The sequence below is a fragment of the Diplotaxodon limnothrissa genome, linkage group LG6 (assembly GCF_057381915.1).
Source record: "Diplotaxodon limnothrissa isolate DT_005_m linkage group LG6, D_limnothrissa_male_GT1.1, whole genome shotgun sequence".
Classification (NCBI taxonomy): domain Eukaryota; kingdom Metazoa; phylum Chordata; class Actinopteri; order Cichliformes; family Cichlidae; genus Diplotaxodon; species Diplotaxodon limnothrissa.
Genome location: NC_140601.1, coordinates 6141757 through 6262576, shown reverse-complemented (window position 1 = coordinate 6262576; position 120820 = coordinate 6141757). Strand labels below are relative to the sequence as shown.

General features: G+C 40.8%; 6 protein-coding genes across 11 annotated transcripts in view; 3 read left to right on the top strand and 3 right to left on the bottom strand.

The window, feature by feature from the left end:
• Positions 1 to 12145: 12145 nt before the first annotated feature.
• Positions 12146 to 14385, top strand: LOC146630018 (homeobox protein Nkx-2.3-like). Its single transcript, XM_085355541.1, has 2 exons — positions 12146 to 12575; positions 13739 to 14385. The coding sequence occupies exons 1-2, from the start codon at positions 12146 to 12148 to the stop codon at positions 14383 to 14385; spliced, it is 1077 nt and encodes a 358-aa protein (XP_085211667.1).
• An 8371-nt stretch (positions 14386 to 22756) lies between these two features.
• On the bottom strand, positions 22757 to 44362 carry LOC146630017 (mitoferrin-2-like). 2 transcript variants are annotated; one of them, XM_085356747.1, is made up of 5 exons: positions 43981 to 44362; positions 38147 to 38375; positions 37757 to 37813; positions 36738 to 37338; positions 22757 to 22775 (listed from the first exon to the last, which is right to left on the bottom strand). In XM_085356747.1, the coding sequence occupies exons 1-4, from the start codon at positions 44236 to 44238 to the stop codon at positions 36758 to 36760; spliced, it is 1125 nt and encodes a 374-aa protein (XP_085212873.1). In that variant the 5' UTR covers positions 44239 to 44362; the 3' UTR covers positions 22757 to 22775; positions 36738 to 36757. The 2 variants fall into 2 exon arrangements, with proteins under 2 accessions (XP_085212873.1, XP_085212872.1); XM_085356746.1 differs by lacking the exon at positions 22757 to 22775 and having other exon boundaries at positions 34046 to 37338.
• A 703-nt stretch (positions 44363 to 45065) lies between these two features.
• Positions 45066 to 57632, top strand: LOC146630016 (ectonucleoside triphosphate diphosphohydrolase 7-like). Of its 2 annotated transcripts, XM_085355539.1 has the most exons (14): positions 45066 to 45214; positions 45846 to 45947; positions 46198 to 46383; positions 47136 to 47341; positions 49828 to 49978; positions 50230 to 50333; positions 50457 to 50516; positions 50646 to 50794; positions 50891 to 51057; positions 52482 to 52683; positions 52800 to 52919; positions 53034 to 53119; positions 54278 to 54439; positions 55154 to 57632. In XM_085355539.1, exons 2-14 carry the CDS (start codon positions 45940 to 45942, stop codon positions 55368 to 55370), a joined length of 1818 nt encoding a protein of 605 aa, XP_085211665.1. In that variant the 5' UTR covers positions 45066 to 45214; positions 45846 to 45939; the 3' UTR covers positions 55371 to 57632. The 2 variants fall into 2 exon arrangements, with proteins under 2 accessions (XP_085211665.1, XP_085211666.1); XM_085355540.1 differs by lacking the exon at positions 45066 to 45214 and having other exon boundaries at positions 45785 to 45947.
• Positions 57633 to 61727: 4095 nt separating this feature from the next.
• LOC146630015 (uncharacterized) lies at positions 61728 to 63862 on the top strand. Its single transcript, XM_085355538.1, has 5 exons — positions 61728 to 61788; positions 62604 to 62750; positions 63152 to 63326; positions 63471 to 63636; positions 63789 to 63862. Exons 2-4 carry the CDS (start codon positions 62696 to 62698, stop codon positions 63634 to 63636), a joined length of 396 nt encoding a protein of 131 aa, XP_085211664.1. The 5' UTR covers positions 61728 to 61788; positions 62604 to 62695; the 3' UTR covers positions 63789 to 63862.
• A 2239-nt stretch (positions 63863 to 66101) lies between these two features.
• On the bottom strand, positions 66102 to 102012 carry LOC146630014 (uncharacterized). Of its 4 annotated transcripts, XM_085356743.1 has the most exons (11): positions 101916 to 102012; positions 101200 to 101417; positions 92761 to 92838; positions 92556 to 92647; positions 92331 to 92447; positions 90018 to 90801; positions 81918 to 82091; positions 80692 to 80881; positions 76569 to 76642; positions 73289 to 73417; positions 66102 to 73151 (listed from the first exon to the last, which is right to left on the bottom strand). In XM_085356743.1, exons 4-11 carry the CDS (start codon positions 92562 to 92564, stop codon positions 73036 to 73038), a joined length of 1593 nt encoding a protein of 530 aa, XP_085212869.1. In that variant the 5' UTR covers positions 92565 to 92647; positions 92761 to 92838; positions 101200 to 101417; positions 101916 to 102012; the 3' UTR covers positions 66102 to 73035. The 4 variants fall into 4 exon arrangements, with proteins under 4 accessions (XP_085212869.1, XP_085212871.1, XP_085212868.1 ...); XM_085356745.1 differs by lacking the exon at positions 101200 to 101417; XM_085356742.1 differs by lacking the exon at positions 101916 to 102012 and having other exon boundaries at positions 101200 to 101442.
• Positions 102013 to 113490: 11478 nt separating this feature from the next.
• atp6v0e2 (ATPase H+ transporting V0 subunit e2) overlaps positions 113491 to 120820 on the bottom strand; it is a 7707-nt gene continuing 377 nt past the window's right edge. Inside the window, exons 2-3 of the mRNA XM_085355537.1 lie at positions 120493 to 120540; positions 113491 to 113584 (exon numbers count right to left, since the gene is read on the bottom strand). Coding sequence (XP_085211663.1) covers positions 113491 to 113584; positions 120493 to 120540 — 142 coding nt within the window. The remainder of the gene's footprint in view (positions 113585 to 120492; positions 120541 to 120820) is intronic.

Genomic DNA, 120820 nt, shown 5'->3' with positions numbered 1-120820 from the left:
ATTGGAAAATGGGTTCTTGTATTTCACACATTGTGCGATGTAGGTGTTCACACAGTGACATTATGGGGACCGCCTTCCTTTTGGGCGGCAAAAAGCAGGTTTTCCTCATGTAGATCACTCAGTACAGATATATGACAAAGACCTGACTTGAGGTTATCTCAAGGTCTCACAGTAGAAGCTAATTTCAGGAAATTAATGTAAATCAGTGTGATAACCTCAGAAGTGATAAAAACACAACTTCAACACAACACAACCTGAAGGGCCTCACAAAGGCAGAAACACGGGAAGTGTGTGTACAGTAGCAGACACTTTATCTCTGCTATGATTAGACCTGCACAATCATTCCACAGATATATTAGCCGCTTAATCCAGCGCAGGTCAACGAGGTCAGACACAACCCGGTGCTAGATGAAGGCGTGTGCACACATATACAACACAGTGTGTAAATACTTGCACACACGAAGCACAGCATAGAGATGTGAGACGAAGTAAAAAACATGATGAGGTGTTGTATTAAGATGCTGGGGAAGCCATGTGCAACCAGGATGCTCCAGTGCTCCTTGGCAAAAACTCTCTGAGCACTAACACAGGATTGAACACCACTTTTTCCTCATTTGGTGGTCTGATCGTGGTGATGGAGGACTGCTGTTGGGCTAAAATCACCTGTAAGAGCTCAACTTGGTTCAGATCTGGTGGCTGTGAATGTAAATAAACATGAAATACATTTGAGTTGTTTGTAGCATAACTGGAATTCATGTGGGTAGATCAGATATTATAGTTATATTTGAACAGCTAAACATCACTATTTGAAATTTTATTTAATAAAATTATCTCTAAATCTATATGCAAACTGTACTTTCAGGTGTAATATAATCACTTAACAATAACAGTCAATAAATATGCAAATTTAAACTTGATCTATGTTGTGCTAAGTGTTATTATATTAAAAATAATACCACTATCAGTACCATGCTACGAATCAGTGTGTAACGAAGCTTCTATATTACATACTGAACCAATGTTCAAAATATTTATTACGGCTCTTTATGTGCACAGAATGTCATGCGTGCCAATTTGGTGATCTGTATGTGTGTATTTGTATGCAGTGCAATGGAGTCCTCTGTCTTTAACACATAAATAAAAGAAGATATGTGAGTAACCCTTTATAATAATTAATATTAATAAACTGTAAATTCATAGTTATCTTATCATTAACAAGCAATTCCATAATAGGTCAAGATGTCATTGTTATTAATGTTATAATTTATTACTTTATTCTGACTTCCTTTGTAAATGATTGACTATGTGGACAATTACACTTTTTTGCCATTTTAAATTTGTACACCAACACTGGATTTTAAATGTGATCATGGTGTGACTGAAGTTTTCAGCTTTGATTCAGGGGGTTTAACAAGTATTACAATAAGCATTTAGGAATTACAGTCATTTGTATCCTCAGTATCTCATTTTCAGAGGCTCAAAAGTGGAATATTATCATAATTTTAATTCTAATGATTGTATGTGGAGTTAATGCTATTCCATTATCTTATATTATGTTATTGTTAAGAGTTATTGCATGAATGAGCTACATGGAAAGTCTTTAAGTGGAGGCTGACCTGTAACCTTTAACTCGCTTAAGAATACTTAGGTGACACGTAACCGATAATTGGACCCAGTTGTTTAAAAGAAACTATAGTGTTAATCGCTCACAGTCAACCTGAAACACACACACACACACACACACACACACACACACACACACACACACACACACACACACACTGATGAAGTGTCACATGAATGACATCATTACACATCTATACAGCTAATGACATGTCCAGCAAACTCATTAGCTGATTCACTGGACTGGGTTACAGCATCAAGTTCACTTCAGGCGAAACACAAACCCACAACATCTGATACACACACAAGTGACACACATGCAGTTTGAATGCAGATATAATACACACACACACACACATACACGCACACGCATAACTTTCATCGTGAGAGATGCAGGAAAGATGCAGAGTGAAGAGTTCTGGCTGAACCTGTTCATTCACTTCCTATCACCATGGTTACAGGTGTTTTAAGGGGAAAAGAGCTCATTTTCGTTCTTGTTTGATTATTTAGACATGTTCGGATATTTTCCAAAGGTTCTGACATGCACTCATAATCTCAGTATAACTGCGCTGAACGACAGCTGTTTCTGTTTTAGACAATATGGGAAAATTTGCAGCGGCAAACCTGAGGATGAAGGAAGCCACAGATCAAAAAACAAAAACGGAAGTGAAACTGGGAAAATTGACCACAGCAGAGAAACCCAATGAGAATATCGGGATCAAATATTGCACTCCTTCAAAATATTAACTCACTTTCTGGTGAATTATTTTTTAATAATTCTTTGTTCTTAATTCATTGTTTAGTAAGGTTAAACAAGTATCCTTAAACCTTGCGCTGAGCTTAATCAGCAGCACATTTTCAAATATATTTTAAAAATTCAGCTTTATATATGAAACATCACTCTTGATCAATCAATTCCTTTTTAAGACGGTATGTTTCATCATTTTTAGCGGGCCTTTATTTTCTATTTTTTGTGACTTACAGGAGTTTTGTTTGCTAGAAGAGTTGCTGTATATGTGTGTAGATGAATGTAAATAAAGACCCTGCTGATGTTTCTGCAGTCCTGTGGAAGTGAAAGTGAAAGTCAGGCAGGAAGCTTCGCTGGGAAACAGTGGTAAACATCCTCCTCCCCTCCACCCTGCTGTCATGCTGGGGGAGTAAGGATGACAAACTTCCTAGCAGTAGCGGTACAGGAGGCCCTTGACCCCCCCTATTTGGTTCGGACCCTTCCCAGCTGTTCGCCTGGCCCCGGAGCCCACGGTGATCGAAGTGATCTATTGCCGGTGTCCGTCCGGCCAGAAGCGGGTAGTCCTGTCGGAGTGCAACGCTCCGGAGGCCCGTGTTTAGCCTGGTCCAGGAAACAGGCCCTTCCTCCGCCTAAACAGGGAGGGACGCTTGGGGACCATCAACGGGACGCTGTGGGGAACGAGGCTCCCCGTCTTCCAGCGGAGGTGGGGTAACTGGCAGGTCAACGAGGACGCGCGAGACATGCGCACGCTCTGCTCTGCCCTGAGCGTGCGTAATCCAAACCCGTGCGTAAAAACGAAATAATTTTTTTAAATCAGACTCATGACAGATGTTATTTGTATTCTAGATATTTAACAAAAAGGGTCAAAGAACAATGATTTTTTTTAACACTTTTACTTTAGACTTCATGTCACAAAGACAACATTTGAGAACCGGGTCTCGTGTTTATCTTAAATGTACAAATCAAACGTCCTCCACAGACGCTTCACTTCAGCCTAGTTGAGAAGTTGCAGGGAATCTTTCTGTCTTCGTTCAGAGTTAATTCATCAGGGATGACAGAGGTCGTGTGAGTGGGAACTTTCTCTGCGTGGTCGGAAGAAGTGAGTCCCTGCAGGGCAGCCGAGCAGTTTTGGAGGGGCCCTGAAACCGGTGCAGGCCCCCTCTCAATACCACAGAAAACACTCCTTCTACTTCTTTTGGATGGCAAATCGTCGGCATAATATTAAAAGCTTGAGCAGGGAGAAGACTCCTGTCCATGTCTTTGAAGCTGGAAAAGGGGAAAGCAGAACAGCTGATGCCACTTTGATAAGTTTAAAGGGTTTCGTTCCAGTGCGTCACAGTTAAGCTTCAGCAGCACGTGTTTAGATTTTTTTTTTACAGGAGAAACAAAGAAAGAACCCTTTAGTGTCTAACATCCCCGTTGGACTTTTAAAAACAAAATCTCTTCTCTTGAGACGAGCTCATGTTTCATAAAAATGCTCCCAGATAAAATTATGCTGATTCAAACATTTTCAGAAAACATAGTAAGTCTCGGTCAAAACAAGAAAAAAAATCATGTTTCAAAGGAGCTTCAATTCACTGAATGCGGCCAATTTGGTGAATCGGGAAATACTTGAAACACTTAATTTGTTTGTGCTTAAAAAGTGACATTTTAAAAGTATCCTTTGCCTCCTTCTTTATGTTTTGCCTATTTGAAATTTACTTCTGTTTTATTTCGCTAAAAAGAATGCAAATACCGATTTTTACATCCAGAAAAAAGCCACATAAGTCTCAATGTTTCGGTTTCTGGTGTCCATAGAAGCATCACTCTGACACTTGGATACAGGGGCTCGGATCGGCCTGACAGAGCTCAGCCGGGCGGTGATTGATGGCCGAGACCCTCGGCAGGTTGTAAAGCAGCCAGGTTGGATGCTGTTTAGGAGATAGAGAGCAGATAAAGAAGACGCTCAGCGAGAGAAAAAGGGTGAAGGGCTCTAATGGGGGAATCCGGACTGTCTGCGCCGTGATGGAGTGGTCTGTCTCTCTCCTGGAGGCACTAATGCCCTCCAGTTTATACACAGACACACAGACTTCTCACGGGAGACGGGAAGACTCATCACATTGCCCGCGTTTATCTGGACAAATTATTCATCATAAAAATGCTTCTCTCCTCGAAAGCTCAGACAAAATGAATCCCCGCTGTGTGATAACACTAAAGAGGCTCTAAACGCTCGTTCGTTCTTCGGCAGGCGTACCTCTGCGTGGTTTTCTCATTAAATTAGACCAACAAGCCCCGCTGGAAATTTCTACTTAAGCAACGAAACAACACGGCAATAAATCAGAGCACCGTGGCTGTAACGACTTGTTTCCTCTGCAGTAATAACAATGGAAGTGGAGGCTTAGGAGTCGATATACTGGGCGGCGGGTCTCCCTCCCTGCATCCAGCTCAAGTTTATTCCTCCTCCATCGCGCCACAATATGAGAAACAAAATAACAAAACATACATCTATCACTATGGAAGACATCGCCTCCTCTCTGCTGTCGCGTTTATATACAAATCCCCCGCTATTAATGTTTGCAGGGTGGAGATAATTTACTTTATTTGCATGGTTAAAGACGAGAGAAAAAACGCTTCGCTGTTGTTTCATTTCCCACATAAATCAGGAATTCCTCTGCCGGTAAAAGTCGGTCGTTTGTCAGCCGGGTCTGGCGTGCTGGGTGACAGAAAACGAGAAACAGAAGTCCCATTAGGTAAACCATTCAACGCCGCAATTTATACAGCAGGCCGGGCGGGTTCATAAACACAGCCGTTGCGTCATGCTGCGTGTTTGCGGTTGTGTATGAGAGATATAGAGGTCTGTCCCGCACTTTTAACGACTCCGAATCAGGGCCAAACACATCAGCAGAGAGGAGGCCTGACATCTGAAGATACAATCATGTGAGGAAAAAAGTGTGCGCTTTTCTTTATCATTACTTCTGTTTATTATTATTATTTGTTTTTGTTTTATGGGTTACCCGCAAACGTCGGACAGCCCTCAGGAGAAAAAGTCCTGAAAAGCCCGAACTTTTAAGCCGCCATGTTTCTACGTCTTTCTGCTAAATCCCGGCGTTGTTTTGGAAATCAAATTGTGTGTGTGTGTGTGTGTGTGTGTGTGTGTGTGTGTGTGTGTGTGTGTGTGTGTGTGTGTGTGTGTGTGTGTGTGTGTGTGTGTGGCCGCTGGTCCTGTCCTGAAGGGCGGAGGTAGACGTTACGGATCACTGAGATAGCGTCTTCCAACTCTGCCTAATGGAGCTATTACTGGCTGCAGGCCTCTGTTATCTAAACACACGCACGCACACGCGAGCACGCGCATGCACTCTCAGCTTTTAAGCTACAGGCTCCAAGACGCGCGAACTTTTACGCACGACGTCCAGTCTGCAAAGATTTACACTTGTTTCTGTCTGTTTACTTTTGATTACTTTTGTACGAGCTTATAACAAAATGAAGATCCTGTTCCTGTTGTTTTAGCCCCTAATCGAGCTGTCTGGATAGGACATCCCCAAAAGTTTAATGACGTTTACAGAGTGATCTTATAATGTAAGAAACAATGTAAAGGTGACATTTTAACAGGTGAGGACAATCGAGATTTATTAAGATCTAATATTCAAATTTCTGTAAGACCATAAAGCATTAAAAAGTATCACAATTATGATTTTTCTGTTTTTACACATATTTCATTAAGTTTCGTCATTTTCGCTGATTTTGTTGATCCACCCAAATAAAGGACGACTTTTCTTCACGCTGCCAAACTGAACAAAACATGTGATGCGGACGAGAAATGCATTTTTTTAGCTGAATGTATTCTTACTGCGTCATTTCACGAAAAGAAAGAAAACAAAGAAAAAACGGTTTTAAACCAAGACCCATTTCCGAAACTGGAAACGAATAAAACACAGCAAAGCCAAAAGATTCGCTGGTAAATATCTTGTAAACAAAAAAATAACAATAAAATTTTTAAGAACATGTTTATTATTACTCGGTTCGTTTGTCAAGTTATTATTTATTTGAACTGATTGTGCAATTGTGATTTTCGGTTTAAATCTTTTTGCACTTGAAAACTGTAGAAATTTGTACTCTGTTCTATTCAGTTCTATTTCATCTCTGTAAATTTCTACGCACTCTCAGTCTGAGGCGCACGTTACCTCCAAAACAAAGGTAACGAGGCTGCCATATCGCGCCATCGGCCCCTCTGGCCAACACCAGTAGGCGGCAGGTGAAGTGTCTTTCCCAAGGACTCAACGACCGAGACTGTCCGAACCGGCAACCTTCCGGTTACAAGACGAGCTGCCAACTCTTTGAGTCACGATCTAGTCCGCATAACACTGAATCGAAGAAATGATACGACTTCAGAGTCGTGTTTATAGTATACAGCTGTCCGTGTGTGTGTGTGTGTGTGTGTGTGTGTGTGTGTGTGTGTGTGTGTGTGTGTGTGTGTGTGTGTGTGTGTGTGTGTGTGTGTGTGTGTGTGTGTGTGTCAGTTATTGCCCTTTAACTGCCTAATAAAGTTTGTTTCTGGAGCTGACTGACCCTCCTTCATCATCACATTTAACCTTCTGACAACTATCTGAGCTGTCCTTTACATCCAAACACACACATTGCACGCACACACGCGCTCGCTCTCTATCACGCACATACACACAGCACACAAATGCATGGCTCTGAAGCGGTGATTATCTCCCTCACTTCTCTCTCTCTCCATCCAACCATCCAGAGCCGCCTGGCGCCTCTGCAGGGCCGCAAACAGACAGAAGACAAGAGGTGTAGCATTTCCTATTGTTACATTCATAATACAAAGGGGTGGGGGGGGGGGGGGGGGGAAGAAATTTCACTAAATTCACTAACGTCCCAGTTGTAAAGTTATGGCTTCAAACAAAAAAGGAAAGAAAAAAAAACAAACAAACCCAAATTCCCTGAAGTGACTATGAGTTCTGTAACAATATTAAATAAAATAGGCTTATGACTGAAAAATATAAGTTAAACTTTGACCTTGGTGCTAGAATGATAAAAACAATTAAAAAAAATCATGATCATCATCAGATTTTGTGGATATTCTGCTGTTTGTTTTCCAAAATGTCACCCTGAAAATGTTCAAATTTAAGTATTTAGTTTCTAGTATCTAATCATACTTAGAACATAATTGCAGGAGAACAGGGACGTAACAAGTTACAATTTTCAAGGAAACACAAAGCAAAATATGTTGTTAGTAGCTTTGTAAGTGGTGATAGCTGACAGGGTATTTTAAAAGAAAGGAGACACAAATTGCCTTATAAGTATAATTTGTACAAGTAGCGTAAAAGACTGTGACCAAGTGCATGAGCTCTTGGAGCAGAGATCGAGAAGGATCTAGTAACAAAATGACCAAGTAGTCCATCATCTTCAAAGAAAACATGATTTTGTTTTTTTCAGTAAACGGAGGCAAAGTGATACATTCGAGTAATTTAACCCATCAAACTTCTGATAAGCTTCACTCACCCACATTCTAACTGACTTATCTCTGTTTGTGTGAAAGATAAAAGTCCAATCAGAAGCTCCCGGAAAGGTCACAGTCTCCCTTCCACGTCTGTCAGCACCACAAACACAACAGCCTCCTCCCTCCAGATGGACATGATACAGTAAAATGAGTTGCTGCTGTTTGTAGAGCTGAACTCGCGGCGTTCCTCCAGCTTTACTGCAAAATCTCAGAGGACATGTAGGATCCCTAAAATTCACACACACCCACACGCACAGTGAAGAATTCCCAACACTTTTGCACAGCTTCTGACAAGAACGTTTAACGTGTTTAAGTGGGCAGATGGTGTGCAGCAGCTAGTATCCTAAAAACAGCTACTTGGCAAAACAACAAGCTCAAAGAGTCGAAAAAGCTCATGCCTCTCTGTGATCTCCACGGTGCAGATGTAGATTCATTTGAATAAGAGCAACATTTCAATCAGACTGTTTTTATGCTCAGGGGCATGAAATTGTTTTTAAAAAGTAAAGGATATTCATTTTATGTTGGGTGGGAACTGGTAACAGCCATGAAACTGTGGCACTATACACTGAATGTGATGGATATTTGGATTATGAGCGATTGAATATGTAGCCTGTTTGCTTCATTAGATTCTTCTTTCTTTAGTGTGGTTCCACAGAGTCAGCTTCAAGTTTTAAATCTAAAATGAGATCATGCATAGTTCACGGTTAAAGAATTCCTCACTCTGAAGACCCTTTGAGAACACCAAGAGCACCACATTCTCAAAATGCTTGCCCTCCCAACCAAAACCAAATGTCCCGAGTCGCTTAACTTGAACAAGTTTTATTTTCTTTCCAATAGCTACTTTAGAGCTCTGGCTACACTGAAACCGAGTGCTCAGCCTGGCGTCTTTGGATTTAATGCTTATTTAAAGTAAATGGAGGCAGCCGCGTGCCAGTCTAAACACCATCCTGCTTTGTTTGGCCCTTTTTTATGAGGACGCGCTCGATGATGACATAGAGTGAAATAGAGAAAGTTGCCGATGTGTCTACACGGACATTCACACATACATCTGTCTGTTTCTAGCTCCATAGATAGAGCTGCACCGCAGGATATTTACTATCTGCTGGGTTACACACAGGCAGCACAGGTCTGTGTGTGGCCATAAACAAGATCATTGTTAGTTTAGTTTAGTTTGGTGTTACATTTACCTTATTCACCTTATGAAATTATGACAATGTGCACAGCAGCAGGTATATTTCACATAATAAAATAAACTGCAATACAGCAACGTTTTTCTTTTTTTTACATCTCAGACAAATTTGCAAATTTTGATCCTAATACTTAAATAAATAAATACTTACATTGCTGTAAGAGAGAAATAGTGAAAACATATGTTTGGGGCCCCCGCGGGGACCATAAGGCTCATCGATGGAGTCCTCTCAGATCTTGATTGTGCAGTTTTTGATATGTTACACTTTGTTCTGTAAAGACTCATAGAAAGCTTAATAAAAGTCTACAAATGCATTCTGAATTGTTGTAAAGTACATATGAAAAACAGGATTGTGTTATTCAGTGTCTTTGCAGAAGGAAGACAACAGAAACTGAAGGGAAACTTTGCTCCTGGGACATTTGTTTATGTCCCTTTCTCTCAGTGTGTTTTGCCCACACGGGATAATAAAAAACTGAGAGATAAATGTTAGAGTTTAGAAAAAAGCTTTTCTAATAAATTTGCTCTTGATTGCAACACTTATCGGAAATATTGGAGTGGTTGTGTTGGCATGTGCAACTTCTTTTCATATAGTTTACCAAATTTAAATCCCATTTCACATATAAAGCAAGTTAATACATAGACAAAAATTACTGTATGTCTACAGGAGTGAACCATTCATTTTCCCCAAGAGGGCCACACTAGAGGTAAGGTCAAAAATAAAAGTGAGTTCAACCCTCTGCAGCAGTCCCAGTCACTCATGTGGCCCTTTGGGAAAATTAATTGCCCACTTTTTGTGTACATGGATGATCAGAAGTGTCCACACAACACAAACACACAGACATGTGAGCCCGAAATTATTTTTTTTATTTTTTTTATTTTTGTGTTTAGTCATCAATTTGTGATGTCTGAGTTTAGACTTTGTCCTTATGATGTATCGTAATAGTCCAGTAAAAGGACATATATTATTGTCTTCACCAAATTAATTTTATTTCCCAGACTGTAAGAACCAACAGTGAAAGCTCCACTTCACCAGGACACAGTGTTCAACTGTGTGATTACATTTTGGACCGACAGATTGTCCCAGGCGTACTCCAAACTTCCACGTTACTGATTCCAAAGAAGAATAAGCTTTCCCATTAGAATGAACTACAAACAACCTTTTTCTGTGGTATTCACTGTGAATACCACAGTGAATACCACTGTGTGTGTGCATGAAACAACACATGCAGCTGAAAACTGTCTTAAAAAGTTACTTGAATAAAATGAGTCACGTAGATATTTTGAATCCTTTGAAACTATAATTTTTGATGCTGCACGTTGGCAGGTTCAATAAAGAAGCATTGCCACTGATTTAGTAATTCTAATATCGCAGCTGTTTGTGAAGAGTCCAGCTACCAGGCGCCGTCCACCTGCCATGTGTCCAGAGAGGAAAAACTCGCAGGAGGACCAGAGGGAGAGGGGTGAATGAGGCGAGGGGTCCCACTGCAAAACGGAAAGGGGAGCTGATAGGAGCAGATTAGGCCGGGCTAAAAACGTCAGTCAGTTTTCTTGGAGGAATTTTAATTGCCCCGGGGAGGCTGCTTATCGGCCCAGAGCGGTTATTAATACAACAGCAGCGATAAAGAGGACAGAGGGACACCGAGCAGAGCTGCTGGAAGACGAGGCTGCAGAGGCGCAGAGAGACCGGGCATCACAACAGTCTGCTGAGAGTTCTGAGAGTGAACAGAAATTATAGCAGCTCCGTGTTGTGCAGTAAACAGCGGGGATCTGCGCCTCAGTGGAGCTGCAGTGAGTGGCAGGTTTAAAGCGCCATCAGACACTTTTATTGCTCTGCTGTTACATGAAACGGGGAAGTTTTCTGGAGTATTTTACGCACGTCCCTGATGTGCAGTCCAGCTTCTCTAAAAAAAACAGAGTAAAGGTTTGAAAATCTGGAGCTTTGTGAGACGGAAGCGAGCGGCCTTTACTGAACGCAGTCAATGTCTCAAAGAATAAAAACAGTACACGTTTGTAAATATTGACCATTATGTGTTCCATCATATATATATTTTATTTCTGGCTGCTGTTTTTGACCACTTTTAAGCCAAAAAAAAAAAGCCAATTTTAAAGCCACCTTTGTTCCACATTTTGGCTGTGAAAATGTCTCCTGGCGCTAAAAATTGTCGTTTATTATTTTGGGTAATGATTTTCAGAGAAACTTCTACTATTAGTCAACTCAGTTACACTTCATCTACAAGGCAGGAACTCTTAACCTGACCTTGACGTATCACCGCCGACACGAACTGTTAGCCTCTGAAAAGAGCACACGGATTGGCACAAAAACCAAGGGCCACACAAAACTACAAGGACCCCGGGGGTATAACCAGTGTAAAATAACAATAATAATTTAAAAATAACTCTGTACATTAGATTCAAATATAATAATAAACGTATAGGGCCAGCTATTTGCAGGGCTGTTTCTGTGCTTCTTGGAGCTAAATGAGTGCGTAAAAAGTGGGGAAACTAATTTAAGTACAATCTAAGGAGCTTGGAAAAACAAAGCGTCTGGACTTCTTTAAGTTTCTTGACTACGTTTCATCTCTCATCCGAGAAGCCTCTTCAGCTCTATAGAGCAATTGGTGGAAAGTACCAGATTTTAAGTCCTGTTGGGACTGTCCCCAAGATGTACAGAAACATGAAGGAACCGGGCAGTGGACGAGTATTGTCAGTACAATTCTTAGTTCACCGCGTTCAAAATACATAACCAGTCCGTGCAAACGCGTCACCTATGCCCCTCCCTCCTCTCTCTCTAATTCCCAAACGTTTCTCTTCCAGCCTTCACGGACTTTCCATTTCACACACACCCCTCCCCCTGATACCAGAAGAGGCAGAGGTGCTCCTTCCCCTCCCCGGTCCAAACTTCACTCACAAAGCCCGATATTATATCTGTCAGGCAAGACATTTGCATGGACAAACCCCGGACTAATACCCGTGTTTTCGTGCGATTTATGGCGATGAGGGATTTCAGAGGCTTAACGCACCTCCGATTGCCAAACAAGGGGCTTTTACGCTCAATTATTTGCTAGAGAAAAAAGTGGGAAAAGGCGAAGGGGAGTGCATGTTACTCGGAGGGCTTCATTTCCTCGATGCTGCAGAGCAGGAGCTGGATGACATGATGCTGCAGAGCCCGCTCACCTCCACGCCGTTTTCTGTCAAGGATATCCTGAAGCTGGAGCAGCAGCAACAACAACAGCAACAGCAGCAGTCCGGAACCCTGGAGCTCACGCACCGAATCCATACCCAGCAGCACTTGTCCCGCTCTCCTCCCCAGCAGCAGCAGCATTTCCAAACCGCGCCGTCCTGCATGCTCGCCGGAGCCCGGGACAGCCCTTCCTTCTCGGACGGAGAAGACAACCTGGCTTACCTCAGCGCGCTTGCAGTGCGGGAGGAAGAACGGGGGGACACCAGCCTATCTCCGGACATGTACGTGCATCCCGGCTTGCAGGGAGCCAAGTTGGAGGCCGCCGAGCTGGAGGAGCAGGAAAGCAGTGAGTACAAACTCGAGCTGCTGTTGTAAAAACTGCACGAAAAGGCAAAAGACGCGCGTAAAAGTATTTTAAAAAATTTCAACAGGCCTTTTAAAAAAAAAAGAAATATTCACAGTATAAAGGACGAAAGAGCAAAGCGGATTAAACCTTTAATATGTCAAATTTTCAGTGCCCGCAGAATGCTTTACATGTTTACCACAAACTCAGTGACCTGTAACCCAACCAAACAGCAAATAGTAAAAATGCCTCTAATGTTAACATCAACTTTCACACAGCACTTTCTTTGTAACTGATCTGGTCACAGTTGTATGGCTCACTATCAAATTTAATACCAAGAGACTTTAAATTTAATGTGAGCCACGTGAGAAAACATAACATAGTTTGTGAAATGTTCTAAATAATATACGCGTGACCTTAAAGATGACACCCGGCGGAAAAATCAAAAGATAATACGTGCAAAAAATACTTAATAAAATACGTGGAACATAATTTGGGTTACGCGGCTTTCTGGGGCCTCTTGTCTCTGCCCGGCTCTTCCGTCTGCACACACGCCGGGCATTATTCCAATAAAGAGCTTCCAAATGGTGGAAGTCAGAAGCCCTGAGACGAATCCAGTAAAGTCTGGAGATGTCAAACACTTTCTAGTGGTTCAGTCGCTTGCCTGTTATTTGGAGTCTGTTATGCTGTCTGGACCATAAACCGACAATTAGTTTAAAGAGGCTTGTAAAAGAAGTGACACCGACAAGTAGCGCTAATAAACACAGGCGGACACGGCGACTTCGGCTCCTCTCTACAGAGTTCACACAATTATTCATCAGACATAAACTGTTGACAGAATTAGCAGGTAGGTGACTTGCATCCTTCTAAGTTCAGAAGTGTTAAAAATAAATGAATAAATAAACCAACTATAATTAGTCCATTCCGGCGTTGCGTGTTTTATCTTTGAATTGTGCGCCCTGGCTAAAAGCTTGAGCTGCAGTGGAGTGTTGTCTCTGCGGTGACAGGTTCTCGTGAAGCTGACAGGTACTGACGGGCCTGTGGCTTCAGTTCAATACTTTATTGAGTGAGGATTAAAACAAATGCCACAATTGGGAGACATGATTACCGTGTTTTCTTAAAGAGATATTAACTTCATACTTCTGTGAATTTCCCAACCTGCCCAGAAAACTGCGGGCTGGTGTCCCGGGAGGAAGCAGCCGAGGGCGGGCAGGGCGACACGGAGAGGCCGGTGCAGAAGCAGAGGAGCCGGCGGAGACCCAGAGTGCTTTTCTCCCAGGCGCAGGTCTTCGAGCTGGAGAGGCGCTTCAAGCAGCAGCGCTACCTGTCCGCCCCGGAGCGAGAGCACCTGGCGACCACCCTCAAACTCACTTCTAACCAGGTGAAGATCTGGTTTCAGAACCGCCGCTACAAGTGCAAACGGCAGCGGCAAGACAAGTCTCTGGAAGCGACGGGGCAGCATCATCCTCCGCCGCCGAGGCGCGTGGCCGTGCCGGTGCTGGTTCGGGATGGGAAGCCATGTCTGGGAGGAGCGCAGAGCTATGCCGCCGCGGCTACTGCTCCGTACGGATCCAATCCGTACGGCTATAACGGATACCCGGCCTACACGTACAACAGCCCGGCGTATAACACCAACTACAGCTGCACCTACACCAGTATCCCCGCCCTTCCTCCCTCCGGCACCCCCAACGCCTTCATGAACATGAACTTGGGAAACGTGAGCGGCCTCGGCAGCTCCCCACAGGCTCAAACACACCAAGGGACAGCGGTCACATCTTGTCAGGGCTCGCTGCAGGGGATCAGGGCCTGGTAGCCTCACCATAACAGAACCAGTATCTTTTTTTAAAACTGAGTTTTTCAACCCACATTCTTTCCTTTAGAAGTGTGTATTAACCTGGTCAAAATACAGCCAGAATACAGTATTGCTTATAACGGATGCGCGTTTGGATTCACTTTTCCGGATATTTGGAGAATTATAGAGAAAATTAGTTTCCGTAATTTGCTGGTTGTCGAATTTCTGAACAGAACTGGCTTGGGTGAATTTTTTTCTGTGGTCCAATATTTGTTGGTGCTCTAGTTCGGCACTGAAGCACAGAGGGGAAGTTACGCACAAGTTTGCGCATTTCTCCTTAATTGAACTGAAAAAGACTGTTTTTTAACGATTGTTTTTGTCGTTTATATTTTTAGGTTATGGAGAGACTGAACTGCTTTAAAATGTTTTTTTTGTTCAACAGAGAATTGTTTTAGTCTATTTCACATCTATACAAATAAACCCAAGAGATTAAAGAAAGTGCGTTTTGATTCTGTATCCGCACAGAAGCATAATAATCTTATTGTATGTGCTAAATTTGAGAAAGAACGATTATTATAATACCAAAATACATCACAGAGAAGAAAATGAAATCCTATCTTCCCCTAAATTTGCAAAGAAATATTGTTGATTGTATATATTTGCCTCCATACGGTGTAACAGTGAATCAGATGGTGAATATTAGTGAATCTGATTCGTGGTGGCAGATTTTGCTCATAAACACAGGTCCTGGTAGAAGCTAGGACACAGGAACTCTTTGTCCCGGTGCAAGGCGACGTGAAAGGAGGAAGTTATTCTCCATTTGAGGTCCTTAAAAGGACGCGATTAAGCACCTAAAATACCCGAAGAGCGAGCTGCAGCCGGGCTAGGGAGCGAGAATAATGGCTCTTATTGGATTGTCGGACAAAAGGTGTGTGGTAGGCAGAGCTTGGCACTCAGCAAAGACAAAAGCGCACAGGGGCCGTGAGATTGACGTCCTAATATTCCCATTTGAGCGACAGGCAGCGGGTTATTCTGCGCGGAGAAGGGGACATGGAGGAAAAATGTGGTCACTTTTGTTCCCCTTCAGGAGGCTTTTTTTGTTCGCGGAGAAAGGCTCTCCGAGATCCCCAGCCGTGAGGCTTCGGGGGCAGCCGGGCTCGAGGTGATGGCAGCGGGGAGGCGTTTGTGTGAAAGAAGAGGGTATTATTGCTACAAGTTTCACCATTTATCCCGAGGAGGAAAATGGACTGGAGAATTTTAAGGGGGTGAGCCCGGTGAGGCTGCAGTGCAGCCTATTATTTCAGTATGAGGGTGTTATTTCAGCTCATTCTCACAGGTAACAGTCCAAACTCAGAAAGAAAAATCTTCTGAATACATATATTTATGGATCTATTAACACAAGTAATTATACAATATCACAGAAAGAAATCACATTCAATAGATTTCAGAAGACCTTTGCGCATTAGTGAAAGAAAAGTTGACACATGGATATTTTAATATTTTTCGCGCAGGCCAAGGATCCAAGGTTCTTATTTCGAAGGGTACAAAATCAGAATATTTCCCTGGAATGGTCCGTTGTTGATTCAACTATGAAATAAAGCTACAAAAGTATTTTTTATTTTATTTTATTGTTTTATTGTTTTATTTTCGATTGGTCAGAGTTTAGTCCAGTGTCAAAAAAGGTTACTGACTTAAAATGAATGGACAGCAGTTTGGGAATATTTTCCAACCCAAATTTCTCATATTTGATAATCAGTTGTTTCTTCCTACGTAGTAAATGTAAAAATTCTAAAACACAATACAAATAAAGCGGAAAATACTCAAATAGCGAAGATGCCCCCTAAGATTCCGAAAAGTTTTGTAGATTCATTTCAGTTCACCAATTTCTGATATTTTATAAGAACAACTATAAGCTGATATTCAGAGGTGTACCAAAATAACAACATTGACAGTTTGGCTGGTTGGTGATTTGGTGAGAAGAATTCCTTTTCGCTGGCTCTTAATCGAGCGTTACGCACAAGTGAGGACCAAAAACAGGCACTGGGCATAATTTGAGGACCAAGCTCGTCTCAAACCTGTGTTTTGTCGTTTATGGGACGAAAAATCTGTCCAGCTATTTGCTAAAATAATTCTTAAGAAGATAAATTATGAGGGAAGTTATGAGAAAATTAGGGAGGGAAAGCATCAATTGCTGTTTTTCCCCTGCGAGTAATTGTTCCTCCGGCCTGAGAACAATTGTTTCCCAAACCCATTCTTGTGTAATTACACCCACACACTCGTGTCCTAATGGGAGACCGTAGCCAACATTGAGAGCAAACACCGGGAGCTACGTTTACTAGAGCGTCTCACACCGAAACCTCACTTGTGCGTTACTGTGTGAAATAATAATAATAATAATAATAATGAATTGGATTTATATAGCGCTTTTCAAGGCACCCAAAGCGCTTTACAATACCACTATTCATTCACTCTCACATTCATACACTGGTGGAGGCAGCTACAGTTGTAGCCACAGCTGCCCTGGGGCACGGGTTCAGTGAGTCAGTAATATCTAAATTTCGAAATAAGTTGAGCGTACTTTATGTCCGCGCGCGCACACACACACACACACACACACACACACACACACACACACACACACACACACACACACACACACACACACACACACACACACACACTGCGTCACTGAATTTAATTAAAATCTGTATAACTGTCCTAAAGTAACTGCTGCGTTAATAAGAACAGACACAGCCAATATCAGTATAATTATCGTTGTTGGTGATCGGTGCGTCTCTCACGCTTCTTCCCTGCTAGACTGTCCGGCTTTGTGCTCAGATTGAGATCTGTCCGTCTAAGCTGTTAACCAGCCCATCTCCTGTTTGGGACAAAACAACATTAGAGGCCACCAGAGCGGCCTTAATGCCTTCTCCCGTACTAATGGGGATTAATTGAGAGGTAAACACAGAAAGCTGATAAGCTCTGCGCCCTGAAGTGCTGCCGGCCCGCAGGACAGAGACTGATGGAGGCAAATAAAAGGGAGACAGAGAGGCGTCTAGCAGGTAAACACAACTATCTGCAAGGTCACGAGGAAGTGAATAAACAACAACAACAACAACAGTAATAATAATAATAATAATAATAATAATAATAATAATAATAATAACTTGGGGAAAAACACAACAGAATAAATAAGAGCACTCAAATGATAAAAATCTTAAAAACATTCATTTATTCAGCTTTAACTATTAATAGAATAAAATAAAACGAAAACATTTCCGTTATTTGTCTATTATAGAAATATTTTTATATGAAAATAGAAAGTAGTATGTCTGGTAGTACAACTGGTTAACTAAGGTTATTTCATACTACTGCGTTAACTAAGTGTTCCAGGTCTTACCCTGGGCCTGACAAACCAATGCGCATTCTGGTTTCTCACTTAAGAGTCGATCTAATGTTACAAACTACAAAATCAAATTTTAAGACTCGATGTTTTTATTATTGAAAGTATTGGTACCGAAACGGTTTGTTTTATTCTTGTTGTTTTGGTTCCACTTCAGCAGAATTTAATTGAACACAGTTATGTATCTGCCAATAGCAGCTATTTGTCACATTTTTTCAGTAAAGCGCTACGCTTTCAATAATGACTTAGACATATCCGTGTCTACATATCTGTAGACATATTTGTAATTGCTAAATAAAAAAAACAAAAAACAAATCTGGCTACATAGTGCCCATTAAATATTGGCGCCTTACCTCAAATTAATATAGTAATATTACGGTAAAAAATACATAAATAAAACCTTTCTGTAACATAAACTAACATAAAACTTCCACATTAATTTTTTTCTTTAGAAAAGTTTTGGCTGTATTACAAATTTAAAAAATATATAAAAGTATAAAAGTAATAGTTTTAGCATCGTTATTACACACAGTGTTGGATTACTAATTAACTTTAGGAGCTGTGTTGTTGTAGCTAAGCTGAACTGCTGTACACTGCTGGACAGTTTAATGTATAAAAATATAAAATGCTTTACATAATAAAAATATGGTTTATAAAATTGTAATCTCCCAGATAAAAAACTACTTATCACTAAAACATTTTAGTGGCTTGTAAATTTAATCAAATTTTACCGCTAATAATGATAATACGCTGCAGTATCCAGGAGCTATTTTTAGCTGTACCAATGTGAACCGATTTTTTCAGCTTCTAATGCATCAGTGGTGGTAACTGACAGTAAAATGAGCCATTTCAACACACACACACACACACACACACACACACACACACACACACACACACACACACACACACACACACACACACACACACTTGTGTCACAGTTTTTTTTTTAATTTGGCCCATATATTTGCTTACTGATTTGTTTACAGCACACAGTTAGCTGCAGCTGCTCTGACTCTGGCTGAGCAAACACACCAGTCATCAGTGTGTTTGCAACACACCCTGCATGTGTTAATATGTTTGATTTTTCAACTCTGATTTGTAGAGTCTCTCTGAGTTATTTTTTTTCTGCCAAGGTCTGAGTTTGGAGAACTTTCAAACCTAAATAACAACGATACGTCTGCATGACTTGATTTAATGCTTTAATCTAACCTCTCACAGCAGTTACAATAAGGTATAATTGGTTTTACAGCTCTACTAAGGACACTGGCCAAACACGAACTGAAGATTAAACATCTTTTGCGTGCCCTAAAGATATACTCAGACATGCTGACACTCTGTGGGAGTAAATCCACACTCGAGACAGTGGTGAATCATTACCAACAACTTTATGAGTATCAACATTTGGAATCTGCACTCTGAAGAGAAACAAGTCTGCTTCATCATGAACAAAAGGGTTTTTAAAGTATCACTAGAACCTCAAGAAAACTATACCTTCATTTGTCCTCTTTGTTTTGTTGTCTTTTACTGAGTTCTAGAAAAGCAGCTCAAATATGAGGCATTTATTTCACCTGTCCCTTTACTTCATATCTCTCCATCCTGTGGGCATGCAGTGCATCGCAGGAGTGTGCAAAGTGATGTTTGTGTCACATTAACAGGGTTTTGCACTACAAGTAAGCTGACAGTGTGACACAAAGCTGCGGCTTCCTCTAAAGCTGCTCATTTTATACAAGTTTCAGATTTTGGGAGCTGGTCTTAAACGTGTCTAAGCTAGTCTCTGTGGGAATAAAACAAAACATGAGTTCATCTGTCACGCTGATATAAAGAAATCTATGAAAGAGCATGGGATAATTAGAGCCCCCACCCCCAACATTTTTATAACCCCAGTAGATAAACTGCTGTGCAGTAGATGTAGATGTGCCCTATTGTGGAAATGCTTTCACCCTTTTGTTTAATTGCTGTATAAAGTTTAGAGAGAGAGAGAAGGAGAAATTTATGCTCTCCCTTCTAGAAAAAATACATGTTGCTAAAGGCGACACACAATATATGAAAACATTTTCTATGAGATCATTCATGGCTGTGCCATTATCAGTTTGGGGAGTACTTCTTGGCGTGCTCTCTGTTTCTGTCACAACACCCACATGTTGTTGTAGAGGCTGCTGTCCATGCTGGGCTGCTGCTTCCACTCATACAGCTCTTACTATTGGTCATCAAAGAGCAACACTCCTCCCATTAGCAGACCGCTCAGGCTGCAGCGCCGAGCACTGACAGGCCCAGACAGGCCACATGAACATTTAAGCTTATAGGTCTACTCAGGTACTCAGGAGTGCAGCTATAAGCTCGCTGTGTACAGTAATATTATTACAGTTACTGTGCCTGCTACTCCTACTACAGTGTAGTAGTGATGCAGTGAATAAAATTACCACTGCTGCTATTGCTGCATTGTCGCTACTGCTCAAGCTTGTATAACAGCTGCCCCAGGGTCCTGGGGCAAAGATGAGCCCCCCCCCCCGATTTCTCTGGCTCTCTCAAATAATGACTCAGACTTTGTGTCTGCAACAGTAGAAGTGACTCAAGCACCCATCCTTCATTAAGGGATCTCTGCCCAAATTGAGTCTTGTGTTACAAAGCAGGATTGACTGGGGTGGGGGGGGGGGGCGTAAACCTCAAAGTTTATCAGAAAATCAGATTTCATGAGTCAGGAAATTTATCACAGCTGTATGCATTTTTTTAAACACAGAGCCTACAGAGGAAAAATGACTCACTTGCATTTGAAACTATTCTTTCATATTCCAGTTGATGGCTTTATTATTCAAATCTGAGACGTATGGGTTAGAGAGTTGTGTCAGTCTTGTCTAGAACAGATTACACGATGCGCTAAGTTAGTTTAAAGGTAAAGGTAAGGTAAATGAAGTTTAAATAAACTTTATTTTGTTCAAATTGCCCATGTTTACACATCAAAATGGTGCAAAAGAGATGCACAAGTTGTCAGCTTTCCTGAGTGCAGGGGTGCCGAATTCATTTTCCAAAGGGTCACACTGAGAAATAAGAATCATATCAAATGGTTTACTGACATGTTTTCATTTAGTCAAAATTGGATGTTTCATATAGTTTGATCCACATGACGCCTTCTACCAGTCATTTAGCTTTTATAGTATTCAGTAAAATCACATATTTTTATTATAGTTCTATGAGTAGACTTACCTGCAGCTACAGGGAGGGTGTGATACACAGTGATGTCTAAGCAAAGTCGCAATTTTGTTCTTGCTCATATTTCTACAAGTCTTACAGATCCAGAAATGTAATGATAGGTTTACTCCGATATTTGGAAATAACAACTTTCTTCCTGGTAGGGCGGATGCAGGTTTTAAATTTTGGTTCGATCAAGGTATAAGAAAAGTGTCTGATATATTTAGGAATAATACTCTTATGTCTTTCGAACAACTTAGAAGTACTTTTTCTATTCCTGTCAAACATTTTTTTTAATTTCTTCAATTAAGAAATTTTATCTTAACCACACAAGGTAACAGCTTAGAAATCCCCACCTACTCCTCTCTAGAGAACACAGTTATAAAGCATCTAAATGGGAGAGGCCAAGCTTCTGCATTGAACAAATTATTTATGGAAAATTCCAAAGAATCAACACAGTCTATTTTAGAGGCTTGGAGGAATGATTTGCAAATGAACATATCTGATGATGAGTGGTATAAATCATGCTCCTTGGCCCAGAGTCAGACAATTAATGTGCTACTTCAATATAAATGGTTAACAAGACAACATATTACTCCGTCAAAAATGCATCATTTTAACTCAAACATCCCAGACACCTGTATTAAGTGTGGAGTGGACAGGGGCACTTTATTTCACTGTATATGGGAGTGTCCACATGTGAAAATCTTTTGGGAAAAGGTAATAAATCTGTTGAGTCAAATCATTGGTGATGTGATTCCACTTCATCCTAAAATATGTATTTTAAATATATACCCGAATAATTTTGTACCTGCTGCAAACAATAGAGCTCTGTTAACGATTGGACTTTTGGAAGCCAAGCGCTGTATTGCTATGTGTTGGAAAAATCAAAAAATATGTGGATTATCTCAATGGCTTAATGGACTGACATCTATACTATCTATGGAGAAAATAACTTATACATTAAGGAATAAACTGGACAAGTTTTGGGCGCTATGGTCTAAATACTACAACTTTCTGGAGAGCTGCAACGTATACACTGTGGACTTAACAGCCTGAAACTCTAACTTGATTTGTATATCTGTCCTTCCCTTTTGTTATGGTTTGCTTTGTTTTTGTTTCTATTATTATGTTGTTTCTGTTGTTGTTGTGGTTTTGTTTGTATTTATTTATTTTATTTTACTTTTACTTTATTATTTTTCATTTATTATTTTATTTATTTAATTTTAATATATATATATATATATATATATATATATATATATATTTTTTTTTTTTTTTTTTTTTTTTTTTTTTTTTTGCTCACGGTGCACCGTGTAAAACCGGTTAAAACCAATAAATAAATGTTTAAAAAAAAAAGAAGAAATGCAATGAGCTTAATGACCTCTGATTGTGTAGTTTACTTGTACAAAATTGGAACAAAAAAATTCAGCCAGTACATCATCCATTTCTTAAGTAGGTTTCTGTAGATGGTCACATTTAATGTGTGAAATCCTTTAAAATTTAAATGGAAAATCATTTTTTAAAAGCACAATGTAAGTTGTTGTTTTTTTTAACAGATCTTTTTAATGAATTTACTTTTTAATGTGCAGCATCTTCAAATGAGTGCATATTACTTTCAGATGAGTTTATTTTTTGTGAGAATCATGGCGTTACTTTCAGTGAGAGCATGAAAATACTTGCTCACTAATAAGAATATAATGACATATCACAACACGCTGACAGCCCAGAAACATCCTTCTCATTCCTGTTGTAGTGGTTCCTTCACCTGTGGACTCTTCATGGTGCAGATGTAAAGTTGCAGTACGTCAGCGGCTAGCTGTAGAAGAAGAGCAAATATAAACATAATTTTCTTCTTTATTTCCCTTTTTGTTGGTGAGATCTTTTCAAATGCACAGCTTCTTTACAATTTGTCACTAAATGGGTCAGTTAGCTGTAACGCCAAGTCTATCATGTTTTTTGATGCTTGACTTTTGAGATCTCTATTTCAAAAAGGCTGTAGCAAAAATGACACCAATTAAAACTCATATATGCAAATTGATTAAATTTTTTAAAGAAAATCTCCAGTTTGAAAAAAAATTGCATTTTTGGCAATTATTTCATGGTTCGGGGTTAATGTGCAATTGTTCTATAAATAAAAAGGTAAATAAAATAAAAACATTAATGTGCCACATAGATGTATGAATGAAGACAGAAAAAGGAGGACAGGAGAAGATGATGAGTAATTATTTTAAAGTTAAGGACGGCTTAGCAAGTGGCATTTTAAATCCTACTGTCATATAAATCATTTTAAAGTTTTTAAATCTTTTTTTTACCTATACATGACGTGTTCCTGAACAATGTTTTTGTAAAATATCCTGCAAAAAAAAAAGTAAAACCCAAAAACATATTCTTATTCAAACTTTGCTTGTAAAGTCAGTCTGTTGCTCAGTCAGTCTGTTGGCCTCATCTCTGTAGTCCGACTCAAGGGGGGATGAGTCGGACTACAGAGATGAGGTCAACAGACTGACTGAGTGGTGTTCAGTTAACAACCTCCAACTGAACACCACGAAAACTAAAGAACTTATCTTGGACTTCAGGAAGGGCAGAGCAGACACGGCCCCACTTTACATTCACGGGAGCTGTGTGGAGAGGGTACACTCCATGAGGTTTCTGGGCGTGCAGATCTCTGATGACCTCTCCTGGACTGCAAATACCACGGTGGTGGTTAAAAAGGCCCAGCAGCGTCTCCACTTTCTGAGAGTGCTCAGGAGGAACAACCTGGAGGAGAGGCTGCTGGTGACATTTTACAGAGCCACCATAGAGAGCATCCTAACGTACGGCATAACAACATGGTATGCAGGGTGCTCAGCTGCAGACAGGAAAGTACTGCAGAGGGTCATCAACACAGCCCAGAAGATCACTGGCTGCTCTCTGCCCAGCCTGGAGGTCACTGCAAACTCTCGGTACCTCAGCAGAGCTGGCAATATCATCAAGGACCACTCTCACCCCAGCAACCAACTGTTTGAACTATTACCGTCAGGCCGATGGTACGGTCACATAAAACCAGGACAAACAGATTCAGGGATAGCTTCTTTCCCAGAGCTATCACCGTAGTAAATAAGCACAAAAACAATTGAACCTATTCCATACCGTCACTGTCATTATATTATGCTTCTATTCATACTGTCATTATATTAATGCTGCTATCCTGTATATATTGTACATAATATTGTTTGAGTACTTACAATTGTTTTTTTGTACTTTTTATATTTTACATTTATATTTATTATTGAAACTTGCACCAAGGGAGTGGCACTCCAATTTCGTTGTACTCTGTACAATGACAATAAAGGCTATTCTATTCTATTCTATTCTATTCTATTCTATTCTATTCTAAATAGATGATATCAATTTCCATTTAAGATGATGACACTCATTAGATTCACTCAGTATTTTACTTTTTTATACTTTATACTTTGCTTTATACTGTCAAGAAGTTGCAGCAAGTGAAACATCGGCTCATATTTTGTTTAATTCAGTTGGCTCAACCAACAAAGAGCTGTTAATATTGCAGTACCAGGACAGGTCAGCTGATCACAATCTTACAAATCAAATTATTATGTGACTTATTTCTAAATAATTCTTTTGCTACACCCATTTTACACCAGTCCAGTCCTCTGCCATGAAAGTGGCTACTCATAAAAAATAAACTTGCATCTGAAGTAGTTGCTTGTCTCTCTTGCATTCAGTCATTTTCTCAAACCTGTACCTGTCTATGACTTATCTTTACTGATGTGTGGATTAAAGTCTGCTAGCCTGTTTAATCTGTCTCTGTGCTGACGACAGGCAGTCCAAAACTTAATTAAATCATAAAGTTCATGAAGTTGGATTGATTGTCTATAGACCTCCAAGACAGGATTCTATCAAGGCACAGATCCGGGGAAGGGTATAGAACAATTTCACTGAAAGTCCCAACGAGCAAAGTGGGATCCATCCAGGCCAGACAGAAGCCACTCCTCAGTAAAAGGCAAATTACATCCTGCATATAATTTCCAAAAGGCATCTGAAGGATTATGAAAAAAAATTCTCTGGTCTGATGAAATAAAGATTGAACTCTTTTGCCTGAATGCCAAGCACCATGTTTGGAGGAAAACCACTGCTTATCAACTGGCCAATACCATCCCTACAGTGAAGCATGGTGGTGGCAGCATCATGCTGTGGGAATGTTTTTCAGCAGCAGGAACTGGGAAACCACTAAGGGCTCGGGTAAAGAGGACTGGACAGACATCCTCAGTGATAACTTGCCCCAGAGTGCCAGGCCCAGCCAGAACCCAGACTTGAAGCTGATTGAATATCTCTGGAGGCATGTGAAAATACTCCTCATCCAATCTGAGGGAGCCTGAGAGGTTCTGCAAAGAGGAATGAGAGAATCTGCCCAAAAATAGGTCTTCAAAGGAGCTTCAACAAAGTACAAGCAAAGGATGTGAAAACCTACATGAGATATTTTTGTTTTTTATTTTTAATAAATTTACAAGAAATTCCAGCAAATGTTTTTCCCTTTGTCATTATGGAATACTCTGTGTAGCCCTTTGAGGTGAAAAATGAATTGAATCCATTTCAGCATAAGCGTGTATCATGACAAAATGGAACCAGTGAAGCACTGTGAATACAGCCTGATTCTGACACGTTACACTGAAGTCTAATCATAAGACTGCAGATAATTTATTGTTTGATGGAAGAGTTGTGAGGTAAGTAGCATCCATCCAGGGTCGCAGGAGACTGAAACCTGTCTCAGCACCTACCTCCTGGAATTTTGCCAATCCGTCGCACAAGGAAAGTCCTGGTTTTGCAGGATAACTTTCCTGGTTCAAGTTTTGGCTCTGCTTTTTTTGGCTCATATTTTTTGGCACTACGGCTGCATCACTGGATTGGCTCTATTAAAGCTCAGAGGGCTGCACTTTTTCACACTAGGCTGTGACATTTCACAGCAAAATTAGTTCATGTTAGTGTGATGAAAATGATCAGTTCACTCGTAGGGGTGAAGTAATTCTGCACTAATCTTTCATGTCAAGTTCAAATTGGGCAAACTTAAACACATGAATTTAAACTGTAGAACAACAGTAAGTTATCTTGACAGCACTGACCTATGAGGTAAAGCTGGAGAGTTCAGAATGGGGAAAGAGGTTATTAGCTTTTTTGCAGTATTTACTTTTATTTTCTATATGTGAAAAACAGTTTACAGAAAGCGCTGAGACAGAAGTCCCGTACAAAAGATAACAATCTACAAGAGCTTTTTCCATTTTGGAGTTCTTTTTCATTAAAGGTCCACACTGTAGGGCTAAAGTTAACCAACGTTCAAGAGAAAAACAAGCAAGAAAAAAATTACATAGATTACATAGAGAATGTACTGAAAACGTATGATGTTGCAGCAAAACTATGCTTTTATTAAAACAACTGCTGAATAGCACAAGAGACTCCTGTGTGCTCATCTTGCAGCCTGTGGGAGTTCATCTTTAAAATGAGCTATCCACCAATTGAATAGATGACACCTACAAGCTCTAGTGAATAAGTGCTCTTGGGAGACTGCACAGTGTCTTCTCAGTCTGTCAGTTCATGTAATGCTTACTGACGTCAGTGTAATAGATTTTGCAATGTGGATGTTTGCAAATGTCTTTTTAACTGGTTTCCCGTGTCCTGGGGTGGGAGACGGGATGAAGGCCAGCCAAGAGAACGGCTTTGGCTCGTCCATCAGCCCGAGATATCTAAATATTTATGCTGTGATCCACATTTATCCATTCACTGGTGCAGCTTTCTGGGTCTAAAACGTTATGTTTCTGGGAAGATACACGAGTATACGGTGTTTATCCAATGCAACCCACTGAGATTTATCCTAAACTGTCAGGGTTTACAATAACACACATAAATTGTGGTGTGTGTGTGTGTGTGTGTGTGTGTGTGTGTGTGTGTGTGTGTGTGTGTGTGTGTGTGTGTGTGTGTGTGTGTGTGTGTGTCACTAAAAATCATTAGAATCATTAATTCCAGTTCTGCACCAGCTGGGAAAATCAGGACAGGAAAAGAGAATGAAGTAATACGTCAACATCAGCTGATGTCCAGGTGTTGCTGATAAAACTCAACCTGATGTCTTTAAAAATTTTAATTACAAGTACATGATGATGCTTAAATGCTGCACAGTAGTTTACCTTTGTACAAAGTGCGTGCAAAATCAAAAAAGATAAGCCAGTGGGGAGATTAAGTGTTAAAATTAAGTAATCCCAGTCAAGGCACTTTTAACATACAAAACCTTTCAGCATGCTGTTGGTTTTTGGTTGTTTTGTGTGTTTGTTTGTTTTTTAATAATTTGAATTTAAATGCAGGTTTAAAGTCTTGGCAAATAAATGCATTCTTTGCACTTACATTTTTTTGCGCTACCTCCTGAGTTACAGCCACTCTGCATAATTGCATTTTCAACCTAAAATCCCAGTGGGAATAATTACAATGAGCCTACATCATCACACTGTTCAATGATGACAGGTGCCATTCTCATCATGGTTAAGCCATCAAAATCTGCAGATCTCATACTAAGCGGGTCTCTTACGTTGTCCCTCCACCTCTTGCTGCTCCATGGAAGGAGACACGGTGCAGGTTCACACAGCTGAAGTGTGTTTTATTAAAAAGAAAAGGAAAATCAAATCCAGTCCTTGATTGGTAAATCAAGAGGTAGAGCAATAAGCTGAGGGTGCTATTACAGCTGGTCAGAGGAGAAAAAAAAAGCCTCAGCTGTTAAAACTAAACAAAACTGTCATGTTCATGTTTGCAAAACGTAAAAATATTATTTCAATTTACTTAAAAGATTTCTGTTTTCATTTGAATCTACACTGTAAACACCAAAGGCTTCTGAACATCTGTTGTTTGTGTTGAATCCGTTTAGTTTTATTATGTCTGGGAAGCTGCAGTTACTTTGTTCATTCATATTGTTTATACTGGTAAACTATAGTCTACCAGTCTTACACTCCTCATCGCTGTAATTTCTATCATCATCACTGAGGTTGTAATATTTGCTGCTGAGATCCACACAAAACAGTACATAAAAGAAGTAAAGAAAGAAAGAAATGGAGAAGGTATTTTATCGCATACACACAGGTCACACTTCAGGGTTTCTTTAAAGCTGTGAAAAATCATTCAGTTTGGCTTGACTTTCATTTTGCTTGACGACAGGTTGACAACACAACATGCAATCATAATTGTAAGTCTGGAACACACAGCATAATTGTATTAACGAGCCACTTCATTAAGTACACCTGTTCAACTGCACGTTAATGCAAATGTCAGTAACGTGCGCTAATCCAATGCGGATATGGTCATGCGGATATGGTCAAGACACCCTGCTGACATTCCAGTGTTGAGTCAACAGGACGGCAACAGTAACTCAAATAACAGCTTGTTGCAACCAAGCTATGCAGAAGAGCATCTTTGAATGCACAACACATCCAGCCTTAAAGCAGCAGAAGACCACACTCTGCATATGCCATACCTGTCAGCCAACAGCAGGAAACTGAACCTACAGTTCACACAGGTTTACTAAAACTGGACAGCAGAATATTGGCCTGGTCTGATGAGCCTCAATTTCTGCTGCGACAGTCATATGGCATAATTAACATGAAAGCATTGATCCATTCTGGATCCAGCAGTTCAGGCTGGTGTGGGTAATGTAATGATGTGGGGTTTTATTTTTGCACACTTTCAGCCAATTGAGCATTGTTTAAACACAACAGCCTACCTAAGTATAGATCAAGTCGCCCCTATCTGGTGTGTACCCATCTTCTGATGGCTGCTTCCAGCAGGATAATGCACCATTATCTCAAACTGGTTCATTGAACGCAACAATGAGTTCACTGTACTCATAAGGCCTCCACAGTCACCAGATCTCAATCATGGATGTGCAACTAATAAATCTGCACCAAAATTCCTGACGAGTGTTTCCGAAGCTTTGTTGAATCTGTGCCACAAAGTATCAAGTTGTGAAACCAAAAAGGAGGTCCAACTCAGTGCTAGCAAGGTGTACCTAATAAAGTGGTTGGCGATTGGATTGTGTGTTTTCTTGAACTAACAGAAGTCATGCAAACACACAACCCAGACTGTGAAATCAATCTTGTATAACAGATCTTCTTTGTTTTAATATTTGCGTGTAGCATGATCCAGGCAGGAGGGGGAAGTTGCAATAATGATGAAAAAGAAGTGGGCACTTATACAGCGCTTTCTCCAAATCTGTGTTACAAAGTGCTTCACAGGAACAGCACTATATTAGAAACCAAGGCTAATGAGAAAGAAAAGAAAAAAAATGTTCACTTATCTTTTAAAAATGGACCAAATATGCTAAATTGCCAGTTTTCAGAGTGGATGTTGCATATGAAGGCAAACATATCTGTGAACTTATATTTATCATCCTCAGTGGGTTTTAGGGAGTGTTCTTCTGCACACTTCCAGGTGTAAAACAGGTGCAGAGCAGCCCCCACACTGCCAAAAGAATTATGATTAATACTGTTTATATCAATTGCTACAGTTGTGTGAAGTGTGCCATTGTCTCTGTTTGTATGACCTGCAGGCGGAGCGTCACCGATGGAGAGATTAGAAGCTCATCCCACATTTACACATCACTGTCACATCGTTTATCAAGCGAGAGAAAGAGTGTGTTGTTAGACCAAATCTCTCCTCCGTCTGTCCTTTTTCACCCAAATACACTCACACATGGGTGACTGGTTGAGGGATTTGCAGAATGTGAGCTGGGTTTAAGCCACCTCGTTTGTCTTTTCATCTACGCACACGCCTGATGTTGACCTTGGCTCTGACCAGACCTGCTGCCGTGTGCCCGGAGTGACCTCACTTGCCAAGACCTTCCTGTCCAACTTAACAGATCCCCTTACATCTCACGGCAATGATGCCGAAAAAGAACAATGGAGGGAGAAAAGGGATGGTAGGGGGTAAAGCGAGATGAGAGACATGAAGAGACAACATTTTAGCTTGTAGGCCACAGGGAATGACAACAAACATGGGGGCTGGAGTGAAACGGGATCTGCGCAGGGAAGGTGGAGGAGCTGCTTTCTGTCAGTCAGCTTAATCTGGACCACCTCCTGCAGTAAAAAGGTTCATTACTCAAAGTGAAGAGGACGTCCTATGTGTGTTTCATGTATTCCAGAATGATGATTTATGCCATTTCTTTGTTGGCCCTTCATTATTTCTTATTAACAAAATTTCCTGCAAGCCAAAGATCATGAAGATGGTTTCAGAATGTTCATTTTACTTATTTTTAAGCATTCACAACAAACATTAGCAGAAAACAGGTAAATAAAAGATGCAGACCACATTTTCCATCGATTTTGTTCTAATTTATGTGCACAATAACAAATTAAGTTGGGGGTTTTTCTGTTTTATTGCAAATGTACATCCAGCATACTAACAATATATTGCCACACCTCCTTTGTAGAAGTTGTGCTATAGAAATGATGAGTTGAGATGAGAAACCCTTTATGTATCCCTTATTTGCTCAACGTGAAGTTTTGTTTTCATGAATCACTTCCACTATCATGCTACTCCCCACACTCCCCTCTCCCAAACATCACTTAGTGTAGTTTAATATCCAGATTCTCACAGCTCTGATATCTCTCACAATCCCATTTCAAATGATGTTCAGTCAAATAAAAGTGATTCTGAAAACATCAAATGTTCTCTCACTCTTACTTAAACATTTTTAATCTTATAATTGAGAAGCTAACAGGTCCAAATTAGCATCCAGACTCCTACCATAGAGCCATCTGATGGAAAACGTGAACAGCCCAGTTGGACACACAGACCTCTGTGCTCCAAAATATGTAGATTCTGTTCAGATTTAATGATACAATTACAGATGAGCAATGTCATGTGACCTAATGAACCCATCTTAACAACTTCATATAAATGGTAAATGGCCTGTATTTGTATAGCGCTTTACTAGTCCCTAAGGACCCCAAAGCGCTTTACACATTCAGTCATCCACCCATTCACACACACATTCACACACATATTCACACACACATTCACACACTGGTGATGGCAAGCTACATATAGTAGTTTGTTACGTAAGGTTTCATTTTCCATGGGCTGAAGGACTGCTGGCTTCTCTGCTTAAACTCCTGCCCCCATGCCCTGAACCCAGATAAACCACACTAAACAAATGGACGGATGAATGGATGGATGATGTTCCCACAATCTGTTCCACTATTGCATTACTTCTCAAACTTGGAACATGTTTTTTTTTCATTCACCAAACCTCTCCAGTGGTTTAGCGTCATACAAATATTTTTTTTTATCTTTTTAAAACTTTGAATGGGTAATCCATGCTTTTATGCTTTTATTACATCCCAGCTGGACTATTGCAACTCCTTATATGTTGGAGTTAACCAGACCTGCCTTGCAAGACTGCAGTTGGTCGAAAATGCTGCAGCTTCTGAAAAGATGTGAACATATTTCCCCCATGCTTGCCCGTCTTCACTGGCTCCCTGTTCACTTCAAAATTGATTTAAAAAGGTTATTGTTGACTTACAAAGCCCTGAATGGACAGGCTCCTGGGTATTTAGCCTTATGCGCCCTCTAGATCCCTTAGATCAAATTATCTTTTGCTTTTAGCCATACCAAGGTCGAGGCTGGTTCACAGAGGCAATCGAGCGTTTGGGGTCGTAGTGCCTAAACTGTGGGATAATCTACCCTCACATCAGACAGGCTCCTACTGTCAATCTTTTTAAATCTTATCTTAAAACACCTTTTTTTTCTCACTGGCTTTTAATACAGTAGGAGAGTTATTTGGTATTTGATGTTTGTTACTAATATTATAAGTTACTTTACTAGTTATTTTGTATTTTTGTACAGCAATTTGGGCAACTTTGCTGTTATAATTAAATGTGTTATATAAATAAATAATAAATAATAAATGATAACTTTGATTTCAAAGAGGCTGGGACACTGTTAAAAGCATATAGTGCAGTGATTTGACAGACATTTAAATCCTGTGTATAACTAAAAATAGCACAGAGACAACAGATCATATGATAAACACAGAGGAGACCATTGCTTTGAAAGTGCTGTGTCTTCCTTGATGCTATCAGTTGATCAAAAACACGGAGATTCTTTTATCAGTTCGCAGGTCTTTACTACAGAGCCACACTGTTGGATTATGTGCAGAATGCATTTGCCGTTATTTTCCTGTAATAAACAAGAGCTTCTGTGGTGAAGATGTCCTCTGGCTGCCAGCTTGTGTATTTGAGGTGATGACACCATCACACATTACCTATGCCATGCTTATTAACCCACAACTCAAAACAACTTTTACATTTTAAGCTTGTATGTTCAAGAATTCCCACAAATAACATTTCTGTTAAACCAGTCCAAATATGTGCACCTCGTGCCTCCATCTATAAAACACCTAAGCAGCTGAAATGCAAGATTTACTTTCCATGGATTTCGCTTAGCTTTGTGTCCTGATGTCAAGCCAGATGGTCCCACTTCTCTTTAACCCATGGAGACTTGACAATGAAGATTTCCAGAAGAAAAATGAATAAGAATTCTGATTTTGATTTGTGAGACCACAGAAAAGATTTCCACTTTACCACAGTCCATCATAGACGGGCTCTGACGAGCCAAAGCAGCCTCTGGATCTTGTCCATATATGGTTTTTCTTCACATGGTTGCAGGGCCTTAACTTGGCGCACCAAAATGTCAAGCAGCTAAAAATCCTGCATCGAGCAAGACTTGGAAAACAGTTTGCTTTTGAATCTCCAGCTTTTTCTCAAAGAACTCAGAAACCAGCCAAATGAATTTCACATTGTAAAGCACATTTCAGGGAGTTTTGTGGTTTTTGTTTTTCCGTATTATCAACATGAATGTTTTTACACTGTAAGCAAAAGGAGAGAAAAAAAAACATACCTCATGTTATAATACAGACTTATGATTACTGAGAGAGATAACAGTGTGCGGAGGTGGAAGAGCCAGTAGGATCACACCTCGAATTACTGAACTTCTGGTACCATTCCCTCGTGAGCATGAGTTGAACAGTATTGTACTGCAGAAAGTAGTGTGTTGCTACAAAACTGGTGAGAAAAAGGCAATTAACAATGGAAGAGAGACAGACCATCACAACACTTAAAAATAGGTGGTAGGTGTTTCCTACAGAGAAATAAGTCTGTTTCCTTTACCATCAAAAGACTCTCAGAAACTGGGCAAACTGACAGGAAGAGGTCTGGCAGGCACAAACCACTATCAAGCACAGCTTAATAGTGGTCGTAGTAAACAAGTCTGTTTCAGCTGTGAAGAGAAGACTTCGAGCTGCATGTTTGGCAGCAAGAAAGCCATTGCTAAGATGTCAGAATAAGACAAAGAGGCTTGCCTGGGCCATGAAACACCGACACTGGACTACTGAAGACTAGAAAAAGGTCATATGGACTGATGAATGTGTGTTGAGTAGGCGAAAGAATGGTTCCACAGTGGGTGGCATCAACTGTCAACCATGGAGGAGGAAGTGTGATGGTCTGTGGCTGTTTTGCTGGATCCAGGGTTGGTGACTTGTACAGAGTTAGAGGGCCCCCTGAACCAAAACAGCTACCAGAGCATTCTGCAGCACCATGGTATACCCTCTAGTATGTGCCACAGTCCTCATACCTAAACCCCATCGAGCTAGTTTAGGATTAACTGGACAAAAGAGTGAAAGCAAAGCAACCTACAGGTGCCGCATGCTTATGGGAACTTCTGCAACAGATATGGGAAGAACTTTATGAACATTTCATTTCTATTGTCGAAAGAATGCCACGGGTGTGTTCAGCCGTTATATTTGCCAAAGGTGGCTACTTTGATGAGTCAAAGGTTTAGAATACATCTTGGTCTAAGAAATTGATTCCATCATTTCTTTTCAACTGCAATTGCTTATTTGTGCAATGAGACATTAAACTGTATAATTTTCAATAGAAAAACTGGAAAAATTGGGGTGTTATAAAAGTTTGGACCAGTAGAGAGTGTGTGCGCGTGTATCAGTCAATACCAAAAGAGGGTATCTCTATCGATGAATAGTCTCCAGACTGTGCACATACTGAAGCGGAGTGTCGATGTTGTAATGTGAGGGTGAGGAAAAATAAGACCAGCAGACACATTGATAGCCTCAGCGCTTGGCGAGCCAGCACCAAGAGAAGTCCCTGCTTCTGCGAGGAGCTGCCTTAGCGAGTTTATTTACAAGTCACAAAATACAGGCGACTCTTTCAAAGTGCGCACAAGCGTTCCACATTAGTGTTGCTATTTGACAAACCATCAGTTCATCCCCTCTACTGCTCAGTCTTTGGTTTCCCAACTTTGAAACGTGAGGATCAGTCCCACAATCACACTCAAAATACTCTTTACCTATTTATTTTGTTCCACAGATACATAAGGTGTCGCTGCTCTTAAAATAATACAGTTTGGGTTTTCCCCTATCATCCAGGTGAGGATTTTGTGCACTACAAAAACTTGCATTTTTACAGCACAGTTGACAAAACTCACAGTTCAAATTTATATCATTCAGCATAGAAGTCAGCCTCATATTTGGAGCTTTAACAATCTATTTATGCATGTTAGTAAAAAAATTTTTTTTAGATTTATGGCTTCAAAAACATTAAATCTATATCTGTTATACAGTGATCTCTGTAGTAGTTGTGCGTGGCTGTATAGCGGCTAACTGTAGGCGTGTATTTAAATAGTTGCCTCGGTTTCTCTTTATTTTCCAAAGTTGCTTTTCTGCACTAAATATGACAACAACTTTTAAGTTTTTCAAGTGCTGGAAAAACAGAAGAAAAATAAATCATGACTGCAGTGATATAAAAACTGTTACCTTATTTGTACAGCTTCTACTAAAGATATGGTTTTCCGCACATCCACGTGTGATAATGAGGGCAAAAAAAGGTTTAAAAATCCAGAAGCCCGGTCTCATGGCTGCAACAGAAAAAGCACTTTTCTAGAGCAAAGACATGAAGTGACACGATGACCCTGGCAAAGGAAATAAAAAGTCCAATAAATTCATACTTTTTTCCTCCTCAAACTGTTTTTCCAATTAAAGGACAACAGCTGTGCTAAGATCAAATAAACTCAGTCACAACTGACCTCCAAAACAATGTAGTTTACACGCGCGCACACACACGTTCCACTCAAGCGCTAAATCTTCGATCCAAACCCAATTCTGTTTTCCAAAACAGAAACAACAATCTGTGTGTCACACACGTGACAGAGAGGGTTAGGTAAAATAAAGGTGATCCCACACTAAAGTCACTTATTTTGAGCCAAGCATTACTGTACATTTGACAGTACTGATTCAGTAACCCAACACTGTGCAAAAAGAGGACATCACAACATTGCACAACACTTCCTTCAAAGGAACTCTGTGGACATGAACCAGAACAAAGTTTTGATCCGGAGGAATCAAATGTCTGCATCTGATGAAGAGGCGGCCTGACCTGGCCTCAAAACACTGCTCTGCCGGATGTCCCTCAAAGTTATTCAAGGCTGTGAGCTACGAAGCTCAAGTTCTTGTTTTAAAAGTTTCATCTAATCTCCAATTGTCCTCAAGTTTTTAGGATGGCAATTAAACACTGCACCCCCCTGTGGTCAGAGGGTGCAATGGCAGTAACGCTTTTAACCATCCCCCCCCAACATGTGCAGTCAGGAGATGTGTCTTAACTAAGCCACAGTGCAGCTCTTAAGTAACTTAACCTGCTGAGATTTAAGGCCATTCTAGCATCTTCCCATCAGTGTGGGACTTTTTACCCTTTCTGGGGTATTTATAAAATGTTACAATCAAAACCAAGTTCATTAGGAGTATAAACACCCTCAAACTAAAGCTCAAAGCCATCACTTCAACCTGAGTCTTTTTTTTCCCCCAAACATACATAAGAGTCAGGGGGGTTGGGGGGTCCTTAACGGGTGGGACCAATCCAGACTTAACTTCAGTGTGTTAGCAGTGCTTCCCACACACTGATGGTGACTCGTTCAAGGGTTTATTTATTCATTTATTCTCTGGTCATTTGAGAGAACAGCACCTTAGCCAATTTACCAGTGGTCCCTCTCACTTATTTAGAAAGTTGATTTTCTGATAACTATGCCATTGTGCTGGTTATCAATATCATTAAGCTACTTCTTAAAGGATGAACACAAATTTACAGTTTCTGGAGTTTTGCAGCTGTCGGCTCCAGAGACCCATCGGGATTGAGGCGGAGTCTCATTGGCGATGCAGCTGATTGCACCAAAGTTTATGGTGTCATGAGTTAGTGGGCAAAAAAATATCTGTAGAGGTGTTAATAATTTGTTAAACAAAGGGTACATGGAACTCTCTAGCAGTAGACGCTCTCTGCCACAACTAGAAACAACATCTGTGGGAAACACTGCTCAGCCACAACAAATGATTTCCTTTCTGGATGCCCATGTTGAGAGTTTGTTGGGTCAAACACTAATAAAAGTAAAAAAAACAACAACAAAAAAAAACTCAAAGAAAATTGGAACCAGAACCTGTTATTTCAGGGCAATCTTCTTGCAGATGGACATCTGCCAACCCTCTATAATGAGAGGCTACTTTTGTTGGTTGTAAATGTAGTCACCCGCTTTGAATTAGAACAGATATCATAATTGATATCAGTAAACAAGATGATAACTGACTTTCTGCTCAAAGAATCAGAAAGAATTTTTTAACCTTCAGATGTTCAGAAATCACCACCCATAACAGTGATTGCTACGGTGCAAAAAACCTCTGAAATGCTAATACCCAGTCGTGTTTCCAGGCGTTTATTTGTCTCCATCCCGATCTCCATGCAACCTTCTCTCATGCTGCCGTTTAGTGAGGATGTATTTGAAGAACTCGTAGACAGACCAGCTGATGGCAGTAGAGGGCATCTGGTAGATGACCCGGGCTTGGACGCCTTTAAAAAAGGCTGGAAAGCCTCCCATCCTGTACACCGTCCGAAAAGCCTCGCCCAGGCCAGAGATTTGGTGGCTGCCAGAGGCCGACGCAACCGCTCCAGCTCCCGTCGCTGCCTCTGCCTGGATCACGTGAATGGCCCGAGTCTCCTGCGTGTTGAGAAGGGTCTTGCAGACATCGAGGGGGGTAGTGGCAGCAGCAGCCAGGGCTCCAGCAAGAGCACCGGAAACAACGTGGGAGGAAGGGTTGTACTGTCTGTGGGGGTTGAGAAGCTCCTGCAGGTACTCATAGGTCATGAAGTGGAGCACCTGGAAGGGCACGTTCATCGTGAGCTGGGTGGTGTAGCTGCGGTAGAAAGCAGCTGGGCCCTCGTGTCTCAGCAGAGAACTCACACAGTCCACCACGCCACGATAAGGTGAGTTAAACATCTGCATTCGCTGCTTCACAACTAAAAGAAAAAGACAGGACACAGCTTCCTCAATCACATTCAATAACACCTGATCAAGCACGTGTTTTCTATGATCTAATGACCATTTCTTATCAATCCCTCCAATCATATTCACACAGAATTAATTGTTCACACAGAACAAAATGTTAGCCTTCTCAAGTAAACGCATAACTCCGTGTGACTGTCATCATCAGACTGGTCTGTTGTAAAAAGCTCTTTTATTGTCTGCAGCTTGAGCCTGTAGCTCCACCAAGTGTCCTAATCACAGAAACACCACGTGGTCTATAATGACCTGAAGTAGGCGGAGGTTCTTTAAGTAGGTCAACACCAAGTCTTTACTGTGCAGAATACATCACATGTGACTGCGTGCACATCAGCTGAGCTGACATAAGCAAAGAGATGGAGGAGGAGAGTTTACCTTCAGCTGGGTTCATGGTGGCATCGTGCAGCACTGTGGCCATGCAGCCCGCCACTCCTGCACAACAGACAAAAAAAAAAAGTTTTAACCACAAGATGTCACTGACTCTCCAAATATTTTGAACACATTACAAGGAGTGTGTTAAAAACGTTAGCATAACTGGCTCTAGTTTAATTTAAAAAAAATTAATTTAATCAATCAAACAATCAAACTGACAATAATAAACAGTCACAGAGTCAAGTGTAACTTCCTTCTACCAAATTCTACTGAATTCATTTCCTGTTTCTTTATTCTTCTGTTCTTTAAAATAAAGAAAGAAAAAAGAAAACACAATCAAACTTCTGCACCATTGATTATAAGTCAAAATTTGCTGACTGGGAAACATCTTACCATTGGCAAAGTGGCTGTTGGTGCCAGGATGTATAGCGTCACTGAGCGAGAACTTTATCTTCTCATAGCACGCGAAGTAGAGAGCATGGGCAGGCCCCGCCCCCACTGCCAGTACATTCACGCCTCTGATCGGCCTCCACACGCCCTCAGTCTGTACAATCTGCCGCAGGGCATCCATCACGTTCCTGTAGCGTGCGCCCGGCTCTGGGTACAAGCTCTGCATGCGAGTCTAAGGTAATGGGGAGGAAAAAAAATTTGAAAAGAATAAATAAATAAATAATGTTGCAATCTGTATCCCACCTTTTAACGTTCTGGGTGGGAATAATAAGTATTTTTAAAATAAATACAAACTTTTATTTAAGCCCACTCAATTTTATAAACACTTGGAATTGGATATTGTGATATTTCTTGTTCAAAGTTAACAGGCGTACTTTTGCATTCTTGCAGAAAAGATGCAGAAGAACAAAGAGAACAAACAACAAACAAGGAAAAAAATAAAAATGGAGGAAGTGTTACAGGGCCCCTTTCTGTCAGCATAACCATTATAAACACTTATCCCTCTGTCAGGGAAACCTGAACAGCTAACAGGACATTTGGCGCAGTAGGCAAGCACTCATGTAAATGATAAATTTTAGGTTCGTCTATTCTGTTTGTGGTTCTTACTATGTTGGGTATTTGATGCTGCAGTTCCTGATGCAACACAAAGTTACTTTAATCTTTAGAAGAGGCTCTTGCGTTTTGAAAACTGCAGCTTTTTAAAATGACGACAGTATAGGAAGCCTGTCATAAACAACAAAACCCACAACTCCTAATATAGTAAAGGATTGAGACAAATGATGTTGGATGACAAAGATGGCGCGGTTTCACTTCTGTGTCCAAATATCATGCAGTATGTGTCATTTTAACAGCCTTTTCACTGGAAATCATCCAATGTTTATGGAAGTACATATCACTGTAGAAAATGTAACTAGATCTGAGTTCAATCAGTGTTTTTGCCCATGAATGAGTACTACTGTTCACTGGTGGACAATAAATGAATCTGACCACCTAAGTAACAGACAGGGATGTGCGTGACAAGTCGACCAATCATCGCTATTGTCACTAGTCAGCATCACATATACTAGTTGTTTTTACTTCACACCCAATGCTGGTAAATAGTTGTGTAATAGTTGTGTCCTACTGTTATGCAGCCATCTGCCACCAGAGGGAGTGTTGTTGTTGAGAAACACTATAAATCCCTCAATCTCGGCCTGATCTTTTGTTAATGCTATCATTGAAAGTTTAATTAAAAGGCGAAAGAATAAGACTGTGGATATGTGCTTTCGCTGTAAGGCGAACTAGGCTTTCTCTTAGCGATAGTGTGAGGAGTTCAGTCATTTGGGAGGGGCTCAGAGTGCAGCCGCTGCACTGCCACACCAAAAGGAGGCAACTGAGGTGGGGTAAGGTGTTCCGACTGGGCCTTTCTTACTGGGACTAGGCCCCAGGGTAGACCTGAGACTTGCTGCCCATGCCTAGTAACAGATTGCCAAAGCAATGAGCAATATTTTCAGCCCCCTAACATGTCACAATCCTAAGTTTTTCCAGCTGCTTTACAGAAGAGCAGAGAGCACATCTTCCTCTTGGCAAAATGTTCACATGGACATTCCCGGTTTGTGCTTCTGGGAAACGATAACGCACACAGAATGTGCTCATCCATCCACAATGTGAGCGGTGCATTCAAGACTGTTGTAGAACGTCCACGTCCTCAGCACTGAGCAGCAAACAACAGCAGCAGCTGGTAGTGAAAAAAATGACAACAGTTCACCGGTTTATGTATTCAGCCTTACTTCACTGTATACCACTAACTCACTAGTGTCATATTTGCCCTGCAAAAGAGCAAATGCCACCTCTGCTATCAAAGCAATCATCTCTGACGGCCTGATGTAGCAACCTGGCAGCTGTTGCTAGGTTGCTACATTACCCTAAAAAACATTAAAATCTACCAACTAGATAGACAGGGTAGCTTTGTGCAAACAGTCAAAGGGCAAGGTCAATTGTAGATACTGAAGAAACTACAGCAGTGCTTCCTTTTAAAGTCTGATTAAATGGATCAGAGGTTTGTAACATTTTGCAACATATTTCACCATTTTTTCAAAAGGTTTTTTTAATGGTTCACCCAGGAAAAAGTCTGCATTTGTTTTTTCCCTAGCTTAAAATAGACGTTTATGTATGAAAAAGCTCAAACTATGTGTTGATTGAGTAAATAAAACTCGCTTACAAAAAAAAAGAAAAAAAGAATTCCTGATATTATTTTGGTGAAAGAAACTTCTTTCACCAAAACAGATTAGTAAGATAATGCTTTCTGCCTGCCTTCAAGCAATGAAGAAACAGACACTGAATTTAGTGAGAAGAATAGACTGAAGCATAACGATCAGTACTACATAAAGATGCTGGCCAGCTACGTATGATGGCAGCAGGAAACAGGTTGTGAAAAAACAAACCTTAGCAGTAAAAGGAAGTTGTCTTTAAAAGTTTACTGTAAAGAAAATCCAAAGTTCCTTCAGACAAAAGATATTCAACCACAAAGTTTTGTAATCCACTTCCTTCTACTTCAGCTTTGTTGCTGGAAGAGCGACACAGTCTTGAGACACATAAGGCCAGGAAAGGCTTACGAAATTCTCAACTTAAAGTCTTCTTTATAAATTAAAACACCCGAAGCACATGTAGCTGACATCCTACCAGGAATGACATTAGGTCTGAATGTTAATTGCTCTATGTTTTTGTTAAAGGCTTTCTAAAAATGAGGAAGTGATCAACATCATTTTTTACCAAATGTTGCTCAGTTAAAATGACCTGCACAGGACTTGTCACTGCAGCAGATTGCACATTTACATCCTTGTTAATAAGAATTTGGAATAACCACAAATCTGCAAGTCAAAACATTTTCAACAAACATCTGCTGATCATGGTGTGATTCTGATGAAAGGTCCTGCAAGGGAAAGCTTGAGCTTGTTTTCACCAAATCTTCAACTTGGAATTTATAGTGAATAAGCCTTGTTTGATTTACCACCGCTATAAGAAACCACAGAATTACTGCTTCTTTATCTCCTGATACAAAAAGGAAATAACAGGCCGCATACTGAGCACTAAGCTTACAAAGGAAGACACTGTCTTGATTGCTGAAATGCTTTTTGACTGCTAAGATTTGACTAGTCAGTTCCTCCTCTAATCCTTAAATCTACTCAACTTTTCTAGCTAAAGCATGGGACAAGCAGCTGTTCACAGTTGGCACAGACATTTATATCATAGGAAGACATTGTTAGAAAATCCTAAACCATCCAGTTATTCTGAGAAAGAAGCCTGTGCACAGGGCCACACCCTCTTCTGCCAAGGAGTGCTTCATTTAACTAGTGTGTCATTGACTTTTGCTCCAGTGACTAATGACCCAAATGAGTTACTCAGTTACTACAGCCAACTCTTCACCGTGGTTTTTTGACAGTTTCTGCAAAGTGTTTTCCCAAAGTAAAGCAAAGAGTGATGTTGTCTACAACCATAAAGGTAGCTCCAACAATGCAAATGAATGAAAGCAACAACTGTCCCCAGTATCGCTTCCGTTTAGTCCTCTACGGTTACGTCTTTGATATCAGACTTTGACCATATGTGAACTCCAAAGTTAATTCTAAAATCTCGCCTGTTGGATTTTCTTCGGGATTACTTTTACGATACTAACCATTTACTTAAAACGTAGCACAATTGAAGGCTTTGGACAAAGCAACACAAAATGTCCATGGAGTTAATGGGTTAAGTGATAACTTTCTTTAAGTGTATCGGGACCCGTGGGAAAGTAGTGCTGTGTAGCAAGGTGTAAATTTACGAGTCCACTTGAAATTGAAAAAAGAAAACACACCAAAAATGCACATTTCAAACCCTGTGCGATAAAGGATGCATGTTAGCAGGCCCGGCCCTAACCAATCTGGCGCCCTAGGCAAGATTTTAGGTGGCGCCCCCCTACATCGGCAGTGTAGTGTATGTACTCACAAGAAACCGAATAGCTTTGTCTTTGACCTTTTTTTTTTTACTTAAAGAAAGCAAATTCACAATCAGAATAATTAACAAGATAAAAAAAGATATGAATAAATAAATGAATACAAAAAATAAAAAATGAATATATGAAATACAATAAATTTTGCATACATAAACACAATAAAACGTGTCAACAAGTTGGATAAAATAAATTAAAAATACAATATAAATAAGGCAACAGGAAGACCGCTTGATGCTGCTGTATCATGGCTGGGTTGTGCTGCTGATGCTGCATCACTGGTGGGTTGTGCTGCTGAAGTGGAGGCAGCAGCGGTAGATGTGGTAGATGGCCCAGGGGTGGGATTTAGAAACTTCAACAGTGCGTCTGAAGAGAGGAGTATGTGACACCACTGAGTATTAAAGTCTAATAATAAAAACATATGATTCCAGGAATAAAATGAAATGATATAATATAAATGAAAAACCAAAGAGATATATGTACGATGTTAACTCTTATGCAAATTAGATTAGATTCAATTTATTGTCATCATTACAGTGAAATGCTGAATAGCAGAATGCAAAGTAACAGTATAATATCATATGAGAATGTTATGTTATGATTATCTTTGACCGAATCACAGCAGTGCTCATATTAAAAAACAGCATTCCCTCTCATGTGATATTGCTTAATTAACATTAATGATGTGCACTTTAACAACTAGGCTTACAACTATAATATATACAGGGGTGGAAAAGTGACTATTACCTGCAGGGTAAACATTAGCTAACCAGAAGGTAATAACAATGTAAACAAAAAACACCTGCTTAAAAGATGAACACAAATGAGGAATGGTGGGAAAGGTGGGAGTACTGTAATTACCTAACGTTACATTATTATTTTCCATAACAATTTAGCCCTCTCCACAATATTAACTGACGTTAAAACAGTTAACTAGCTATTTATTGATTAGCAATTAGCGAATCATGTAACATTAGCTTAATGCTAAAAATTTAGGTTACTATCACATTCAGACAAATAATTTCATGTAGGCTAACGTTACCTACCTCTGTCTTTTTCTCGTTTCTCCTCCTCTTCTTTTCTCTTTTTTCTTCCCTGGCCACCTGACAGTTTTGGCCGTTTTGACATCTTGTGTTGATTTTTTGATGTGGTGACGTCCAAAAGGAACCATGATACGGGAAGGGAGGGGGCGCATCGTACGGGGAGGGGGGGCGTAATGTTGTAACAAATAATGTTTCTATTAAATAAGCTTTACTTTGCATTTTAATTAACGTGGGATTATTTTTTGTATTTAGAATTAATAGTACCAACTTTTTTTTTTTTTCAACATTTATGGCACTGGCGTGGCGCCCCCTGATGGACGGCGCCCTTAGCATTTGCCTATACGGCCTATGCCACGGGCCGGCCCTGCATGTTAGGGACAAACTTTAACAATCTGGGACAAACTGAGGTGCCGGTTACCACACTAACGGCACCTCAGTGAGCTACTATCAAGCCTAACACATCAGTTATCTCTCCAAATCAAAGCTAGGTAAAGGTAAACATACACACTAACATTAAGCTTCCCACTGCGTCCGCCTGAGAATCCTGAGTTTTATAATTTTAGGTTTAGGTAACGTAGCTGATTTAACTGACCTCTGTTAGCAAGGTTACCCCCTGTTAGCTTGTAAGCTAGCGTTAATCGAGCTCAGGCTTGTAAAGAGGCCTGCGTCAGATTCGGCTTTATACAACCAGTTGCTACCCTCAATGCTGCAAAAACAGAGCACGACAAACTTTAAAACTCGTAGCCTATTATATTCCATCGCTCTTATACCTTGACACAGTCGACGGGATACATAACGCAGTGCTCCATGATTCCAGCAACGGCACCTGCCAACATGTGTGTGCTGGTGGATACTCCTTGAGGCAGTCCTTCATAGTCTATTTCTGTCTCGACAGAAGTCAAGGTCTCCAGAGTAGACCGATGTGACACCGAGACAAAGTCCTGTTCCCCCGCCATTCTGGATGAGACATGAAATCCTCCCGCTGCTTCCACCGACGTTCGCCGGGACATGAAACCATCCGCTTCCATTCAGGTAAGTGACTTTAGTCCTACTGATATGGACAAATCCGGCAGTTGCCTGTTGGCGCGTTCTTCCCGGCAGCTTATGAATGCAGGCCGGGGATAGAAAGTGCGCGGCAGCCAGCTGCAGAGAGACCGGGAACCAGGAGGAAGGATGGGTTGGTTGTGAGTGTTGCACGCCAACAAATGAATTTGATTCGCTAGACTAGCTGTCAATCATAGACAGTTCGCTCCAATTAGCCAGTTTGGGCTGGGCGGGTAGGTAAAGTGGGTGGAGTTTAAATCTCGTCTTTTGTAACTTCTTTTTATCACGCGTATGGGCCTGCTGGAACGGGACGTCCCAGATTACGCATCAACGTAGACTTGAACGAAACACATCTACACTTAAAGTTAGGGCATTTGTGGGATTTCTTTTATTTTTCTTTAATACTGATATGTTTACTTCAGCAAAAGGGTATATTGTTTTTTTACATGACAAAATCATATGTCATATGGACTTTTTGATCTGGAGAAAACACAACTTACTGATTTTTCAAGATAAAATAAACAGTCTTTGATTAAAAAAAAGTCTATAAAATGTTATAGACATATTATTATTGTTATTAATATTGCTAGTGTATGATCGTACATACACACTCTACGATAGTCTGATGTATTTTTAATATTATGATTTTAGTTGTTGTAATAAAAATAATTCCCATATGTCGGAAAAATAAAATATTTCCCATTCCACCGCATTGCATAGTTCTGATTATTCCTACAGGCTTGAATGCAGCAAGCCTTCGCCTTTCGTGTTTGATGACGTAGCCAACCGGCTAACCGGAAATTTCGGTCATTTCCTCTCCGTCTCCTCGTCGTGTTCTCTAAACTAATAATTTACGGTGATGCGGCGAGAGAATAAGGGGTCGTATTGTCTTATCTGTCGAACTACAAACAAGTATTATTAATGTCTGTTACTGCCATGGTGGAGAAGAGGCTTCTGTAGGTACGTTTATAAGAGCGAGTGATAGCATACGGGTGCTGTGATGGTTATCAGTTGTTCGTAAACGTATCCGGTTTGTAATTGAACAGTTATTAACAATGATAGCTACATTTGTAGCCAATAAATAAATACAGCATATAATGTATTTTTCCCTCTGTTATTTGGTTTGGGTTACAGTTATTGTGTTTTATGTAACGGTTTTAGCTTATATAACTGAGAGGTAGGCTAGTTACACTGACCCGTAGAAAAAAAGAGAGATTATACTAAAATGGTCCTCTTCTATTTAACGACAGCGTCTAACAAGTGCAGCACGGGATTTAAAAACATATCACAGATTTGAAGCACAATATGCTTATTGTTCTGGCAGGCAGGCTAGAGTAATTTGTTTGTTTGCAAGTGTTACAAATAAATTCGATTTTTTGAGGTTGTAGCAAGTAAAATTAAGGCCTTACGAAGACAAACAGTGTTAGTTAGGTCTGCCAGTGTACAGGCTGCCAGCTGACTAGAGTAAAGTATTTATTGTGTTGTAAAGTTTTTATTTTATTTTTATTTTTACGTGCATTTAGACAACAGGGCATTAACATTAAGTCCGCTGAGCCTCTCTCCCCCCCTCCCCCTTCTTACTCCCTTCCAGCAGAAAAAAAAATTCAGTTGACAACATCATAATCAGCCTGCAGCCGCCATGAGGTGACGACTGTGACATTTTGTACTTTTGCTGATGTGGACACATGGCAAGGTAATAAACCGATAACAGTTTCTGCTGTCAGAGTATTCCTGAGAAGCCGTTATGCTTGGCACGCTAACAAATGTTTTTCCATGGCTGTGGGAAACACAGGTGTTACTACTTATGTTACTGTGGGCTCAGCACTTAACACAACAGAGCCTATAATTAATTAATTAACTTAAACTTGTATTTACCTACTGTTTCATGTCAGAATGGCTGCTGTTGTATATAACAGTATCTGCTGTGTCTTCGTCTTCCACAGGATTACTTTGTCCTGCCTGCCAGCCTCCTGGTACTGCAGCGTGTCCCTGCTGTCTCTGGGCTGTGCCCCAAGACAGAGGCTTCTGCTCCTGCTGCTGCTGCTCATCACCTCTGCCTTCTTCCTTCTGGAAACCTACCAAAGGCAGCTATGGGGCACCCAGCGACGGTCTGGGACCCAAATTAACAAGTGAGTGGACGGAAATGAAACAAATAAACTCATTTCATTTGAGCCGTACACAGAGGCTGACAGAGTGGCCTCTTGCAAATCTGGAAGCCTTTTGGTAACGTGTTTTCCTCTTATATGCTACTTTGGGCTCACTTTAATAGATTTTTGTCTTCCTGTGTTAGTTTGTCTTGTTGCAAAATGCAATTTCAAAAATCTAGTCCCAAAACCTTTTCCAGTCAGTGTTGTAGAAGCTAAGCTAAACGAAGCATGGCTCTAAGGAAATAGGAGGGTGAAACAGCATGCCAAAACATGCCATAAATTTAGGTGCATTTCATAATCAGCCACCATTAATCTGAGCAATGAAGTCTAGAGAATTTCTTAAGTGCCGCCATGTCGATCATATTCTCTTTGAGCTCAAATAATGCAGGCCCTCCTCTCTTTCAAGTGTGCTCGAGTGGAAAGCTCATGGTAAACAGATAACCAGCTTTGAGAGCACTGTTGAAAGGACTCAGTGTGTGGGACTGACTGCAGGTGTTCTCCTCAGTAAACAAGGGAAAGATACTAAATAAGGAGATCATTTGGAAAAATGTAAATGCACTCTGCGGTTTCTTTGTATGAATGTGTAGAACATTTGTTTCAAGCGGATTTAAAGGAAGAAGCATGTCTGTGGATATTATTTAAGCTCTTGACACCTTTGTGCTTTCTTTGGTACATAAGTGCAGTTTTCTGAGTATATTCTTCATCTCCTAATGTTTCTGTTTGCTCTCCTTCAGATACCTCTCCCTCACTGAGTCTATGGAGGCTACTGACATCCTCAACCCTTCACTGAATTATGGCATCGTGGTGGACTGTGGCAGCAGTGGCTCCAGGATCTTTGTGTATTACTGGCCACCCCATAACGGGAACCCCCACACCCTACTGGACATCAGACAAATGAGGGACCGCAGCCGCAACACTGTCGTCAAGAAGATCAAGCCTGGTGAGTAAGCAAAGCTCACTCGGAGTTTGTACAGAGTGTGAAAGCTTGCTGAGAACGCATAGCTCTACATGAGCAAATGTTAGACTGGTTTTATGAATAGATCCTCTGCGACTCCCCAGGCAGTATGGTGTACAGTGGTTAGAACTTCAAAGCCACAATGTTTCTAGTTCAGGTCTACTGATTGGCTGGGGCCTTTCTTTACGTATCAAAGTTTTAAGACATGGATTTTAGGTCAAGTGGAAGTTCCTAGCTGGCCTTGGATGCGGGGTAGATGAAGTGCTTAGAGCATATAGAATTAAACACTGTATGAATGTGTGGTTAAAGTCCTTTGTCTGGATTTGAAAAGTCATGTCTGTCCATTTTTATCGTCCTTCATCCTCCTACATATTCCTCACATCCTACTGTCTGCACTCTTGTGTATCCTCCTCTCTCTCTCCCTTTTTTCTTGTAGTATAGACGTCCTTTCTTATTATCTGCTGTGGTAGAATAACATGTGAGTTATTGACCAGTTTTGTGAGCCACTGATAATTTTATGAATGTTTTTTTTTCAGATGGAAATTAGTTTGCAAAAGTTTGACTGCAAAAGGCTTTTTATAAGAACTGAACAGTTTCTGTGTATTAAAATGCTAAATGGCTTTTAATTTGAAACATATACAGGAAATGTTACATTTGTATAAATGGTGTACCCTTAACAGAACAGGAGCAGATCAGAGTACTAAATTTCTCTTTATACTCAGTCAGAAATGGTAAATGGCCTGCATTTGTATAGCGCTTTACTCAGTCCCTAAGGACCCCAAAGCGCTTTACACTACATTCAGTCATTCACACACACACACGGCAATGGCAAGCTACATTGTAGCCACAGCTGCCTTGGGGCGCACTAACAGAGGCGAGGCTGCCGGACACTGGCGCCACCGGGCCCTCTGAGTATCTGCATGATATTTGGCATGCAGGAGGCAGCCTGGAATCGAACCACTGACCTGATTAGTGGCTGACCTGCTCTGCCACCTGAGCTACAGCCACCCCAGAAAGATTTAGGAAAGGCTATGCTCAGCAGTCGAGGTAAATCAAAGTCGGATGGCATAAGATGAATCACAGTGTTCACGTAAATGAATGAGCAATTAGAAGAAACATTGTTTCTAGGTTTGCTTAACTGTAACTGTTTAAGCCTTATGTACAGACCAGAAACAAAGTGGCAAAGACTGATTGTTTATTTGTTTTGTTTTGTTTTTGGTGCCAGACGGTGCCAGTGAGACAGAAGATGATGGCGACAGCGAGATCATTTCTTATTCACTGTTTGCCCTTTGGCTCACGGCCAGAAAAGTGAAAGTCAGAGCATGTGAATCTGGAAAGAACATGATGGAAAACAGAAAGTAGGAAAAAGATAAACAGATTTGGCTTCAGTTGTTTTCCCATGCAAAGTGAACTTGGTGGTGTTACACTTAATTCTATTTTATGTATGTGACTAGACACTGCCGTATAAGTCACTTCTAATTGAAAGATCCCAAAATTAAAATGATAGGACCATTTAATATTCGTACATGTATATTTTCTTTATCTCTTTTTCATTATGTCGTTCTCCTCCTCTTCATCTGTCTCATCCATCACTTTTCTGTCTTCCCTCATTTCCACCTCATCCTCTTCCTCCTCACCTCAGGCCTCATCTCCTGAACTAAAATCAAAGCTCTAACACACAGATCTGTGCATTAATGCTTATACATGCTTATCCATGGCTGATATTATCACAATTACTTAATGTCAGCAGATTAGATATGTGACCCTCCCGACTTATATCCGACTCCTTCCACAAATGTTCACAGCCTCCTCCAGAACAAATAGACACCTGGCATGTTGAGTAACAATAGGATTATGCACTAAATTGGGAGGGGTAAAACAATCTACTAGATTTTACACACTGTACCTTTTAATAATTAGTCACATCAGTGGTGAGGAGCTTTCAGTCCCTGCGACTTTGTTTTATCTCTGCCACAGCAGGCAGATTAGATCGAATGCTGCAGTTAAAGGAAACCTGACCCTTTGAATGCCGGGACATCGTTGTGTGACAACCATTCTAATCATTTTCCTTTTAAGGCTTTTATGATTGATGTGTGGTGTGTAAGGTTATAATGCTGATGTCTTAGCTTTGTCTAGTTCAGTGATCTGCATCAAATACTTCCAGATTTTTCATATCATTCAGCATTTATTCCTACCAAAACACACTCATATATTTTAGATCATGTCATGTAAAGTGTTTGTGTGAAACCTCAACTATACCTATATATTAGTCATTTATTAGTCATTTTATGACCCAAATTCACCCTGTTCAACTTCATCTTATCTTGACAGCATTAGATTTTCTTTCTGTTCCATTATGGGCGACGTATTAGCTTTCTGCATTAGCTAGCTCTAATTTTATAACTAGCTAAAAATTCTGAATTTTGTATTTTATACCTGATTGTACTGTGTGTGTGTGTGTATTCTCTCAGGAATCTCTACTCTGGCAACCACACCAACGCAGGCCAGTGACTACCTCCACCCTCTCCTCAGCTTTGCTGCTGCTCATGTCCCAAAGAACAAACATAAAGAGACTCCACTCTACATCCTCTGTACTGCTGGCATGCGGCTGCTGCATGAGAGGTAAACAGAACACCACGCAACAGCATCAGTTTTTAATCTAATGGTATTTTAAGGGAGACCTGGTATGGTTGTTTCCAGCTCCCACTGTGAACCATTTGACTCTACTCTAGTAAAGCTGATATGGTCTCCCTCACCTTTCTTCTGATTGGCTGTCCCTGGTAAATGAAGGGTTTGCAGCTTTCCTCACTTGTTCTGTATTTCTATATTGTGAACAAAACCTCCCGTTTTATGCTGTACTTCTCTGCATGTAGGCAGCAAGCAGACATTATAGAGGATCTTGTCACCGATGTCCCCCTGGAGTTTGATTTCCTCTTTTCCCGTTCACATGTTGAGGTCATCTCTGGGAAACAGGAAGGTGAGCTGACAGTCTTGTTTACCCTGCTGATAGTGGCACTCTTTAAATCTGACACTTCTAACTGCTGCCTGCTTGTTTCTGTGTCTCCTCACTGTGAAACGACATGTTCCTGTGACCTCGTAGGAGTGTATGCATGGATTGGCATTAACTTTGTCTTGGGCCGCTTCGACCATCCTGATGAGGGTGAGTGTGACGGAGGCATGATGTTTACCAAACTCACACTAATGTTTGTTTCACGTGTGTTTTATGCAAAATTGTTATTTTTTGGGGGGGTGGAATTTTTTTAATATTTAAAAAAAAAAAAATTTTTAGAGGACGCCACAGTCGAAGTGACGACAAGTTCTCAGAACCAGCAGCCAATCAGCAGACGGCGCACAGTGGGCATCATGGATATGGGTGGAGCTTCGCTTCAGATCGCCTATGAGGTGCCCAGCGCCATCACCTTCAACTCACCTCAAGAAGTAAGGAAATACACTGAGTACTGACCTGTCCTGCCTGTGATGTAGCCTGGAAGGCTGCTCCTGTCTGCATTAGCGTAACACGCCTGTGGTTTTCAGGAGGAGGCAGGGAAGAGCTTCCTCGCAGAGTTTAATCTGGGCTGTGATGTCGAGCACACGCAACACGTGTACCGAGTGTATGTCACCACGTTCCTGGGCTTTGGAGGAAACATGGCCAGGCAGCGCTACGAGGACCAGCTCTTTAACAGCACCTTCACCAAGAACAGGTTAGTCACATGTGCTTTTTATGCTTGAAGCACACTGTGAGATACCTGCAAATATCTACATTTTGCATTACAGCTGCATAACTGATATGTGTCTCATTTTTCCTTTAGACAGAGCTACACTGTAAAACTGATATTTACAGGCAGTTGTTATTATTCTATAGCCAATATATTATAACATTCACTTTACTTCTAATTAGTGTGAATGTAGATTAAACATTCACAGCATTATAATCCAAATCTTTGTTATTATTTTTCATTATTATTATCCTGTATTGTGTAGGTTTTTCACCAGCTATCACCTTCAACTTAGAAAAACCATTCAACCACCGTTATATTGCTCTTCTTTTCTACATGTCTGCTTGTATTTTTCTCATTTCTAACTTTTATATTTTTTGAAATATTCAACTTTATTCAACAAAATCTATAATGTATTTCAATGGAGAGAAGTGTTTAAACCCTCTTTTAAGTTGCCCCTCTTTTAACTCTAACTGCTTCCATATACGTTCACCTACAGACACCTTTCAGACTTTAAAACGAAGCCAAGACATGAAACTATTGAGCTTGTATTTATCTTTTCAATATTTTTTATAGTTTTTCTTCAGTTCCACTTTTCATGCTTTTTTTCACCCGTTTCAGAGTTTATGATGAGTGTCTGTGGGATCGGTTAGAGTGGGGTAGAGTGGGACAAGTCCAAAAATGAATCACATTTTTTTGTCTTTCAACTGCTGCTGTGTTGACAGTTTTCCCTCTACAGCCATTGTTTTACCCATAGCCATTATTGTCCTCCTTCATCAGTGTTATTATCATTAAGGTTCTCCTATAAATGCCTCCTCCATCCAACTCTTCCATAGAGAACAATGTTAAACAGCTCCCATATTTACTCTAAAAGTAAGCTGAAGCAAACAAAAATCAACACCTGTCTCCCAGGTGTGTTACCATAAGAGATCAGCTTCTAGACGGTGTCTTTTCCTCTCATGCCTTTCGTATTACTCTTACCCAAAGTCAAGCTGGCACTTATCACAGCTGTTTTCTCTATTTGCTTCTTTCCAGGTTTTGCTGAACCTTGTAAAAATACTGTCTGCCTTTAACTTGGTTTAATCTCAGAAACTAGAAAAACAGCACCATCTCCCTGCACACAATCACACATCCTCTCTAAAATCCAATCTGGAGCATGTGATGTGAAACATAGTGCACATACATTCAGGACTGTGAATCTTTTGTGTATAAAATGATATGAATAATTAATGATCTTGATTTGACAATGTTGATTCAGACTTTTAAACATCCTATAACTGATCAAGTATTTAATTCTGATTCACTGATTTATCTAATTGCAGACACTTATCTTTCTAAACCTCACATTCTTTCAGTGTAGCTAAGTGAAGGAAGTAGATTTAATTTTTTTTTTCCATGTTATTGTCCAGATATCTAACCACACAGACGGGTCTGAGTAAGGACAAACCGTACCTGGACTCCTGCCTGCCCGTCGGACTGACTGAAACAATAGTCCGGGACAATCGCACGCTGCACCTGAGGGGTCAGGGTGACTGGACCAAGTGTCAGGAGGCAGTGCGACCCTTCCTGGGTCTCCATAATGGCACTATGTCACCAAGAGGTGTCTATCAGGTATGGACCTTTATGATAGCAAGGTTTTGTTTATGGTATTGATCGCTGCTCAGTCTTTCCTTGATTCTTTATAAAGTAGAGATGCAAAGAAAAATTGGCATCTAATATTTTTGCAGGCTCCCATCAACTTCAGCAACAGTGAGTTCTATGGTTTCTCTGAGTTTTACTACTGTATGGAGGACGTGCTCAGGATAGGAGGACAGTACAACAGTGAGAAATACTCCAAAGCTTCTATGGTAACAGACAAACAAAACCAGTCCTTCCATTAGACAAATATATTAGATAAAAGATTTTAACATTCTGTGTTTGTTCAGTGAAAGTTCAGTTTCATGTTTCGGTTTATTTAACAGGACTACTGCTCTACCCAGTGGTCGACACTGAAACAGCGTCTGGAAAACCACCTTTACTCCAAACAGGCAGACGACAGCAGACTGAAGTAAGTTCAGTTTTCTGGCTGTATTCATGCTATTCTAAATTGTCCGTGGAAACACCTGCACACAAACGACACACACAAATAAATGTGGCATCTTTTGAGAATTTTCCAGTTCTGTGTGAGAGTTTTTTCATAGCAAAGAGCAGAACCTGAGATGTGAAGTGTGTAATTATCACAATCGCCAATTCACTTTTATTAGGCCACATGAGGAGGAACTCTTCAGTTACTCCCCAACTACTTCACTGACCATATGTAGAAAATGGACAAAGTTACGTCAGCCGTTGGTTTGTGGTTTATTTTTGTCATCAAACCAAATTTCTAGAACTGGACATGTTTGTGGCTAAAATCTTCACATGTTTAAGATACACACATATTTATTCAGTCTAGCAAACTGCAGTTAATTGCAGATCATATTGTGTGTTGTAAATGAGGATACTTCTTTTCTCCTGCTTTCCACATATAAACAAATCTCTCTGAACTTGATTTTCAGCCCATAAACTCTTGGTAAGTAAGGCTGACCCAATTCTTCTACCAATGCACAACAGTGGATTATTTCAGTAACACCAGGAGCCACAGGCACATCCAAGCATTTCGAGGACAGTAAACAAAAAAAACAGAACAAATATTTCCTAATTGCTCACTTCTCAGTTCTTTACGTCACTAACTATAAATTATGCATAAATTCTGTATAAATACACAAACAAACTCAAATTTTACACGCGAGTCTTTATGATGTGACATCGCTAACATGAAAAAAGGAGAAAAAGCAACTCTTACCGTCATGTACCAGCTGAAATGTTCACCCCAGAAACTGATATAGCTTTGCAGTTAAGTGCAGGTTGATGTAACAGCCTGCTGCCATCGTTTTGCCACTTTCAGTCGTAGAGTTTCACCCACAGCTTTGTTTGTCTCAGTGGGAAATGGCAAATGAAGGCTAATGATGTCAGCTACATCACTCTTCAGACTGTGTTTTGATTCTTGAAAGAATGATATACTGCTGGTGGCAAAGTTGTGAAAGTTATTCCCTTTCTTGCCTGCAGGTGGTGCACATTTGCATGACTCTATCTGCAGCTGTAAATCTAAATGGCTGCTTTGTTTTCCCTGCCCTCAGATGTCACTTTCATCCTCCTCTGACCCATTATTGTGCTGTTTTTACCCCAGGTATCAGTGCTTCAAGTCAGCCTGGGTGTATGAAGTGTTACACTCTGGTTTCCGTTTCCCCACCAACTACCTGAACCTGAAAACAGCCCAGCTGGTTTATGACAAAGAGGTCCAGTGGACTTTGGGGGCCATCCTGTACAAAACCCGCTTCCTGCCTCTCAGGTAACTGTCAGATATGTCACACTTTAACTCTACACTAACTTACGCTGGTATGTACTTTCATTGATTTGCTCCTGTTATCCCTGCACTGAGTTACCTTTTAACTTGTAGGTTTGTTTGGGGAAAAAACACAAGATGTGTCACAGGAATGTGCTCGCTATGAAAAACACGGCTTACGTCTTTATCTTGTCACAGTCTGAAATCAGCTATAGAGCGATTCAGTTCATTTTTATTCATGAAGCACTAAACCAGAACAACTGTCACCTGACACCTCGAGGGGTTTTAGACTCTAAAGTAAAGACGCTAAAGTAATAGAGAAAAAACCCAGCAATCACTTGGAGCAACCACTTGGTGACAGTGGGAAGGAAAAACTCCCTTTTAACAGGAAGAAACCTCCAGTAGGTCCAGGCTGAGACAGGAGCAGCTAACTGCTTTGACTGGTGGGGGACAAAAGACACGCTGTGCAAGAGAGCCACAAATTAATAATAACAAGCACAGTGCATCATATAAACAGAGTTTGTTTACCTGAAAAGATTTTTAAAACATCCTCTTTACATCCGTGAAATGAAACAGTTACAGAAAGTTATAACTTGACTAAACCTGCCCCCCAAAAATAATACACCAGCTAAACAGAATGCTGCTCCTGCTGCTCTGCTCATTAGCAAGGATTTGTTTTGGATTAAACATGTGCTTCCTCTGCCCCGCTTGTTTCTCCAGGGACCTGCAGCAGGAAGCACTGCGGCAGAACCACCCCAGCTGGCTGCGCTCTTCATTCGTCTACAACCACCACCTGTTCTCACTCTGCATCCTGGTGGTGGTGCTGGCCATCCTGCTCTACATCCTGCGCCTGCGGAGGATTCACCAGCGGGAGCAGCGGCAGGCCGAGGTCCTGAACCTCCTCTGGGTGGAAGAGGGAGAGGCTCTCCTCCCCTGAGAAATATGTCTGGGACGGGAGGCTCCACACTAATCGCATACAGTCTTATATGTGCCTCACTGTGTGTGAAAAATGTGAGTATGGAGGACAGTTGAGGAAGGGAGAAATTACTCAGTGGAAAAGCATGTGATTTGGTAGATTATGATGTAAGAGGAGACCAGACAAAAACATCGCAACATGGAGACAGTTTAATGAGCCCCGAAATCAAACACCTCTGTATATCCTTTGATCGTACAGAGCTCACCTCAGACTGGAGAGACAGACTCTGGGCTCACTTTCTTCTCTTCACGACCACTTTGGATGAAAAGAATCACCCCAGGTTTACAGGATCAAACCACTCCTTTTTTCGGGGGGGGGGGGCTACCCATTCCTTCGAATATCTTATTTCTAGGTTACAGGCAGTGTGGATGGTTAACATGGATGTGGTGTCATTGTTAATGTTTCCACTGCTGACTGAGGAGAAAACACGAGAGGATAGAGATTATTTTGCAATATGGGCTCACTGGAGGGGAAAAGTCACCTAAAAGGACAGCAGAGGGAGTGGTCATTCGTTATCATCTAATTGTTTTGTCTTTTGTTTTATCATATTGAAAGTCAAAGCGGTTGCGCAAAAATTCAGTTCTTAAAGGGGACCTTAACATTTTTCCCACCTATGTATTGTTACAGTGGTTGGTGGTCGTATGAAATAAAAGTGTCAAGTAATGAGGTCAGTCACTGGGCAATAATCTCTGTGGGTAAAAGCTCAGGCTTCAGACTGATTTAAACACTCAGTTTGACATTGTTTTTTCTACCCTTGGCTCTGGATGATGTCAGTGACAGGGGATAGCCCAAATATGGGCATCTCAGGCACATTACACTCACTGTGAGCACAGAAGCCCCCGCTGGCTTAAAGGGAAGGTTGCAAGAGCGAAAGCAGTTCACTTTAGATAGAAGATGAACTGGGGGGCTCCACTGAGGCCCAGTATAAGTTAGATAAGGATTATATTTAGGCGTGAATGATACAGAGCTACTCTGGTACAGTCAAAGGATAAAAATGAGCATATTGGGTCCATATGAAACAAACCCAGGCAGCCTGAGCTCTTTAATGCGAGCAGAGCTGAGAGTAGGCAGAGGCTGAATGAGTGCCAGATGTTTATATGGACCACCCATCACGAGACAGGTTGTGTACATATATGACTGGATGGTATATGATGCATGTGCTTATAGAGCGACTTCCGTTTTAACGCGAATCCTATTTACATGCTGTTTACATCTCCAAATATCACACAAACACAACATTATGCCACAACATGCCAAACATTACTCACCTGTGTCAGTGGCTGCTGCAGATGAGAAATACCAGGAAAAATCTGCCACTTTTGCATACAGGTTTTTGTATCCTACATGACCTGTGCTTTCCCCCGCCATCATTTCTGTAGCCCAGTGTTACCTGCCCTTTATCTGTGAAATGACATCTGTAACAAACCCTAAGCTGCTTCATACCTGAGAACTTATTTTTTGTTTCAGCCCTCGTGCCCAGCTCAATTGCTCACTTCTCCAAAACTGGCATTTCATTATAAGTTAGTGCAAGTTGATTTAAAGCTTGTTGTCACCATTCCTCCATGATCAAGGATCGGCTTTCACCCACAGCTCCGTTCGTCTCGATGGGAAGATTTCCTTCAAAGCAATCCTGCAGACTGATGATGTCAGCTGCATCACTTTGGCCTCAGACCATGGTTTGATACTTGAATTCCACTGCTGTCCTGCCAATACCCCCGTCCAACCAAATTTTAATCAGAGGGTAGGCAGGGCCAAGAAGCTTTTTAGCTGAAATAAGCAAGGAGGCTTAATCAGAGTCTGGACAGAGGCACTGAAAGCAGAAGAAGAACCTGCAGGCCTGATTTAAGCAGATGCTGTCTGATTTTTGAATGCAATAACTCAGAGAAAGGGGGAGGGACACTTCCTGTGCCTCAGGCTTAGATGGATACTGGGACATGAACGAAAGTACAGAACAGCTCTCAGTCTGTGTTTCGAATATCAAGATGAACTACTTTAAAGCCATTTTTAGGAGTAGAGCCTAATGCAGACAAAGAGGTGTATTCCATTCTGTGTCTACTGTATTGTATAGCTGTAAATTGAAATCACTGTTTTGTTTTTCTTTTTGAGTGACATGTTCTGACAAACTGATGGAGCTGTGCAGCAAACCATGAAGATAGAAATATGTGTTTGAGCCACACCTGGTGACATTTCCTGAGAAGTCATATAAATCATAGATCCTACAGTGGATTGTTTTTAAATGTTCAAATGTATGGCTCAGAGTTTCTCACAGCGATTTCTGTCAGTGGGACGGGGCATGATTCATCCAGCTGAACGATGATGACTCCATTGTTTTCAAAGAAAACTGTCCTTTTGTAAGCTGTAAGTGGTGCTAATGTGAATGTTTTGTTGTTTAGACAAGCGGAGCCGTTTGAGAGCTTTGCGTCATTTCAGAACGTTAAATATGTTCTCTTGTTTTCTCCGTTCTGCTGCTCCTCGTATAGATGAGTTCTGACTTGTCTTCATCAAATCGTCAGTGTTCATTTGTAACGTTTCTCCCATGTGTATGCAACAAATACTTTCACTCTTATATTCTTAATCAATGAGACTTGAGTGCCAACAGGTCCATTTTGTTTCATTCCAGTTCTTATGTTAAAAAACTGCAAACCTCTTTCTGATCCATCCTGATGAGAATTTTTAAGATTTCTGCTGCTTCTGTGATATTTTGACTCCTGACGGAGGACCAGTCATTGACTGTCTTTCCAGAGCTGGGCATTGTGCAATCTTGAACAGTAATTCACTGAAGAGGAGACTTGATTTCAATGTTTTTAATTGTGGTACTTTTAATGTAAATGTGAACCGAATCAATCCCAATAAATGGTTCTTTGTAATTCAAGTGATTTGACTCTTGATAGCACACCTCACGCAATGCACAGAACTAACTGCAGACATGAAATGATGTTAGCTGTGTTCAAGCAAAGCAGCAACTGCTGGATATGAAAATCCAACATCCAAGTGCCAAAATAGCCACGGGATCATTTTGGGCAGCCAATGGCTGACTGAAAAAGTGAGTCCGTCCAATCACTTCCCCTAGAGACCCATGTTAAAATCAAAGACTGTATACAAATAATGGCAATAGCCACGTTCATTCACTCACTGTTTCTGGACTCTGCATATGAGGGTTCAGTGTAATCATGCTGGAACTGTAGAAAAGTAGTGACACAATCAGACACTCATCTCCACAGTGACACTGATTAGCAACTTTTCCTATGATCACCCACCCCCTTTAAATTGTTTTGGGGTTTGTTTGGTTTTTTTTACATTAGCTGGTTTGAGTCACTGAAACAGACTTTTGTGCTTTCTAATGCGGGAACTTTTAGTGGCTATTTTGTTATTGTTTGACAAATAATAAAGTTTGCTGTGTGATTAAATATACTAGCAGACTATTTAAGAGGACTAACTTTTCAGTATATGAAATTATATTTAGCAGGATGTCTGTGCACTATCCAGCTAAGCTTAAAGCTGGAGTCAAGGCTTCAAAATCTATAAACAAAAACACACAGTTATATAGTTCATTGTGGTCAAATTATGACATTTTCCCATCAAATCATATCAGGTCATTTCTGGTATTAAATGTAAGTTTTTTAGGAAAAGAAATATTGGAACTGAAACTATCACAATTCATAATAAGTTGCTGTGGATTTTTCATTTTTGTTAGTCTGAGGTAATAAACCAACAGATCATCCATCCATCCATCCATTCGCTTCCGCAGATCATATGTAGATGATATAAATGTAAGCAAATAAATGGTGCCATTTAATGGATCTTTTCAGAGAAGGTTTGATACAGTTAATTAAACTTTCCTACCTCACTTCTAGTAACATTTATTCAGAAACTCTTTTATATCACTATATTTTCATCTATGGACATGCCAATAAGCTTCAGCTAAAGTGCAACTAAAAAAATCTGACAAGCTTCAGTGACTGTGCATGTGTGAGGAGATCAGAAGGTTAGCAGGGTTTGAAGATTTCTTTAGGGCATTTTTTCATCTTTAATGCATTAACTTACATAAGTTTTCATACAGAGTGATGGGAGTGTGAATGGATTTGAGAAAGACTGCTCTTCACTTTGCCTGTTCTGGACAGTGGTATTTGGATACTACAATCACCACAAGTACATAATTTTTATTGTATAAAATGACCAAATGTGATACCAAATGGCATTTATAATCAGAAAGATAGTTCATTTAAAAAATCTGAAAAAATGAAACCAACAAAGTAGTGACAAATTCTGCAGGTCTTCAAACTGGCCTTTGTGACAGGCCATCTGAAAAGTTTGTGCTTAAAAACTCCTTTATTACGTTAGCTAACGTAATAAAGGATAAAGGATTTCTTTGCATCATCAGATGGGGAAAGAACATCAAGGTCTAATATGTTCAATTTGATAATACAGACAAAACAGGGACCCAATCCTTGGGGAGGACCGATTTTTGACGCAGCGTGTTTTAGGGTTTGAAAGCCACAGAGACGCGGTGGCGTTTAGAGAAAGCGCAGGGCAGGGATAGCTCAGTAGGTAGAGTGGTTGCTTACCTTCCCATGATCGGAAAGGCGGGGGTTCGAATCCACTGAACGGCTACCCTGAGGTACCCTTGAGCAAGGTACCGTCCCTGCTCAGTGGCTGCCCACTGCTTCACTGAGTGAATAAGTCAAATACAAAGAGAGTAATTTCCCCACGCGGATCAATAAAGTATACATTATTATTATTATTAGATGCATACGGGATCACTGAGGGTTTTCGCTTAGGCAGCAGTTGTCCTTCTCTCCTGGATCGGCTGGAGCTTTCCTTAGGAGCCTTCCCAGCTTTGACAAATGTCCAGCTGGGATAACCACATTTACTCAGGGCCTTCTTGATGTGATGTTCTTCCTGGCCGCTGTGTCTGTGGGGTTGGTGTTCACTCTGTGTTGTAGCGTCCTGATGACAACCAGTTTATGCTCCGGTGGACGATGAGAGTGAAACCTTAAATACTGATCCATATGCATAGGTTTAAACATCTACTTTAAATATCCCCCATTACTGATGGAAATGTTACAGTCTAAGAAGGCTAACCTGCCATTTTTCATATCCTCCCTGGTGAATTTGATGTGTTGGTCCACCGAATTAATGCGATCCATGAATTGTGGTACATCCTGACACAAAGGTGTCTGAACCAATGACTTAGTGCTGTTCCAGGGTATGATAACAGAGTTCTCTTTTCCACTTCTTTCATGTCCACATTGGTCACAATGGTGAACCCATGGCACATGCGGGTTAGTGCACCATGGGTTGTCATGGTGCACTAACCCGCGTGTGCCATGGGTCAGTATTACATGACCTTTGTATGTGAAATAGGTGGAATTAAGACACAGTTCCAAGAGCAAACACACTTGGTCTGTGGTGAGAGTGGTCCTGTTGCTGAGGTTGGGGTCATCCTGTAATCTCTTATGAACAACCTCCACTGCTTCAGTGACTGGAACATAAGTGAAGAGAGATGTAACATCGTATGAGACCATGGTTTCATCTGCCTCCATAGGACATCTCTCACCTTCTCAACAAAATCCAAAGTGTTCTGGATGTGGTGTTCAGAGCTGCCTACCAACGGGTTGAAGATCGAAGCCAGAGACTTTGAGATGTTATAGGTGACCGAGTTGATCATACAGACAATTGTGTTAAAGTTACACCCTGTTTATGTGGTGAATGATACACTGTTAACCTTTGCTGTATTTTTCATTATTATGTGATTTGAATGGTTCATCATACTGTTTGTGTATTTTTACTCTTTCAGTGGTTGGTTGCAATAGTGCATTACATTTTAACTCTTTCACTGCCAACCATTTCCAGATTTTCCTCCAACCTATGCCATTTGTCAGTATGATACCAGTGAAAGTATTATGGTTTTGACTTTTTAGGGGACTTGCCTGTGTGTAAGGTTCAAGAATTCTGATCATCTAATCTGCTGCATGCAGTTGTATGCACATGCACAGCTGCTGCAAATGTGTGCTTGCCACTGCGTTGCCAAAGGCGAACTTCAGTCAGTGGAGAATATTGTAATAATTTGGCGGAGGCTTCTCAGTCGAGCAGTAACTGAATTGCTCATTTACTGAACGTGCAACATGTACAGAACTCTTCTGGGAACTAGTCAACCCAACTTAGTGAAACACACACTGAATGCATGCTGGCCCCGCCCACCTCTACCAACCACCACTCCATATCCTGACTGACATGACCTGTGATCCAGTGATTGACAGGAGAAGAAAGACAGGCCAACTTTGTTAACTCTTCGTTATGATATTCTCGAGAGGACAAAAGATTTTGCACCTGTTATTGTTGGACCTCTGTGTGGAAACTGCAAACGGGACGTCATAAGGTAATGCAAAGGACTCTCCTACCTAACATACTCGTTTATTAATTTTTAAGAGCATGTATATTTTTTGTGTGTGTGGGGGAGGGGGGGGGGGTTAAAATCGGTGTTAGCTTGGTCGAAATAGCACATTAGCTGAATTATTCTGGAAAAAATAGGTTGTGTGTGTTTTTTTCTTTTCTTATTTAAATATATATTTAGATATATATTTTCCACGGGGATCGGCGAGGAACACAGGCGCAACGACAGTCTTTGTCTTTTTCCCGCCGAGTGTGGTGCATTGTCCTCCTGCGCTTCTGTTCTATGACTATTGAGAAGCTAGCCACGCTAACAGTGGGACATTTAGCTTCAGCTAAAGCAGCAGGTAAAAATACACATTTAATGAGAATAAAGAAAGACAACTTTTTTTTGGAAATTTAGAGACTGCTAAAACAATCTTATCCAGTTTTGAGCTTGCTCATGTAGGTTAGCCTGCTTTATTTAATTTTGTGTGAGCTGCAGTACACAACATTAAAAAGTTAATATAACATTAGGTTGGTGGCGCGAGGAACTCCAACCTAAGTTTAATATTTATTATTTTTTTTAAGTGGGAAGGGGAGCATGTTTTTTTTCCTTTAATACAACGTCTTCCAGGGTCTTTTTCATAGGAAAACCATGTAACGTCTGTGTTAGGTTGGTCAAAAGAGCAATTAGTTGAATTATTCTTGAAAAGATGGGTTGTGTGTTTTTTTTCTTTTATTTACTTATGTAAATATATTTTTCAAGGGTTAAATAAATGCAACATTAAATTAACAATTGTCTCTCTGTCTTTTCCCGCCCAGTGTGGTGCATTGCTGTTCTCCTGCCCTTGCTGGCTGCGCTGACAGTGTGATGTAGCCTCAGTGTTTGTGTTTTAAAGGCTTTTTCCACCAAGATGTCTGTTGAGAGAGAGATGACCTTACCCATCACACCAAGGGTAATAGCGCTTGGTAAGTAAATACTTTCAATCCTCTTGTAATATTTTTGTAAAAAATCTATGTAATTATTGTGGTATTTGTACCCACAACAACTTACTTAACAGGGGTTTGTCTGTTTTATATTGTATAAAAATAGAATCCACACAGTTTGCTGCTGTTTCTCTTATTATACACAATGACCAACAGGAAAAAACAGCCTAACATTTCAGCACAGGCCAAAATGCCAAAACATTAGGCAGTTTTTTCCTGTAATTGATCATAATTTTCATTACATAATAAATAATAAGAGAAACAGCAGCAAACCGTGTGGATTCTATTTTTTTACAGTGTGAGGCCTGCTATCCAGCATTCTTGTGGAAACCTTATTTGTAAGGGTGAGCACATTGTCTTATTGGACTCTTGTCTGTTTTTAGGGAATAATTTCATGTCTGCAAGCCGCTGGATGATCAGTTTGGAGGGCAAGGTATTTTATGAGCCTGAGCAGATGCATGACTTTGCCAGCACCCTTGCTGTCTTCTTTGCGTCATACTACGTTTTCAACCTTGAGTATCAGGAGTCAGCGTCCATCACACTGGAGATGATACAGAGGTAAATACTTTACACCATTAAAGCTTACACCATTTAAGAATGAAATATATGTGATAGCTTGACTACAGTTGCAGAAACATATAGGTGATTGCTGTAATGTATGTTTTAATTTTGAAATTAAAGCAGCCCTTTTTCCGTTAAAAGGTTCTTTGTGAGGATCAATCGAGACATGGGAACAAAATGCCCTGCAAAACTTGGTACAAGCCGCAAGACAGGTCGTGTCGTAAAGAGGAAGGTTACAAGCATCAGCCCTCGGATCACCACCTTCCTCCAGCGGCTCTCTGAGTTTGAATGGAGAACTTCCAACTAGGTAAGAATACAGAGATGATAATATCTTTTACATAGCTGATAATTATATACATACTGTACACACATCCATACAACAGTATGAATGATCTCAGACAGATGTGAACAAGTGAATAACCTGAGCAAACATGAATATTGATGATGTGTCTTTGACAGGTGGTGATAAAGACTACGCTGAACCCGACCATCCTGGTAACGGAAATCTAAATCCCATGTCACATTCTATTTCCTGGGACCCACTGATAATTATTACATTTTTTAAATGATTTTTGTTTTACAATTGTAATAGTTTATTTAATGTTCATGCTGGTGGGTTTGTCCTGTTTTTAGTGGAATGAAAAACTGTTTTCCTTAAAAAAATCAGACACAGAAAGGTGAAGGACTGTGTAGTTTTCATGTACGCTTCTATTTATTTTGGTTATTGACATTGTTTTTATTCAGTTGAAAAATGTTTTTCTTGTTAAAAAAATATCAACAATAAATGTTGGTTTAATTCACTATTCTGAGACTACTTTATTGAATTATATTGTTTTTTGTAAATGTTCTTATATTGAATATGAATGTTAATATTATTTTATATGCTGTAAAACACAATTACAGTCTAAACGGGCGACCGTGGCTCAGGGGGTTGGGAATCGCATCTGTAACCGGAAGGTCGCCGGTTCAATCCCTGGGCTCTCTGTCCTGGTCGTTGTGTCCCTGGGCAGGACACTTTACCCTACTTGCCTACTGTTGTTGGCCAGAGGGGCCGATGGCGCGATATGGCAGCCTCGCTTCTGTCAGTCTGCCCCAGGGCAGCTGTGGCTACAACCGTAGCTTGCCTCCACCAGTGTGTGAATGTGAGAGTGAATGAATAGTGGCATTGTAAAGCGCTTTGGGTGCCTTGAAAAGCGCTATATAAATCCAATCCATTATTATTATTATTATTAAACAAATTATACTGTACACAATTACAGTGTTATACCATAAACCACATTTGCAGTACAGTGATACTATAAAACTTAATCACGGTAAGTCTTTCTAACTGTAAACCACGTTTACAGTAAAGCTGTTATACTGTAATATATGTTTACAGTAAAGTGGTTGAACTGTAAAACATCACAACAGTAAAGATACTGTAGATCAGTAATTACAGTAACTTACTGGCAATAGTGTTGCCAGTAAGTTGCTGTAAAAATACAATAAAATGTCTAACAGTGTACCACTGATCTTTGATCCGTGGTTGTTGATCAATGATAATAACAATTTGCATACTACTTAACTTATTTTTACTTTATTGACCTATATAAGACTCTTCACAGGATAAAAACCACAAAGTGCTTCACAATAATATAAAACAGATATTAATGATCAAGAAACTGCCCTCACAGCCCATTGTTCGTCTGAGACATTCCCTTTCTCTTCGAAGAGAGAGCAAAGTCACTCAATGATTGACCGAACGTTTCTCCTACTGAAACTGCTACATCCAGATCCCATTTTTGGGATTTCCTTACCTGGATCATTGAGCATGCATCGAGACATCTCTGAAATAGTTGTGGTGAAAGTTGCCTCTATGCTATGGCCAACAGAGGGTCTGGTAAAAACTGGTAACTTTAAATTTGGGGGTGGGGGATTTAGGATTATAAAAGGGACATTTTAAGACACTGTCAGCTGATATGCTTTGGATCAGTATCATTTTCTGTTACTTAAGTAAATTTTTTTGGTGAATTTTGTTTAGGTTTGCATCCAAATTTTCTGTCTGGAAGTATTCCAGTTGCTTTTTTCCTCCACACAATCTTTCTATGTAGGCTGATTTGGACTCATCCAAAAGCTGTTGGTTCTGGGCATCTTCTTCTGCAAATTGAATGGCTTTTTAAAAAAACGTATAAAAACTGTTCCCAGTGTATCGCTCTCCCTTGCTGATTCTATCTCTAACGTTTTGATTGCAGGCATATACCTCAGTATTTCTGCTCATCTCTGAGGCGTTGGTTTTATCTAACAGAAATGTGAGCCAGACTACTGTTAGTCTTTCTGTTTCTAACTGTCTGCTTCACGATATCATGTTTCCTAAACATTTGTTTTCAGTATGATATCATGTAAAAACCCACATTAATAACTGCCACTCTAACCCTGTGAGGCCTGCTGGGGGAGCTGTTGAGTATTTGTGAACCTTTCAGGATCCCTAAAGGGAAACGCAAATCCTGACTCCTGCCACTCAGAGAAATGAAGAGAAACAATAAAGAGCACATTAATCGAAAACACTGTCTCTGTCACACTAAGAAGGGGTAAAAACAGCAACTGAAGTGTTTACAAAAGTTAGCACAGATACAGTTTTACATTAAATACAGGAAATATCACCACATGCTTCATTTCTAACCTGATATATTGCAAAACATAAAAAGAACAAACTCGTGTTTTATTTTAAAAATATACTTTAATACAACAGCTGCATATAAATATTAAAATATACATTATACAGGTGTACAGTACACTCACACAAAACAAAAACAAAAAATATTAGGCTTCTATTTGTACGGCACTTCTTGTATTTTTTTTCTTTTTTTGATTATTATTAAGGATTACGTACTGACTTACATAAAGATGAGTTAATGTGTTAACAGGTCCAAAGTATTACTGTAGTATTGTGATTACTGGATTACTGAGAGACAGACAGGGGGGTGTGGGAGGGGGAGAGAAAGGGAAGAGGAGGAGACAGGGTTGCTGTACAGTATATGACATGGCATTGTGGAATGTTTGCTAGTCTCTTAGTTTTCCTTTCCTCCCATCTTTCAGTGTGTTTTCAGACAGATTAAAGAACCAGCAGGGATGTGATTGTTCACTCTTTATTCTCTCCACAGGATTTTTCTCTAGAATACTAAAGTACTATTTCATTTCTAATGAGACATGTTTTTCTGTTTTTGTTTTTTTAAACTGCTCACATCCACAACTGGCCTTTGGTTTCGACTCATCATCAATCTGGACAGAAACGACTGACTCGGTTTTGGTTAAAGCCACGAGGTGTGTCTCAGCTGCCACCGGCTGTGCCATCAACACATGTGCAGCACGTTGTTAACGTATCGGATGCTACAACCATGCAGGTTTTCAAAACCCACTAGTAGTACGAAATGCTCTGTGAGAATGAATATGAATGTCTGCATTTTTGGTCACTGCATACGTTACTGTCCTGCCAAAACATCAGCTGTATTTCCCCTGAAAAGTACAAAAGAATAACTTTTTTAACAGAAATGAAAGTGTCCTTTGGACTTTTCTATTAAACACCAGCTTCTGTGGCTGAAGAACAAAGGCACCACAGACGTGTCTAACTGCCACTTCCCATAGACTCCCATGTTAAAATGCCCAACTTCTGTCATGAACATGATTACAGCCTGGTACAATATATAGTTTTGGTCTTTACAGCTAATTTCCCACTTTACGGCAACTACAATTCACCCATTTGGATTTCTGGCCATGGCCAGTTTGACTGACAGGTGCAGACACAGGCAGCTCTAGGCAATGACTGTTTCCTAAAGCAGAAGCTGTTTAACTGTGTCTGTCTGCATAAACGGGGTTCACCAACTCCAAACACACTCCTTTGGTGTCCTCCAAGATCCTGACAGCACATCGGCAGAAGTGGATGATGTACGTGTCTAAGATCCAAAAACTACAGCATGAAAAGCACAGTGACACTTTCTCTTGCTTTTAACATTTGGTTTCCCTTCAGCTCATTGGAAGCCTAACTTTTGTTTTCCACAGCTGGCTGACGAACCAACACCAGCACAAGCAAGAGAAGCTCCCAGTTGTACCAGACTACACGTCCTCCACCTGGAAACGGAGCTCAGTGTAGGGAGATGATTCTTTCTCAGACTGCCAGCGGACAGCGATCGCACTGCTTCTGCTGGACATATGAATCCTGCTAAGCCTCAGCTTGAACTGCATGTCCCGGCTTTAAAGGTGGTGCCTTTGAGGATTTTTTAACGGAATTATCTGACAAACAATGTGACTTTCTAACTTGTGTGGACTTTCAACAAGTCTGTGTTTGAGTTTTGATGACTGCAATCTGAATATTTTATCACTTATACCTAATTAACAGTATTCTCTTTGTGGGTACTGTAACCAAACGGTTTCTTGATATAGTCTGCTGGCCTCAGCTGACAGTACAGTGCTTTCACCCTCTAGCCTAAATACAGCTCCAAAAAGAACAACAGAGCTGCTGCCAAAATGTTAATGGCGAGAGTTCAAATTCCACTCTGATAAAGACATATAAAAGATTAGCAAATTAGTTAAGATGACATTGCAACCGCTGCTTTAACACAAGACCAAAGCCTCACACATAACCTCATAAGGTACGATTTAACCTTTAGCAACAGTATTTCCCAAAGCACCAAGCAGTTCCTCTAAAGCCTTGAAGTTGTGGTATCTTGCTGTCTGAATAAAATGTTCAATAATTTATCATTAAGTTTGCAAGCAATCTAGGTTTGGCAGAACATGGTGTGCACAAGTAGGACCTTGTTAATCATACAAAGTCAGAGTCCTTAAACAACCACTGCCAGATGTTCTAAAAACAGATGTTCCGCTCTCTGATTTAAATGCAATGATAACACATGAGGCACCGACTGGCAAAGCCTCATCTAGCTCCTTCCACTTCAATTTAATTGATGGAGAAAAGTAATATGGACCTGCAGGTTGAAACTGACACTTGGACCCCATCTGGCTCCTTCCAGATGGAAGTTTCCAGGTCAGCAATAAAGGAAGCGGGGCATCGAGACGCAGGCCACCAGGGCGATTGAAAGATATCAGAGTGTGGCAGAGGGTGGAGGTGACGGTGTGGATTAGAAGGGTTCGGATAAACTACTCAGGGTCCCTGACTAAGTGCCGCTTCCCTGGCCTCCTCTGCCTTTGAAACTGGAGAAGCCAGAGTGTTTCCAACAATGAGAGCAGTGGAGCAGAGCGGGGACGGGCACTTGGAGGTCAGCAGCGTCCCACCGGTGTAGTCTTACTGATGAGTCTATTCAGCCCAGCGGGTCCACAGGGCCTGAATGCCTGGTCCAAAAAGCCACTGCAGCCATGTGTAAGCTTAGGAAGGTCAACCACTTCTAATTGTTCTCACCCTAACACTGCTGCTTCAAGGATTTAAGCTACACTTTACAAGCATGGCACACACAGAGGTTAAAACTTCTTCCTCAGGCAGCTATAAAAACGTCAGAGTGTAAAAAAAGAAAACAATCGGTTAATCTCGTGATTTTAAACAGTTACTGAAGATAACAGACAAACTTACAATGAAATAAAATCCTGTTCACAGCAGCCAGAAAAAGGGACGGTCTGGTCATCTCGGTTGTGAAATCACTTTATGACCAGAATTACTGTTAATTCATTTTCTCATGTTTTGGTTGCAGTTCAAAATTCCACTGGAAGTCTTTCAAAAGCAGAGCATCTCCACACAGCACAGCTGTGTATGAGATACAGAGCTTTTACTGTTTTATTAGCCCACAGAGGGGTTTTTGTTGTTGTTCTAATAAGTACCTGCCTCAGTTATATTGCATCTTTTCGTATCCATACTTCCGTGCCAGCATTTAATGCACCTCTAACGTTTAAAATGTCAACAGTCAACGATACTGCTTTGAAACGTGAAACTTAGTCTGCTGAGATAAATGGATGAAAAGATTAAAACCTCCCTGTAACGTTTTCAGTGGGAATTTCCACACTGGTAGCAATCATTAACAGCCTCAGATGTGTGTCCTCTCTGTATACCACATATGCAGAAGCTCCTTACTTTCAACTGTCACCATTCCCTAAACTGCTGAGCACTCAACGTCTTCCCCCTTTCTCCAGAACTTTCTCAGAAAAAGCCCACGTGCACATGAGCAACAGGCAAGTTTCACAATTGTTTACTTCTCTCTGCGTCTGGCAGATGGTGACACCCGACGAGGAAGCCAGTCAGATAAGAATCGTCCAGTTTCTGCAGAGTCATTGTCTATATTAGGTCGGATGTGGACAAAATTGTAAGCCGAGACTGTTTGTTCTGGGCTGTTTGTTAAACCCCAGCAGATCCGCGGCTGAGCCTGGGCCGGGCTCGCCCTGTTCTGACCGTGAAAAAGTGAACAGTGACCACACGACTGACATCTTTGGGTCAGTTCACTTTTCTCTCTCTCCTCCTTCCAGGTGCACACAAACAGAAACACTACAGAGGAACTGAATCAGGAATGTGAGAAACAGAAACAAGTGGCCTTGCCAAGACCGGCCACTCCCTATTAAAGCTTTACAGTTAAAGGGATATTCCACAATACAACAAGCTACAGCATCAGTTAAGGCCCTTAGATGAGCGCACCGCTTGTGTAAAACCGGCTGTTTTTCTGTTTGGATCAGAGGCAGGAATTCACCGTGTTACAACTGTTTGCAGTTTTTGGCATATAGATGAATGTACACAGCAGATGGTGCGCTGTGTTACGTAACAGCGATCTGAACGAAGGAAAATATCTGTACAAACTTGTGTAGTCTTTAAACACAAAGACCTCATCCTCCTCCTCTGACGTGACAGATGGGTGTGAGAGCGTTTTAAAGCTCGGCGATCTGCACAGTTGTTTCTCTGCTCTTTCCTCATGTTTTCTGTTGTTGTTGCACGAGCTGCTGCCAGCGCACGATCCCGTGACTCTGCTGGCAGCATCAGCAGCTTCCCAGCCCCCCGGGAGAAAGTGTGAGTTTTGGGGGGGGGGTTATGGGTGTAGAAGTGCACACCATTAGCTACACTCAGTGACCTTCCCTGAGATCACGCGTCTCTTCACGGATGATCACATGAAAGCCTGAGCGGGTTTCTGTGGTAACGTTGAGGACGCCTCATTGACATTAGAGCTGAATCGGGTATCTTTTCATTCTCAGACCGTCTTTGGCACCAGAGCCTCGACGCTCTGTTCCCCAGCAAGGAAGGCCATTCCAGCTGAGCAACAGGAATCCTCTGTTTACAGTACAGCTTTATACAACCATGAGCAACATTTCCCAGAACAGAGCAGAAAACTAAAAGCAGGAGCGACGCTAAGCTGCCCCTCACTCTTCTAAAAAAAATGACAACAAGCAAGACATCCACGACGTGAAGAGTTTAAGTTGAACCGCTCCGTTCCTGAATGAGACAGGAAATGTCTTGTTTTTCCAATTTTTTTTCCATAGAAAGGGGGCAGTGTGTAGAACAGCAGCTTTGGAATGCAGCCCAGATGGGAGCTTGTCAAGGTTAAAAAACAAAAGGGAATTGCTCCGAGAACAGCCGCTCCCCTATGTATATTTCCCAGATATGATGTTCACAGAAACCAGTGCCCACTATTGTTTCCACAAATAGATTTCAACATATACGTGAAAACAATGTAGGTTTCCATGTATAGACTTAATTTAAAAGGAAAACATTCTGCTTCACCTTTTTTTTTTGGTGACCCCAGATGAGCCTGCATTTTTTTCCTTCTTCTTCTTCTAAGTAAAGTCAAGTGATGCCAAGCTTGGCGCAGCAGTCACGAGTTAAGTTTTACCTTGTAATAGGTTTTAATAACACAGGTCCCTGTGGCTTTAAGCTCCAGGCACTTGAGAAAGGCGTCATTATGCAAACAAACCGCCTATTACAACAGTACGTCCTTGCAGGCCAAAACCCAGTCAGCAGTTACTGCCTCATGCCTCCAAATGTGTTTGCATGACTTTTCTGTCATCATATAGTAGCACCATACTGAAACAAGCCCAAACCAGCAGTTGGTCGCAAAGCGCTTGGTGCCCTCAAGTCTCTCAATCAATATCTGTCTTTAGAAAAAGGTGCCAAGAGTCTTTTTTTTCCTCTCTCTTTTGGAGGATTTGAAGCCCTCTTCAAAGGTGCTTTGTTGCTCTTACCACAGTGCAATTCAAAGGTCTTAATTAATTTTTTTAGCGTCCAACAACATTTACAGAGTGTGGACAGGTTGGTCTCCAGCTTTAGCAGAGACCACAGAAAAATAAAGAAAAACAGAAAATAAAAAGGCAGATTTTTCTCTCTCAAAACTCTCAAGACTGACGCCCACTTTGTGGGCTGTGGCATCATCAAATAACAACAAAATCAAATCAACAAAAACAAATTATTTGCTTTCTAGCTCTACAAGTGTGTGTGTGTGTTTTTTTTTCTCTATTTGTCATTGCAAGTCAGGAAATTGCGCTACATAATCAGGTCAGGGGGTTGAGGAGAGGGCTTGGGGCAGGCATCGAGGACACTTCCCTTTTTTGGGGTAAAAAATAAATCCACCACAGATCAGCTAAAGGAGCACCAGGCTGCAGAGCTAGACGGCCAACCAATCGACAAGGCGTTTGGTCAAGTCCCGTCTGCCACACCACGGCCTCTCGGGTCCGTGACGGTAGTGCATTTACATGAAAAGGATCTAAGTCTATCAGGTGATGCCCATCTTTGAATGATGCATGCAGGTAAATAGGACAAGAATTAAAAGTGTATCAGTCACTTCACCCCTCTCTCAGCAGGACAGGATGGTGTGTTAATGGCTGGCAGCATCTGAAGTGGTGAGAGGTGTCAGAGTAGTTCAGCAGTATCACTTATCTTTGGTCAGTTTAAATTAAGGTGCAGTTTGTTTTCTTTTTTTTTCTTTTGATCTCTGCTTACATTTTGATGGGGTGACGGGGGTGTCAGAGAGGGATGGGTGACTATTAAAGCTCCGAGGACTTTTCAATCAGTTACCATTGACTGGTCTGGCATTGGGTCTCATTTCAGATGCTGGTGCAATTCAAATGGTATGTAGAGCTTCTATAGGAGCCCAGCCAAACAAAAAACAACAACAAAAAAAACCCCCAAACCAAAACAAACACACCCTCTTCTTTGTTTCCCGTGCCTGGGCTCCTCCCACTTCCTTATTTTTAGAACTTCCTCTTATCCTCAAATGCCCCCTCGCCCTCGGCTCACTAACGGCCCCCTGACAACAACTACGACCATCTACAAAACAGTGCAATGTCTATTCATAGGCACAATGGGGTACAAATACAGCACAGAGAGGGAGAGAGGAACACTATACACGCTCATACAGTATGTTACACGCACACACTTATGCACGCACACAGAGAACACAGAATACAGAGACAGCAGCAGCAGCAGCAGCAGCAGCAGCTCTGGCCTGTTGGTGGTTGTGGTGCAGCCTGCAGAGACAGAGCGGTGAAGACGGCTGCTGTTTGGAGGACCAACAGGAGAGGACCAGGAGCAAGGTAGCAATTTACTATCGCTTTGTTTAGGCTACTCCTTCCTCTTCTTCCTCACCTCCTCTTGGTTCCCAGCCTCTCCACTTTGCCGTCTCTTTGCTTAAATGTGTACGACGTGAGAGCAGAAGAGGTGTAGAGGAGCTTGGTCTCGACAAGTTGGTGGTGCTGGGAGGGCGGGGTTGGAAGAAGAGGGTACGGAGAGAAAAGGGACTGCTGTTTTGGGGTTTTACCCCGATGCCTCATCCCCGTCCTGTGGGGGCTCTTTGCGTTGGTTCTGACCGCCTGCGCTGGCTGCCAAAATCCTCTGCACAAAGTCTTTGGTCCGCCCAGCAACTAAGGGACCTGAGGTAGCCATGGAGATAAATTAGGAGGTGCGATGGAAAGAAAAGGACAAGTCGCAAGCAAAATCAAACCTGTTTTTATAGCACGAAATATCCAAACTGCTTATTACATATCTGTAATGTTAGTCTGTTTCTCACCACTCGACTCTCTGAGGATGTCTTCGAGCCGTTGGGTCATCCCTCGTTCGTCCGTGTCCTCCTCCTCGCTGCTCTCCACTCGCCGCCTGATCACTTCCTTAATCCGTAGCAGAGCTCCCAACAGGTTTTCTATGCAGCAAAAAGAGGAAAAAACAGCAGTGTGAGTCAGGAAAGCGTTTCCAGGGGTCGAATTCTGTTTCTGAAAGTCGAGGGAGAATAACTGATATCATTCAGGGCTGTGGAGTTCCACAGAATCCAAAGGCGTGCATTTTTAGTCGCCTACATGAGACAAATTACAGTGTTTAGTGCAGGGCTGTCAAACATACTGACCTTCTGTTTGCAAGGGATGGCTAATCGGGACTAAATTGGCTCAAAGAGAGAGCAGCTGAAACAGCTTGTTTTAGAGATAGGGTGAATTGAAGGGGCTACAGAAAGGCTGTGAGATAAATAAGAACTATTTTGAACTGCCAATCATGCAAAGCTGCTCTCGCAGAACTCCCCTCAGCGGTACGAAGCAGATGTTTATTTTCAGAAAGCAGAAGAGAAAGCAGAGAGAAAAAGAAAGGGAAAGTAAACATCAAGCTGAAACTAAAGGAGTGAAAGTGGTGCCCAAAAGGTCAGATGAGTGAGTTTGTGACTCAACCCTCGATCTTCAACTCCTAACTGTCCAAGTGGAGCTGCTCAGTGGCTAACAGATACTGACTAGTAATATGAAGCATCTGGAGTCAAGAAACACGCTTTTTGTTAAAGGAATCCTTCTTGGGTCTGTGAGATAATAGCAGATGGGTTGCTACAACATGTGGCACAGAGAAGCAGCTGGTTGGGCCCACGGGAAAGCAGAAAATGTAGGGTTGAAATTGGCTTGGAAAATGTACGTTTAATAAAAAGTATTTTCTTATTATTAATATTATACTTGGAGAGGTTTGCGGATGGTAAGCAGCAAGCCCAGCCAGTGGGTGGGCATGTGATTAATAGAAGAGGTAATCTTAGTTTTTAATTTAAAAATAAATGGATTGTTTTACATCTATAATTAGCAAAAGTGGTTTAAGAGTGAATTATTATATTAACATTATAATGGTATATTTATGTAAGCCCCGCTTCTTTCCAGTGTTTGAAAATTTTCCCCAAACATCTGTGTTTTTGTTTGCTTATAAAACAGAAACGGTTTAGTTTAGCTCAGATAGTAGTGCTGTGAATCATCGGCACCTCCTATGCTAGTGGCTCCTCCCCTGTCAGGTCATGTGACCCAGTGGTGCCATGACACCCCTTCTGTCTGTGTACATTATTCTCGCCTTGATGTGATTTGTCCAGGGCTCATATCAGCAGGGAGTGCGTGTGTGGGCGAAGGACCACAGTGGGTCTGACCAGCTGCTCCCCAAGTCTCTGTAACACACACACACACACACACACACACACACACACACACACACACACACACACACACACGCACACATTCACACAAAGCAAGTCCGGAGGCTTCACACAGCACTGGCATGGTACCAAAGTGCTCTTTGTTTGAAGTTTCCTGTTGAATCTGCGGCTAAGTATGCAAAAGTGTGTTTTGTATAGATGCAAACAGCAGCGATATAAAGCGAGTGAATGGAAGAGAAAAACAAATGACACAGGAGCAGAGGAGGAAAAACGGAAGGAAGGAAATCTGTGAGGTTAAGTTCTGTATTTGGGCCAGTCAGAAGGCAAAAAATCACAAAAGCAGAAGCCACAACTAAAATCTTTGCGAGCAAATGCTGGGCCAAAATCAGGAAAGACTGAAACGTTCAGAGAAAATCAAGGAGAAATGGACAAAGAAAGTTGATGCTAGTGAGGTTGGAATTCACAGAGATCGATAGAAAACCAGACGAGGAGCACGAAGAGTAGGACGAGGAGGAGGAGGAGTAGGTGGGCAGAACTGGGCTGATAGATTTGGCAGAGTCGAGGTGTTGATTATCAGGAGCGAGGTGAAGTCGCACTTCCAAGGGTTTCCCTGCTCCTCGTGGTCTTGTTACTATCAGTTCTCTGCATTAACCTGTTTTCTTAAACAGAGCATCTTCAGTGTTATTTGAAAAGATGGTTTCTCACTAATTTAGCTTGATTTAAATTTCATTAGTAAGGAAAATGTCCACCTTGCCACGCTGCAGCCTCTGATGTGGTTTTACTCTCATTAACTGACGCTGGGTATAATAAATTAACTCATTCAATCATCTATCAATTTAAATTGTAAGGCTCTTCCATCTCATATATAGTGTTACAACAGTCTGTCCCACAGAGCCAGTTCTCCCACTTCTTTCCTCTACTAAAGTCAACTCACGTGAAGTGAAAAAAGACTCACAATGTTTAGAAGTTTTGTACATACAAAACTGCTTCACCCGTTTAACGGCTCAACAATTCAAAGATCTGATCAACCAATCACCTGGCAGGAATTCAGAGCATTTAAGCATGTCGACATGATCAAGACGAACTCCTAAACTGCAAACCGAGCAAGGGACGGAAAATTGATTTATGTGTCTTTGAACTAAACATAGCTGTGGTGCGAGACAAACTTGTCTCAGAAACTGCTCATCTACTTAGATTTTCACACACAACTGATAGAGGAGGCCAAGATTATCTTCTATTTGATAGAAAAGGTTAAGGAAGAGAAGCAAGACTAGTGCAAGCTGATGAGGAAGCAACACTAACTCAAACAAATAAATAAATACTTGACTTGACTTGACTTGAACAGTAGAAGAAGATTTCTGAACACACACGTTGAAGCAGTTAGGACTAGGTGTGGGACCACACACTGTATATAAAAGATGGACACACCCATGTGACACCACTCACTGGTTTTGTGGAAACCTCCAGGATAGAGTTTTGGTTTTTAATGAATGCAGCAGTTTAATTAATTAGCAGCTGATTTGCATTTTCTTGCTCTCCTCCATTTAACTTCACTTTACTCTAATTTATTTGAACACCGTCACTACTGGGAGAAGCCAAAAGGTTGATGGGAACTGACTAAATGTTTAGACTATAATGCTGATATTTGGTGCTGCTGTATAGGTGACTGTATCACAAGAAAAAGCAGATATCATTATCGTTAGCCACCCACAGCAAGAAGGGTCACCCATTTGAAAAAGAGAGAAATATAAAAATAAACATAAAATAAAAATCTAGATGCAATCATTTATAAGAAGAGCATGTATAGAGTTTAATGACTATTTTGACTATATGTTCAGGGAAAAGTCAGAAGTGTCAGGCATCTGAAACCCCCTGCTAAAGAATACCCAGTGATTTCCTGAGTACTGACCATATTCCTGATTGAGCCCCCACAGCTTGATCTTGTTGGCTTCGTGCTGGGCCTTCTTTTTCAGCCGGCAGGCCCTGAAAACAGAGGAAAATAAAACACTGTCATTCTTTAGACTTTGTGCGAGCATTCCCATTCTCCACATGACCCCGTTACTGAGTCAGCTGGCTCACGCTTTCCAAACCATGAGGAAGATTGAAAACCTCTTTAACCCCTCTGAAGGACCATTTGACACCACAAAAGGGCAAATCCAGTTCTGGTTTGAGAGTGTTGGAAAAAAGGGATCTGAGAATAAAACAATCAATGCGTGTCAAATATTAATGCCTCTCATGGGGACTATTTTCTGCAATGTGGAGAGAATTTCTCTTTTCATACAGCTATGAGTGAGCTAAATGAAACTTAGGGAAAGAAAATACTTGCAGGTCAGTAGCGCTGGATAGAATATTTCCTCAGTGTTTCTCCACATGTTGACTTGAGCCTTGCCAGGTTTTTCTTTTTTGTACCACAGTCCCTGATGGTTTGAGGAGGATGTGGACGACAGTACAACAATTTAAATGTTCCACTGCGGGGATGGGACTTAACCAAGTACTGAGCAGGTTCCAATATGCACCACAGGTTTTTACATTTGGAAATGTGATTATAGAGATATAGAGTTTCTGTTCTTAATGCAAATCCAAAAATAGTCCTTGAGAGATCTTGCTGTTTATTGTGATGGATTACCTACAGCTGCAAATTGATTTAAGTAATGTACTGAATGAAAATCAGTCGCTGCCTGAAGGTAGGAAAAGTGTTCACCAAGTTGAAAGCTTCTGATTCATGCATGTGTTTGGAAAAGGGCTGCAAATGGTTGTGTTTAAGAAACCTGGAAGTGTATGCCAACCTGTGGCCAGCCACAATAGGGTGTTGTGGACAATGCATCAGGCAGGAAATCTACAATCTGATGATATCTGATGACGGTTGGCAATTCTCTGCACTGAATTTATGCATCCTGTGAAACATGATTATTAACCTTCTTAACATGAGTACTGAGCAGCATTTGTAATGTCAAAGATTGCCAAAGTTGCAAAGATTGCAAGATTTACTTTGCTTCTGTGGGTAAATCTACAGACTGTGTCAAATCCAAAGTAGTTCTTGGACTTCAGCCTGAAATTCTGCTGCTAAAAAAGTGGACCACATCAGTCCAGCTCTGAGGTCCTTACACTGGCTGCCTGTCCGTCAGAGGATAGCCTTTAAAGTTCTGATGCTGGCCTATAAAGCTCTGAATGGTTTAGGACCAAAATACATCAGTGACCTCCTGACCCAGTATGAACCATCCAGATCCCTCAGGTCATCTGGATCCGGTCTTTTATCAGTTCCCAGAGTCAGAACCAGACACGGAGAAGCTGCATTCAGCTTTTATGCTCCTTATATCTGGAACAAACTCCCAGAAAGCCTCAGATCAGCTGAAACACTCAGTTTATTTGAATCCAGGTTGAAGACTCACCTGTTCTCAGCTGCATTTGAATAAAGCACCAAATCCACACTTTAAGCTTAAATTTCAAAACTTACATTTAACTACTGATTTTATCTATTGTTCTGATTTTATCTGTTTTGATTTTATATACTGTTGTTTGTTTGTTTGTTTGTTAATTAGTTAGTTAGTTTATTTGCTTGTTTTATTCAATTTTAAATCATGCTTTTTATTTGTTCTTGTTTCTAATGTCTCTGTAAAGCACTTTGAATCACCTTGTTGTTGAATTGTGCTATACAAATAAACTTGCCTTGCCTTGCCTTGCTATTATTTCTGGTGTCACCAAGTCCTATATTCCTGAACACAGCCGAACTTAAGCTAATTCATATAAACTTGATGGCCAAAGGTTCAAACTTCACATTAGCTTGCAAGCTAGGTGAAACAAATTATTATAACAGGAAATGCATAGCAAAACCCCCCCAAAACCTCTTAACAGTGTATGATGGAGGTTGTCCTGTCCCTGCTTCCAACGATCCAATTACATACTGAAGTTTAAAAAGGAGTATTTCCTTCCCACCTTCCCCAAGTCCGTGCATGCTCATGGGGGGGGGGGGGGTGTCTTTGAGTTGGCTGTCGTGATTCGGTGTTATACAAATAAAACTGCATTCAACTCAATTAAATTCACTCACATTCAATTGTGTAGTGGCAAGCAAATACAGTTACAGTATAATAATAAGATAGTAGCAGAAAAGATGATGGTAAGTTCTAGTATGATTTTATTTTTAGCTTTCTCTATCTACAACATGACTTAGCTTAATGTTTGCTCAGTGCTCTGGTGGAATGAGCCAGAGCTTTTCTTTTGCTCGTGTTCATACAACACCTACCACTCACCTTTTTTTTGGTGTGAATATTTGTGTATTTTTCTAGTCTGTAAAAATGCTATTTATATCTTATTTTTTGGCAAAGATGGCAACAATGTTTAAGTTTTCATTTATTTTGCTGTTATTTAATCCAATTTAACCGGTGATCCTATAGATGCACTTCATATGCCCAAAACACCACTAAAATAGACGTTACACCTTTTTCTTTTTTTACATGTATTTAGATAAGAGCTTGAAACAAGCAGCCAGATTTACTATTCAGAACAGTGGAGAGGCTTCTGGAGGGACTTTGATAAAATACAAATAAAATTATTTAAAAAGAAAGAAAGAAAAAAAAAGCAGTGATATAGGTCTATTATGAAGAAGTTAGCTATAAAGCTTCTTTTTGTTGGTTCATTACTTGAAAGAGCTCACTTCAGCGGATGTATGGATTTGTGTCTCCTCTGGTTTCTAACTGGTCAAAATCACTACACCATGAAACCACTGAAGAAGCTAAACAATACTTTCCCAAATGATGGTGTATTCCTGCTGAGTCTAGTTAGTAAGTTAGCATCCGGGACAGTTATCATTGCTAAGCGTGTTGGCTGGAATGTTGTGCCAAACTGGGCGAGGGCTAAGAACCAGCCCAGTGTTTTTCCTTTGTGCCGCCTGAATGCCCCAGGCAGGTTATTTCAGACATGAGCAGGGAAAAGAATGAGAAGGAAGGTCTGAAGGCGGTCAGGCTAATCCAACTACTAACCCCAACCTGGACTCACGCAGCCACAGCTATGACAGAGTAAAAGAAGTGAATCTTCACATGAGATTCCTGCATACTAAACAAAAACATGTACTCGGTGACTTCGCAGTCACACTTCCTCTGACGTTAAATTTCCCTCACTCCCCTCCCCTTCAGTCTCTTTTTCAGCTTTATTTCTGTAAGTCCTTGCCAAACTTTCTATTAGATGACATGTTTGCATCGTGTTTAATGTATGTTTTGAATTACAAGATATTCCCAGGCTCCTGCAATAATGTCCTGAATTCTGAAATCTCCCCCTCCCTCCCTGCAAAGATGAACTTTATATGACCCATCTTTCCCTCTACTCCTCGTCTGCCTCTTCAATCCTGCCTGATTTCCTTGTATTCAGCTTTTCATCCTGCTCCCCTCCATCTCCCCGCCTCTCTTGTTTTTTCCTCTGCTTCCCTCCGTCCTTCCTTCACTTATTCTGTCAAGATAATATCCAAGGTAAGTTTGTTACAAAGAAACAGGCAATGCAAAAATACACTGAAGACCAAGCTTTTCGACCTTCAGTGTTGTGTGTGTGTGTTATTCTGAGGGACATATTTTAAGTAAATTAAAGCCCGTTTGAAATTTTACAAATGGTAGTTTCTTTTAAGGCTTGCTGATCTGCAGAGTTCAACGACATGACGGCATCATCAAAGGAAAAATTCAAATCAGCAAAAACACGACCCATTTCCCAAGATCCTTTTATTTTCCATCACATGAATGCAACTGATGGTCTAAAATCCACACAGATATCACGTCTCCATGTGTTCTTCACCGTCCATGTCCTCCACCACCCGAATTTAGAAGGTCAACTATTAAATGCTGCACATATTTGAAAACCAATCTTGACAGGGCTAAAGACTGCAGATACTAGACCACAGAGCCCCGCAGGCTTCTCTTTTCTGCCAACAAATTACAAAAGCTGAAACCCTCTAAAAATTCCCACTCAGGCCTCATAAATCAATACAGAGCATTTCCAGTGTTCTCACTTAGTGCAGAGGATGTAGGAGGGCAGTAAAGAGCATGCTGTACCTGGAGGCCAGCTTGTTCTTCTCCTTGCGTGAACGGGCTCGGGCCACAGCGGGCAGGTCGTTGACCGGACCCATGCCATCGATCGCTGCGTTGAGCTTCTGCAGCTGCTCCCCGATGTTGTGGAGCTTCTGAGGGTTCGGCGTCAGGTCGCTGGCATCTGTTTTCCGGGCTTTGCGTCGCCCCTTTTTGCCTGAATTAACGACAACAAAATGAACTCCATACGTGTCCGGTCAGGTAAAAACAGTGCAGCTCTACCAAACCTGGCCTTAAAATGTCAGGATGCCAAATCTCCCAGTGGTACAAGGCAAGGCATCTATTTGTTTTAATATCTGCTTTCATTTGGAGGTATTATGGTTTGCAGCTCTATATTTTTAGTACTGGACTCTTCTAGAGCAGCTTTGCATGATTAAAGTTTGAAATAAACATTAGGCACCCAAGGCACTTTGCTAAATTGCTATTTAAACCAACTTTCTACTAATTGCTAGCCCCTTAAAATAGAAGATTTGCAAATGGTGTGGGTGGATCATCTGAGCTTGCTACAAGAGCTATTGTTTCCCCCCTGAAATGACTACATTAGAGGTATATGACATGATACAGAACTATCATAGAGATGTCACATAGAAATTACTGTACAATGAATGACATGATTTAAAATATGCATCCACCCCAATAGTTTGATAGATTTACGGAGTATTTACACAACACGTAAACTGTTATCAGTGCTGACTCTTGTTTGAGTGGTTTGACTGGACTAAGTTTAAAGGACTGCCATTCTGGTTTGTACAGCACGACACGGGCTGCAGCACTGCAGCAAAGCTATTGTTGAGCCTGACGTGAGATTCGCGTACGATGGGAATGTTGAAAAATCCACATTTTGACATGCAAGTTGTATGTAGGGCACACGCCTGAGGGTGCAGGTCTGATCTGTGTCACGGGAGAAAAAGGAAATGGGACGATCCCAACTGCAGCGTGCACGTTGGGTTAATGACTCCTGCTGCTAAACCTTCAATCCAGCCCTTTGATTAGGGTTTAACTTATCAATCTGACAATTATCTTTTTTAATAATTAGGTCATCGGCACTCCAAAAATGTCTTCCCCAGAGAAACAACCAGTTTCACTTAATAATCTAGTAACTTTTCTGACTTTTTTATTTATTTATTTTTTGTATGAAACAATCAGCATTAAATAGCATTCACTAGCATCACGCAGTAATGCTGTATTCTCACCCTCTCGGCGGTACAGCGTGCTGGGAAGAGTGCTGGAGCTCCAGGACAGAGACCAGTGGACGTCACCGCCAAGTTTCTTCTTTGTGGCTGACTCCCGAGCACGTCTGTACTCCCAGAAACAGCGACGCTTCGACGGTCGCTCGCCCAGCTGCCTGGCTGGCTCTGCTTCCACCTCTAGAAGGACAAATATGCAAAGACTTAGGCACTCATGTGGGAAAAACCTTGCAGTTCTTCAAGCAACTTGCTTGCCTGTTAAAACAACAAACAAACTAAGTGACAGAGAATAGACACAAGAACAAAATATTTGATGAAAAGAATCAGTGAGTAAGGAAAGCAGCCAAGAAGAAAGTGTTTCATAAAACTTATATCTCCAGAAAGATCGGAAGCCATCTTGTCGGTTTCTTGAATTCCCCCTGGTGCTGCATCCAAACAGACATGTGAGTGGGTGGAAATTATTTCCTATAATCCTTTTTGTCCTGACAAGGCTTCCCTGTCAGCTCTGTATAAAATGCAAGTTTCTCTTTTGCTCTGTTTCTTTTTATCTTGTGACATCTTATCTTCTGGCTGGATACCATTGCACTAAATTACATGTAAGTACAAATACAAGTGGCACAACTGCTGAACCATCAAAAAGAGTTTATTTAAACACTGACAGGGTCATGATAATACAGCTTATATTTTCTAGAATAGTGGGTATCATTACTTTGAAGCACAGCAGAAATACTCCGGAGTAATCGTTTTGGTTCCTGCATTTTCATAAATGTTTGTAATTTTTATCACTTAGAATTTTAACAGTACAAGGATAGAAGGGAGGAAGCACTGATTACTGTTCAGCTGCTCATTAATGTAAATATCTAATTAGCCAGACATCGTCAAGACGAGATGTTGAAGTTCAAACCGATGAAGAAAAGTGTCTTTGCGTGTAATGGTTGTGGGTGCCAGGTGGACTGGTCTGAGTATTTCACAATCATCTCTAAAGTTTACAGAGAATGGTTAGACAAACAGAAATGATCCAGTTAGCAACAGTTCACTGGACCAAAATGCTTTGTTGATCCAAGAGGTCAGAGGAGAATGATGCGACTGCTTTGAGTTGATAGGAAGACAAGAGTAAGTTAAATAATCACTTGTTACAACCAAGATATCCAGAAGAGCATCTCTGAAAACACAACAGGCCAAACCTGGAAGCGGACAGACTACGGCAGCAGAAGATCACACGTGTCAACAACAGAAAACTGAAAAATCGTTGCCTGGTCTGATGAGTCCCGATTTCTGTTGTACCATTCAGATTCGTAGGGTCAGAACTTGGCATAAACAGCATGAAAGCATGGACCCATGTTGCTTTGTGTCAGCGGTTCAGGTCAGTGGTGCTGTGGGGGATATTTTCCTGGCACACTTCAGACTTCTGAGCACCAACCGATCATCCTTAAACACCACAGCCCACCCGAGTATTGCTCCTGACAACTTTTAATGGCTGCTTTCAGTAGGATAAGGTGCAATGTCGCTCAAATCATCTCAAACTGGTTTCTTGAATGTGACAATGAGTTCACTGTACTCAAATGGCCTCCAGATGCCAGTCAATCCAGTAGAGCACCTTTGGGACATGGTGAAACGGGAGATTCACATCACGTGCTGCCCTTAAATCTGAAGCAACTGTGTGACAGTGTGTCATGTCAATAGGGAGCAAAATCTCTGAGGAATGTAGAATCTGTGCCAGGCAGAAGGCAGGGAAAGGGAAACCTGTTAGGGTTACGTGCACCTAATAAATTGGCAAGTGAGTGTATGAGCTTTAGTTCATCTCAAATGTGATAATCAGGCTCTTTGTTGGGAAAAGGTGCACACTTTCACACCGCTCTGGTGAGCTACAACTAGGGAAAATATTTAAGAACAGCACAGTTCTCGCTCATTCCTGCAGCTCTCTCTGCGCAGCAGCTGTATCCCCACAGAGCCTGAGCACCGAGCGCTAAGTGCCAGACCTACTGTTGCTTCTACCGTTCTCTCTCAGCGATGCATCAACATTTAACCTGTGCGTTGTGTCAGATGATGTCCGAATAATGACATTAGACAACCCTTTCATTGCGGTTCTTTGTTCAAGGTAATTACAGGTTGCGTGTATTTTTTCCCCACAGCAGCAGTAATAATCATGCTTCAGTTCACCTCACTGTTGAAAACACTGTTACTTTGTCATAAGATTTAGGGGTTAGCAGTTAGATAAAATAATCTGCTGGAGCTTGAGCTCAGAGTGAGGCATACTTACTCAACACCATTCAGCACAACCCAGGCAGAGCGTGCGCTTTGTGTGAGAGCAATTGTGTTGCTTCTGACTCTCTGAGTGATCACAGAACAGCTGCAGTGTTTAACTTATGAATATGAAACTGCAGTGATAAAATACCCTCTACTCAATTCAATCGTTCAGGATGCCAGAAATGTAAAGCGTCATAGAAACCTACAGCTACAACACCGGCTCCACAAGCCATAGTTCACATTAGAAAATATTTTCATGGCTCTTCAGAATGGCTGGAAGAATCTGATAAAAATAGCAATGAGAAAATTAAATCTTCATTATTTTTTAAGCATACAAATAACATTTATTGAACGTAATCTGGTTAAAATGTTGCAACAGAATCGCTTGACGAGATAATCCAAATCCAGCATTGATGCTCCTGGCCACACTGCTCCGGAGGAAAGTGAATCTTGGAGGTGGACAGCGCTGACAGCCACATATGCAATATTTATTAGAAGAGAAATACCCAGCAAGTGAAATGACGAATGCAACCCAATCATAACTGACAGCTATTCGTGTTTATGTTTGGTCGCTATGAGATCATGCTGTGAGCCCCAATCCAAAAAACACATGCTGTATGTCCTCATGACAAAGCCACCAGCACGTATGCCGTTTCACACAAAGACGTCATAGAAGATTAGCCTCAGGCATGCAGACCCACGAATAATGGCGCTGTCACAGTGAACACAGTCGTTTCTGCTGTGATTAAATCAGATTTGAACTTGATAACTGTGAAGTCCTGCCCTTGCTTTTATTCATGAGTGGACAGTCCACACATACACACACACACACACACACACACACACACACAGACACAGACAGCTTATGTAACATCATGGTGTCTGGTCCTGTCTGCAGATAACGCCATTGTCTGCGCTCCCCCTTCAACTCGATCTTTTGCTCCATGGTTTTCTGTTTCTCAGCCTTTTGTCTGGTTTCCTAAACTCACTCAACCATCATCAATTTTAGCGAGTACACATCACATTTTTACAATCCGTCATTTATACCGTTGCTATCGCTGTGGGCTAATGGTAATAAAAGCTCAACAGGACAAACACACACAAACACACACCACAGGAACAAAGGACCAACAATTGTGTCTTGCGACAGCTGAAACACGAGCTGGACCTCGCTCTTTGAGAGCGAGCCACCGACCTCTCTATTACCTTGCAACGAGAAGCCTAAGATTTGTTTATCTAACGCAAAGCCGATTAGAGGCAGAAAAGGCCTGGGAAAAGATGCTAATCTGAATGGAAGTCAGTTTACATAGGTGTTATCAACATACATGCTTATGTTTCATGGCTTGTAGTTTGGGAATAACAACTCATCTCACATTAAAGGGTTCTGATGATGTTCTGTGCTCTCAGCAAACAGTGACTTCATCTGTTTATTACTGAGGGATTAGGCCACTACAATGTACCTAATTGTTACACTACAACATTTTACTACTGCCTAGAAACCTCCAGTTTAGTCCTGTTAGTTTGAATGTTAGTTATCACAAAACAAAGTCTTTCAACTCTAAACCTCTGCATCCTTTGCTTCCCTGTAATGTCAATGTAACCTGATCTTTTACCTGTTAACACAAAAACCTTTAGCAAGCTATCTGTAAATTTCTCCAGAGCAGCAACACGTCATAGACAAGTGTTCAGAAGCCAAAGACAAAGAAATGCGAATCAGAGCACACTTTCTATCAGCCTTTATGTAGCAAGCCATGACTCAGGCAACAACTGACTGCTTGTTGTGGCCAATCCAAGAATTCATTTTTTGCACTGTTTTTGCACATACAATCCATGAATGAGCCCAACAATTTTTCATCTGTTTAGTTTTGAAAATCCAATTGATGGTATTTAGTGTCTGGATTGTAAGCAGGATTTTAAAAGTCATGGCACCAGATCTTTTTGTGCAGTAGCAAGAATGAAAAAAAAAAATCACAGCTGTGTTTATCGCTGAAAGTGATCAGAATTGCGATATAGCAATTTCCTATTGAAAATATCACCGAGGTCTCAGTGGTAACTGCTGCCCTAAAACTCACACTGACATGTTGCAAATATGGGAGGGAGGATTCATATTGTGCTGACCTAATAAGACCTCCATGCTTTTTTCAAATTTCCTCCAGAATAAACATCCCCACATCTACATAAGAGATACTCAGTTGAGTTCTGAAATACAATGAAAGCTCCTTTTTTTATGAGCAAACCAGAGTGACATTTAAAAAGCTGACTTTCTTTCACTTTCATCTAATCAAAACAGTCAGCAGGAGAGTAAATAACAGCCTTACAGCATCAAGTCAATAAACAGTGATGATATTGAAGCTGTTCTAAAATTTTTCACAGTGATTCTACTCAGTTTTATGCAGCAGAAATTAAACTCAACAACACTGCATCCATTTCAGTCATAGTCATGCAGCAAACTGGTGGCAGTATGTATTTTAACAACATATAGCTTGTATTGATATAAAGACCCCAATACTTAAGTTCCAGAAGTGAAAAACCATATTCATATTCTCCATAGGGATGCTGATTAACAGCTTGTACCGCTGACTTACCTAGTGATATTGACCTAGTGATAGTTTTTTTCTAAAAAGAATATAAAAAGAATAAAAATAAAATATAAAAATATTAATATTAATATAAAAATATGAAAAGAAAAAAAGAATTTCATTCATGATGTTGCAGAAAATAACTACTCTACCCACAACCCTACCTTGAAGCAGTGACGTCTCTGACTGGTGGAGGTTACGGTTGCCATAGAAATGTGTCAAGATTAAGGATGAAACTTCAGAAATCTTAAAAGTGAAGACAGTCAGGAACCAAGCACTGTAACATAACTAGGCCATACAGACCTTTCCTGCATTGGCCCTGGGGGCATGTAAGACTCCTCCCACATGCATGGGTTAACTGGTGAGCCTAAATTGGCAGTAGGTGTGAGTGTAAGTGTGAATAATAGTCTCTCTCTCTCTCTATGTCGGCTACATTGGTGACCCGTCCAGGGTGTACTCACCGACAGCCGGTATAGCGTTCAGCCCAACTACGATCCTGAATCAATGAAGCTGAAGAAAATGGAGGGGTGGATGGATATTGTACAATACTGGAATAATGAAAAGGAGTAAATCTGGGAAGGCTGGAAGTCATTCAATGCAGACTCTGGGAATTGTATGGCATTGTTGCATCAGTAGCTCCTTTGTTGTTAAAAGTATCTATGTACACTATCTTGTACCTTTACCTTTAAAAAAGGAATTGTCTGAAATGTCAATAGAAAAAATGAAAGGGCAATTCACTTCATGAATTCATGGGAGACCTTCCAAAAGTGGGTGGGCACCTTTGTGCTCTACAGCACCAGTGTACTCTTCATATTAACACAGCATGGAAGAAGCTAACACCAACCAGCAGCAGTTCAGGTGCTTTTAATGTCAGGCTTGTTAGTTTGTGGTTTAAGTGCAAATTTCATTTCATAACTTTTCTTAACTTAATTGGATAATCCAAATTGTCACTAGGTGTGAATGTGCGAATGAATGTGAGTGCGAATGGTTGTCTGTCCCTGTGTGTTGGTCCTGCGACAGACTGGCGACCTGTCCAGGGTGTACCCCGCCTCTCGCCCTATGACAGCTGGGATAGGCTCCAGCGCCCCCCTCGACCCTGAAAAGGATAAGCGGAAGCGAATGGATGGATGGATGGAACTTTTCTTAACTTATTTAAAGCTGAGTGAAAAGCTGATGACTTTCCCTGCTGGCTTCACTCTATCTCTCTCTTATTTTGGGTTCAACTCTTGCAGGTAAACTTTCATTGCATTTACAAAAATTAAACAGATTGTGCTCAAACTGAATATTTTGTTCACATCACCTATCTATTGTGTGTTTGTGTCTGTGAGAGAGTGTGTGAGAGAGAGGGTGTGCATGTGCACTGAAGAAGAGAAAGTGCAGAAAAGACAGTAAAGTCACACTGAGCTAAGATTAGATTTTTTTACTACCCATTTTACTATCTTACTGTACACACATCTACTTTATCTAGCTGTATGCATTTATGTGGCACACTTTCTATACACAGGTAGGAAATCTATGTTAAAAAAAAGGAAGTTGTAAATGAGTGAGGGTGAAAGTAAACAGATGACAGGCTTGCTAGCCGGCTCTGTTCTGCATTACTTTGATGTTTAAAAAAACAGAGCAGTTGTATGTCAGCTTTGTCAGAATAAAGTGGAATATATCCAAGCAACCAAAGCTACATATAACCATATTTTGTATCATGATGTGGACAGTAGCATGGAAGAAAGTCAGGCTACTGCTGATAACACTGCTAAAATTAGCCAAACTAATCTGACGTAGTGTGTGTTTGCAACACCACACAGAGCGCAAACACACATTTCAAAGTGCCACACATTTCAACAACATTTGATTAAGGAGGAATGTGATTACAAATTTCATACAGCTCCTATAATAACAACAAAATATTTGTTAGGCCAATATTTAATTCCATCCTCTTAAAGCGAGCTCAGTGTAAACGTTGTTGTCAGAATGAACAACTAGCAAATAATTTGCTTTAATAATTAATTAAATTAATAATAATTAATAATTACAATTATTAATAATTAATAATATGCTTGAACATCCCCAGAAACATTACAGTGTCCTCACAAACTAATTCAAATCAGTTTCAAAATATTATCTGTCTGTAATGTAACACTTCAACATTCTGTCCCAAACAAATAGCTTTCATATAGTAATAATTAATAAGACAAAAACTGACACTGAAACTAATGAAAGCTAAACCAAACACAACAACAATAACAGTAAACTCATGCCAGAGTTTAACTGAAACTAGAATTGAAAATTTAAAAAAAAAATACTGAAAATATTTAATTAGAAAGCTCACATCTATGATAACTCTGGTACTCAGTACTGGCACCCAAAGGTGCTATGACCAGGAGACTTCAATCCGCCATAGAAAACAAATGTTTCTTTAGCAGTAATTACAAAAAGTCCTGGTCATTGTTGTTCCTACGTTGTAGGAATGCTTTTTAGCACACAAACTGTGCATCCTGAAGACAACAGCAACAAATCCATTACTATGAAACAATGTCAAATTTCACAGAACCCGTGTGACAGCTTCAAAGTTCTTCTTTTGTCATTTAGAGTCTGAAAAGCAAAGACTATTTCTACTATTTGTATTACATAAAACACAGAAGCAAAAAATCTGTAATAGTTTGGCATCTTTACAGTTAAGCAATTACCAAAATAGTTGTAGAATTAACTGATCAAGTCTGCTTTTGAGTCGTACTATGTACCTTTGATATTTGTGAATGAGAGATAAGTGGGCTGTAAAGAAATAATGAGGCAAGAAAAATGGTTTTTAATGAGCCACCAGCTGAATGCTGCAGTCTGTAGCTGGCATGTTTATGTTGCTTTTGAAGCTGCTTAGAAATCCCGTTCTTCTGTAATGGTTGTTTAACAATCTGTACCAACTTTCATACCCTATTTAACGTGCTCAGCTAAACCCCCACCCCATCCCAGAAACAAAGCAGCGCGCCTGTTACAGATGGTATTTCAATACCCAAAGACACTTCAGCCCTCAAAGCCATTTTATAACAGTAACACTGTAGTCACTGAAGCAGTGTGATGTCTGGGAATTACACCCGCAAAATTTGGTATCACATGTGCCTGTGCTCAGCCAACCAAGTCAGACGAGACGGTTTGAGGTCTCGTCTGGACTGGAGGCAGAACAAAATGGATTGTGTGTGGGCAGACAGGCTGCTGGCCGCGCTGTGATGAGCCGAGATGTCCTCGCCATCACACACACACACGCACACACACTGAAGCCAGAACTCACCACATTCAGTTTCCGAGGAGCTCGAAATTTCAGCTTCCACCACTGTCTCCTCCATTCCTTCCTCTCCCTCTTCCTCCTCTTCTTCCTCGTCTTCGTCCTGCTCCTCATCCTCATCCTCCAACTTCAGTTCGGTCTCGGCCTGGCTGTCCTCCCTATCCTGCTCTTCCTGCTGATTCTCCACCACCTGCACCTCCTCTGTCTGGGAGTTGTGAGCAGGTCCTGCCCCCAGCTCCCCTCCCTGGCTCAGGGAGTAGTTGTGCTCCTCACTGCAGTGCTCCAGAGCCAGTCCTACTGCAGCTGCTGCTGCTTCCTCTTCCTCTTGGGCCACCTGATACACCTCCACCGTCCGCTCCCTTGACACCCCCTCATCCTGTCCACCTTCAGTCACTCTTCCTGAAACGCACAGCTCTGTTGTCCGGGCAACAGAGATACACCCTTCCTCCTCCTCTTCCTCCTTCCCTGAAGCAGTTTTCTGGACTTCCGGGGTGCCAGGAGGGACTGCGTGTCTGTTCCTCCTCCTCTCCTCCTCCTCATCCTCTTCCTCCTGCTCTTCCCGACTCCTCCCCCAGCAGCCCATCAGCACAGCCTCCTCGGAGCAGGGCAGCAGCTCCCCTCCGACCCCGAGGCCCAGTTTGGTGTAACGAGCCATCTCATCCAGCGCGGACACATCCCAGCGCTCTGGGTGCAGGTCTTCACCAAAGCCTCCGTCGTCCACCAGGTCGCTTAGCAACTCAAAGGGCCGTTTCCTTGGCAATGCTGGGGAGCCCAGCATAAGGAGCACACTCTAAAAGGGGGACAGAGATAAATGACACTTAAACATATGATTTGTGACAAAAAAATAAACAAACTTTTAAATCATTCAGTATTTTAAAGATTATTTTGGTGTAAAATGACAGCATTTACTAGCATTTTAAATTGTGAATCTACTTCTGCTACTAAAACAGGTCAGACTGAGTTGTGTGGGGGGAAAAAAAACCTTAATCAAAATTACCCACCCTCCCCCAGTGCCGTAATCCTGTCAGGATTATTTCACACCTGGCCCACATACACTGACTGTTGATAACTGAGATGCCACGTGAAGAATTTGGTCTTGTTTTCATGTGAGGCATGATGTTTAAACATTGCTGAATAAATAAATAAACTGTATTTGCGATGTATATATATATATATACAAAAAGATTGAGAGTGGTAGAGGATTAATGGCTTTTCAAGCAGAAACCAAAAACAGAATACAAACAACAGTCTCGTGTCCCAATTACATTTCCCACTCTGCCATAGCCTGACCACCTGACCTTCTGCCACTGCGGTTACTGCTGCTGAGCTCTCATTATATTCCTAATAGAGGCATGATAGGACATTAAAGAGAAGAGACATGCAGCAGCTTAATGCATCAATGCACACACAGACAGAGGAGGAGGATTATGTGACAGCACTGAAGCGGAAGGATGACTTCATCGCTGTATGTAACCTAATAATATAGGCTTTATCATAAAAGCACAGTTTACCTGGGCATCTGTTTAATGATAAGTCTTTCCAGACTTCTTCCCGTGCTCTTATAAAAGCACGTGTTTAAATACAGCTGAGAAATAGCTCTAATGTGTGGTGTAGTGAAAGCTGTAATGGTTAAAGATCAAGTGGATTGGAAATGGTTCACGATCCAATCATCATCAAGCCTGTGGCCCGTGTTTATTTTCCTGAAGAAAATAAACACAAAACTATAGTACAGATTGAACAATAAATGTAGAGATGCAAGCAAAAAAAAATCTACATTACAAATAAAAAACAGGTCATATTTTGTTGTCCTTAAAGACAAACACATTTTTTCCCAGAGATTAAGAATTGATTATTGGCAGGTTGGCAAATTTATAACTGAGCATTATAATCAGCTGCTGCTCCTGCAAGTCTTTCACTTTATAGACAAATAGGCTGGTGATCACAGTGCTTATTCTGTTCTGCAGCCTCAGTGAGCTGAGCATCGCTACACATGAACCAGGTTTCCTCCTCCTGTAGTATCACCAGGTGCAGATGCTGGATCTGGATCTGACATCAGGGTGAAATCCTCTCTGGGGAAGCAGCTGAACTGTGACTGTACTGACAGCCAGCAAGCTAGCCAATAAGATATACTTTCAAAGTAAGAGCACGGTATTGTCCACTAATAGATCAATCACTAATGACATCATTTAAATTGCTACAATGACTCACCAACTCAAATTAGGCAGCTATTAATATATCTGTGTGTACTATACAGTGTCTACCCGAGGTCACACTATAAGCTGCGTGAGCTTTGGCTCTGTCCATGTTGTGCTGTCTTACCTGGTCGTACTCTGTCCTGCCTCCCTGTGGCGACATGGCCAGAGGGTAGGGGCTCATCAGACCCCTGTGCCCCCCATAGGCCTCGCCAAATGCAGGCTCCATCCCATTCATACCCGGCTGGAAAGGAGGTAAAACACACAGACACAGAGTAAATCCAACACCGAAGCAAGGAGTAGGATAATTCAGAGGTGATGGGTGAGAGCCACTGTAGCTTTCCTACTTTACCTGAGGCATGCCCAAGGCAGGAGGTTGTCAGGTCGCAGTCCCAACGTGAGTGTGAGTGAGTTTAGCAGCGAAAAACTCAACTGAGTTCTGGTCTGAGCATTGAGATGTCACCAGCAGAGACAAAAGAGGGAAAGAAGAGTTCATCACAAAGATAGAAGTGAAGGTAGATAAAAGGAGACAAAGAGAAATGGAAGAAAGTACTTACCTAAGATTGAGAGGTGAGTAGGCCAAGTGGGTGAGCTCTTTTCACATGTCGCAGCTCTGCAACTCTCGATTTCTCAGCCTGAAGGAGAAAACAATAAAAAAGGGAGCAAATCAATGTGACAATGAAATCTTGGGATGCAATACATAATATGAACACAAAAATGTTACAGTGTTACATAAGCCTTATATTGTTTTGTTGGCTTCGTGCAGTACAAGTTGTCTGTTTGCTGCTACTGATTTCAGTTTGTTTGATCGGCACAAAAGGAGGAGACGACAGCGGTACAGATGATACAATGCAGGTTTTAAATGTGTCTTTTTAATAACAGATCCACAGTGCCGCTCTTAGATGAATGGGCTTCTTTGACAGAAAACATTTCACAAGGGCAATCTGTGAAATTCACTTTCGTTTGTTTATTGTGGTGGTTTTTTTTTTTTATATATTTTGTATTTGTAAAGCAAAACATTAATGAGTTCAGAGCTCTTTATTTGTCTGTTCTACAGCGGCAGCTATTGTTACTTACATTAGTTGGTTAGCTTTCTATTAATACATCCATTCATTCAACATGAAAAAAAAACGTGCTGGTGCTGCAAAAATGTAGGACATATCACTTCCTGAGAAACCTCTGCTAACAACGAGTGTTTAAAACAGCAAATGCAAAAGCTTTCATGCACCAGATAAAGGTTGAATTCTGTTGTGTGACAAAGCATTCATGTGATTCACTGGCATTTGTTATTTATACTGTTATGTGCATTAAAGGAGAACTTTGATGTTCATTTGTTAAACATTACATGACCAGTGTGGGATGAGGATCAATGAGCTGGAAAGGAGAAGAGTTTGGATAGATCATCTAAAGATTAGCACTAGTTAAGTTTGAACTGTCAATAAAACACAGCTTCCATGCTTTGTATGCTATGGAATCAAAAGGCTAAAGTATGCAGGGCAGGAGGAAGTCAATATCCTCAAGGCTAAATATTAGCTCTTGTCCAGCTAAGTGAAAAATGTGCAAAGCAAGCTAGTTAAGCTTAGCTGACAAGTTGAATTGAGCTGTGTTAGCTTGTATCATGACTGCCAAGGTCATGAGCAAACAAAAAAAAAAAGAAAGAAGTCAGTCCATCTCTGTCTGCTCTCTTCACTGCCCAACTGATTCACTCCTTCTTTTATTAATATAAATCTTTAAAAATAAGTTTTTGTTTTATTTTTACATTTTAAAAACATCACAAGTAACCTTACTTAAAACCCTAAATAATGTTTCAGCATTATATTATTGAAGTGGTCACATACTTTGACAAACTGCCATTTTTTCAAGTCAGATCAGGTGAAAAGTACAAAGTTGATATGCATCCAGTTCTTCCAGTTTCAGTACCTTACAGATACCGTGGCCAGCTATCTGCACACACTGCATGTAGACTGGCTATCACAAAAGAAAGTCGACATGAAACAATAATAAATGCATTGATGACAAAACGCTCTGCAACTTTGAGTGCAATAAAAGCTTCCCAAGAGGAAGAGACAGAGAGCCTGACAGGGATAGCATCATAATCAGAACTTTCAGTCATGCCAACTAACTTGAGAACAACCGCTCCAAACATACAGTACTGTGCAAAAGTCTTGAGCCACCCTTTATTTTTTTACATTTAGCTAGAAAAAAGGGAAATTAGCAGTGCAAACACATGGAAATGCAGTAGATAAGGCAAAAACTGGAGTTTGTACAATTCTAACTAGCTTAAAGTTAATACTTGGTATGACCATGTTTATTTTTCAACACAGCCTGAAATCTTAGGCAAGGTTTCTTGTCATTCCTTTAAGTAGTCTTCAGAATTTCTCGGAGCAGAATAGTTTCCCAGCTTCCAGTAGGCAGGCTTTGCTTCCTGCCTATTGTTACGTCTCTGTCACCATGATCCCACATTCTTTCAATAACGCCTGGCTCTGAGGAGGCCAATCCAAAACTGTTGTATTCCAATGTGTTTTTTTCTATCCAGGTATTCTTTCACTGAATGGGCAGCCTATTTTCCATTGCCAATAAGATACTTTCCAGATTTCAAGGTGGCTCAAAATCTGTTTGTGTTTTCTTGTATTTATAATTCCACCAATTATGACAAGATCCCCAACACCACTGGTTGATATGCAAGTCCCAAAACACGACAGAGCCTCCAATGTGTTTTACAGGTGGCTGCAGAGACTTACTGTTGTACCTCTCTCCTAACCACTTCTGTACATATTGATAGCGATCTGAACCAAAAATTTAAAGTTTGAAATTCACTTTATAAGACCTGTTGCCACTGATTTTCAGTCGAGTTCTTGGGTAATTTGGCATGCTTCAGTGTTTTCTCTCTGTCAAGACAACCTCCCTTCCACTGAGACTTCTGATGAGGTTTTGGTAAACATCGATGGTTTATCAGAAAGACCAGATGCATCTCTCCTGTGTCAGGTCTTTGCTGGATTTTCTCGTATTTCTTAAGGACATGACTTTCAGTTTATCTGCTGCAGATAGTTTTTACACCTGCCAGATCTTTTGTCTGGCACCAAACTGTCTGTTATGTGTAAACAGAACATTGGTTTATCCCTTGAGTCAGATGCCTTTTTATGTTTGAATGATTCACACAGGTACAAGAACTGAAAATTAGTATAAGAAAAAACAAACAAACCTGTAGCTCAAGACCTCTTTAAAAAATAAAGTGTGGCTTCTTGCAAGAAAAATATAAAGAAATGAGGGGTGAGTCAAGACTTTTAGACAGTAATGCACAAGCAAAATTATTACCGATGCTAATGCGAAATACTACAAAGTTCTAACCCTCTGCTGATAATTTCATTCACACTATGTTACATCTCCTGCTAACAACTGGCCCACCGACACTGACGGATGGTGTGTTAAACACAGAATTAAACAACTGACCTCACAGATCTGCACGTTGTCACTGATAAAAGGCATAGCTTTTTGAGTAAAGACTGGACCAATATCTGAATACAGTATCGCAGGAATTATAAAGTCAAAAGTCAACATTGACCTATTTGTAGCCCCATGAAGCATGTGTCGTGTACTTGTCTGTTTGAAGGGGCTTAGAATAGAAAGGGAAGAGAGGCAAGAGGTGCAGGACAGGCGGGTGGAAAATTCACAGATTTCAACCAATTCCACATTGAACAGGAAGAAATGGTGCATTTGTCGGTGACCATTTTCAGCCACGAACAGATGCAGAACAGATTGCACGCCAGATTAAAAAAAAGATACAAAAAACCCTCTGCAGTGTGTTAATAATGTTGAAGCTACATGTCACAGTGCAACACTGTGACTCACTGATGTGTTTTAATTGTTTATGAGCAACAGTGGTGCAGACGAACACACACAGTAAATCGCTTTTCATCGGACTATCTTACTGGTCCACTGAAGAACTGCTTCTTTAGCTCCGCCTCATACGGGTAAACTTGAGCATTGACGTTGCTTTCAGCTGCTCCATTCATTAATGTTTGTGTAACCAAAACTCTGATTCTCCCTTAAAGGAGAAGGGAGGAGGCCACACTGCAGGCGCCGAATACACCCGGCTCTTTTCAGATGGCAACATGATGAAATACCGAGCAACATAACACCCACACACACACACACACGCCGCAGGAACAATGCAGACCTACTGTTCAGTACCTGTGGAAAAGTCGAAGAAAGCAGCTCACACAGACCCTGGTTCAGTGTTTGAGAACAATGCCATAATACGTTCTCTGTGGATTGACCTCAGGCACACAAGAATGAGGAAATGAGGATTGGCTGGGCGGTTATGACACTGCCTTGGCACGCCAAATGGAAAACTGGTATTTGGCACATGAGACAAGCCAGCTACCAACATACTGTGTACACAAACACTTATCAGACACAAACAGGCCTCTGAAGCTGATAACCAACGGGTGGAATAAATATAATAATCCAGGCTTCATACAAATGAAGAAAAGATACACATTATTTATCATAAAGTTTACAGCACAAAGAGCGGGACCGTTTGAAACGCGAAGCTCTGGGAGTTTGCACTAAGGGTTAAAGCTATGTAGATTATTATGGAAGCAGTTCACTTGTACCAACAATAAAGTTGTTTGAGTGCCAGCTTTGAATATTTCTGTACTTACCAGAGCAAAAAAAAGCTTTTGAATACGATAAATCAAAATGGCATTTAGTAGGCTACCACGCCACTTTCCCCTCTGTTGCCAGATGCGACATTGGTGCTGATATATCCTGCAAACAGGAGCGAAGCGCACATGCAAATGTGTCCATGGTGTACTATTTACCATTTCTTTTAATCTTGTTTATATGAACACAGCGCTCCTCTAGCTATTTGCTGCCTCTACAGGGGAAATTTGCACAATGAAACAGATACACCAAACAGACTTGTATTTATATTTGTTCATACCATGGCTGATATAGGTGGCTTCATGCAATAACAGCTGAGAAATCCTTTTGTGCACATTGGTTAAATATAGGGCACAGTCCAAAGGGCTCTTTGCTCATAAACACACTCACAGAGTTCACAGCAAGGCAGTGGGGAAACAAAAAAGTCAACAGTAACCAATAACCATAGGCTTTACATTCAGCCAACGATGCATTTGGCGCTTTGTAAACAAGACTCCGCAAGCAAAGTGGATGCCTGCACAACTGTGGCTTATGTAACAACACTGGACGCACACTGACAAAGTAAATATATATGCTAACACTCACAATGCGGTAAGAAAATGGTTCATGTAGTGCAGGTGGTGCATGACGAAATTTACTTTTCCTTGTTATGGAGGCCCCCCACCAGCCATCCCCCGCCACAGAGGACCTTTCGATGCCTTCAGAACTTACAGTAATTGCAGCCATTTCTAACCCCATGTACACTTAGAGCTGACTTTTCTATTAGTCTATTACAAATGCACTGGAGCAATTATCCGGTGAACACTGTGTGGGCACAGAAAAATGCAAAATAAAACTGAACCCATATCCTTGCAACAGCTTGTTATGTAACACAGGGCAGAGTATTCAAAAGAATCTGTGTCACGCCATAATGTACCCTTCCAAAACAAATCTACAGTACATTCAAAAGCTGCAAACAGTTGCACTATTATTGATTCATCTGGCATTTGTTTTCTCAATTGTTGTGTGTGAAAATAATCATAAAAAAGGCACGTAACTTATTTACAATTTCCTACATTCCAAACTGACACATTGTTTCACCCAAGCTACAATAAAGAATGCAGATCCAGTCTATTTACTGTCATTCAAATGACGTGCTGGAAAAAGGACGTACTTCTTGCTTCAAACTAAAAAAGAAAACAACATTAAAATTCAAAATGAGTTCTTGGTTATTTTCAGCTGATGAACTAGGTGACCAATCCATGAAGTGTTTCAGCCCCACTGTATTCCAACACGGGCAGTTTTAAAAACGGTTTGCCTGTGGTGGGGTTTTTATTTGGGTAAAGAGCATCGCCATGACACCAGAGTTACAGCTCCCCTGTTTGCAAGAATGAAAGTAAGTGTGGGGGGTGAGCTTCACTATCAGAGGGTTAATGAGGCTCTGGACAGAAATCTGAGGGCTTTCCAATTTACTCTCTCAGAAATCGTCCTTTCAATGCCATTGTCGAACGAAACTGGCTGCTGTGAAAGCGAGACTGCAGCAGAGGGAGCTCAATGAACAGTAGTGTTTTATGTATTTCGTAATGTCCAAACTGAAATAAAATGACACTTATGTCTTAGTTTTTCTCAGAAAGCATGCTAGCATCTCGCAAATGCATGTTAGAGGAGTCTGCCCTGACGATGCCTGTTTCCAAAAGATAACTAAAACAGATCAGGAGCATAGCTCAACCACAACTGATACTTTCATATGCCTATAAGAAGCAGCAGCTTATGGTGGTTGAAAGTGAATGCTACCAGGTGGCCACTGCTAATTTCTCTCCTGCAGATGGTTGACCCCCTCTGAGCCTGTTCTTCTGGAGGTCTCTTCCTGTTAAAAGGGAGCTCTTCCTTCCCAATGTCACCAAACGCTGTTCACATCTGGTTGTTGGTCCTTATTCTCTAGCATTATATGGTCTTTAGCTTACAATGTCAAGAGACTTAAGGTGACAGTTGTGGTGAATTGATACTATATAAATAAAAATGCAACTGAAATGAATGGCTTCATGCCTGGAATCAAAACAGCAGATGTTACTGTAAAGTGGCTCTTGGAGCTTTGAGGTCCCAAATACTTACAGAAAGGTGTTTTAAAAGAGAAACCTGGAAAACAGAGAGAGGAAAAAACTAAACTAAGATTACCAAAATAAAAAAAATAAAAAAAAGTCAAAATTTCAGTTTTTTGCCTTCTGCCTTCTGTAGAGCTCCAGTAGTTGTGAACTATCTCACCACATGAAACTCAAAGTCCAGAGAGTGAGAGTTCTTGAGTATTCAGAAGTTCATTAATGAAACACTGCAATGGAACAACTAGACATAACTGCTTAAACTGGCCCCTAACCTAACTGAAAGTATAACAGGAAGGACTACATGTCCATGGTGTGGCAGCTGTCCTCATGACAGTCTGCAAGCAAGGATATAAGTATAGCACCTGCCTAAAGAGTGCCAGCTATTTCTCTTATGATTATTATTATTTTTGAAGTTTCAAACAGTCATGTGATAATTTATGGTATTTTTTTTTCCATATACTACCACACTTTCTCCATAAAAACTTGTTTTGCACTTTCAGAATTAACGTAGTATAGTGCTAGCTGGGTATAACGCACAAATGTGGGAGTGGAAGCAAGTCATTCTGACACTGGACCACGAGGCAGAATTAAAGCAGTCTGACCAGACACTGAACCTTTTGCAGCTGGAGGCCTCTTCAGAAATAATCAGGGGAAAAAAACTCCAGGCTGATGGCAAATTGCACGAATGAATGGAGGTTACGCACGAGGGAGAGAGACTGAAAGTGAGAAAAAAGTAAATTCAGAAGGAGCCCAGTGAGAGGCTGTGATAGCAGAGAGTGTGGCCGAAAACAGCGAGGAGGAGGCGGGAGAGCGGGGAGGAGAGACGATCTGGCTGTCAGTCTGTCTGGGAAGCCAATTTGCCAAATTAAAGCTCCAAAAATCTAGGCGGCGGACAAAGGTCGGTCTGCCTGGGAAAAATCTTTCGCATCTCCAGCAATAAAATTAAAACATGTTAATAACTGCAAAGAAAAAAAATACAAGAACAAACACCCAAAACGACCTGGATGCGCCCCCGCCTCTCCGTGTCCTTGGAGCTCCGTTTCCCGTAACGATGGAGAGCAAAAGTGGCCCCCTTCTGCCGCCCCTCGCCTGTCTTCCCCGTCCATCCAGTGCGCGTCCGCAATATTCCCGAATAAATCTTTTAATCACTGACCCGGTCGGTGGAATCGAACTGACGGGGCACAACGGTGCTGTGTCCCCGCACAGCTGGATACAACAACAGCAGCAGCACATAAAGAGCCAGAGCACGAAGGGAAGGTGCCATGGTGGCAGCCAGCAGCGTGTCCCGCATGGCACAGCGAGCTGGAGAGCCGCGCTCCCACATCCAGCCTTTCTCTTTCACACCTCACATTCACATTTTATGCATTTTTAGTTTACTTTTTTAAAACTGCAATATAACGCAGAAATAAATATTCCTACCTAAATCAGCCACCACGCTTCGCGGAGTATCCAGCCGAGACAACAGGGATCCTTTCAGCGCACAGACAATAAAAATGGGGCGCAGCTGGCAGTGCCACCGGATGTCCAATATTAATTGTTAATACGGCCGATTTGAGAGCCTGTGGACGGGCTCCGGCGCTTTAACGGCCCCAGCTGCGGTCAGGTGGCCACTCTCTGTCCACACCGACTCGGACTTTCGTTACATTAAAGTTGAATAAATCTCAGAACAACTTTGGCTTCTGTAGGTCCACCTGCAGGTGCTGCTGCCGATTGATGGTGGCTGTTACAAGCCGAGGCAAGTTATGCCCGTCATTAAATGTAGGCTTTGTCGGCGAGCAACTGTAAAGTTTGAGCCATTACAAAGAATAAACACCGGGAGCAAAAGCTGCCTGGCCGCGCATATAGGAAACATAAACAAAACGGTATAAATGCGTTATGTAGCGTGAAATGGGGTAGTAAAAGTGTAATTTGGTACATTTATATATATATATATATATATATATATATATATATATATATATATATACGCTAACTTGTTACGTATATCGCACGTGGAAAGCATATATTTCCAGATGTTTTTGTGAACGCGGTGCATTTATTATTCCAAATTCAAAAGTATAGTTCTTTATCGTGCAGCTACAGTGTGTAAATCCGTGTGAAAGTAGCCATTTTTATCACAGAAGACCGTTAAAAGCCGTCATATTTTTTTCTATATGTGCTTTAAATATTTTGTCAGTTTATTATCGGTCGTAAAACTTTACGTAAATGCTTATGTATTTGTCCAAAGGCACAAAGCTGCGAGACGGGCTTTACCTTAACGCGTGTCCTCGGATGTCCCCTCCGAGTTAATGCTCCTCCGGACCGGGGTAAAATGTCGGCCTCGGCCTCTCCAGATGATATTACTCCGCACCATCCACGGAGGGGGGAGAAGAGGCTCACGCATGGACAGCAGCAGTGACCGCTCAGCCCAGAAATCCCGTTCAAGCTACAGCCACATGCAGGAAGTTAGTTCACGGCAGTATCGAGCTGGCCTATATGGCGGATAAACGGGACAGAAGATGGTTGTAGGACTGTTAAACACCCCCTTCTCCACCACCACCACCCCGTCCTCCTCCTCCTCCTGTCTCTCCCTCCCCTTCATTGGTGCAGAAACCTAACGTTTTGGAGATGAGAGGGTGGGAAAACAGAAGCACTCATCTCTCCTCTGAAGCTAATTCCGTCGTTAATAAACTTTTACGAGCTCGTACAGCAGACCCCCCTCTGTGTTTGACTTGGTGCCGTCCGCGGGACTCACAAAATAACACTGGGGGACACTTTTGGAGCCGGCTCCGCGGGTTAGAACCACTTTTACGGGCTCAGAATGAAATATAAACACAAGCAGAGAGATAGAGGGCGTGGATCCGCGCGTGCAGTGTGTGTCCTGTTTGCTGTCACTGAGTAACAGCGCTGTTGTTGCTGTTGGCTACGCTGTGGTTAGCTACTAGGTTCAGGGTTCAGCGAGCCATACAAGTAGTGAAAAAGAGACTGACCTGATCGAAATGGGAAGTGTGTCAGCTGTAAAAAAACAAACAAACAAAAAAAAACAAACAGTTGCAGTTCTCATCGGCGGGTTGGGGGGCACTTGAGTTTACGAATAATCCCGAAGAGCGAGTGTCAGAGCTAAAAGATTGGGCTGCACTTCTGGGATTGCCTTTCAAAATAAAAGTCGCGCTGAAGAATAAGATATGAAACGTATGTTATTAATTTAGGGTTATATTAAAGACATACTTTTTATAATGCAACATTTTAAATAATACCTATTTGTATTAAATCAATTAAAAACGGGGTACATACACGTTTTATAACTATTTTTCCCCTTAATATCCCTTCATATCTGTTGTGTTCAAGGATTGTATTTGTTAGGTCTATAGCTTATCTATAGCTAGGTCTATAGCTGTTATCCTCTCCCATTACATACCTCGGAATAACACAAAGTGAAGTTCTTTCACACATAAAATACAATTTTAAAAGCATGCATTCTACCGTGATTCCCCTGGGGACATGTTCACTGTAACAAAATGTAAGATATGAAAAGAAATGTACAATTCTTTTTTAAAGAATATCCATACAAACCGTAAGGCCAAAAACATGATTCCTGATTTGGATAGAAAATAGAATTATTATAAGTTATATATGTTAAGTTGTTTTCTCATGACAAACAAGCCAGATACCAGGTAAAAGCTAAAAGAGTTCATTCTAACCTCAAGACATTTCATCACGAGTTTGAAAATGTATCATATGATAGCAGTGATTTTGTGTCCAGGGTCCCGTGAGATCAGACTTTTATTATGAAAGACAGATCAGCCGGTTTTGCGCTCGTTCACTTTTTATAACTTGACCCATGAGTGAAAACGGATACAGTTTGATCTACGACACGGTGTCGTCATAGGGGTGTGGTCATACGACCCGTCTTTAAGGACACCGGGAGGATTCACGCTACGAACCCACTGACCTCAGCGGGGCTCTGGGGCGACTTCAGAGCAGAACCCCGCTGGGACCACTTCACCTACATACCCCCATGTCAAACAGAGGAGCAGACGTCTTTACTGTTACTGAACAGCCATGATGCAAGTCTTTTTCTAACCCATGTAAAGCAATAAAAGTACCATATAATTCCAGTTCTTTATATTCGCATTAACAACCAGTTAAATAGAGACAGGCCAGTTTGTGAATATAGATACAACTGAGGTAGAATAATCGAACTTGACAGAACGTGTTCAGTAAACATAAGACGATAAGCTGTAACATTAATATTCATCATGGTCAATAACAACATTCATTTATTTTGTAATCAGATCAAACATTTTGCACAATAATAAAGAACGATTTCTTAACATGTAAGAAACGTATGCAGTAGATTTCTATCAAAAATATTTTCTTTGAACTACAAACAGAGGCAACAGATATTTTTAACTCTGTAAATATGTGCAAGCTAGAAACTGTGTTCCTGTGCTAATTTGATACACTTAGCAAACATTTAGTCAATTCAGCAGAAGAAGAGCATTAATAAATTTTGAAATGTTTGAAAACTAAAAGATTGTTTGATTACTATGGATATACAACCACCACTTTCCAAAAACAAAAACAATGGTTTGTAACATGCAGATTCATGGAGCAATGGTTTGCAGGTTGTTTAAAATAATAGCTCCAAGCAGCACATGTGGTATGGAGAACTTGAATGCGTGTGACCATTAATGCTTCATGATAGGCATGTATGATGCATCTATACATGCATATACATGAACAAAATATGCTGCTGTTGAGATAACATCTTTCAACTCATCTGCAGGTCGTTGCAGTCTGCGTTTGTTTATTTTACACACGGTATTCCAGCCTCCTAGGAAACTGGGGTGTATAGAGCAGCTATTGATAAGCCAGGTTTACCGTAGAAATTCTTACTTTTGTAGTCTGCACATGATTACACATTGTATTCATTTAATAACTGCATTTAATTCAACATTATACTTACAGTCATGGTTTATTTTTTATGTCATATTGATAAATTATGTTTATATTATATCAGTTACATAGCAGTGACATAGCAAAAGCTGGCTGCTGCCTTATATTACAGAGACAGCCATACAGTTCAGGCAGCGATATTTAGGTCAGATATAGCTGCTTGTGTAAAGATAGTTAATTCTTAATGTACTCTCAGAGGAAAGTAGGTTGTCATGGTGCATGAGCGCATTACACCACATTTTATGAATATTACCGAGGATAAGCTGCGTGGTGTTTGTGATTATCTGTGTCTGCCAGTTGAAGCCCATATGTGTTGCCCTCTCAACTATAGATAGATAGATAGATAGATAGATAGATAGATAGATAGATAGATAGATAGATAGATAGATAGATAGATAGATAGATAGATAGATAGATAGATAGATAGATAGATAGATACACACTTAAAGAACAATATTAACCTTTTCAACCAAAATACCACTGGGAAGTAAAACCCACCTTATTAGTCAATCATTTACCAAAAACACGCCTGTGTTTTCAAAAGATTGTGTAGATTTAAAGGATTGTTTACTCATTAATTTATGTCCATGGTGAAATTGCAGTTCTGCCCCACCATTAATTTAATTTCAGCTGAGAAATATAAATTAATATTTTCAATTTTATATTGCAATGAAATATGAGTAATAGTCACAGCCGAGCACAGCAATCTGAACTGCCCCTCCAGGTACATTGCTACTTAGTAGTCCCTCAATAATAAGTATTAATATTTATACACATGCGAAATGAGATTTTCTTCTTTTTTCTGAACTCTGAATGTTTCTTTTCTGCTGCCACTCTGTTACACATTCTAAGCTACATTTCAAAATATTAAGGTTGTAATCCTGTTTTTTCTTAGTATTTATACATGACTGCATTCTACTTAGTATGGTTCTGTTTCAATTGATACATCTCGATGTGTCATCTATGAGTTCAAAGTTCATTTATTAAATGTCTACCTATCACCTACCTTTTTTGTTACTCTGATAAAGAAATTTTGATTGATAGACACAGTAAAATAATAACAATGTAAAAAGTATATCATTATACAAACACAATAAGGTGTAAAATTCACAATGTATGACATCAGCCTTTAGCTCACTGCTGTCTCCATGGCTCTGTATTTCAACAACAACACCAATACTGGTTTAATAATTAATATAAAAAATTTTTTTTGGTGATTGCATTCAACACACATTATTGTTTTGACAATGAACTACTATTTCTTCTCAAAGATTGCTATGTTTAAAGTACAGAGCCCATAACTGAGTGTGTTATTTGCTGTTGCCAGCACTGGCTATCTTGTTTCATTAGCAACGTACAGCTATGATTCAGTGTCACCCCAAGCTGGATTTGAGTTTTAGCTAGCAAAAAACAGGGTTCAGACAAAGCATAAGCTTGAGACACCTGACTTCTGGAATGTGTTTTGGTAACCAAATCTTAACACTAAATATTTATATACTTAAATAAATGAATTTATGTATTTTACTTATGTCTGCAGGGTTTTCAACCATGCCTCCGGAAAAGATGGCAATCTCCAGCTGGCTAATGCTTTAGTGCCAAAAAACCTGCAGCTTCTTAACTGGCCACTGGTTGTTTGCTTCAAAACAAGTAAATCTCTATAGACTTCCATAAACTTTACAGCAGAAATCAAATATGTTTACAACCTAGCACAAAAAGGTTTTAGTTCTCTGCAAGTCTTAATTTACCCGTTCTTGACGTCTGTCTAGGCGACAATAAAGTTATCTTAAGAGGCGTGGTTTCTTGGAGCCAGCCTTCTAGCCGGTTGCTGTGCTTCAACTTAGCTAAATAAAATGTTTGGCAGTGTTTTTATTGAATTGGTGAATTTCTTTCCTTTGTATTTTTCTATACAGCATTGGAAATTTGTGTTACTAATTAGGAGCTATTTGTGTTTGTGCCTCGAAACCAAAGTTGCTTGCATTAGCTGTTGTTTTCATTGGTGAATCCAAAATCTGAGATGGTGGTAGCCAAATTTGATAAAGGTGGCTTCAAAGTGAAGGAGGCCTCTTAACCAGATTCACAAACCACCTCCACTGGCTTCTTTTGACATGCAGCAGCTGTGGCTGTATTCACCCAGATTTCATAACCACAGGAGAGGGTTGGGAGGTTAATGGACTGGTAAATTCAAAACTTTGTCTTTTAACCGAGCTCTCTCTTCACTACCACAGACTGGTATGTGCATTTCTGTTGACACTACACCAATCTGCTGGTCCAACTCATACTTCACCTTCTCATCACTTCTAAATGAGTTCAAGATATTTTAACTCTTTTTCCTCTGTTCTGTATCTCAGAAGGAGCAGAAGGAGGAGATTTTCAGTGAAGAACCCTGACCTCTCACCCCAGTTGTTTCATGCTTGGCTGCAGATCACTGCAGTGCATGCTGATGGGAACTCTCTGATGAAGCCAATAGAACCACATCTTCTGCAAACTGAAGAAATGCTTGACTGAGCTTCAAAAAGCAGATGCCCTCCTCAGCCTGGCTACACTTTGAGATTCTGTCCATAAACGTCAAAAACAGGATCAGAGACAAGCGGTAACTCAACATCCATTAAAAACACGGTGTACTTTATACCAAGGATGCAGACACAGCTCTCACCCTCACTCCATTCTTGTCAGCTTTCTCTGTGCCTATAAAGCACCAGTAGACTGGATGGTCAGATTCTCTTCTATTCCCTTCAGAAGTTCTGCAAGGGTGAAGATCTGGGCAACTGTTTTAGAACCAGGCTGGAATCTGCATTGCTTGTCCTAAATCTGAGGTCCCACCATTAGCTGGGGCCTCCGTTCCAGCACCCTAAAAGAAATTTTGCCGGGAGCCTGAGTACGATAACTGGAGCACTCACTCAGGATCTCCTTTTTGAAAATTGCAATCACCACTCCAGTCTGCCACTCCACAGGCACAATGCCAGATTACAACCTAACATTAAAGAGGTGTGTCAACTGAAACATTCCCATAATGTCTAGAGGCTTTAGCATCTCAGGGCAAATCTCATCCGAACCTGGTGCTTCCTGTCATAGCTCTTCTCATCTACCCTGTCAGTGACTTCTGCCAGTTGAGGCCAATATGGCCCTCCTCCATCTCTTCAGGCTCCTTTTAACATTTCTCCTAAAAAGACATTAATTGATGAGTTCTCTAGTTCAACAGCTCTTCAGTTTTCTTTGTTTGTTTTTTAGCAATGCACTTTCTTTTGATAGATTTGGGTGAGTGTCTATAAATCATGCATGCTTATCTTACTGCTCTGTTGTGACAATCTTGCATGAGGGAGTCAACCTTGTCCTTGATTACCAAGGTAACCTAAACTAGCTCAGCCCCACAGCATAGACCTCTGTCTCTTTTAGAGATAGTGGAAAATATCAACAGAGATGCTGCAAAAAGGTCAACACCAGGAAGGTTCAATGATATTTTTATTCTTAGCACAAATACACAGCGATACAGTAGATCTACAATTCTGCTACAACTTCCCATCAGTGTTCTGGGTATTCACAGAAATTTTTTTTAAAAAGTCACCATTTAAAAATGAATCAGTCTGTGTTTCTTATCATGTACCATCAATAAGACTAAAACTCTATAAGAGAAAAGGATAAGTTTAATTTGCAAAACATTGAGTAAAACATTCAGTACTTACTTGGCATATGATCTCACTTGAAATATGATTAAAATCACATTCCTAACAATGTGCAAATCCAAAAAAAACCTGACTGTATGGGCATGGACATGGAATTTCTTTGGTTAGTGCTAGTTTGGGATGGGACTTTTGTATCCTTTGAATGCTTGGTTAGATTATGACGTGGCAAATTTAGAAGCTGGGGCATCACTTTGGGCTCTTTGTATTTAGGAATCATTCGTGAACAGTTTTGCATGGGGGTGTGGCTTAGTGTGCAACAAAGTGTAGTCAGTTTAACGATTTCTTTAACTTTGCCTGTCAGTGTTTGTATGTTTGACCAGTCAGTTCATGCCTGTATATTCTCGGTGTGTCTGCAAATGTTTCTTCCACAACTGAAAGCCAACGCTCAGATGGAACATAAATAACTTGAAGAGTGCGATTGTATCCTATGAGACATAGTTCTTTATTAAGTATTTCACATACAGTGCCACTCACATACAAGCATTTACTTCACAGTAATACAAGGTTACATACAGGGTCCCAAATCCATAAACAATCCGATTTGTGATTTATTGAATGTTTGTTACCATGGTGACTCTTAACACACTTAAAAAAAAAATCTATCCTCGTCTATGCTGCCAGGAACATTTAACAAATGAACAGTAGCCAGTTATCAAAAATGAAAAGGAAAAAAAGTCACGAGAAAAAGAAATGAAATTGAAAATTTGAATGTTTTTTTTGAGCATTCATACTCTGCACATTTTACACGGGTTATCTGACGTCCCAGCGGTTCCCTCCTTTAGGTCGATTAGCTTGGATATGGGAGAATAATGACATTTGGTGTCCAGTGACGGACTGACTCTGCAAGCAAACTGTGGTTTGTTTTATGATGAGTGGGATTGATACTGTAATGTAATGGCTTTGTTTCCTATGGTAATCCTAACCAAAGGAAACAAACCCAAAACAAAACTGTACGGTCAGAACGTCTAACAGAATTCAGATGTCAGGACAAAACCAGAGACATTTTCAGCTTTTCTTCACATGCAGTCAACTGCCACAAAGACAAAACAGTGCCAAAGTTACAAGACATGGTTGTTTTGACAAAAGACTGCATATAAAAGATGGAGGCGGTTTAGGTCTGAAAGTAAAGCCAGTGTAGAAATGCCTTGAACCTGCATTCTTTCATCTTGTAAGTTTATGGTGTCAATTAGTAGTTTCAAGCTTTAAAAAAAAAATACAGCATGTTCACCTTGCAAATTATAGAGTAAAATAGATGAAAAGGCTGAGTAAGCTGCACAGCATGGACACCTTTTCACTGGCTAGGTGTTATTTTTTTGATTATTTAAAAAGAAGTGTATGGGCTCAGTCACTCATCTCGGGTCACACGAATAAAAAATGTGTTTATTCAGTAATGTGTCGAATCGTGTTTTAAAATGGAAAGAAGATCACTGGCTAACGATTTTATGCCATCCGTTTGTTTTGCAACCAGGACATCTGGAGGCATCAAATTGGGACTTGAAAAACCACTGGGTGATGTCACACATGCTGCTGACAGTTGAAATGCTCCGTTTGAGGCTTGTACACTGGTCTTCACATCCATGTGGGTGACGTTATGGTGGTTTCATCTATGTTTTATATATATATTCCAGTCTATGGTTTACCAGCACTAACAGACTACTTTGACCCTTAACTTGTGACCCTAACGAACACCTTCTTGAGGAGTTTCTAGTCTCAGTTTGAAAATTTGAAGTATTATTTAAAATGGTAAATGGTAAATGGCCTGCATTTGTATAGCGCTTTTATAGTCCCTAAGGACCCCAAAGCGCTTCACACTACATTCAGTCATTCACCCATTCACACACACATTCACACACTGGCGATGGCAAGCTATATTTAATACAACATGGTGTTCACTTTTTGTAAATACAGTCCTTTGTAAAGAAAAAAAGCCACTAAAGAAAAATATGAGGCCGCAGTTTTCCTCGGTTTCTCAGTCATTTCTGCCCGTGCTCATCACGTCCAGTTTCAAAAAACAAAGACGATGACCTGCTTCAAAAGCAGGTGTTCACGAACCAATGCGCGCCGCCGCCGTGGGCACGCCCGTCTTTTACGTGCAGTTAAAAGTCACCAAAACTTTGTCGAATAAGTGAGCTACTTGGGAGTCCATGTGATGTTTGTTTACACACTCTGGTTTACTTGCAGAGAAACTAAATACCAACTACAACAAACTTTACTGGTGAGCAAAGGCTACTTTGAGAGTGTAATCAAGTGTAATTGCACTCCAGTGACACGGGGCTCTGCATGTGTAAACTGCTGTAATGCACACATTGTTACACATCCGATTTTAGACTCACACCACCACCACCACAACTACAGAAAAAGGCAAGGGAGGGGGGGGGGGGGGAAAGACAGAACACAATTTGGTCTTTCTAAAAAGTAGCTGTATTTTGATTTGGATTCTTTTTGGCTGAAGCAAAGCGGTTTCAGAGAAGAGGACAGGGAGGGCGAGTTCCAGGGAGGAGGGAAGGACGGGCGCTCAAGGTTTGGAGAGGGGAGGTGTAATTGTGGCAGTGGCTGGTAAGGTGCAATGAACTAATTTTGGGGGGTGTTTTATTGTGTACATGCTTTTTTTCTGTGTGCGATTATAAGGGCAGGGACTGCAGATGAAATAAGATAAATAACCAATAACTGCAATGATAAGACTTCTTATATTAAAATAAATTCAGAGCACTTGTCATTATTTCCCCAAACAAGAATTAGTGATGCATGCACGGGGATTGTTCGCCTTTGAATTAGAAAAAAACTCATATTCAGCCTATCAGAGGTTACAATGCTGCAGGTTTCTTCACATCTTATTTTAATAATGCACTTTTTCATCGCTTTGTTTTCTAAAAGCTCTCGAGAGTCTGAGTTTATTTGCTAAAGTTAAAATGAGGAATGCAGTGAAAGCGTTGTTTGAAGGTACATTTTAAAAATAGCAGATGTTAACACCCAATCTATCTGCAGCTTTGCTCCAAAAACACGTCCCTACAGTACAACCTACAGTACATCTGTACACAGGCAGGCGAGAATTGGGCAGGATTTCATCAAAAGGGGTCAAGTGAAGAGGGGCTGAATTGGGCGATGAGATCACCATGGCAACGAGGACCTCCGTGGTGCGGAGCACGAGGGAATGTGGGAGGGAGTTTCACGCTGAAGTGCCCCCAAAGTGGAAGGAATCGCTCTCTGCTTATTTTTTTTTCTCATTTTTTTTTTACGTGCTTTCAGGAGATTCTCGTGGTCGCGGTCCAAGCGCCCACATTAATGAACTCTTCACACGCTCGCACACGCGCTCACACTCACACCCCATTACATCACGGGTAACAACACTTATATAACAGGACCTCGCGGACACTGAGGTGATTACACCGGGCTTACATCAGTGTCAGCAAGCCAAAATAAATACACACAGAAATCCATGTTCCTCGCTGACGATGGCAGCAACGCAAAAAGAAAATATGTACACGGAACTAAACTAAAGGATTGCACATTTCAAGTGGGGGGGTTGGGAGGGTGGTTACGCTTCACTTTCCTCATCTTGGTTTGTTCTGTAGTCACAGGATGAATTCAGCTTTTTTTTTTTTTTTTTAACTCTTATTATTCTTAAGATTCCTCAAGGTTACAAAAAACAAGGTGGCAAAACAAAATGAATCCACCCATTCTGCAGGCTGCTCGGGTGTTTGAGGACATGCCGAAACTAAAGGCGAGCAAACCAGAGGACAGGAAAGATGAGAGGCATCACATCGAACAGCCCTGCAACAGAAAGGAAAGCAAACATTTCAGCACAATCACAAATATGTCATCTTAAGGCGTGAATCGAACCAGCGTGTTTGTTGTAGCCAACAATACCCCCACCCCGAACAGCCTCTTTCAAATATTGTCAGCGCTGCGTGACCAAAAGCATCAGGGGACTCGTGTGGCAAACATGTCCTCTGAAAATTCATAAAAGTGCCCTTATTTTCTATTTCACCCGGCTCACATTTCCGTGGAGTTGATAAATATTCACGCCTGAATGCCACCTCTGTCCCCAGGGGCTGTTTAGTAGTGAGCTTTTTTCCTCTTCTTCCCCCCACTGTGCTCTAAATTTGAAAAACTGAGCTTTTTTCCCTCTTTTCTTTTTTTAATTTGCGAAGAACAAATGAAGGCGCAGGAACTGATGGTACTGAGTGGCAGAAAAGGAAATACAGAAAAACGAAACAGCTCTCAGGTTTCTTCTCAATAATTTGTTTGCCTATGGCAACGGCTTGGTTTTTTTCTTTGAAACATAAAATGATTCCACACAGCTATGAAATAACCATTCATTTAAACTCTTAAAGGTCCACATATACGACACATGCACATGGTGATATGTAGCAAAAGGTCTCTACATAAAAACCTGTGTATTTCTTACCCCGTAATTCATCCAATTCATTGATTTGATTACACTTAAAGTCTTTTTTCCACAGTAAACATTTATGAACAGCCACTGTTTTTACTCAGTAATGGTCATTTTATGACAAAAAAAAAAAAAAAAATCAGCAGTGAGCTTTTGTTTTGAAGGGTGATGTTCAGTGTGTGGGTGTACTTAAAAAGATCTGTGATTCTGCAGCGACTGTACAGACTGTATTTAATTTTTACCAGGGATGGGCATTTCAAGCATAATTACAGTCGCTTATCATATCCGAGCAGTCCTCAACTGCCACCTTCTGGTAACAACAGGACATTACATACAACCAGGTGACACCCCCCAAAAAATTATGAGGAAAAGAAACAGTTATATAAACAATTTGAGATTTTACATAAATAAAAGTGACCTATTAAGCTCATTTCCAGTTCCACACTTTTATTCCTGGACTGTACTACACCCAGCATGCATGTTTGTGCACCACCGTGCTGCCTTTGGATAACGCATGGAATCATCTAGACTAGCTTTGCATGATTATGCTCAAAATAATCCTTATATATCTTATACTAGGCTGTGGGGGCAGCCTCTTAAAAAAGCCACCTTAAGTAGTCTTTAGACTGAACGTCTGTCTGGCAGAGATTACTATTATTATGTTAAATGGTCAGATATTCTAATAAGATGCTCTGTTTTATGTACAGGTAATCTCATTATAAATAACTAAATAAATGTATTTTTTAAGTAGTTATTTGTAGCTGTTTATAGTGGAGACAGGAAAATGGTGCTAATGCCAATTTCTTGTGTTGGACTGACATTCAGTGAGCCAGTTACCCACTTTGCTTAGATTCTGTCATCATATCATGGACATGTCACCTGAAATCTACTTAACAGATTTTATAATTAAGTTTAATTTCCACTACTGAGCCATTTAACGGTAACAATGATCAATTCGGTGGACAACTAATTTAGAATTCATCCAATGTGCACAATTTTCAACAGGCTTGCGCTTACCTATACTCTTTTAGACCGGTCTGTTGTCCACCTCGTATCAGATCGTACCTTAAGGTCCAAATTAGTCACCTCAGCCGCACAAGAATCCGGGTCAGTGGCAACAAGTATTAAATCCCGGTTCTTTTGTATTCTTTACGGCCAAAAAGACACAGCTCAGAAGTGGTCCTTTTACTTTAAAAATGATCTTTATTTTACATATCCGGGATATGGAGACCTGAACACAAAACACACAACCCAAGGTCTGAAGCACAAACGGAAGCCTAAGTATTTATATACTTGTTCTCCACGTCACACCACACTTTAAGTTTCGATCCAACAGCCTAGTTGGTTTCACTTTCTAGCTGCAAAAGCACGCTCTGCAAAAGCATGTAATTTCCTGTCAGCACTTTTGGCACAGAGTGTACTCAGAGTTGGGCCTTTCTTATAAAGCAATATAATCAGCATATAAACATTTAAGATGATAAATTTAAACCTCAGCATTGCCTCTGAGGTCCTGCTCAGGCAAACTTACCCTGTTTACTCCCAGAAGTAGCGCAGGTACCATATAGTTTCATTCTTGAGCTGAGGACCAAACAGAGGGTTGGTCTGGGCCAGAATGGCTATCAACCAACTAGAAAGAGAAAGTGAGAGAGAGCAGATAAATGACAAAGCACCATCAGTGTGGTGAAAGAACATGGGTGCATTTATCATGGTTGTAACCAGGTCACGGTACCATTCGATCGTATGAGCTGGAAAAAAAAATCTGATTCCAATTGAAGCAACTTTTAAAAAAATGATTCTGTTTAGGGCTGTTCGATATGACGATATATATCGGATGACGATATAAAAACGCTATCGTTTGTTTCGTGGTGTCGCAAAATAAACTGTTTACGGCAATATTTTTTCATCGTTTTGATGGTCACTGTAGTGGCTATATTAATTTCTTAAAGTTCTCTCTTTCTCTTATATTTAATATAACCACACTACAGACGGACAAGCACCTGTTTTTATGCGTTGTCGTTAGCAACAACGACAGTAAAACCTTCGCATGTCCGCTTGTTTATTTTCCACATAAACCTTTCACAATAAAGCTCAAGATCCTGTTGAGACTTCAAAATAAACGGAATCACGTGAAAGATGCAGAGTATTTACGGATGAGAAGCAAGAAAGAGTCATCAGGTGCTAAAAAATAAACCTTAGACTCAAACGTTAGAACAGGCTTTTCCTCGCAGCACGCCGTGTAATAAATACTCACAAAGAAAACGGTGGCCTTTACAACTTATGTCTAAAAATGCATCGTTTCACGCATCTGTTAAAACACTCGTTTCCAGGTACACGACGCCCAGCTGGAAACACTTCACGCGAGTCGAGCTGCCCGAGATTCACAGAATTTACAGAAAATGTTAAATTTTTGTGATTTATATCTTTATCGGACGATAGAATTCTTATATTGGGATATGAGATTTTGGTCATATCGCACAGCCCTAATTCTGTTAATTTCTATCTTTTTAAAATACAAAACTGACATGAGAGAGAGGAGTGCGACCTTCATCCCTCTTTACTGGACTTTAAGTCAGACGCTCTTCTGGGAACTTATTATAGAGTCAATTTAGAAAAAGTGATTAATAGCAGATTAAGAGTCAGGCACAGCAACTTAAGCAGGACGCTTATTTGTAAAGGTGAAGAAAAAGGAGTGGTGAGGGTCTAAGAATCAGTCTCTCTGAGTGGTCTTGACTGAGACGACAAAATTACTTTTTATCTTTATGAAAGCAAAAGGACACTTCAGAAGATGTGGACAAAGAATCGAGGCAACGACTGACTGTTAAAAGAAGGATGCAGAACTGCCCCACATAATAATAGTAATAATGAAAAACAGAAGAAAGATGAAATTCCAATCTGGCTCCTCTAAATGTCAATGTGTTAGAAACCCTCCAACACAGTTTGCATCAGTGTCAGCTTACACAAACACTTTCTGTTATTATCTCAGGGCTTCAGTAAAAATACCAAAAATAAGAAAAAGAAAACAGATTGGCTGTAGTGTTCTATTTGTAGCCAGTATCTACTGCTGAAGTTCTGCCAGAGGCAGAAAACTGGGTCATAAATTAGCCGAAGCCAACTGTAGACACTTGTAGAAAGCAGTCTGTAGCCTGAGCGAAGGAAGAGTTTATCCAATGCAGAGAAACATGAAATGGAAAAGAAGGTCTCCTCGTTTGTTCACAGCACTTTTAATAAACTGGTTAAAACCTTTTCTGCTTTTATTTTTCTTCCTGTAAGCCAATCTGTGCATGTTTTTAAACGCTCTTCGTAAATAAGCTTGTTATTATTTTTGGGAAAAGAACAGCAGACACTCACGACACACAGCGAGATTTGTGGAACAGATCTGTACGGCTGATCCAGGTACATCATTTCCAGGCTAAAACTGTGCAAACAGTGTATGTTTACAGTACGAATGCTGTTGTTGGTGGAGGTTTATCCTGAGGGTGCCCAGCTCCCTCTAGTGGTAGAATGATAATCTTATTTATGCACATCCCACCTCTTCTTGCATCCCCATTTTTTAATCCCCCTTAAAACGGCGACTGCTTTCAAACTGAACATTTCTGATGATAGACCAGAGGACCAGAGCCCTCCTACACATTTGCAGGTCCCCCACAGAGCCATAGCCAAACGAGTGCACGGTACTGGTGTTCCCTGAAAATGAATGCTGATTGCCATGTCACTTTGTGTATATGCCAAACTGCTGTTTGTTTTATAAAGCATTTCAGTCGGGACCACTATGCTGAGAAGAATATTGTTACTGTCGTGGTCGTTTTCATCTGCTGTAATTTACTTTAGCTGCGCAGCTCTCCTCTGGGACCTCTTTTGACCATTCCATGTGATTACACACAAAGCTGGAGGCAGTGATAGAAGAAGCAGGACTTAACCGCAGTACAGAGCAGATATCAGAGACAACAAACACATTGATGAAATATGAATGCAAATATTAAAACACACAGACTGCAAACAAACACAAACTATGAATTATTTTTATTTCATGCTGAGGTGGATGAAGATGTTTTGATTACGAGCTGCCATCAACATAATCTGCTGATTTTTCCACACTGATTCATTGGGGAGGCTGCGGGTTGCAAAGCAGTTTGCAGCTGTGCACCAACTGTAGGCTACATGAGCTTAAACAGCAAACCCTTTATGAGATTTATCAAGGATAACAACTGAGCCATTACTGATACTTCCTGCCACTGAGATCCTTCAGTCTTTGTTACCTGTCTGGGTTCATTCCTGTGTTTCAGTAGTCTTATTAGTATGCTGGTATTTTAAATGTAGATATGGACAAATTACAGACACATAAGGCCAAATGAAAGATTTGAGTCAGCCCCACTAGGTGCATACACATATATATGCATCTACAACACTGGGACACTTTAGAGTTCATATCTTTTTCAGTTTGACCTTCGTTGTGCTATCAGACGAGAACAAGCCTGGTTAGTTTTCTCATCTTTCGGATTTCTGTCTCAACCAAACCCCAATTTGTGCTCTTTCTCGCTCTCTTATTGCACTTGGGAAAAACAAAAACAAAATAAAACTCGTGTCAGCAGGAATCAGCTGGCTGATGGCGTTGCTGTGACTCAGCTCGTCAGGTGGCAGATGTTTTACAGGGTTTGTTATCAGTGTGTAACTTGACTTCTAGGGCCTCCAGCACACACGGGATGTTGTTAACCCAATGCAGAAGTATCCTCCTTGTAAAATGTAAAACAGATGTCCCATTGGGCATAATTAATGCTTTTGAGAGAAAGAAAGGCAGAGAGCATCCATTTTCCTTGATTTCCCTCGCCTCCCATGAAAGCAGCATGGAGCTGTTAGCTGATAGAAATAACGAGTTAAAAGTTGGATTTTAGTTGATTCAGTTGAGTAAAAGTGTTTTTATTGGTGAGAGTTGATCCACAAGGTTTACAAAGCGTCTTATTTTCCTTGACATCAAACAGCACGTCTATCCTTACTGCACAAGGCGACCACTTCCAAACTTGGCTCGCCTTTCTACACAACTTAACTGGTTCTATCTGGGTCTCATCTCCATTTTCACCTTGTTTATTGAAAAAAAGTGTCAATACATTTCATCAGAGTTTTTGTCCTCATGCATTATCATCTTGTTTTTGTAGAAGAAAACTATGACGAACATTATTGCTTAATTAACAACCTATTCATCACTGTTGCTTTTTAAAACGTAGCTGTAGATCTTCTCGCTTCATGTGTATCAGCACGCACGAGTTTCCACCACATGACCTGCTGCAGGTTCTGACTACAGTGACTCTCCAGCACAGAGCAGATTTTAAAGAGTAGAGCAAGAGTTACGTGTGCAGCTGCAGTCCCAGATGTTGGAGTGTGGGTGACTGTGGGAGTGAGATCATCAGTGGGCAAGCAGCTGAATGACACTGAGGACTGGCTCAATATCAGCCTGGCAAGAGTTCAACGGGCACACAAACAACACACAGGAAGGGCCAGACCTCAATGGTAAGCAGTGACTGAACTTTCAAAATAAGAGCAAGGGGACTGCCTGCTAGTGTTGTTCTGTCAGATAAATTGTAAAAAAAAAATCCTAACGTGAGTCACCAAATATATTTCCACAGCAGTCAACATTCCTAGGCAGGTCACTGACCTGGTCTGTGTGTGAGGAAACACTGATGTTTATTTTCATACTTCATATGTTGGTCACTAAAATGCTACAGCCACAAAAAACATTTTATTTACAGTAAAAAAAATTTTAAAAATAAAAAAATAAATAACATGGTTTCATATTCTTATGAAACCAATGGTAACTTATGTCATGTATTTGGCAAAAATTTACCCTTGGAGATAGAGCCAGGTAAAAAGACCCTGTCCCCTCTGTGCCTCTAAAAATTCTCAATTTGCTAGTAAGCCTGTGGCAAATACAAATCAAATCAAAATACATTTATATAGCACATATTAAAACAACAGTGTTGACCATAGTGCTTCACAGTCAGTAAAAACATGAGACAATTAAAACAAACAATAAAACAGGACAACAAACAATAGGTAACAACACAATAAGCTAAAACAGCCAACTAGTTAGAATCAAAGGCCGAAGTAAAAAGATACGTTTTAAGACGTGATTTAAAAGACTGGATAGACTCGGCAGTACGAATATGAACACGGAGGTTATTCCAGAGTCTGGGTGCCACGGTTGCAAAGACCCGGTCACCTCTCGACTTCATTCGAAACCTAGGTTGTGCTAGGAGCCTGTGATTGGATGATCTAAGTGCTCTGTTGGGATTGTATAAGAGGAGTAGTTCTGAGAGATAGGTGGGCGCTAAATTATTCAGAATTTTAAAAGTGAACAAAAGAATTTTAAAATCTATGCGATATTTAACATGTAATTTGGCTAAAATTGGAGTTATGCATTCATAGATTCTCGTACCTGTTAAAAGACGCGCAGCTGCATTTTGAATTAACTGAAGCCGGTAAAGAGAAGAGTGTTGGAGGCCCGAGTAGAGGGAGTTACAGTAGTCCAATCTGGATGTGATAAATGTGTGGATAAGCTTTTCAAGATCCTTTAAAGGAAGGAATGGCTTTGCTTTAGATATGTGACGCAACTGGCAAAAGCTGTTTTTTACCACAGTGGACACCTGTTTCTCAAGTTTAAAAGAGCCATCCAGGAACACTCCAAGGTTCCTTACAGTGAGCGAGAGATGGCTAGCGAGAGGGCCTAGGGCATCAGCTAACTGGTCTAGCGGAGTGTGACTACCAAAGACTATGATTTCGGTCTTATTCTCGTTCAATGTAAGAAAATTATGTGATAACCAAATTTTAGCTTCATGCAAACAGTTGAACATCAGACCCTTTATTAGTTACACCTCACTAACAATCTCTATCTTTCGCTCTCCAAATCTCAAAGGTGCTCTATTGGATTAATATCTGGTGACTGTGGAGGCCTTTGGAGTTCAGTCAACTCACTGCCATGTTCAAGAGTTTGAGACGATTTGAGCTCCAGCGTGTAGCAGAAGCCATTTCCCCAAATCATTACACGACAGCTAACTTGAACTGGGGACACAAGGCATGGTGGATCCATGCTTTCATGTTCTTTATGCCAAATTCTGACCAGACCAACCAAAGGCTGCAACAGAATCTAAGACTCATTAGACCAGACATTGTTTTTACAGTCTTCTAGGGCTGCTCGATTATGGCAAAAATGATAATCACGATTATTTTCACTGAAATTGAGATCACGATTATTTACTAAACTTTAAATACAATAAAGTTGCAAAAAATAGTTTCCCACCACAGGAAATTTATTTTGAGTGTCTTCATAGTTTTATTTTGGAGATACAGTTTTTATATACTGCAGGAAAAACAAAAAACAATCCTATGATGCAAATTTGCAAAGAAAACAGCAGGTGCATCATTTCACTGTGGGAAGTGTTACGAACAGCTGATAGGAACGGCAAAGCGTGTTTCTGGAATATTATGTTTTTGTTCCTGCAAGCGCTTTTTATGCAATTTTTGCAAAGCTTTATGTGGAAGGAAACTGTGACCGAGGACAAGCTGATGGCATAAGATGTAAGTACAACTCCTCCGGTTTCATATGCAAAACAAATTATTGCGTTAGCTTACACGGTTCAGGTTCTACAGGGATTTAAAAATAGTTACACAACACGGAGCGTGCTGCTCTGACCGGATTTAAAGGGTTAACAATGACTTTAAAAAATAATATAAAATAGTGTGCAACACCACTGAAGTTTTTTTACCTCTCTTTTCAACCAACAGCAGTCACTCTCCTCTCCAAATAACTTCTGCTTAGCTTTCCGAGCTTCCCTTGGGTCCTCTTAATCAGCGGTCTCCAACCTTTTTTGCGCCACGGACGGTTTATGCCCGACAATATTTTCACGGACCGGCCTTTAAGGTGTCGCGGATAAATGAGGGAGGGGCTAATAATCGGCTCAGTCATTTTTAATGATCGTTGAAAGCCCAGATCGTAATCGTGATTAAAATTCGATTAATTGAGCAGCCCTACAGTCTTCCTTTGAAAATGTTTTGTGAGTTTGTGCTAAATAAAAGAGCAGGAGTGGTAACGGTGTGGTCTTCTGCTGCTGTAATCCATCGGCTTGAAGCTTCAAAGTGTTGTATGCTAAGAGATGCTTCTGCACACCTCAGTTGTAACAAGTGGTTATTTGAGTTACTGTCGCCTTCCTATCAGCTCAAAGCAGTCTGGCCATTCTCCTCTCATCTCTGGCATCAACAAGGCATTTTAGCCCAGGTTACTGCAGCTCACTGGATCACCATTGCTTGGCACCAACAGCCATTCCCCATTCAAAGTCATATTTCAATCACCTTTCTTATCTATTCTAATGATCAGTTTGAACTTCAGCAAGGAGTCTACATACCTAAATTCTTTAAGTCGCTCGAATGTGATTGGATAATTAGATCCCTGCATTAATGAGCCCTTGAGCAGGTGTACTTAACAAAGTGGCCAACATGCAAAATGACAACAGCTACATACCAAAGAAGAGTAAGCAAGTAGGTACTTACAACAAGTAGCAACAGATCGCTGTAAGGATCAGACTGGTGACAATCACACTGTCAGAGAGAGCAGAGGAGTCAGAGTCACACGTGCCCACTTTTACTATTATAACATTCATAAGCAAACATTATTAAAATTAGATCCCTAGTCACATACTGAGCAATACTGGACATTAATGCACAAACGATAGAAATATTGTAATCACACAGTTTTTCAAGGAGACTGGCCCTGACTCCACGACTTACAATCTTCCCCGTACTCTGCTTTTCACAAATAAAACCATCAGAATGACTTTTGTCCAAACGAGCCGACTCGACCTTTGAAATTACTGGTAGT

Coding starts and splice junctions, on each gene's coding strand:
- LOC146630018 (XM_085355541.1), top strand. CDS start 12,146: ATGTTACTCGGAGGGCTTCATTTCCTCGATGCTGCAGAGCAGGAGCTG. Junction 12,576..13,738: donor GCTGGAGGAGCAGGAAAGCA/GTGAGTACAAAC, acceptor CAACCTGCCCAG/AAAACTGCGGGCTGGTGTCC.
- LOC146630017 (XM_085356747.1), bottom strand. CDS start 44,238: ATGGAAGCGGATGGTTTCATGTCCCGGCGAACGTCGGTGGAAGCAGCG. Junction 37,814..38,146: donor CAACAGCCACTTTGCCAATG/GTAAGATGTTTC, acceptor TCTGTTGTGCAG/GAGTGGCGGGCTGCATGGCC. Junction 37,339..37,756: donor CACCATGAACCCAGCTGAAG/GTAAACTCTCCT, acceptor TTTTTCTTTTAG/TTGTGAAGCAGCGAATGCAG.
- LOC146630016 (XM_085355539.1), top strand. Junction 50,334..50,456: donor CATCTCTGGGAAACAGGAAG/GTGAGCTGACAG, acceptor GTGACCTCGTAG/GAGTGTATGCATGGATTGGC. Junction 53,120..54,277: donor GCAGACGACAGCAGACTGAA/GTAAGTTCAGTT, acceptor TTTTTACCCCAG/GTATCAGTGCTTCAAGTCAG.
- LOC146630015 (XM_085355538.1), top strand. CDS start 62,696: ATGTCTGTTGAGAGAGAGATGACCTTACCCATCACACCAAGGGTAATA. Junction 62,751..63,151: donor ACCAAGGGTAATAGCGCTTG/GTAAGTAAATAC, acceptor GTCTGTTTTTAG/GGAATAATTTCATGTCTGCA. Junction 63,327..63,470: donor ACACTGGAGATGATACAGAG/GTAAATACTTTA, acceptor TTCCGTTAAAAG/GTTCTTTGTGAGGATCAATC.
- LOC146630014 (XM_085356743.1), bottom strand. Junction 73,418..76,568: donor GGGGCTCAATCAGGAATATG/GTCAGTACTCAG, acceptor TTTGCTGCATAG/AAAACCTGTTGGGAGCTCTG. Junction 73,152..73,288: donor CATCCTCAGAGAGTCGAGTG/GTGAGAAACAGA, acceptor TGGCTACCTCAG/GTCCCTTAGTTGCTGGGCGG.